At 40.7% G+C, this 144179-nt stretch overlaps 4 protein-coding genes across 11 annotated transcripts in view; 3 read left to right on the top strand and 1 right to left on the bottom strand.

Moving 5' to 3' along the window:
- The first annotated feature begins 3383 nt into the window (after positions 1-3383).
- LOC122671234 (golgin candidate 5-like) lies at positions 3384-80541 on the top strand. Of its 2 annotated transcripts, none has more exons than XM_043868347.1 (20): positions 3384-3557; positions 3766-3975; positions 4833-5788; positions 19448-19519; positions 33173-33247; positions 34134-34248; positions 43263-43324; positions 43432-43479; positions 61196-61480; positions 61571-61630; positions 61756-61839; positions 62027-62092; positions 62187-62285; positions 62368-62586; positions 77812-77938; positions 78042-78265; positions 78633-78692; positions 78766-78879; positions 80078-80152; positions 80249-80541. In XM_043868347.1, exons 2-20 carry the CDS (start codon positions 3834-3836, stop codon positions 80279-80281), a joined length of 2916 nt encoding a protein of 971 aa, XP_043724282.1. In that variant the 5' UTR covers positions 3384-3557; positions 3766-3833; the 3' UTR covers positions 80282-80541. The 2 variants fall into 2 exon arrangements, with proteins under 2 accessions (XP_043724282.1, XP_043724283.1); XM_043868348.1 differs by having other exon boundaries at positions 4833-5784; positions 19444-19519.
- Positions 80542-88955: 8414 nt separating this feature from the next.
- LOC122671235 (probable plastidic glucose transporter 2) lies at positions 88956-128280 on the top strand. 6 transcript variants are annotated; one of them, XM_043868351.1, is made up of 17 exons: positions 88956-89081; positions 89548-89659; positions 89768-89835; positions 89925-90057; positions 91145-91244; positions 91345-91457; positions 91573-91666; positions 92911-93064; positions 93166-93309; positions 93401-93474; positions 93950-94038; positions 98525-98639; positions 103986-104171; positions 108491-108497; positions 111034-111045; positions 111346-111352; positions 128267-128280. In XM_043868351.1, the coding sequence occupies exons 1-13, from the start codon at positions 88985-88987 to the stop codon at positions 104166-104168; spliced, it is 1476 nt and encodes a 491-aa protein (XP_043724286.1). In that variant the 5' UTR covers positions 88956-88984; the 3' UTR covers positions 104169-104171; positions 108491-108497; positions 111034-111045; positions 111346-111352; positions 128267-128280. The 6 variants fall into 6 exon arrangements, with proteins under 6 accessions (XP_043724286.1, XP_043724289.1, XP_043724285.1 ...); XM_043868354.1 differs by lacking the exons at positions 108491-108497; positions 111034-111045; positions 111346-111352; positions 128267-128280 and adding an exon at positions 105700-105722 and having other exon boundaries at positions 103986-104169; XM_043868350.1 differs by lacking the exons at positions 108491-108497; positions 111034-111045; positions 111346-111352; positions 128267-128280 and adding an exon at positions 104319-104589 and having other exon boundaries at positions 103986-104172.
- LOC122671233 (protein EMBRYONIC FLOWER 1-like) lies at positions 123850-131867 on the top strand. The gene is made up of 6 exons (XM_043868346.1): positions 123850-124064; positions 124752-124932; positions 125990-126423; positions 126498-128107; positions 129510-131589; positions 131684-131867. The coding sequence occupies exons 2-5, from the start codon at positions 124775-124777 to the stop codon at positions 131259-131261; spliced, it is 3954 nt and encodes a 1317-aa protein (XP_043724281.1). The 5' UTR covers positions 123850-124064; positions 124752-124774; the 3' UTR covers positions 131262-131589; positions 131684-131867.
- A 2612-nt stretch (positions 131868-134479) lies between these two features.
- The window catches only part of LOC122671237 (cyclin-dependent kinase F-1-like), a 17585-nt gene continuing 7885 nt past the window's right edge, over positions 134480-144179 (bottom strand). Inside the window, exons 2-3 of one of the 2 annotated variants that reach the window (XM_043868357.1) lie at positions 134652-135592; positions 134480-134524 (exon numbers count right to left, since the gene is read on the bottom strand). In XM_043868357.1, coding sequence (XP_043724292.1) covers positions 134672-135592 — 921 coding nt within the window. In that variant the 3' untranslated portion in view covers positions 134480-134524; positions 134652-134671. Of the gene's footprint in view, positions 134525-134645; positions 135593-144179 lie in introns of both variants that reach the window. The other variant, XM_043868358.1, reaches the window with a different exon arrangement.

Below are 144179 nucleotides of genomic sequence, written 5' to 3' on the forward strand. Positions count from 1 at the left end.
CGTTTGGAATCAAAATATAGGAACTCAAATATAACCCTAATAATTTGCGAGAAGTTTTTCCAATAATTTTATAAGACACATTATGTAAACTACTACCCCTACAATTTTTTCATAAATTTTTGACTTTTTTGGGGAACTAAAGTAATCAATTTTGGGAACTAAAGGAATCAATGCATGATTAAACCCAAAAGGAAGATAAATGTTATCGAAAAAATCGTCAATAAATTTAGGTAAATTGGGCTTGTTAACATCCCTACATTATTGATAGAAAATTACCTGAAAACCATCATAACATGGAGCTTTGTAAGTTCCCATGCTAAAAACATTTACCTTAATTTCACCCTCAAAAGGTACACAACCTAAATAAAAATTATGAAAATCATATGTCACTGGGTTAAACAGAATCTCAATAAAATTAGGGTCAATAGGGTGATGAATTGAAAATAGACCTAAGATGATTAGGAGCTCCTTATGTTGTCTACAAATATGTCACCTGATTTGGTGTCCCTTATTCAAAAGGATGCTTATCACTATATTTATAAAATGGGAAAGTTTTTTCTAATTGAGAGCAGTGTGGCATGCTAGTGCTCCCTATGTCTATCTCTCTCTTTCCTCAATAGGGGGCAAAAATGTCATTTCATAGGGGGAGAGAGAGACACACGTGAGAGCACTATCCCAGGTTGCATTCCGAGACTGAAAACATTTATCCTTGTAACATAGAATAATTTTTGTTTTGTTTTTAATAAAATCTCTGCTTTACCTATAAAAAAAGGCAGAAGTTGTTTTCAACTTAGTAGCAGATGCTACATGGGCAGGCGAGAGAGCCAATGAAGGTCCACTATAAATTCAATCAATAGAGGGGCAAAGAAATCATTTAATGTGGGAAGAAGAGAGAAAGAGAGAGGAGGGGGTGTTGGTAGGGTACTTCCCCTAGCAGGAAGCATTATTTGAATAAAAAGGGGAGAGACCGAGAGAGTGTAAGAAGGAATCAATACACTCTACAACCAATGAGGTAGAAAAATGAGATCACCATGATCATAATAGAAGAGAGAAATGTTAGTTAGTATGAGTCCTATTGCTTATTACGTGACTAGGGTATAAAGGAATCTGTGCAAGGGCGCTATAACAATCTTTTGGGAGAAAGAACATTACCATGCACCCAAACACAAAGGCACACAAAATGACCGCTGCAACTTCCATAGGAAGGCGGAATTTCTTGGGGGAGTGGCGGTCATTTTGCGCACATCTGTGTCTGGGTGCACCACATACACCCAGGTAGCGTTTTGTACAAGGGCAATGTAAAAATCTTTTGGAAGAAAGAACGCTACTTGGACGCTTGCGGTGCGCTGCCCCTGCGCCAGACACAAATACACGCAAAATGACCACTACGCCTCCTATGGAAAGGTGGAATTTTTTGGGGACATGGCAGTCATTTTAAGCACCTTGTGTTTGGGTGCTCACCGCACCGCTCGCTCCCAGGTAGCGTTGTCTTTCCCTAATCTTTCTTTTTCTTAAAAACAAAAAAGGGACGACATCTTGCGAATGGGTTACTATTTTTTTACTATCGCTCCATATCCTCGATGGTTATCGCATTTTGTGATCTTGTCCAAGTGGGGACAGTCAGTTCTTTAGTGTTTAACTAGGATTATTATCCTCTCCAATTCCTAAAGCTCGGTAGTGAGGCAGTGCTAGGTTGAGATGCTGATATGTGGCAGCTCAGATATCCAACGGTTTGAGCTCAACACAGTTAACCGTTGGATGTCCGAGCTGCCACGTATCGCCATCTCCACCTAGCATTGCCGCACTGCCGAGCTTTAGGGAATTGGAGAGGATAATTTTCCATTTTAACAATTAGATTAGTGTAAGAAGTAGTATTAGAATCTAGGGAAATTTACGAAACACCCCCTGAAAATGGATCGATACTCAGATCACCCTCTCATATTTGAAAATACTCAGATTACCCCCTCTACAGTAACGGTGTTAGTATGCTGTTAGTTATTAGTGTAAAAGGACTATTTTACCCTTATACTAAAATTTTAGAACTACATTTACAATACTACCCTTTCCTTCATCTTCAACCTAAAATACCCCATCGCCTCTGCTTCGCCCTGGCAGCACCGCTGCCGCCTCTGCTTTGCTTTAGCCCTGTGGTCCATTCCTATCACACCATGCTCTCTTGATCTCTCTCCGTTGTCTTCTTCCTCGCAATCTAAACCTACCGATTGAGTTGGAGAAGATGATCATTAGTGACCTTCTGACCTCAGCCTGTACAGGGAGAACCAAAAGAGGGTTTCAACAAATCAGAAAAAAAGGAGAACAAAAAATGGAGCTCGTCCTGCCCGAACACCGAAACCCTGTTTTTCGTCGCTGACCGAGCTGCTTGAGGGACACCCATCTCGCAATGTTGTGGAGATAATCTTCCACACGAGCTGGTCGCCTAAGGTATTCTCCGGTCAGATCGATATGATGTTCAAGGTTCAACACCTGCCTAAGACGGTAGCTCGGTTCGAATAGTATAGAGAGATGGCGAAGTCTCGTGCTAGTGGAGGCAATCGGAATAGTGACACCAACAGCGGCGGAAGCAGCAGTAGTAGTAATAGAGAGGATGATGATGCGCGGTGTGTTGCGGATGGAAATGAGTTGATGAGGTTCCACTGCTTGGGCCCCACCACTAGTTGGATCAATGACGCCGATGGTATGTGTACGTTTTCTGGCACAGATGCGGCTATATGTACTTTCTCTCGCAGCGGAGTAGCTCACGAAGAGAGTACTGTGAGGAAGGAAGACGATCATCGAATTTAGGATTTTTAGAAATCAAGGGTAAAATTGTAACTATACTATGCTCAAGGGTAGTTTAGGGTTTTCAAAAAAATTAACTATTTGACTTCATTAGTTAATAGTGTAAAACTAACGGTAATATGAATATAGGGCTTTAATGCAGGGGGTGATCTGACTATTTTCAAATAAGAGGGGGTGATCTGAGTATCGGTCCATTTTCAGGCTGTGTTTCGTAAATTTCCCTAGAATTTAACTGATTCCAATTGTACATGAGAAACTTTTCTCCACCTCATTGGCTCCTGAGTAAACTTCTGTAAACCAAAAAACATAGGATGGACTGGAATCACTGGATCAAGACCATGCGGCAGCTGTCTTAACCAAGTAAACTTCTCCAGCAAAGGTCCGATCGATCCTCTCGCAGCAGCACCGCTCTCTCTCTCTTCGAGTTTGATTTTTACGGGGCTAACCACTAGACATTACTACCATATTATCACGGTGGACGAATTTCCTGTTTTGTAAATTGGATTCGAGTTGGTACAAAGCTCAGCCTCGAACTCTTAACAATTCTTGATTACTCTCCTTCGATTTTATCCTGGGAGATTGGTAACGGCTGAATTGATCTGTATATACTTTTCAAACCCTAGAAGGCATTCTCACCCGAAACGTTTTATCGGCAAAATTATCCAATTTTACTCTTTATTATAAAAAAAGCATAATTGATGATCGAATTCATAGTTTTCCACGCGGTTACCGGATTCCGCCACTCGATCCGTGCAAAGGTATCCTTTATTGAAGAGAGTCGATTGTCTTGAACTGTAGTTCGACTTCCACTATTTATTGTCCCGTCTTGCTTGCTCTGTCACTATCATTTAATATTTAGTTTTGATTTGATTCAAACATTTCATATTCGGATCGATATCGTAATTCAGATCGAAATCTTTACCACGGAAATTTATTTCTTTGTTTTATGGGTTGAATGATTCGCAGGGTTTCAATGCATCAGATCCATGGATTATGAGTTTTTGAACGAGTAAATCCAGGTTCATTGATACAAAATGGCATGGTTGGGGAAAGTCTCTTTGGGAGGCTTCCCGGATCTGGCCGGGGCAGTGACAAAGCTAAGTGAGAGCGTGAAGAATATAGAGAAGAATTTTGATAGCGCTCTTGGTTTTGAGGAGAAGACTGATGAGGGGGAAGGTGCCATTTACAATCTCCCATTGTGCTCGTTAATTTTGTTATGTCTTTCACTTCTCATCATTTGCTCGTGTAAAGTTTCTTATCAACGTTAGAAGATATTGAGATACTGAAAATTGATAATCAATTGCGGGCTACTGGCAAGTTGTCGTCCAATTGACTGACTCACAGTTGGTACCCACTCCCATTACTCCCAAAAAATAAAGGAAACCTGGCTACCAATTTCTCATTTGAAGTGTTTAATTAACTAGAACCCCTGGAAAGATTTAGCATACATTGAGTAATGAGTTTTATCTTTCATTTTTTGTCATCTTTTTAATGTGTTATTTGGCAATTGGTCTGCTTCGATGTCAAAAACTGCTTATATATTTGCCTGTTGTAGGCACCCCTTGGTGCCTTTTGGCTTTTCCGATTGTTACACAAAGCTAATCAGCTCCTACCGTGTCCTGGTGATCAGTGGCAAAAGTTATTCCATTTAGTTAAAAACTCTTTGCTCAAGGCTTGATGTCAGGAAAAGATTCCAGCAAGCTAATACCTTCATCCTCTGTTCACACAGCTTCTAACTTGGAAGGACATTTTGAAATTTTGGATCATATGTTCTTTTCCCCTAGCTCACATAGTTTCAACCCATTATTTACCAAAAAAAATAAAATAGTTTCAACCCATTATTCTAAAAATTTCCATGTTAAACCCTGAGTAAAACTTTGAAGCAGATTGACCCAAAAAAAAAAAAAACTTTGAAGCAGAGAATTTATGACAATCTTTTATTGTGAAAGCTGAAACTAAGGAGTGAATGGTACTGTACTGTCCACATATTCACTGATTTTATGTTTTTTGTCTCATTGCTTTCTGGGCTATAGCTTCAGGATTATGGCCTTCGTCAACTGATAGGAAAGCTTTGTTTGAACCGGTTATGGCCTTCATGGGACAGACAGGGGGAGATGGTGTCACTGAATCCTCTGAAAAAGTCGACTCATCTGAGCATTCATCACCAGTTCAAGAACAAGAAGGGACAGAGATTGCCATGGTACCACCATCTGATACTGAGCAAATTGCTTCTGCCAAAAAAGAGGCTGACATGGTACTGCCATTTGCCAATGAGCAAATTGCTGCTGCTGAAAAAACAAATGAAGCAGTAAAGTGGATGGAGGAAAATGGGTACCCTCAGAGTGAAGAAGGATTATCAAATGTAGTTGCTGTTTCTGGGGAAGTTGATTCACATCAATTACCAGTCAAAATGGAAACTGCCATTGAGAATGTTGAGAAAATGGATGTTGAGGAAAAGGGGTCCTTTAACTCTCGTCAACAGAAAGAGAGCTCAGAATTAGGATCTGGTGAAGAATCATTGCCAGTGGAAGGCAACTTAAGAGCACATGAAGTAAAACAGGTCAAAAATGATGTTCTCCCTGTGCCAGATGAATCTCTTTCTGTCACTAATTTGCATGAGAATCCGGATGAACAAAAAGCAGCAGAAGACAGTTCTGAAGGAGCTTCTTTGTCCCAAGTTGAGGCTTCAGATGATAGACCGGACATGGTGGAGGTTCCAATACCTGTTCCAAGTTGTATTGGCACTGAGGAGGCTGAAAGTTCCAGTGAAATCTTTCATCCGGTTGCAAATTTTATTGCCGAATTTGTTTCTGATGATAGTGATTTACCTATTAACACCATTGAAGCAAACCAGCAAACCAGTGAGCAACGGTTAAGCTTGGGATCTAATCTCTCAGACTCTGTAGATCCCATAGTTGAAACGGAGAACGTGAAGATGGAAATGAAAATGATGGAAGCAGCATTGCAAGGGGCTGCTAGGCAAGCTCAGGTATTTTTCCTTTTAAATGTTTAGCATTTCCTTTATTTAAAGAAACAGGAAACTTTGAGATCTAGATATCCTGTGAAATGCATCATTGTTATGACACTGCTTGCCTAGTATAGGTTTTGGATGAATAGGCATATTGATGCAATATTTTTGTGATTTTATCTCTTTACTGTGGCGCTGGTAGAAAGCTCAGGCTGCTAATGGTGGAGATGAGGGTTTGGGTCTGAAGGCAGCCACTTCGTGGAAATGCCGAAGGTAAGGACCGACTCCAGTTCCACCCTCCCGGGGATCTCACTAAAGTGGGACTTGCACCAGTTTATGGCCCTTTTAGATTCCAGTTCCTCTGTATGATCTGTTAACATGGATGCAATTTCCTGCATAGACACGGAATGGAGTGTCAGAGATGGCGACCCCTAAAACTGGGAAACAGGGACAAGTGGTGTTAATTTGCTAAATTGGTTATGCTTGACATATATTTAAATTTGTCCGAGATAGGCCTCCCCAAGTTTCTTTTCAAAAGTGTGAGGAGCCCTAACTTTGTCACTCTTTCTTGCTTAGATTAGCACAGTTCTTTCTATTTCTTGCTGCTTTTATTAGATAAAAATACTTTATAGATAGGTGGTAGCAGCATGGCGCCTTGCCAAGCTTCAGAACAAGCTATGTTGCGAAGTTGTCGCAGCGGCAAAGCGTTTTCAGAAGGCCTAGGCGACCGGTTGCCTTTCTTGTTAGGGTGCCTAGATCCAAATTACAGGAAATTGAAGGGAGGAGAGGGTGGAAATGGATCAGAAAAGGGAGGAAAACAGGGGAGTTGATGGGAAAGTGGGGAAAATAAGGAAACATACGAAGGAAGCAGCAGCACTGCTGCTGCCCCTATCACAGCCAGCGCCATAGCAGCAGCATAAGGAGGAGGGGGAGGAGGAGGAGGAAACTACCTACCTGTCTGAAGAAGAAGGAGGAGGAGAAGCAGGATAGTACCTACCTTTCTCCGCTTGTGGTATCGAATCGATCAGTCTTTCTTGTGGTGTCGGATCGATGTTGCTGCTTACTTGGTCATCCGGCGTCAAGGGAAGTGAAGGGAAGGGAAGGGGAAGAAGACCCTGTCATCTCTTTCCTGGCTTCTGGCTTTAAAACATCTCATTTTTTACTTTTTTAATCATTGTCTTGTAATAATTTAAACGTTGCAATTTTTAAATTATACAGATAAGTCCTCCTCCTAAAGCATAGTATTTCACACATAAAACCCACAATAAGTTGACATTTTACACCAAAACCCCCAAGTGCAAAATTGTTCTCGAACCAGAGAAGAACCAGTGGGAGATCAATTGCAATAGTATAGATGATGTAGGGAAGAACAAAAATCAATAACAGAATTTTTTTATACACGTGAAAGCAAAAATAAAAAAGGATATGACTTGGGCATCCCACCTAAGCCTCGATCAGCATCTCACCAACCATACTTGCAAGGCATCTCACCAAGCTGCAATGGACTCACACTCTCACACCATGCAATATTTTATCTCTCATAGAAACCGAGGCAAAAACCAATTTCATTAAACTAATTCATCGTTGGGTAGGATTCCCCTACTCTTATTTATAATTTGGGAGTTGTCCACCGCAGAATAGCTACTCTACTATGGAAGTATGGATGGAGAGTGCTTAGCCCTCAAGAAAGAAAATAAAAATAGAATCTTAGCTATTACAAGAAAAAAAGACTTACTAATTTAGCTATTACAAGGGATAGAAACTTACTAACTTAAAAATCAACTATAGGAATGGAAAATGAATCAAATCTTCAGCAAAGAATATCCCAGCAAGATATTCCAAGATCTGCGCATGATCTTCCAAAAGGAACATACCAGATCTTCTAGAGAATAAGCCATATAAGCCATGTGCAGGTTGATCTTTCCCTGGCTTGAAGTAGGACCAGAAATTGGTTCTAAGGTAAACTAAGACCAACCACAGGTCCTCCCTTTCTTTCTCTTTCTGTCACGATTTGCATAAACTCTCCTCTGCTTAAAAAAAAAAAAACTCTTCCATGAGTTTTGCAACGATGATGGATCAAATCTGCACATTCACCTCTGAATCAGAAGTAGGATTTAGTGATGGATCAAATCTGTACATTCACCTCTAAATTGTAAGTAGGATTTAGCTTCCGTCCCTCCAATCTCTGATATTATATAATGAAAAAATCGATCTTGAACCAGAGAAGAACCAGTGGGTGATCAATTGCAATAGGATCGATTGGGGCGAACAAAAAGCAATAACATAATTTTTTTTTAAATATGTGAAGAATTGGGAAATAATGTCTTGTGACATTATGTCCACAACCCACTTTATTTATAATCAACTAGAGAATGTTCCAGAATAGGAACAAGTACAAGAATACCCCTAAGAGATAAAATAAGACAAAATACCAAAAATACCCATGAACCCCAAATTACAGCACTCCCCCTCAAGTTGGCGCATAGATGTCAATCATGCCCAACTTGGAAATAATTGGATAAAACTTTGCTAGACAGTCCTTTCGTAAACACATCTGCCAATTGTTTGGAGGAAGTAATGAAGGGAACACAAATGGTGACTTGCTCCAACTTCTCTTTGATGAAGTGACGATCAATCTCAATGCGCTTCGTCCTATCATGCTGAATTGGGTTGTGAGCAATGCTGATGGCTGATTTGCTGTCACAAAAGAGTTGCATGGGAAGTTGGACATGGACACACAGATCCTGGAGAAGACTCTGAAGCCAGAGAAGTTCACAAATACCATGGGCCATAGCCCTAAACTCAGCCTCTGCACTAGAACGAGCAACCACTGCTTGCTTCTTGCGGCGCCAAGTAACGAGGTTCTCACCAACCAGAGTACAGTACCCGGAAGTGGAATGTCTATCATCAGGAGACCCGGCCCAATCAGCACCAGTGTAAGCCTCAATGCGCAGATGGCAAGGTTCGAAAACTCGGGTCTCGGTGCCAACTCGGACCCTTGAAAAACCGAGTCGAGTCGAGATCTCGCCGAGATCTCTCCGAGTTGGTGCACTTTTTTTTTTCTTGACTCGAAGCCTCATCTCGGTGGGCTGTAGACCTAGTTTGGGTCTGAAACTTGGTATTCAACCTATTTTAGGCCATTTAAACACAATGACACTATCAGATTTTGCAAAAACAAAGTCCAAATAAGAGTTTCACTTAGTGGGAAAGCAGGACAGACACTTATTTATGCTAGAAACCAGGACAGACACAGGACAAACACACTTATTTATGCCTAATATCAGTTAAGTAAATGCTGTTGTATTTGGATTTCATTTACTTAAGATATTATTCATAAATAAGCAAATACCCCCTATTTGAATCCAATAAAAATAGTTAAAAAATCAAATTCCAAAAGGAAAAAAAGTCAACCCCCCAGTTCAAGAACAAAAACTGGATTTTCGGCGGTAGGTGCAATTTTCAACTTTTTAATGCTGGGGTTTTTCTCAAATCTAAAAATTCCATAAATCTTAATATGGTAAAACATTGCTAAAAACCAAAAGTACGGTAAAATATTCATTTGTTTTGATGTCCAAAAATATATTTTCATTCAGAGCGATTTTGACAGCATTCGCGCACACTGAATTAAGTTTGACCGGTACATAATTCCTTTGATTTTAAATCAGATTTAAGCAATATTGGACTTGTTGGAAAGCTTTCAAAACAAAGCTTAAATGGTATTAGGCATAAATAAGTGTCTGTCTTGGTTCCTGGCATAGATAGGTGTCTATTTACCAAAATTTTCCAGCAAGATATCGAGATCTGGCACTCATATAAAGGACCTAGATGGGCATTTTCCTATGTCAAACCGAGATCTCGGCGAGATATTGACATTTTGAGACTTGTAGGCAGTCTCGTCTCGGGATTTCGAAAAATGGAGAAACTCGTCTCGAACTATGGCAGGTGGTCATGAGAAGAAAAAAGAACCCCTCTACCTAGAGCAGGCTTTAGGTACCACAGGATTCTATAAACAACTTCCAAATGATAGGAATAGGGTTCATGTATGTATTAGCTGACCATACTAACAACAAATGCAATATCCGATCTAGTGGGGGAGAGATAAATTAATCTCCTAACCAATCTCTAATATCTCCCTTTATCCACAGGTTCACCATCCTTTTGCTTGGGGTGAAAATTTGCCTCTAGAGGAGTATCTGCTGGTTTGCTCCCTAACATCCCAGTGTTGGTCAGCAGATCAAGTATATACTTCCGTTGAGAAAGGAAGATACCTTGATATGATCGCGCAACCTTAATCCCAAGGAAGTAGCGTAACTTTCCCAGATCTTTAATTTCAAATTCAGTCCCCAAGAAAATCTTCAACCGGGCTATCTCACCACTGTCGCTTCCTGTTACCACGATGTCATCAACATACACAATAAGAACAGTAATCAACTTACAATTTTTCTTGGTAAACAGAGTATGATCAGCATTACTTTGTTTGTAACCATAAAAAATCATCGCTTTATGGAAGTGCCCAAACCACGCTCTAGGTGACTGTTTCGGCCCATACAAAGCTCGCTTCAACTTGCATAGCTTCCCATGGGTTTTTGGACTAGAGAACCTAGGAGAGATATCTATGTAAACTTCCTCTCCAAGTTCCCCATAAAGGAACGCTTACATCCAGTTTTTGTAGCTCCCATCCCATGTTAACGGCACACGAGAGAATAACCCGAACAGTATTTTTGGGAGCAAAGGTCTCCTGGTAATCTGTACCAAATGTCTGGGTGAAGCCCTTGGCGACTAATCGAGTTTTGTATCTATCAACCGTACCATCCATCTTCTGCTTCACAGTGAACACCCATTTGCACCCCCCAGGTTTCTTCTCCGTAGGAAGAGTGACTAAATCCCACGTCTCATTTTTTCCAAGTGTTTTCATTTCTCCTATCATCGCAACCTTCCAGTTTGAATCTGCTAATGCTTTTTGCCAGTGCTTAGGAATAGAAATGGATGACAAGGATGAAACGGAAGCATGAAAAGGAGAAAAAGACTCCTATGTTACTAAATTGGAAATAGGGTGTAAAGTGTAAGTTCTAATAGGTTTACGAATGGCAATAGGTAAATCTAATGTAGGATCAGAAATAGGAGGAGACTTACCAGGTGAAGATTGAATGGGAGAACATGGATCAGGAGGTGATGATTGAAGTGGCTCAGTGGTAGTAGTGGTGCCTACATCTTCCTCCTTTTTGACTTGGTGCGAACAAACACCTTCAAAGGAACTGTAGGAACCCCCTGAGTAGCCGTGGGCTCTCCCATAGTAACCATGGGAACCATGGGCTCCCCCTGGACCGAAGTCTCTTGAACCATGTCTTCTTCCATATGAGCAATCAAAAGCACATCTTCCCGTGAAGAGGACTCCCCTTGAAGAGGTGCGCTAATGGGAAAAAAAGCTTCACTCTCATGGAACATGTCTATAGAGACAATCATGCGGCGAGAGAAGGGATGATAGCACTTGTACCCTTTCTGAGTCGCTGAATATCCAAGAAAAATGCATCGGAGTCCATGAGGATCAAGCTTACCATGCTGGTGATGGTTACGGGCAAAGCACACACAACCAAACACCTTTGGAGGGAGAATCGAAGTAACAGAGCCTGTTTAAAATGCATGTGAAGTACAGTTTTGAAGCATAAAACACTATAAATAAGTAGTATGTAAAATATATCATGTATAAAGAGGAGAACAAAGTACGACAAGACAAGTGCATTCAATTGATTATGTATAAAGGATGAAGTTTTGTACTTGTACTATTAGAGAAAAAAATTGTCAGTTTCAGTTTGGGGAAGATTTAGGGTTTAGGTACACACCTCATTGCAAAAAAAAAAAAAAAAGTTGATGCAATCATTCGCTAACCTAGTGATCCATTGCAAAAAAATAAATTACACTAAAAAATAGTATTTGAGCAAAAACTTAGAACTTTTGTTAGAAAACTGTTCTTGCACAAATCCGGTTTGGATCCTTGATTGCATGTTGTTTAATTAACAAATGATGATGAAATCAACACTACTAGAATTGCTCTTGCCAATAGAAATAATGAATCAAGTTGATTTTGCCAAAACAAATTGATTACAATGCCTTACAAGAGCTCTTGGTTAAGTGTTGAGTCCAAGGTACTAAAACTAGGAACTCGACCCCAACTCGACCCTGGGAAAAACCGAGATCTCGAGATCTAGGTCGAGTTGTTGCATTCTTTTCCAACTCGAAACCTGGTTTCGGTGGGTTTTAGACCTAGTTTGGGTTTGAAACTTGGTATTCAGCCTATTTTAGGCCATTTAAACATAATGACACTATCAGATTTTATAAAAACAAAGTCCAAATAGGAGTTTCACTTCTGACCCTAGATTGGTAGGCGACGACATACTAAAATACCCTACTCTACACATAATTTAGTAATAGAAAGCAAGCAAAACATTCAATTAATGTAAAACAACTTAAATAAGCATTTGAAATGTTAAAGTGATACATCAAGCCGTTTAACAATGTTACAACTATCATCACATAAAATTCCCTTGAATCACGCATTCAGTCCCCACTAGTGCCACATAGTCTTCCCATGACATAGTGTTGCTGTATTGTTGCACATAGTTTTCCACAACAATCATATAAGAGTTGTCATCAACATATGCCAAATCCCCTATCCTAGGGTATAGCGGTTGCCATGAGGCGTGTGATCCACTACTACTGTCATATTGAAGCATGTATGGGTGTAGCTGGTTTGGGACTGGGAATATGGGCCCAAAACCTGACCCAGTGCTTTGATTGTCGAATTCAAGTGCTGACTGCCCAAACTGACCATAGCCACTATATTCGGAACCGGTGCTCTCCTGACCATAAACATAGTCATGATGAGGCTGAGATGAATGCTATGATTGATGCTCACTAGTAGTTTGGGGAAAAATAGTTTACCTTTGAAAAATGCTTCAAATTTGAGATGAATCCTTCAATTTTGTACCTGAATCCGTCAATTGTGTAGCTGAATCAACTCTCCGACAACTTACAACTTGAAATCCAGAGGTAAAATGAGCTCATAGCCTTCAAAGGGGGAAGAAAAGAGCTTCTAGACAGAACTTGATCGAGAAATCTCAAGTTTTGTCGAGTTAAAACACTTTTAAAGGAGTAGATGGGTCGAGATCTGGGTCAACCCGAGATCTCGACCGTGTTACCTGAGATCTTGACTGAGAAAATGCACTTTTGAAACTCGTATATCAACTCGTCTCGATCTCCTAGAAAACTGAGATCTTGCGAGTTTTAGTACCTTGATTGAGTCATTGATCGAGTTATATAGTTTAAAAGAGATGTATCTAGTGTATCGAACTATCGATAAGTATCAATCATATCGAGTTGATACTTTTTTTAGGTATCGTATAGGTGCCGTATCATATCTGTATCATAAAAATAAGATACGTATCGACGGATACATTAAGATACTTAAAACCTTGATCACAACTCCGTTCGTCAATCTGGCAATCAACTTGGTGATATATGGAGATATATATACTCCAGCTTGAGGGGGAGTGTTATAGTGTGTGTCGACGGGGTCCAAGGACCTTATACTGTGGTATCATGTTTAAGTTAGCTTGGTTTATCTTTATCTTCATTTTTATTGTTTACCTTTCCTTTTGTAATTAGACTTAGGCTTAGCTAAGTAGAGTTCTATTTTGATTCTAGATTATAATAGGTCTTTATTTTCAGGATATATAAATAAGACTGTGGGGCTGTTCGATAGTGTAGTCTTTTCTATCGCACAACTTTCTTTGATCTTCTCAATCTCTTCCATCTTCCTCTCGGTTCTGTTTTTAGTTTCTGGTTGTTTAGTTCTGATTCAATCACAACAGCTTTATAAATACATTGCAATTGTTTTTCTCTCCCCCCCCCCCCAACCAATTTGATTGAATGGAATAGAATTAGTTAAGCCAGTGAGTTGAGATTGTTGTCTTACTCATCTCTTCTCTCTTCCCCCCCCCCCCATTGAATAGGGTTTTCTCCCTTCTCTCACATCCTTGCAATCTCTCTCTCTCTCTCTCTCTCTCTTATGCCCATCACTTGTAGATCTATTAATTAGTTTGCATCAACTTGATATTAGAGCCAAACCTGTCTGTAAATACCATGGATCCTACTCTCTTGTTTTCTATCCACCAATAACTTCAACTCGTGCAAGAGAACTTGTGAAATGTTGAAGTAAACCTCGAAGAAAATCGTTGACAAAGTAAGGACTTTAAGAGCCAATTGTTGATCACATGCAATTGATTGGGAACTTCCTTCAACAAATTGATTTCACTCGTTGAGCAATGGGTGGACGATCTAGAAGACAAAGTTGATTGAGGAAGCCATTGACGAGGAAGAATCTCAAGGGGTGCCCATAATTAGAATCAATGGTAAATTCCGATGGTCATTGATTATTTCAGTGTTATTTGAGAGAAGAGTTGGATTATGTTGGACAGGAGCAAATCATGATCGAACCCATAGAGATCGAATGTGTGGAATTTGTTCTTCACAACAGATCTTCACCGTCAAAATTCCGATGGCCATTGATTATTTCAGTGTTATTTGAGAGAAGTGTTGGATTGTTGAATCAAGGCGGCTAATCATCAATGCCAATTGGATGGTGATGATTCTCTCATTCTACAAAACTCAAGGCTAATCATCAGAGCTGATCGGGCTTCATACCGCAAGGGGTTGGTTGGATCAAACACCAATCCCACCAACGAACCACCCGGGCTTCCCACTGCAAGGTGTCAATCGGATCAAACACCGATCCCACCAACCTTGATCAAACACAAGAGAAAAATCTTCCATGGAGAAGAAGAGCAGAAAAAGCTTTTCATTAATATCAAAATTCGTGTTCAATACTTGCCCCCCTTACAACCTATTATAAAAGACTCAAAAATAGACTCCTACACTAAAAAGGAAAGACCTAGTTCAATCCTTAACCTATTAGGTAACCTAAACTGACTAGGAAAGTGAAATAACAAAGGAAATAGACTTAAAACATGGCTGGACTTATAGAGTCCTAATCCAGCCCAACTTAATAGTCACATGACCACTTAACCAAGTCACAGGATTACTTATAAAAAGAAATCTACTAACTAATCCCGTATATAACCTTATTACCCATATTTTAGGCCCATAAAAGTGGCCTATTACATTGAAAACCCATGGGATCAAAGGCCCAACATGTATATAACCCATCCCTAGATTTATTCCTAAGTAAAGAAGCCTAATTTGGTGATAAATCTGCATCACTATTCACTCCCCCATGGCTCTCTTACAGATTCCCCAAGGAACAAGTACATTGTTGTTACCTAGGGCCTAGATTCTTCTCTTTTGCAGTCTCCTTGCCCGGCTTCCTAGGCCTTGAGGCTTGTATAGCTCCCCCCTCTCTCCTTGTGTATCCCCCTCCCCTTTTTTTCCTCCACTCTGAGGTGTTTTTTTTGGATGAATAAAAATTTCATTACCAAAGAGAAAGGGACTACAAAGCCCCCAGAAGGAGGAAAGAAAAAACAAATACACAAATACACAAGTGGCTTCAAGGAGAAGCCCAGAGAGAGGAGAGGGAAGACCCCAGGAAACAACAATATGCCTGTTCCTTGGAGAGTCAATACAAGAGCTGGAGACAGCCGAGAGCTTTGCTTTGATCTCGAAGAAAATGGAGTCCCAAATTTGGCGAAAAGACCTGGACTTAGGGGTCCATTTATTGATATTACGCTCCATCCAAATATGATTGATGGCAACACAAAAAGCTAATTTTCCCACAGAGTCCCAGATAGAAGATCCCGTAAAAGACATGTTTGCCCAAATCCATCTCTAGGCAAAGTCAAAATTCTTCGGCTTCTGGGCCAGCACTTAGCAAGAACTCCTTTCCAAACAGAGGATGAGAAGGGGCACTAAAAAAAAAGATGATTGACATCTTCAACCACGGTCCAACAGAGGCAGCAAGAGGGGGAAACTGCCATGTGCTGGTGAAGCAAGTAGGACTGCGTTGGATGACAGTTTGTGAAGACCCGCCAGGCCGTTAAGCAGTGACTAGGGATGTGATGCTTGAACCAAAGAAGCTTCCGCCAAGGAGCTAAGTAGCCTCTGGAGCAATGAAGATCCCAAGCTGATTTGGAACTAAAGGAGCCAGACGAGGAAGGGGACCAAACTACACGATCACCTCTCCTAGGAGGACTTCTATGAAAAGGGGGCAAGGCATTCCACACATGAATTAGGTCCGGGAGAACTGTGTTTGGGGGATCCCAATCATCAGATTGAATGATATTAGCAACCAAGGCATGTTTGGAAAGACCTGAGCTGTAAATAGTGCGAGGGGTAATAAGGTACAGGAGAACTCCCAAGGGATGCCAGTGATCCAGCCAAAGATTGGTGGAGGTCCCGTCTTCGATATGGGTTTGAATGGCTCCGATGACAGAGGGATGAAGAGACAAGATCTTGTGCCAAACCCAAGAAGCATCAATTGAAGGAGAAGCTGTCTAGATAGATTCTGACCGAAGCAGCCTGAATAGACCCAATCCACCAAGATACTTTTCTCCTTATTAGCAAGTTTCCAAATCAGTTTGGTGATCCCTACTGAGTTGACCTCTTTGATTCTTCTTATGCCAAGGCCTCCTTCCTCCTTGGGGAGGCAAACAGAAGCCCATTTGAGGGGGTGGAGGAATCTCGAGGAGTCATTTCCTTTCCAGAGGAAGGCAACCATAAGGGTTTCAAGAGACTTGATGGTTGCATTCGGAAGATGAAAGATGCCAGACCAATAAATGTAGGAGGATTGCATGATTGACTTGATGAGAACTAGCCGACTTGCATAAGATAAGAGCTTGCCTTTCCAAAGTTGAAGCCTTTTGCGAATAGCATCGAGCATAGGGGAACAATGATGAGCTGAGAGCCTTGCTGGTATCAAAGGAAGGCCCAGATATTTGACTAGGAGATGACCAATAGAGAAACCTGTCTTCTCTTCTAGAGCAGATTTATCAACCTCAGAGATGCCGGCTAGAAACAAAATAGATTTCCTGGTGTTGATATGAAGACCCGATAGAGAAGCAAACTGATGGAGGCAACCCATAATAGCCTCTATAGAAGACAAGGAGGCCTTAGAGAAAATCATGAGGTCATCTGCAAACGCTAAATGAGAGAGCTTGATTGCCTTACACTTGGGGATGGGTTGGATGAGCTGCTTATCTGTGCAACACTGGAGGCTTCTGGAGAGAACTTCAAGAGCCAAAGTAAAGATGTAGGGGGAGAGCGGGCACCCTTGGCGAATACTTGTCTTGGAGGAGAAGTAACTAGCTGGACTACCATTTACCAAAACTGAGAAGCAAAGGGTGGCAATGCATTGGTTGATCCAATGGACAAAAGGAGCAGGGAACCCCATTTTGTTCATCACCTTCACAATGAAATCCCATCTCAAAGAGTCAAAAGCCTTGGGAATATCAATTTTCATAAAAGCTGCAGGAGAGTGGGATTTTCTTTCAAAACCTCTGACGATTTCATTGCAGAGAATAATATTGTCTGAGATGCTCCTCCCAAGAATAAAAGCCGACTAATTTATATTGACCAGCGAATCTACTACCTTTTTGAGCCTGATTGCTAAGATTTTAGCAATGAATTTATATAAGAGATTACACAGTGAGATCGGTCTGAAATCTGACATAGAAGATGCACCCTCCTTTTGGGAATGAGGCAAAGGAAAGTATGGTTGACACCCTTGATTTGACAAAGATTGAAGAAGAAACTCCTAATAGTCCTAATGAGATCCTCTTTGATGATATCCCAAGAAGTAATGAAGAAACCCAAGCTGAAGCCATCTGGACCAGGAGCCTTGTTAGCCTTGAGAGAGTGAACGGCAGCCACAATTTCCTCCTCCAAAGGAATGGCCTGAAGAGAGCTAAGGAATTCCGGGGAGATGAATTTGTTGAGCAAATTATCCGGGATATGATCTAAGGAGGCAACAACACTAGAGCTATTAAAGATGTCCTTGAAGTAGCTAACCGTAAGATCTTTGATGTCTTTTACTTGACGGACAACAGTGCCATTAGGAGCCTCAAGCTGATGAATAGTATTGCAGTTTGTTCTAGCTTTCAAAGAGCGATGGAAGTAGGCAGAATTTGAATCCCCTAGCTCCAGCCATTTAATTCTAGATTTTTGCCCTAGGAAGCTTTCCTCTTGAGCCAAAAGAGAAGAGAGTTCTAAGGAGGCAGCCTTTTCTTCTTCCACAAGAAGCCCATTATACAGATCAGATTGAAGCCTGAACTGGATACTAGATAATCTATCCTTACAATCCAAGACTTGGGAGCTGATGTTTCCAAAAATATCTTTGTTCCAAGCTTTGAGAGCATATTTAACATTCTTCAATTTCCTGGCAAAGGATATGAGGGGGGAGGCAAAAGCTTGAACTGGTTTGTCCCAGGCTTCCTTGATAGTGGCAAGAAAGGAGGGATGGGAGGACCACATGTCAAAGTATTTGAATGGCTTTGGGCCAAACAAAATGTTAGGTTGGATAAACAAAGAGATGGGGCTCTGGGATTTTGGGTAATGAATTTTTTATTCACCAAAAAAAAGAAAAAAAGAGGGATTAATGCAGTTTCAATGCAATATTAAGGCCCGTTTTGATGGTACTTGGTTTTGGGCTTTTGTATTAAATTTTTTTTATTTGTAATGGCTCAATTATAAGGCCCGAATTTTAGGTACACGCCGTTAATATTTTACTTAAATGGTTGGTATTAGTAGTGGACCCATTAATTATTATTTAGGAAGTTATATTGTTCGATAAAGTTTATCCAATTTGTGGGACTTAGTTTGGAGGTAAAAGGGTTTTGTTTTGAGTTAGCTTAGGGCTCTTTCCCAAGAATTTTTGTATGGAAGAGATTCCTTTTCAGTTCAAGTTATATATATTTTTTTATTATTAAGTTATTTGGTTTGTTAAGGACTTCTTCAGCCGTCTGCAACTATAGGAGAGAGAAAGTTAGAGTCAGCTTTGATTTTCTTTTATTTTACAGCTTTTTAAATACATTGTAATTGCTTATCCCTCTCCCTCTGGATTTGAATGAATGGAATTGAATTAGTTATTGAGTTGAGATTGTTGTCTCACTCCTCTTTTCTCCCTTCGCCCCATCGAATTGGGTTTTCTCTCTGCCACAGTGTCATTTGTCCATGATCTAGTTTAACCTGCTCCCTTTTATGGTAATTTTCTCAGTGCTTGTCTGGTTGATGGAAATGATGGCATGGTCTTGTAGAATATTTGTTCTATGCCTTGACGGGGTGTTCTATACATAATCTCTATAAATACTTTAGACAACTTACAATCTTAATGTTTCTGTTATTGTATGTCTTCCATAAGATTTAATAATCTGTATTATTGACTCAAAGATATTTTTGAGTTCAAGTTTTTCGCTTCCAGTATGATGAGTGTTCTGATCCCCTAATGCTTGACAGTGCCTCTGCAAATTTGTAATGGTGCATGTTGATATTTTGGCTTTTGATTTATTTAGTTTTTAAACAATTGAAGGCCTGAATACATTTTTGTTATTACCTTATTTTTTCCTTGTTGCCCATGTCTGCCTCTCCCCACCCCCCCCTTTTTTTTTTTGGTTAGGATACATGTCTGCCTATTGTATTTTATATTTTTCGACATACTAAAGTATTCATTTTTTTCAGGCAAAAGCTGATGAGATTACAAAGCTAATGACTGAAAATGACCAGCTGAAGGCTGTAATTGAGGATCTGAAGGTAGGTATGATTTTAGCTAATGTTATTTCCATCTTCATGCATTTTTTTTTTTTTTCATTTTCCTTGTGTGCCGTTTAGTGCTTATGCTTGATTTTTCTCTTTTATCTCATATTTCTTATTTTGATCATTATTTTAGGTTGGTGCATCTTCAATTTGGTTTTCATTAAGTCAGTTATCACCAAAAATACTTCTGTTAGGGGATCTTTCTGCTCAGTGAAAGTATTGTTTAGCGCATTGATTGCATTCAGTGTAAATTGGTTGCTTTTTCTTATCATCTTGACATGATCCATTCCCACACTCATCAAGAAGGTGAAAAAAGAAAAGAATGGATTTTATGCTCAACACTTAAAGATTCATATGGATGGGATACATCGAAGTATCAAACACAGTTGGATGCTATGCATACCTATTTTGGATGTGGTTAATGGTGTTTGCAAGTTTTGTATCATTTTGGCATTGCCATGTTTTGTATCGTTTTACCATTTGCAAATGTCTGTATGGTTCCTATCTCATCCTTTGGATGCTGTATTTCTGCATAAGGGTGCCTTAAACACACAACCCAGATGTGAAGTCAAACTGTTTTTATTTGATTGTTTGACTATTTTGAATAGTGTTTTAAGTTTCTTTATTCAACTCTACTTGACTAAGCCTAATCCCAACTAAATAGGCTTAGCTACAAAAATCCTGTTTTTCCATTCAACTCATACACACCATCCAAATGTTTTTTCACTACTTCTCTCTTGTATTTTCAACTCCTTTAGTCTACAACATGTTGCTCCTCCTACCAACGCATTCAGTGGCCTTCTTTGCACATGTCCAAGCCATCTCAAATGATTTTCACTTAGCTGAGTACTTATTAGCACCATTTCTAAGTTACCTCAAATGTATTGAACTATTGATCCTTGTTTCATCTTTCTTGGTTTTGCCACTCAATCTTTCTTCTATGAATTCACAAAGGATGAGTTTTTTGTGGAATGTGTTGGTCACACGAAACTGCATAAGCACCCCTCCATTTCATCCACTCCACTCTAATTCTTTTCAATTTCTCTTTCTTTATTCATGATTGAACCTGGCTATTGAAAATTATCATTTTTAGATATATCCCTATCATTAATTCTAATCACTCCATTTTGAGACTTATTTTTTACTAAAGCCATTTTGAATTTTTTATTCTTATTTTTACTAAAGTTACACTACACTTGTTTTGTTTCATTCAGGCTAATCTTAAAACCTTTCAATTCCAAAGCACGCCTCATTTATCCCTACTTTGTTTTTGGAATCAAAGCTATTTCATTAGCAAAAGCTTACACCGTGAGACTTCATCTTGAATGTGTCTAGTCAATTCAATTATTAATCAAATTGATGGATGCACTTGGAATACATTTGTGAGAGGAGGGATTTCATGTTATATATTTGATGCTGATTCGATCAGATCTAATGGATCTGATTGCCCTGTGAATAATGGACCCGCTAATGGAATGGAAGAGATTCCGATTTGACAGCTTAATATGAGCAGATTTGAATCTAGATGTAACAGTCAAAATTTAATATGGTAACAACAAGATCCCAAAGGCTAATTTCCAGAATTTAAATGTCTTAAATAAGAAAGTATTTGAATTAAATAAGGTGGAATAGAGAGAGAAAAAGGATTGGTGTGTGTTAAAATAGGGGAGAAATAAGGACTGATGGGAGAAAAAAAGGAAGGAAAATAAGAAAAAGAGGGAAAGAGGAAGTGGTTGATGGGTGGACTGATGAGAGGGAAGAGAGAAATTTTTACTAGAAATAAGATCGAGAAGGGGAGGTTATTGACTAGAAGGCTCCGTTTGGTTGCAAGGGGTATTAAAGGTAAGAGAAGTGAAATTTTCATACTCAAAAAAGGAATTTTTGTAATCATTACCCCATGTGACAATATCACTAACTCCAAATCATTCCATATTTGGTTATTAAATTCCACTTTACTTGGCTTCCAATTCCCTTTGGTTTAAAATGTAAAATAAATATTAAAATGTATCATTACCAAATATAGTAAGAAATTGAAGTAGTTTATACAGTCACATGGGTTAATGATTACAAAAGTTTCTTTTTTAGGTTTGAAAAATTTCCCTTCCCTTCCCTTTAATTCCCCTTGCAACCAAACGGAGCTGAAGGGAAAAGAGAAACAGAAGGAGAAAAGAAAGGGAAATCTTCCTACTGTGGAAGGTGAGAAAGAGATATCGCAGGTGAGAGTGAAAGAAGGAAAACCAGAATCGTGGGGGAAGGGGGAGAGGAGAGAAAAGAAGACAAAGATCTCTTACCAGATTGAGAGAGAAAAGGGAGAAAAGAGAGAAGAGCCAGCTCGCAAGTTTCCAAACGAACTATTCAATTAATTCCAAATTGTGAAGAGGGGGTTGATTACAGTACTTATTGATAGAAACAAAATTAATATTGCCTAGATTGACTCAACTACTAAGACTTTCCTAACTAGGCGAATAAGGACTCTAATCCTAAACTAACTAAAAGACTAACAACTTAAAAAAGGGCGTATCCATTGCACGAGGATCCCCCACTACGGGTTCTGGGAGGGTCATAATGTATGCAGTCTTACCTCGGAGAGGCTGTTTCCCGACTCGACTCCGCTACCACTAGGTCGCAATGGAGCAACCTTACTGTTGCGCCAAGGTCCTCCCTCTTCAAAGATTAACAGCTTAGGATAAGATAAATCCCTACCCAACTAATAATAACAATTTTTGTGCACCCCCTTAAAACCCCACTTTTGGGCCTTACATTTCAGCTCATTACAATAATAAATTCCAAAAACTAAAGCCCAAACCCAACCTATACCAAAACTTGGCCAAATTTAATCTGATCCTAAAACCGGGCCTGCATTATTCTTTTCATTTAGTTGCGATGCTGGTTGTTTTGTTTGTTTGTTGTTGAACTGTTTGTTTTGTCCAAAAGTTTCTTTGATTAAGAAAAGTTGTTACCTGTCAAAAAATAATTTTGAAGTCATGATGTTCATAATAACCTGTTCATGACAGCTGGAGTCGATCACAACTTGTCACATTAGCACAGGTTGATTGTTCTATGTGATGGAGATCCCACATCCATCTTTCTGCTAAAATTCTGGCCAAAACAGGTAGACAAACTGCCTTAAAAGCGAGTTCGATTTCATAAAGTTATTCAAGTTTATGAAACTTGAACTCACTTTTAACCATTTCTGTGCGTGTTTTAGGCTGAAATTTGAGCAGTGGGATGGAAGTGGGTCATCTTTCACATGGATTCTCCCGAGTCCATCCAAGTCTACCACGTGGCAATGAAATTGATATAGTTCAAGAGAACAATAAGGGAAGCAGCAAATCAGGCCATCAAACTGGATCAAGAATGGACTAATATATGTAATTTTGAGTGTCCAATGGGTTGTATGGGCCATGGGTTTTGTACTTTTGGGTTTACTTTTGTCATGGAAAGATTTAGATAGTGCACAAAGGATCTCCATATGGTCTTTATTGACCTATAAAAAGCTTATGACAGAGTTCTTATAGATTTAACTGGCATGTGCTAGGGAAGAGAAGTGTTTAAAGTAAATATGTGAACTTAATTAAAGATATGTATGATGGTGTGGTGACTAGTGTAAGAACCATGGGGGGGGGGGTTTCAAGGTAGTGATTTCCCAATTGCAGTTGGGTTACATCAAGGATCAACTTTAAGCCCTTATTTGTTTGCGCTTATCATGTATGAGTTAACCAGAGACATCCAAGATGAGGTTCCTTGGTGTATGCTTTTTGCTTATGACATTGTTTTGGTGGATGAGACTATAATTGGAATTAACGCCAAACTGGAGTTATGGAGATCAACCTTGAAATCAAAAGATTTTAAGATAAGTAGAACGAAGACGTATTATATCGTATGTTACTTTAGTAACATTGGGACAAATAATGAGGGGGTGAAAGTTGATGAGATGGAGATTCCGCAAAGTGATCATTTTAGGTGTCTAGGATCAATCATTAGTAAGGAAGGTGATATAGAAGATGATGTCTCACAGAGAATTAAAGTAAGATGGATGAAGTGGAGAGGTGCATCCGGAGTGTTAGGTGATCAACGGATTCCTTTAAAGCTTAAAGGAAAATCTTACAGGACAATCATAAGACCTAACTATGATGTATGACACAAAGTGTTGGGCAGTTAAGAAGCATCTATAGATCAACTCAGTGTAGCAAAAATGAGGATGATGAGATGGATGAGTGGCAAAACTAGGAAGGATAAAATAAGGAATGATCATATTAGAGTTGGTTTGGGAGTAGCCCCCGATTCAAGATGAGCTACGAGAAAGTCGTCTGAGGTGGCATGTCCATGTTCAATGGAGGCCTTCGGATGCTCCAGTTTGGAAGAGTGACTTGATTCAGATTGAAGGTACTAAAATAGTTAGGGGCATGCCTAAAATTACCTAGGAGAAGTGCTGAGGAAAGACATGCATTGTTTAGGTCTTTCTTTAAGTATGGCATCAAATAGAGCTGATTGTAGGGCAAGGATCATATAGCCGACCCCAGTTAGATTGTATATGTGTTCCTTTTCTTTTGTACTTTTATTATTAATATACTGTCTTACCAAGGATCCATGCAGCCAACCTCATTTAATTGGGATAAGGCTGAGTTGTTGACTTTTATAATGGACCAGTTCTATAAGCCTAAATATTAGGGACTTAGGCATGGTTTAAAGTATCAGCCGATACCATACGAAATAGACCGATACGTATCGGTATCTGTCAGTACCGATACATATTGTTAGAAGCCCTGTAGAACTGAATGCTTGAGTGATCAATTTGGATCACCAAGCCCCTTTATTTATATTCAAAGAGTTACAATAATCCTACTAGGAATAGGAAAGCTTTTTGATGCAGACCCTAGCCTCCTCGAATTGAAGAAGCCACCCTAAGCCTAGGATTTTAGTAGGAGCCTTAGTTTAGTTTATTTCAGTTCTATACTTAGTTTTTATTTTGCGTTTTTAATTGAACCGGTTTAAATTGGTTGCATCCAATTGGTTCAATTGGTCAAATTTAAGTGAAGTGCTCCTATTGGCTAGTAGGGAATCTTCTTTTATTTCAAGTTGTTTTAAGTTGTTTTAAGTTACTAAGGGTAGATAGGTCTCATAGTTCGAGAACTCGGGAGATCTCGCCGAGTTTCTCGGTTTTTGGAAAAGCCGAGACGAGACTGCCTATGAGTCTCAAAAGTGTAATATCTCGGCGAGATCTCGGATCTCGGTTGGATCTCGGTTTCGACCCATTATTTTAACCTACCTACCACTTAAATACCTTACCTGATTGGACAAAACTCGACATATCTCGGCGAGATCTCGGATCTCGGGTCCAGATCTTGGGTTGACCCAAAGTTGAGGCTTCGAGTTGAAAAAAATAAAAATACACCAACTCGGCGAGATCTCGACTCGTCTTGGTTTTTCCAAGAGTCGAGTTGGTACCGAGACCCTAGTTTTAGTACCTTTTGACTTTAAGTTTTAAGTTATTTTTAATTAGGTCCACCTCTCCACGATTTTAAGTGAGAGATTTGAATTGTAATAGATTTAGGAATAAGGCCTTTGGCCTCTTATTTAATAGAAACCGTGAGAGAGGCTCCCCCACCAATTATGTTTAAAAAAAAATCGACTTTGCTGCTGGCCCTGGCTGCTGCTGCTTCTCTCTTCTGAGAATTGTCTTGTGAGTCATATAAAGGGTGAGGGCTGGTGGATTCCGGCGATTCCTTGCTGCTACTGCAGATCTGCAGATCCGGTGAATTGTTTGTTAATTTAGTTATTCCCTTCTTCCCCTAACCTTCTACAGCCAACCCTAACACCCCCTTTTTTTTTTTATTTGAGTTACTTAACCCTGAATCACTCACAGCCCCATTCCCCCAAAACCCTAATCCATCTAAAATCTGTCCAGCCATAACTAACCATCAGAACCAGCCCCAAACCTGGTCGATCTACCCTCTCACTGTCCCCTATACTCGATCCAAAACCCTGCCCTAAATTCCCATTTGAAACCCTAAATTCAGCCTATTTCCTAATTCCTAAAACCCGAAACCCTAACCCTAATTCTGCAGAATTTTCAAACTTAACCAAATCCAATTATTTTTATCCCATAATAACCCCTTAGACCTGCATATTAAAGCCATATAAGACCCATTCCCAAATTCCCATCCTAAACCCTAGAATTAACCTAAAGTCTAGTGCTGTCCATTCGAACCAGCAACCCCTTTTGCTATTGATCCTGTTGTGTGGCTCCTAGTAGGTCTCCTATCTATCTAGGACTACATTACTTTCCTAATCCTACTAGCAATACGAAAGCCTACTAGGAATAGGAAAACTACCCTTGCCAATTCAGACTAGGAATACCTAAATAAGAATCAGCTAAGGGAGAATAAACATAAACATAAAAAGGACAAGTATACCCCCCTATCAGGTAGAACTAATTATTCTAACATTCCCTCTCAAGTTGGAGCATAAATATCAAACATGCCCAACTTGACAAGAATAGGATGAAAAACTTTTCACTTAATCCTTTAGTGAACACATCAGCTAGTTGGTCAGCAGATTGCACAAAAGGAACACAGATCAACCCTTCTTCCAACTTCTCTTTGATAAAGTGCCTATCAACCTCCACATGCTTTGTATGATCATGCTGAACAGGATTGTGAGCAATACTAATGGTAGCCTTGTTGTCACAATACAACATCATGGGAAGATGGATAGGAACACCAAGTTCTTGCAATAAGCCTTTGAGCCGTAGCAATTCACAAATACCCTGTGCCATAGCACGAAATTCTGCCTCGGCACTAGACCTTGCCACTACGTTATGCTTTTTACTACGCCATGTAACAAGGTTTCCACCAACAAACGAGCAATAGCCAGAGATGGACTTCCTATCAGAGGATCCAACCCAATCAGCATCAGTATATGCTTCGATACAAAGATGGCCATTCGGAGGCAGAAGAATTCCTTTTCCCGGGGCTGACTTCAAGTAACGGAGAATTTGAAGAACAACATCCATGTGAGAAGAATGAGGATCATGCATGAACTGACTTACCATACTCACAGCGATGGCTATATCTGGTCGTGTATGAGATAGATAAATAAGCTTGCCGACCAATCTCTGATAAGGACCTTTGTCAACAGGTTCACCCTCCTTTTCTTTAAGCCGTGTAGTAGCTTCCATAGGTGTATCAGAAGGATGACACCCTAGCATTCTAGTCTCGGTCAGCAAATCAAGGATGTACTTCCTTTGAGAAAGAACGATGCCCTTAGAAGATCGAGCAACTTCTATCCCTAGAAAGTACTTAAGGTTTCCTAGATCTTTTATTTCAAATTCTTGGCCAAGGAAAGTCTTCAATTTGCTGATCACATTATTATCATTCCCGGTGACCACAATGTCATCTACATAGATTATGAGAATGGTTATTTTTTCACCATTCCGTTTTATAAACAGGGTATGATTAGCATTACTCTGCTTATAACCCACATAAACCATAGCCTTATGAAACCGCCCAAACCATGCACGAGGTGACTGCTTCAGCCCGTATAAAGCACGCTTCAATTTACACACTTTGCCGCTGGTTTTATTACATGAGAAACCCGATGGAATATCCATATACACTTCCTCCTTAAGCTCTCCATGGAGGAAGACATTCTTCACATCTAACTGCTGCAATTCCCAGCCCAGATATACTGCACAAGATAGTAGTACTCTGACAGTATTCAACTTTGCAACTGGTGCAAAGGTCTCTTGATAGTTGATCCCATAAGTCTGAGTAAATCCCTTTGCCACCAATCGTGTTTTGTATCGATCCACAGTGTCATCTACCTTCTGTTTCACCACAAACACCCACTTACATCCAACTTGTTTCTTTCCTGGAGGAAGAACCACAAGCTCCCATGTATCATTCTTTTGTAAGGCTTTCATTTCTTCCATCATTGCTGCCTTCCACTTTCCATCTGTAAAAGCTTCCTGCCAATTTTGGGGAATACGAATAGAAGAAAGAGAAGAGACAAATGTACGGAAGGATGGAGAAAGGGAATGATAAGAGACTACATGAGAAATAGGATGCCGAGTACAAGCCTGAATACCTTTGCGATGAGCAATAGGTAAGTCAGGAGAAGAAGGAGAAGAGATGTTACCTAGAGAACGACCTGGTTCCAGGGCCGGCAACTGGATTGGTCCTGGTGCTGCAGTGGATGGTATCTGCGTGTTTTTGGAATGTCCCCTGTGGCAGGTTTTGAGATTAGAATCATTAATTTTCTTCTGAAATTCCCTAATGGTTTGTTGGACTGGGGTCAACTCCCCTTGAAGGGGATTTTCAGCATCATCTAAGTTCTCCCCCTGGAGAAAATCCTCTCTGTCTTTAGTAGGAGGGAGGGGAGGAGCAGAAGGCTCAAGAGGGGTGGGGTCAATATTCGGTTGGTTCTGTATAGGAAGCTCAACCAACACATCTTCCTTGAAAGTCTCCCCCCGAAGAGGTGTAGATGGATAATGGGAGAGAGCTTCATGAAAGATAACATCCATACTGACCAAGGTACGATGGGTGGGGGGGGTGGTAACATTTATAACCCTTTTGGGATGCATAATATCCCAAGTCTATACAACGGACGCCACGGGGTTCAAGTTTGCCTGGGGATCTGGTATGCCTAGTATAACAGACACAACCAAAAACCTTAGGTGGAACGACAAAGGAGGAATATCCTTGTAATAAAGTAGCAGGGGTTTGTAAGTCAAGGACTCGGGTAGGCAGCCTATTAATGAGATAGGCTGCAGTAAGGACAGCATCTCCCCAATATTGGGAAGGAACAGAATGGGCAAACATAACAGCCCGAGACACCTCAAGGAGGTAGCGGTTTTTCCTTTCAGCCACACCATTTTGGGCTAGGGTATCGACACAACTGGTCTAATGGAGGATTCCATGGGCAGCAAGAGAGTGTTGGAACTGACCATCCATATATTCTTTGCCATTGTCACTCCGCAGTATCTTGAGAGTGGCATTGTATTGTGTCTGAACCATCTTATGAAAATTTTGAAAACAGGAGAAGACATCACTTTTGTTATGCATTGAATAAACCCATGTACTCCTAGAATAACAATCAATAAAAGAAACAAACCAACGATGGCCTTTGAGGGAAGGTTTTCAGCTAGGTCCCCAAACATCAGAATGAACATGATTAAAAGGAGAAGAATTTCTCTTATTAGAAATTGAATAAGTGGAACGATGTTGTTTGGCCAAAACACAGGCCTCACAAAAAAATTCGTCCTTATTACACTCTTTAACTAAAGCTGGAAATAAAAAAGACAACGTGCCTAAAGGGGGATGACCTAGTCTTTTATGCCATTGTTGAAGTTCAGAAGAGACTAATGAGCTTTGATGAAGAGGAGAAGGAAGTGGTGGTGGTGAAGTAGGACTCCCATTATCACAGGTACAATCCACCATGCATCTTACCACATCCAATCGTCGCCCCCGTTGCCAGATCCTAAAAAACACAATGTGAAGGGAAAAAGTTACTTTGCAATTTAAATCACGGGTAAGACTACTGATGGAAAGAAGATTAGTGGTAAATTTAGGGATATGTAAAACAGATGATAAATTTAGAGAAGGAGAGCAACTGATAGATCCTTTCCCAGAGACAGAAGAGAGAGAACCATCAACCACTCGGACTTTATCTTTACCAAAAGTAGGAGAATAACGATGAAATAGGCTGGAGGATCCAGTCATATGATCAGTGGCACCGGAGTCTATGATCCAGGGAGAAGAGACTACCGATGCACAATTACCAGCAAAAGAAATACCTGAGTGGGCTAAGTTTGAACCTGGAGGTTGGAAGAACTGACAGGAGTCGATGTAGTAGAAGTAGCGGAAACCTGTAACATACGACGGAAAGCCTGAAGTTCATCCTTGGATAGTCTAGTGTCAGTAGGAGGAGTAGTAGTGACAGCCTTAGTATGATTAGTTTTGTTTTTCAAAGTCGGCTGGTTTTCCATGTATCTTCCAACATGTGGCCTTAGTGTGCCACAACTTACTGCAATGATCACATTTGACTGCTGCCTTTTTAGACTTAGAATTTCCAGCAATAGGAGTAGAACCAGTCCCCAGTGTGTAGAGCTGATTGATCCGGAGGTGTAGTATTGAGCATAGCTGCACGTCGTCGATCTTCAATATGAACCAATGCATAGGACTGTTCTAGTGTAGGGAAGGGATCCTTGCTGAGAATCTGAACCCTAATTGGATCGTATTCAACATTAAGGCCAGCCAAAAAATCATAAACCCTAATTTTATCAACATGCTTCCTGTACGCAGCAATGTCATTGGCAGTAGTGGGCTGATAATCAAAGTAATGATCAAGTTCTTGCCAGCACTTGCGAAGTTCAGCATAGTATTGGGAGATAGTCAACTCATTTGTTTAGTGTCATGAATTTTTTTTCTTAACTCATATACCTGAGCATCATTCCCAACCTCGGAATAGGTATATCCTTTGCGGCCTTCCATATTTGGGAAGCAGTGTCAAGGAGAAGATAACCGGGTGCAATGGAAGAATGCATAGAATGTATTAGATAGGACATTACCATAGAGTCATTAGATAACCACCAAGTCAGGGCAGGTCCTTCTTCAACAGGTTTGGGAAGGCTGCCTGTAAGGTGTCCTGTATAGTCACGGCCAGCAATAGTAAGATAGGTAGATCTTGACCACATCAAATAATTAGTCCCATCTAGTTTAGTGGTAGAAGCAAAAGGAAGGTACTTTGGACGAGAAGATCCATCTGAGTCAGCTGAAGTAAGATCAGACATGATGTCGAAAGTGTAGAAGACACGGGTTTTGAAATTCCCACAAATTGAACCGTCAGAATAAGCTCAAACTTGGATCGAATTCTCTGCAGGTAGTATGGAATAATTTCTCAAAAAACCAGCAACTTCTGATGAGTAAATAAAAAACCCTAGCAGGACAGTTGTCAGAATCGAGCAGAGAACTGGGTTTTGAATTTCCAGAAATTCCAGCCGTCAGACTAGGCTGAAACTGAGGTCGAGGTTCCCTCTTGTAGTAGAGAACAAGTCCTCAAAATATGAGCTGATTCTGATGAGCCAATAAGAAGCCCTAATTTCAGCAAATTGGGCGAAAAAACTGTTTGGAGAGAAATCGCAGAGCTGAATCTGTCTTTGACTTGATCCAATGCTGCAGTCTTCAAACAGGAAGGGGTGTATACCAGGAATAGCAGGAACCAATCTCCAGGAAAAACAGAATTCGATCTTCAGCTTTTGGGGGAACAACACGATCTCCAATGGTGGAGGGAATCTGCCGGCAGTAGGTCACACCTCTAATCTTCAGTCTTCAATGAGGTGAAGTTGAGGGCAGCATCTAAATCTCCATTAGATCACCTCATAGGTGCTGCCCTGAGTGAAAGAGAGGAGCCGAGAGTGGTGGAGAAGGAAGAAACCAGAAACTGTGGGAGGGGGAGGGGGAGGGGGGGGGGAGAAGAAAAAAAGAAAAAAAACTTTGAGAAGTCCTTCCTAGATCAGATTTTGCTCTGATACCATGATAGAAGCCCTGTAGAACTGAATGCTTGAGTGATCAATATGGATCACCAAGCCCCTTTATTTATATTCAAAGAGTTACAATAATCCTACTAGGAATAGGAAAGCCTACTAGGAATAGGAAAGCTTTCCTAATCCCACTAGGAATAGGAAAGCCTACTAGGAATAGGAAAACTACCTTTGCCAATTCAGACTAGGAATACCTAAATAAGAATCAACTAAGGGAGAATAAACATAAACGTAAAAAAGGACAAGTATACCCCTATCGGATAGAACTAATTATTCTAACACATATTTTTTTTAATATAAAAAATGGTGTGTCTTAGTTGGTATCGTATTGTATTAGCCTATATGGTCCAATACGATACGATACAGACCAAGAAGTACCGATACTTATGATACGTATGTTAAAGGGTTTTGTGAGAGTATCGATACATATTGGTATGTATCAGCCAATATGGCTCGATACAGACCGATACCGTCGATACCAACCGATACATCTTGATACGGCCATTGAAGGCTCATGTGACTATCAGACTATGATTTTTGTTTTTGAGATCAGAGATTGAAGGAGTTTTCACAGAAAAAGGAGATTTTACAGAAAAACAAGATCTTTGTGTATAAAATTTAAATCATGGTTTTTAATCCTATTTTGTGCTATAAATTGATAGATTTAGGTAAAACTAAGTTGATGCCTCAAACTGATCATTTGCAAGGATTAGTACTCAAATCAATGAAAGTTTCTTGTCTCGTTATACATATTTCTCCATTTTAGTGTTTATGCATGATACATGTTATATATTGCTTATTTATATTGTTTTTATTTTGGATGAATTAAAATATATTAACGAAGCAAAGAGAATCTTACCTCTCCCCCTAAAAAATAAAAGGGGAAAGAACATGAAAGAATACAAGGAGTAAGCTCCACAACAAACCAACATACTAACCTACTGCCTAATCAAGCTGAAGGGAGACCACGCAAAGAACAAAGGACATAATCGGACCCAAACAACCAATCATCTGTATATAAAATCGACCTTCTTCCCTTTAGGATTATATGGAGGAACAGGAGGAATCACCCAACTCCCGCTTTGATTATCTCCATTTTTTTCATAGGCTCCTCCATCCATTGGACCCTTGCGCACTCGATCTTGAGACGGTTGATTTTGGATTCCTTTTCACCACTAGCATTTTTGAAGACATCCCTCAGATGGGCTTATTTATATTGTTTTTTGCTTCAAAATTGTATTTCCATGTGTATATTGACCATTTCCATGCGTATCTGTAGCGTGCGATATGTATCTCTGATACGATATGATATGATACGATACGATACGCACGATGTCTCTTAAAATCACCCTTCCGATACCCGATACCCGATACCCGAATACCCGATACTGATACTTTAAACCTTGCTGAGACCAATAATCTCCGTTTATATGATGTTTCCTGACTTTATAATTCTGGTTTTAGAAACTTGCTAATTTTGTAACAGTCCCATAACTTCACATCTAACTGTCATGTTTTGATCAAATTTTGAGGATGTGTTCTCCACCCAATTAGGTACATTCAACCAGAGTTATATTCTCATCAGACTGACCTGTTGTGAGCTAGAGAGATTCTCTTGTTTCTGTTTTATTATCTTTTCTTGCGATCCTGGTTATTTTGGTTTCCCGGTCATTAATGGTTTGGTGATTAGGAACCCATCAGAAACATAACCTCTTGAGATTGTTATGTTTGTATTTTGCCTTTTACTGAAGATAATACCAAATGTTTGTTAATCCAAATGATATGAGTTCTAAAACCTAACCAACCCTATTCCTGTGCATGTTGATTATCTTATAACTAAGCAAATATAGGTATCAGTGGAGAAAAATATTTTGCTCTTTTTTTTAGCTTGAATATTCCTTGAGCTTTCTATGTTACTGCAGCATTATTCATCCATTTTTTTTTTGTCCTATCAACAACTCTGGAGACATTATATCTGCTTTTGTCTCTCTGAGGTTGGATTGGAACTGTCTTAAGATAGTAGTTGTAAGTGTTTGAATGTTAAGATTTTTTTATTTTCTCTTTGGTAAGTCAAGAAATTGAGTGTACCATTGAATATTGTGTAACAGAGGAAATCCAATGAATCAGAAATGGAGTCACTGCGAGAGGAATTTCATCAAAAAGTGGCGGCTTTGGAAAGGAAGGTACAAATTTTTTCTAACCCCCCCCCCCGGGGTAGTGGTGCTTGTTGTCTTGTGAGTTGAGGTAAAACTTGTTCATTATGTTACAGCGAAATTTAGACAAAAATCTATTATGACCTTATTCGGAGATTCACTGGCCTTGTGACTTTCCCCCTCCCCCTCTTTTCTCTCAACGGAATTGGTTTTTGGGGTACTTACCAGAGAAGGCAGGGGGAAGGGGGTTCAGGCTGTGCAACGGGCATAGTGCGATTCGTTCCCGGGTTGTGGCTATGAATAGCACAAGACCATACCCGCTGAGCTAGCCAGTAACTTTGCTCTCTGGTCTTGCCCCCGACTTACTGATATATCCTCCTCCCCCTGCTTAAGAAATTTTCATTACTATATGAGAAACATATACAAATCAATATAACTGAATGCAGTCATGCACTTTCCTTTAAACAAAGGGGGAAAAACAGCATTTATGAATAAGATTGACCAAATTTTCTCAAAGCTATTTTTATCTAACCATATGATACATATTATTATATTAATTATTAATTAATCAATTTCTTAGGGTTAAAATCAAAAGAAAAGGAAACAAAATTTTTTTCTGTAGCAATCTTATATAATTTGGTAATGTTAATTTGATGGTTTATCTTTTTTTTTTTTTTTTTTTTTCTTTTGGACATTTTGAACATATACACAATTGTAAGTATATGCACAATTCATCAAGGTCTTTCAGGTTGATGTCCAGGTTTTGGGGTTTTTTTGAGTTTCATTTATATTCAATTTAGTGTTGAATGAATAGAATGGATTTGGATCGATGTTGTTTTGTTTACTACTAGTGACTGTCTTCTGCCAAGCAGTGATTTCTAAGTGCTTGATTTGCTTCTTATCTTTTGGTTGTCAGGTTTATGCTCTTACAAAGGAAAGGGATACCCTGAGAAGAGAGCAGAGTAGAAAAAGTGATGCTGCTGCACTTTTGAAAGAAAAAGATGAGATAATTAATCAAGTAATGGCTGAAGGTAGAGCTGTAAAGAATCTTCATATGTAAATAAGTTGATGTGAATATCAGTTCTTGCCATCTGTTGTACTCTCTTATAGCTAATGCATATGATTTTTGTTGTCCATCTGAGTTACCTAAGCATTAAGTCTTCAGTCTTGATAGGTTTCTGTTACGGGTTTTTTTTCTTCCTTTTTATTAATTAATAAATAATAATTCTAGTTAATAAGTTTTTAGTTAGAGTCAGATAATAAGTCTAATTAATTAGCTTTTAGTTAGAGTCGTCTTCCTTGTTGAACGATTCTATAGTGGGTAGTTTTCCTATGTTGTTGGGATTGCACGTTGGAAGGGTTGTGCGTGGTGTAGTGGGTAGTCTAGGTTGTGGTTAGAGAGATTATTTCCTATATTTTATTTTTGGAATTGTATTTTAACGTTGGGATTAAAACATTTTTTTTTTTAATCCCGAACTTAGCTGGGACCCGGGGCAGCCCCTAGAGCTTTATTAGAATCCTCAAAAGAATAAGAGAATACATGCGGGGGACTTTCCACCTTACCCCAATCCCAAAGTGCAGAAGCACTCAAGAACTCACAATAGCTAATCCTGGAACCCAAAGGGAATTAATTCCTGAGGACGGGCAGACCTGCCTTATCCTCACGAAGAATAGTCTGGCTCTCACCCTCCGGAATGCAGCCCTGCTGAAAAGTGGCAGACTCCCCTACATCACATGCCAGGTTGGCAAGCCAGTCTGCCGCTCTATTACTCTCCCGGAATGCAAACGTCACAGTAGCCCGCAGAGCTGAAATCAAGGCCACAATCTCGCGGAACCAATAGCAGCCTTGCCATAAGTTACACTTCCTCTGATTAACCATTCTGACTGTGGAAGCAGAATCTGAGTTAACCACAACATCAAGAACACCCATACCCTGGCACAAGAGCAAGCCATCCTTAGTGCTCGGAGCTCAGCAACTGAATTAGTGCAAACACCATTAAAATTAGCGAAGGCTGCCAAAATCTCACCCTTCTGGTGCCTAATGACTCGCCCACCTCCTCCATCCCCTGGATTTCCCCTACACGCGCCATCCACATTCAGTTTAACAGAGGCAAAAGGTGGGCACCAGTACACGAGCAGAGGACGCCTCAGAGGGGGCGCTGGAGGAATAATGCCCAAGCACTGCAAAATAAGACTGTCCCTCAAGGACCCTGAGTGCCCTATCTTAGGGGGGAGATGACCTTCCCTCACCCAAGCTTTTATTTTTTCTACTATTAACCCTGCAGTGCGCCTACTCTCCCCATGCCTTCTATTATTTCTCTCCTTCCAGAGCTCCCAGACAATCAGAGAAGGAAGGATACCTGCGATGTAAGCACTCAGGCTTTTATTGCTTGCCGAATTCTGCCACAAAGAGATTCGACTCCTGACATTCTGTTAGGGAACAAAAGTGATGTCAAAAAGCCTGGAAAAGTAACCCCATACTTTAGTGGCCGTACCACCATATAACAGACAATGGTTCGTCGTCTCAAGTTGAGGCCTCCCACAACAGTTGCATTTAGAAGCCAGGGGTATGTCAATCGACATCAAGGCCTCATCAGTGGGGATCTTTCCATTAAGGAGCTGCCAAGAAAAGAAGGCCACCTTTAATGGAACAGATTGATTCCAAATCCACTTCTCGTAAGAAATCACAGGAGAAGAGCTCCGAATCTCATTCCTGGCTGATTTAGTGGAGAAGCAACCATCACTAGAGGGTGTCCACACCAAGACATCCTCACTCCCCGATAGGGCAAAACCTCCCTTGAGCAATGCGGTCTCTAACTGCAGCCGAATCAATGTGCTCTAAAATGTCCTGCCGCCAAACACCATTCTCCCCCAAAACTTCTTTGACACACAACTCCGTGTCCACGTTAAGGCCATTGTCAACATAATCAATTAGAGGGCCAGCTCCCGTCCAGTCGTCAAGCTAGAAAGTGATCCTGCCAAAGCCAAGCAGCCACCGAGATCTCTCCAGCAAGAAACCCTTGAAAGCTAGAGTATTACGCCAAGATTTCGAGCCCACACCATGCCGACCCGCCAAAGATACATGGAGATTCCTGAAGAACTTGGCCCTGAAAAAAGCACTCCAAAGAGATTGATCAAAGAGAACCCTCCAAAGCCCCTTGATCCTGAGAGAGAGACCCACATCTTCAAGTAGCCTGATCCCCAACCCCCCTTCAGTCAGAGGCCTGCAAACTTTCTCCCAGCACACCTAGTGTCTCCGGTTGCCCCACTCCGAACTACCCAACAGAAAATCAGCAAAAATCTTGTATATCCTCTGAACGACTGCCTTCGGCGGGTTCAACGTTGCAAGGACATGTATGGGAATAGAAGAAAGGAAATATTTTAGGAGTGTTACACGTCCCCTAGATGATAAGAGTCTTCCCTTCCAGCCTGCCACTTTGTTCCTTATTTTTTCCATAAGCCCATCAAAGAAACAATTTTAAGCCTTCCAGAGTGCAGGGGGGCCCCAGGTAGGTGATTGGGAACGATTTCCTGGCAAACCCAGTCACTACCCCAACCATTTGGGCCCTAGCCATGGAGACCCTGTCCCCCAATATAAAGCAGCTCTTCTCCTTATTGACCAGCTACCCCGAGAAGCCTTCATACCTGCCAATAAATCCCATTACTTGCTTAAGCGAGCCCTTCAGGCCCCTTGTGAAGATAATGGTGTAGTCTGCGAAAAGACAATGAGATATTCCCGGACACCCCCTTGGAAGCCTGTAGTAAGAAGGATGCTCCTCCTGAAAGAGATTCTTTATGCCCTTGCTCATCACCTCCTCCGCCAAGATGAAAAGGGCAAGAGACAAAGGGTCTCCCTGCCTGACCCCTCTGGTAGAGTTGAAGAAACCGGATTGGCTGCCTCCCATCACTATAGAGAACTAGCAATTCTCCACTGTTTTCCGGACTAAGGCGATCCAGGCTTCACAAAAGCCGAACCTGGAGAGGACTAACCGAAGAAACTTCCACTCCAATCGGTCATAGGCTTTAGCCATATCCAGCTTGAGGATCACGTTACCCCCACGGGCTTTCCTGTTCAAGTCCTGCGTGACTTCCTGGACAATGGAGATACTATCATGTATACATCTGCCCTGCACAAAAGTGCCCTGCTCCTCTGCCACTAAGGAAGGAAGGAGACCTGCCAGCCTGGAAACAACAATCTTGGCAATAACCTTGTAAGAGAAATTGCAAAGACTAATGGGGCGGAGATCAGCCATTACCTCAAGGTTGTCCTTTTTGGGGATGAGCACCAGGTTGGCTGAGGTGAAGCTTTTGGGAAGTACCCCGCCTTAAAAAAAATCCACCACAGCAGCCCAAACATCCTTACCAACCACCTCCCAGCACGCCGTGTAGAAGTAGCCCGAGAATCCATCGGGGCCCAGAGCACTATCGCACGATAAGGCGAAAACAGCCCCCTTCACCTCTTCCAGAGAGGGAGGTAAAATAAGAGCTGAATTCGCAGTATCCGACACCACCTTGGGAATAACTGCCAGCAACTCCTCATCAACCGAACATCCCTGAGAAGTAAAGATACTGGAGAAGTGACGCACCGCCTCAGCCTGCACTCCCTCTGGATTAGATATCCACGTACCGTCCCCCCCTTTTATTCTGTTCACACACGCTTGCCTTCTCCTGACATTAACCATAGAGTGAAAAAACTTCATGTTGCGGTCCCCCTCCTTTAACCACGTCACCGTAGACTTCTGTCTCCAGAAAATCTCCTCCTGTAGCAGCACCCCCTCTAAGGTGCTTCTGGCCTCCGCACTGCCACGCTGATTAGCCTCAGCCTCCACTCTGCTGACAGAATCCTCAGCATCCCTGACCCTCTGATGCACATTGCCAAAGACCTCTCTGTTTCATTTGCGCAAAGCACTGCGAAGAAATTTGAGCTTCAAAATTAGGACACTAAGGGGCGGGCCCACCACTGGCTTTGCCCACTGTTCCTTAATAAAGTCCTGGAACCCTGGGTGCAACAACCACATCTGCTGGAATTTAAAAGTTGAGAACCCCTTGCTGCAGACCACAGAAAAAGAGAGCCAAATGGGTGCATGATCAGAGCAGGTCCGATTAAGGTGAGTGACCTCGCACCTGGGAAACGCCCCCACCCACGCAGCGTTCACAAGAAAGCGATCCAGCCTAGCAAGAACCCTCCCTGCCCCTGTCTGGTTATTCGACCAAGTAAACATAGTGCCACAATAGCCTGCATCAATAAGTCCAGCACTGCTCACAAAACTGCCAAACTCTTCCAGAGACGGAGCAAGCCGGTCTACCCCCTGCCTTTTCGAAAGGGACCACAACAGCGTTGAAATCCCCACCCACCGACCATGGCAAAGAGTTTGACCTGGAGAAGAGTTCAAGCCTCTCCCACACCTCCCTCCTCTTTGCCGCCGAGCACAGCCCATGAACAAAAGTAATAGCAAAGGGAACTGCACTGGTATCCACACACTCTAGTGTAACAAACTGGAGATGTTCCTCCACCACCCTAATTTGCCACGAAGTCTTCCAGAACACCCAAATCCTGTCCACCACATGTACTGAATCCATCCCAATCCGTCTCATAACCTTATGCGCCTTGGAACTTGTGCTTTAGGTTCAGCAATAGCAACCATGTCAACCTTGTGCAGGCTAATTAAGGTTTTTAAACGCCTAGAGGTAGGCTTGTTCTCGATACCCCGAGCATTCCAAAATAAGCAACTCATTTGGAACCGTTTGGGGCTGTTTCCAACGATCTCATCGATCTCGTGACACGACGAAGGGTTATCTCTCTAACAGGCCTCCCTCTCTTGGATTTCCTGAATTTCGTCCTGTTGTACACCTTGGCAGCAGTAAGGGAGCTAGCCCGAGGTGGAGTCCTCCTCCTTTCCTGAACACCTGCCGGCACTGGCGAAGCCGTGACCCCACCATCCTTGTCAAAAGTTCTTCGAATGCGCTCGGCAATGGAAGCATTGAACTCCTTAAGACTCTCCAATAGTGCCACACGGCTTGATGCAGACACCTCTCCCTGATCTGACACAGGGAGTTCATCTTAGGCTCTCACTGGCTCCTCGCGGTTCTCAAAAAAAGGCTGGACATCATCTTCAACAGACTGCGAACAGTCCATTCTAGCATTGACAGCATCGCCCATAGCGCCAACAGCCCCACTCACCTCCAAACTCGACGCATCTTGCGCCACCAGCACAGCTGCCGTGGCGACCGCTGGTGCCTCTGAAGTTACAGCACCACCTCCCGTCCCCAAGCACAGAAGCTCACCTTCTTCCAGAGAGTGATTGGTCTCTCCATCCACTATCCCCACCAGCTCACCAACTGCATGATTAAGAGGGGCAACACCCTCGACCTGACAACCAGTACCATTCCCTTCGCACGGCCTCTTCGGTTGCTGCGCCGCTGGTCTCCATCGTCCCCCCCTTCTAGCAAAGCCTTGTCGCCCTGCCGGTTGATGCTGCTGTTCTGTCACGCCATTAGCACCCGAGGACCTCTCACCCCTGGGAATGAAAACCTCCTCTCGATTCCTGCTGCCATCATCACCGTCCTGCCCCGCGACACCCAGGCCAGCGCTAGTAAGGCCATCGTTCCCTGCCACTGCACCTGGAGGCACGACAGGCCTTATCTGCAACTTTCTACAGGCCTCCCGAGAATGACCCAGCTTCGAGCAAGCATCACAGTAAGAGGGGAGCCCTTTGTAGACCATCCTTTGATAAAAACCTTCTGAGCCACATCCAATCCACACCTTCGACGGTAGCACTGTTCTAAGGTCCACTTCCCCGCAGAATCGAGCCTCAACAGTATGAGTGCAATTGGCCGTGGCGCCATCCACTTTAAGAAAATTCCCTATCGTCCCTGCGATTGACACCAGAAAGTTCCCCTGGTAGAAATTGACTGGCAGCCCTGGCAGTGCGACCCACACTGGTGCAAAGGGGGATTCCCACCCTGAGACAAAATCTGAGGTCCACTTCATGAATCTCAGTAGGTAGCCCTGGATATGAACCTGCCCCTTCATCCAAACCTTAACAAAGTCTTCTGCAGCAGTAAAACGGAGGAGGACGTGCCTGGGATCCAAGGTGGAGATGACAACATCCGCTTGCAGAAATAGACTTTTTTGAAGATGCTCCTTGATCGCAAACAGGGAAGGCTGGCCATGGCTGCACTTTGCAATCAGCGCAGTCGAGAAAACAGTCTCCGATAACGATACTTCCTCCTTGGAGAAGAACACTGCCGGTTCTCCAAAAAACGACGATGGCTTCTTGACTTCTATCGCGACTGGGGTAGCGCTCAGCAACTTTGCCACGACAGCAGCAAACGAGGCCCTACCATCTCCAACCCCACAAGGATCAGGGGGGGCGCTCCTCCCGAGATGGAGGAGCAGCCATGACCTAACACCCACGTGAATCGCAGATCCTAACGTGCGCCACCAGAGCTAAACGTGCGCCCCAAACAACAATGACTATGTGAAAGTTACCTAACTTTGGGATTAAAACATTGGATGAGTATTTAATGAAATAAAATTATTGGAACGGGAAGCTTTTTAACCCAACCAACACGTAAGTGTTTTTGACGCCAGGTTTCCTCTATCAAACCAATTTCTATCCTTTTATCTTCTCCTTTGACTCTTATTCAAGATATATATGACTATGAAGAGTAGTTCTTCTAAGTTCGTACCAAAGTGGTACCAAAGCCTAGGTATGGAGTAGAGAGTCAAGCAAATGGAGCAAACTATGGGCTTCCTTTCCACCTGTCAGCAGGAAATCATGCACAAAATGGATGAGATTTTCAAATAGCTCAATGCGCGTATGAATCAGATTTCTCTGGCAGCAAGGGAAACCGGAGAAAACTCTCATGGGTCAGCAGCGAAGTTTATCGGACATCCAACTCCAATGGGCAGTTCTGCCAGTTCTTACATCCCCAAAATGGTGAAGCTGGACTTTCCTCGTTTCAACGGCGATGAAGACCCAACAAGCTGGCTTTGCAGGGCCAAACAATTTTTGCAGTTGCATGCCACGGCGGACGATGTGAGAGTGTCACTAGCATCTTACCATCTTGAAGGAGAAGCTCAACTCTGGTTTCAGCTATTGAAACAGGAAAAGCTTTCATCTCATGGGATGAATTTAAAGAAGGGCTCCACTCGCGTTACGTTCCAAATCAATCTTTGATTATTTCGGTGAGCTCACCAAATTGCAGCAAACGGGGTTGGTATGCGATTACCAAACTCAATTTGAGAAGTTGTCTAAGGTGGGGCACCTCCCTCAAGCTCGCCAAGTCAGTTGCTTCGTGAGCGGACTGCACAAGAGCGTGAGAACGGATGTGCAAGCTAATCAACCTATGTCTCTATCAGGGGCCATTAGCATCGCACGTCTCTTTGAGGCACGCAATTTGTCTCCAAATCATGTGGTGCTTTCGCGCATCAAGGACAAAACATCAACTAACAAGGAAGAATCCACCAACCATTTAATTCTTCCTGTTAGATGGATATCTCAAATTGAATTGCAAGAGAGGAATCTCTAGGTGAGCGGCATGGTTGCATGTGTAAGGTTTATTGGGCCAATTTGACCATTGGATACTTAGAGCACCTCTTGTATTATTCTCAACCATATGGTCCACAATCTACTGGGTTTTCTTCCTTCTATTTTTCAGGTGCCAAACTAATGAGGGGTTGCTGTGACAATTCTGAGCATTGCATAGATAGAATACTAGGTGAATTTATCATCTGTGAAATTTCAAAGCCAATTCAGCATGTGGCCCACTGTGTATTGAACATTTTCCCTTATCATTCTAATCTTAACTGAAAATGACTTGTTTGATTGTGCCACATTGTGTGGTGTTTTAATGGTACCATGTCAGTTAAGCTTATGTATAACCTATCCGCGAAGTTTGGGCACCAAGTAAGTTGCCATATGGCAAATAAAGTTACTTTAGGGCGCCTACGTTGAGAAACCAATCAAACCATTTTACTTTTTGGGATTTTATTTTCTTCCTCTGCACCTGAAAAAATCTATAAATATTATTCGATTTTAAAGATCTATAGACTTGTGAGTATCTGATCATGCATCAATTTAGTAGGTCTTTCAGCAAGTGTCAGAATTTAACTGAATATCAATGTTTTGATTTGAAATTAACATCATTTATAACATTATTATTTTGTTTTATTAAAAAAAATTAAGGAGGTTATATTAGAGATCTCAGTGCCCATCCAGATATCAAATTTGTTTGTGGATTTGATACTCCCAAAATAATTATTTTTTTATATTGTTTTGTGATACGGAAAGACACAATGCTATTCATTCTTATACCTTTACTGTTGATATTTATTGGTTTTTTTGTATTGCTACTTTGAGAAAATAATTTATAGCTGTCAATACATTGAATTTAAATTCCACCATAGTTGACATGGCACAAGTGTGAGCCACAGCTGTGGCCAGCGACCTTGACACCGGCGATGCTTGAGCAAGGCCATGGTGCCTAGACAAGCATCTTATGTTTTATCGCGGCCCTATCTTTGAGTTAGTTGTCATCTTCTACTTATATATATTTCGTGTAGGGCTATAAAGGTCAAAGTAAAGAACATAAAGGGGTGGTTAAAGTGAGATTCTAGAAACATGTTAATGTAGAAATGAGAAATGATTAAAATTTATAATTTGTGGAGAGCACGATCATCAGGTTTTGGTTCTGGGCATCTTGGCACTTAAGGTGAATGGTTGCCTTGGACCTCAAGGGGTGCTCTGTTGACGCCTAGATAACTATGAATCCCCCTACTGCCTTTTTGTTTTCTTTTTTTTTTGTTTTTTTAATTTATTACTTATGTAGTACTTTTTTTCCCCTAACATCAGCATGCTTTGCATATTATACAAGCCTGTCAAATATAACCATTTATTTTTGAGAAATTTACTGCCATGTTCTCTCATTCCATATGTCTTCCAGCTCTTCTTTTACACAGACGTCACCATGCAATTCTGAAGAAATTGAACTATGAGCTAAGTTTTTTGGGATCTTATATTAATAATCTCTATTGTGCCAGGTGAAGAGCTTTCTAAAAAGCAAGCTTCTCAAGAGTCACAAATCAGGAAATTAAGGGCACAGGTATGTCATCAAACTTTGTTTTGAAGTTAATACAGTGCCCATTTGTCCCTCCCTCTCTGTGATAAATTTTAACAATTTTTTCTTTCTTTTTTTCCTGTGAAAGCTAGATCAGAGAGTTTGAAGAAGAAAAGAAAAGTTTGATTACCAAACTTCAGGTATTTAAATCTACAAGTATTATTTGCAGGTTTGCATTGCTTTTCCTTTCTAGTCGATTATTATTTGAACATAAATGGTGGTTAATGGGGGACAGAATAGGAGAAGAGGAGTTAGGAAGAAATCAGAATTGCAGGGGAAAAAGAGAAGAAGCCATGAGAAAAAAAGGAGGGGGGGGGGTGCCCACACACTGGGTCACTTTTCTGAATTCATTCTTCACTGCCCTCAATGATGGGGGATTACACCATATATAAAGAAAAATAAAAGACTCCTAAAAAATTTAGAACTCACCCTCTAATTAAAACTTATCCAAAGAGGGAAACTAGAACAATTCAAAAATCAAATATCCATCGTAACTAACTTCTAAAATAAAGAGAGAATAAATTAAACTAAAGCACATTATTTCTCCAAATAAGATAAATACCTAAAATCCTAGTAGATCCAAAAATTCAAATTGGACCCAGTTCAATTGAGTTTGGGTCGGTCCAAGGTAGTGCACCAATTGGGTCGGGCCGGTCCAAGATTCTCCTGCATCAATTCTCCCGGAGTTCAGAAAAACTCATCCACGAGTTTTGTAGAACGAGAGAATCAAAATAAACTAAAACACATTATTTCCCCAAATAAGATAAAGTCCTAAAATCCTAATAGTTCCAAAAATTCAAATTGGACCCGGTTCAATTGAGTTTGGGTCGGTCCAAGGTAGTGCATCAATTGGGTCGGGCCAGTCCAAGATTCTCCTACATCAGTGGTCTTCCATTTTTTTACTTTTAGCTTGAACATTTACGGGATAGAAATAGAATGCAGGATTTGTTGCTTCTTTCTTACCAGCGATGTTAACAATGAAGATCGATTTGTACCCTGTAAAATTCCATGGAGATTTAGGCCTGATTCGGTATGATTTCCAATTCAATTTCATGGGGTGATTTCTATTTCAGAAGTAGTTTGGTTTGATTTTTGCATCTTATTTCGGTGAAATAGAAATCAAATTCCACTGAAATTCTGAAATAGGTGAGAGGCTCTTTCGATTTTGACATTGAAATTGCATTCTCTTGCTCTTTAATGAGTACATGGTTAATTTGACGAGCATAACAGTAATTTCATGTTAAAAAAAAAGCACCACCCTTCATCTCCTGATGGTCTCAGCACCACCACCACCACTACAACTACCACCACCACCTCTGCCATCACCATAGTTGTCAAGGCGTCGCCTAGGTGTCCAGGCGCCTTTCTCTCGCCTTGACTTTTGGTGTCACCTTGGTTTTTAATCCTTTCCATCGCCTTTGTTCGCCTAGGTACCTTAACAACTGTTAACAAAACCAGAATTGGATGAATGCTTGAATGATCAATGTGATCAGCCAAGCCTAATATTTATAACTTCAAAAATTACATCAAGATGACAAGTATACCCCTGCCATAGCCGACATAGCTAGGCAGTATATAAAAAACATAAGAAACATAAAAATAAACACCAAAAGGACCAGAATACCCCCACGGTATTCTGGTTTACATTATTCAACACTCTCCCTCAAGTTGGAGCAAAGATGTCGATCATGCCCAACTTTACTAGATTAGGATGAAATAACTTCTCAGGTAGTCCCTTGGTGAAGATATCAGCAAATTGATCAGTAGACGTCACAAAGGGAATACAAATCAGTCCATCTTCTAACTTCTTCTTGAAATGCCTATCCACCTCAACATGTTTGGTACGATCATGCTGTATTGGGTTGTGTGCTATGCTGATTGCAGCCTTGTTGTCACAGTACAACATCATAGGAGGACGAATAGGGACACCAAGGTCTTGTAGCAAACCTTTGAGCCAGAGTAACTCACAAATACCTTGTGCCATAGCTCGAAACTCAGCTTTGGCACTAGAACGAGCAACTACATGTTGCTTCTTGCTACGCCAAGTGACAAGATTTCCACCTACAAAGGAGCAATACCTAGAAATAGACTTACGATCCGCAGAACCTGCCCAATCAGCATCAGTGTATGCCTCTATCCATAGGTGACCATGTGCAGACAAAAGAATGCCCTTTCCAGGAGCTGACTTCAGATAGTGCAAAATACGAAGAACAACCTCCATATGAGAAGAGTAGGGATCATGCATAAATTGACTCACAGTACTCACGGCGACAATAATGTCAGGACAAGTGTGTGAGAGATAAATCAGCTTCCCTACAAGTCTTTGGTACCGGCCTTTATCAACAAGCTCACCCTCTTTTTCCTTGAGCCGAACAGTAGGATCCATAGGAGTATCTGAAGGATGACAGCCTAACAACCCGGTTTCAGCCAATAAGTCTAGGAAATACTTCCTTTGGGAGAGAAAAATACCTTTAGAAGATCTGGCCACCTCAATCCCAAGAAAGTATCCTAGTTTCCCTGGATCTTTAATCTCAAATTCTTGTCCAAGGAAGGTCTTCAATCGTCTGATCTCATCACCATCATTGCCAGTAACCAGTATGTCATCAACGTAGATTATAAGAACAGTGAGTTTTTCACCAACCCTCTTTATAAAGAGTGTGTGATCAGCATTACTCTACTTATAGCCCACAGAAATCATGGCCTTGTGGAACCGGCCAAACCATGCTCGAGGTGACTGCTTCAGCCCATATAGTGCATGCTTCAGCCTATACACTTTTCCTTGGTTTTTGTCACAAGAGAACCCTGGTGGAATGTCCATATACACCTTCTCATCCAGTGCTCCATTTAGGAAGGCATTGTTCACATCTAGCTGCTGCAAATCCCATCCAAGGTTGACTGCACAGGATAATAACACACGAACAATATTTAACTTCGCAACAGGTGCAAAGGTTTCCTGGTAATCAATGCCGTATGTCTGAGTGAACCCCTTGGCCACGAGTCGTGCCTTATACCTATCCACAGTGCCATCCACCTTCTGTTTCACCACAAACACCCATTTACATCCAGCGGTTTTCTTCCCAGGTGGAAGAACCACAAGCTCCCATGTATTATTTTTCTTCAAGGCCTCCATTTCTTCCATCATTGCTGCCTTCCACTTTCCATCTGATAGAGCTTCCTGCCAATTGTTAGGAATACGAACAGAAGAAAGGGAAGAAACAAAAGCACGAAAGGATGGGGAAAGGGTGTCATAAGAAATAACATGAGATATGGGATGCTGAGTGCAAGTCCTGACACCTTTGCGAAGAGCAATTGGTAACTTAGGAGAAGGAACATTACCAGGTGGAGAGGCAGGTTCTGGATCCGGGTTCGGCAATTGGATGGGTACTGGAGCAACAGTTGATTAAATTTCCTTGCATAGGTCTTCACAGTACTGTCATCAATCCTCCTTTGAAATTCACTAATAGTCCTTTGAACAGGAGTCTGGACTGGGGTAGTTTGCTCCCCTGAATAGGGATAGTCTCCCCCTGTATAGGGACCTCTCCCCCTAACTCAGGGGGAGTACTAGGAGCAGGCCGAACTGGTTCAGACTCATTGTAAACAGACTGAAGTGGAGGTGGAGAGTTAATAGTCAGCACATCTTCACTAACACTCTCCCCCTGAAGAGGTGGGGACACATAATATGAAATACTCTTATGAAAGACGACATCCATGCTGACAAACGTCCGGCGGGATAGAGGGTAATAACATTTGTACCCCTTCTATGTAGCAGAGTAACCTAAGAAAATACAGCGGAGACTACGTGGTTCAAGTTTACCAGGGGACCTTGTATCCCTGGCATAACAAACGCAGCCAAATACCTTAGGTGGGACTATAAAGGAAGAAGAGCCCAGTAACAGCTCAATAGGAGGTCTGGAATGAAGAATCCGACTGGGCAGCCTATTAATTAAATAGGCTGCAGTATGGACAACATCCCCCCAATAAAGGGAAGGGACATTGCGAGCAAACAGAAGAACTCTAGCTACCTCTAGGAGGTGGCAGTTTTTCCTCTCAGCCACACCATTTTGGGCTGGAGTGTCAACATAGCTGGTCTGATGGAGGATTCCATGGGCAGCAAGGTATTTTTGGAACTGACCTTCCATATACTCTGTCCCATTGTCACACAAAATTTGAAGAGTGGCATTAAATTGGGTCTTAACCAACTGGTGAAAATGCTGAAAACATGAAAAAAACTTCATTTTTTGTGTGCATAAGGTAGACCCAAGTGAACCTAGAATAGCAATCAATAAAAGTTACATACCACCAATGACCAGAAAGGGAAACTTTTCTACTAGGACCCCACACATCAGTATGAACAACATGAAATAAGGAAGAAGATCTTTTATTAGAAATGGGATAAGTTGAACGTATTTGTTTAGCTAAGACACAAGGCTCACAAAAAAAACTTTCTTATTACAATCTTTAACTAATGCTGGAAATAAAGTGGATAAAGTACCTAAAGGGGGATGTCCTAGCCTAGAGTGTCATTTGTGTAATTCAGAAGAGAAAGGTGTCGGGTGACAGAGCCTAGAAGGTAAAGCCTGGGTAGATGTAGGGTCTCCATCAAGCAGGTACAATCCGCCATGCACTTTACCCGATCCAATCGTCTTCCCCAAGTCTAGTTCCTGAAAAACATAATGAGTGGGAAAAAATGTCACTTTACAATTCAGGGATTTGGTGATACTGTTAATGGAAAGAAGGTTAGTGATAAACTTGGGAATATGCAACACATATGACAGTGTAAGAGAAGGAGAACATCCAATGGATCCCTTCCCTGAGATGGAGGAGAGGGACCCATCAGCAATTTTGACTTTATCTTTACCAGAAGCAGGAAAATATGTATTAAAAAGGCTGGAAGAACCTGTCATGTGATCAGTAGCACCGAAGTCTATAATCCAAGGAGTGGAGACTACTGATGCACAATGACCAGCAAAGGAAATACCTATACGGGCAAAGAAGGAACCTGAATTGGCAGCAGATGTAGTAGAGGCAGCAGATGTGTCCAACAGACGCCGGAGAGCCTGGAGTTCTTCCTGGGAGAAACCAATGTCAGCAGTGGGAGCTGGAGCTACACTTTCAGTGTGATTGGCTTCGTTTTTAGACTTAGCACGACCACGTTTGGCCTCAAAATCAGCGGGCTTCCCATGTAATTTCCAACACTGAGCCTTTGTGTGATATGGTTTGTGACAATGATCACACTTCACAGGCTCTTTGGCAGTAGCAGTAGCAGTAGCAGCAACACTGTCAGAAGAAGGATCTGGGGTGGAGCCAGTAATCTATAAGGCTGAACTCTCAACTTTGGGAGTAATCATCATGGCAGCCCTTCGTGTCTCTTCACTGTGAACATAAGAAAAGGTCTCCTCTAAAGTGGGGAAAGGAACCCGACCAAGAACTTGCACCCGAATAGGATCATAATCATCATTAAGGCCAGCCAGGAAATCATAGACCCGAAATTGATCAACATAAGAGTGATAGGAAGTAATGTCAGTAGTAGTAGTAGGCTGAAACCGAGCATAGTGATCCAATTGCTGCCATAAACACTTGAGGGCAGCATAGTATTTAGTGACAGACATCTCCTTCTAAGTAGTATTTTGGAGTGTCTTCCTGATTTCATAAACCTGAGCACCACTACCTGAACGACCATAAGTTCCCCTGATAGCAGTCCATATCTGAGTAGCAGTGTCAAGGAGGAGATACTGACTAGAGAGGTCAGTGGTCATAAAATTCAGAACAAATGACATCACCATAGCATCGTTGGCAGCCCATTTAGTACGGGCAGCACCTTATTCAGTAGGTTGTTTGTTGGTGCCAGTAAGATGGCCAGCGAGTCCCCTACCAGCCACGGTCAAGGATAAGGATCTGGCCCAAATTAAATAATTCATACCATCAAGCTTAATGGCAGCAGCATAGGGAAGAAAGTCATTCCTAGTCTGACCATCTCCTCCAGAAGTAGCAGTAGTCATCTCTGAGTCACCCATAATTCAGCCAGGCAGAAATTGATCCACTAATTTGAAAAAATCTGATCTTCAAAAAAACTACAGCAGATGAGGCTGATAATCAGGTCGAGTGTAGCAATGTGATAAGGGAACTGTCCCTAAAAAAATCTCCCCAAGCAGGTTTCCCAAAACCTAAAATCGATATGGTGTCAGGGTTTTGAAAAACCCTGACAGTTGAGCTCGATAAAGGGAAAAGAGGGTCTGGAACTTGAGGGTCTTCAGTATTTGATGCTGTAGCTGTGATAGATGCTGTCCAGAGGCCTGCCAATAGTGCTCCAAGGTGAACAATCAACCTCCCAAGTCGATAGGGTTGATTTTCAAAAAATAAGAGCAGTCCAAAAATCGCAGAGAATAAAGACAGCAGCTATCCTGAACAGAAATTAGGGCATATAATGTGAGGTGAGATGCAGGGCAGCAACTAGATCATAATGGGATCACCTCATTAGTGTTGCCCTTGAAGGATGGAGAGAACCAAGGAAGGGAGAAGAAGATTGATGGAGGGGGGAAGGTTTTGAAAACCTTAGATCAGAGAAGAAGGCTCTGATACCATGTTAACAAAACCAGAATTGGATGAATGCTTGAATGATCGATGTGATCAGCCAAGCCTAATATTTATAACTTCAAAAATTACATCAAGATGACAAGTATACCCCTGCCATAGCCGACATAGCTAGGCAGTACATAAAAAACATAAGAAACATAAAAATAAACACCAAAAGGACCAGAATACCCCCACGGTATTCTGGTTTACATTATTCAACAACAACTATGGCCACTACTGCTACCACCACCACCACCACCACCCCTTCCTAGTCCCGCCGCCGTGTAAAGGGTCATTATTTGAAGTAGGAGTAGAGGTGACAGTCCAAATAAAGTCATTACGAAGCAACCTGGAGTAAATCCAATCCACCCAAATCTTTTTTTTCTTAGCCGCTATCTTTCAAATCAACTTGAGAATGCCAGCACTATTGGCCTATTTAATTCTTCGCGAGCCAAGACCCCTCTTCTTTGGGCAGGCAAATTGAAGCCCAGCTGATGGGGTGGAGGAATCTAGTAGTGTTGGATTGAGGCAGCCCGAAGATACCAAGACCCGTAAATATATGAGGACTGGAGGACAAATCTTATCAATGCAAGACGGCCGACGTAGGAGAGAAGCTTGCCCTTCCAAAGTTGCAGCCTCTTTCTCAGGAGATCAAGAATAGGAGTGCAGTGATGAGTAGTCAACTTGGCAGGGATCAGAGGTAAGCCCAAGTACTTGACTGGAAGTAGGGCTAGGTAGAATCAGTCTTCTCTTACAAGAGGCACTTGTCAACATCGGAGACACCCATAAAAAATAGAAGAGATTTGGGGAGGTTGATCCAAAGGCCCGACAACCCTTCAAAAAGCCCCAAGCAGGACATGATAGACTCAATCGAAAGGATATTCAATTTGGAGAATTTCATGAGATCATCAACAAATGCAAGATGGGAGATCTTAAGGGCCTTGCACTTGGGCGTAGGAACAATTTGTTGCTGATACATGCTAGACTGGATGCTTCTGGATAGGACTTTGTTGGTCCCAAGTGTCAGTAGGGGGGGGGGGCGTGAATCAGTGACCCTAAAAAACCTCCCCTCAGCTCGCTTGTCGACGTCATAGTTACTCAATCAAACAGTCACATATAGTCATTCACACACAGTCATGTGACACACCTTGCCTCTCAACCACAGGCACACACAACCCTGTGGCAAGGTCTACCCACTGTGCACAACCATCCTGCATAAGCACACACTCCAAAATATCTGGCAATTACACCACACACCATAGGAGACCAGTGTTTACGTGGTTCGGCAGTGTGCCTACGTCCATGGAGCAATGCCCTCGGGCCCCTCACTGAGCTTTGTATATTGCTGAAAACTCAATCACAATTTAGTCTCTACAACAACTCAGGATCCACTACCCCGGATTCCATCCTTTGATACAACAAAGGCTAGGGATACAAACTTACAACCCCATTTTACACAGCCACAATTGTGAAGGTGCAACAACATCTGCCTTTAGGTAGCCACAACTACCAAGGAACTATAACCCCTCTTTGTCCAGCCCCCACTAGACACCTTGATTACAAATATCAAATGGGATTATATGTTTTGCCCTAAATTCAAGCTCAATACAAATACAAATTCCTCCCAATACAAAGCAAATATTGACGTAGGCAATTTTCCAAACACCTAGCCTACAGTCAAATACAGTAGATGGGGATTTGTCAAATGGGTTACCTATGTTACTGGATAATCTCTAGAGATGCTGTAGATTGGATGTATCTAATCATTGATGCACTCCTCTCCTTTCTTCCTTTTCTTCGCAAACCCTTGTGATGTATCTTGAAGGTGCTTCACCAAAGCTCAAGCTCACATGAAGACTTGAAGCCATTAAGGAACACAAAGCTTGTGAATCTAGGGTTCCACCTCTTTGAAACTCTCTCCCCTTCTTCTCTTCTCTCCTCAAGTTTTTTTCTTTGTTTACTTGGAAGAGTTATGAATGAAGCCCTAAAAACTTCATTAAGTAGGCTAACAAAAGCCTCAATTCAGTGCATGGTCCAACTACCCAATTCAGACCAATTGCGTGTCTCAAATAATGTAATTCTAGATTGGTAGGAGACCAACTAGAAGCCAATAGACCAGGATCTGTTATGAACAACAATCAGGTAGGCCAAGAATAGTGTTTTTGGTGAAATTAAGGTTAGGGTTTGTTGTGTGGGTAATGTCAAGTTGGTGTACAGGAGTCTATCAGTGAAAGTCTTGTTAAGTTTTAAGAAGTCTAGGCCTTTTAATTAGAATTGGAAGCAAGGTTAGGGTTAGGGTTTTGGGTTTTTGAAAAGAGAAAAAGATGGATTTTTAGGGTTTAGGATGGTCAGATGAGGACCAGGTTTGGATCGAGTTTCCTAATAGGTGAGGGGATGGTTCGGTCCAAATATGGACAGAATTGATGGGTGGTTATGGCTGGGTTATGTTTAGGTCTTGGGAAAATTGAAAACAAAAAGGGGGAAACTAGGGTTTGGGTGTATAAAAGGATAGAAGAAGAATGGTAGGGGTTGGGGATGATTTAAACTTCCTATAGTTGTAGAATTTCCTGGACAACAGCTTGTTTGAATGAAATTCTTGAATAAAAAATCCAATCTTGAACTAGAGCTTGAATTTAGAGCTTCAAAAGAACCACTCGGGCTTCACACTACAAGGTGTTGATTGGATCAAACACCAATCCCACCAGCCTTGATCAAACACAAGACTCAAAAATAGACTCCTACACTAAAAAGGAAAGGCCTAACCCAATCCTTAACCTATTAGGTAACTTAAACTGACTACGAAATTGAAATAGACTCAAAATAGAGTCCTAATCCAGCCCCACTAAACGCTTAAAAAGAAAACTACTAAAAGCACTTAAATTGAACCATTGGTTGAACCGGTTCAATTTATGAACAAAAAACCAAAATAAAACTAAGTATGGAACTAAAACAACTAATCCCGTATGCAACCTAATTACCCATATTTTAGGCCCATAAAAGAGGTCTATTACATAAAAAAGCCATGGGATCAAAGGCCCAACATGTATATAACCCAACTCTCGATTTATTCCTAAGCAAACAAGCGCTATTTAGTGATGAATCTGCATCACTGGCAGACTGACCTATGCTCAGTCCGGATGGCATAATTTCCTCTATATATCTCCAATTTGACTGATTCTTCTTGCATCTGAAAGTAGACTAAAAAGTATGTCCATTAACTGAGATGGCATAAAGTCCTTTAGAGTTATTGGCTGACACGAAATCCATATAGTCACTAGTCACTAGGTGAGTCTGAGTTCCTTGCTCTTTCTTTAGTCTTTGCCCCCTGCCTACTTTCTTCAGATTGTTCTTGTAGAAATAGCCTTCCTCTAATTCTGACCGGAAGATGCTAAAAAATCCATCCAAAGTTAAATGAACCAAACCCGTGCACTGCCGACCGGCACCAGATGAGAGTTTGCCAACTTAAAATCAATGCATGCCAACGTCGCTCGAGTCCAAAACGACGTGGGATGAGTCTTGGATGACGTCGGTTGAGCCTAGTTGAATGCTGGACAGAGAGCAACTCACGTCGGCCTTTGTCAGAGCTCGAGAGCACATTTCTCCATCATTTTCTTACGTCTGTCCACTCAAACCTCCATATCTTCCCCATCCCCGATTGACCCAATTCTTTTTCCTACGTAAAGAAGACTCGGAAGGGGTACATTTTTCATGAAGACACCTCCATCTTAGGAACAATGCACGAACCTCAAAACTGGGCTTGAACCTGACTGATGTGCAGATACTGCTGCCTTCAGCTTACACGCTATGCCTAAAGACTATGCCATAACTTCTCACTTCAATATTGGATTGAGATGATTCAAAATTTCCTGGAAAGTTAACTCACATATCTTCATTTCTTGTGATTTGAGATTCTTTCAAATACTAGTTGGAAGAGAGGTCCAAAAATCCGTGAAGTCGCTGCAAGTACACAAACAATATACTGAACAACAAGAACCACAACTGTGCATTGCCTACAGATATCAAGCTCAACCATGCAAGTCCATCCCTTCTAGTTCGCATACCACACCATCAATACCTGCCAGCCTCTCTGCTCTTCCACACATGCCATCTTCTTGTTCCCAGGTTGACACTGAGGGGGGTGAATCAAGGTCACCATTTTCTCCCAAATTTTGCTCCCACTGCTGTCCTCTAACTCACATTAAGGATTCCCCGATATTATGGAACTTGAAACACTCACTGATACTCATCCAAACCTATTGCCAAGAGCTGTTATCCTGACATTGTCCCACTGGCAACTATTGTATTCGATATTAGACATTGGCTAGGGCACTCCCAATTTTACCTATTGGCACACACAAAGTCTTGTGATACACCTTGCCTCTCAACCATAAACAAACATACAATTCTATGACAAGGTCTATCCGGTGTGCATACCCATTCTGCAATAGAGCACTCTAATACATGACATATAATAATCACATCCACAACATAAAGATATATTTGCTTCGGCAAGCTGCTTATGTCATTTACTCAAATGATATTAGGCATAAATAAGTGTCTGCCCTAGTTTCTGGCATAAATAAGTATTTGTATACCTAGGTTTGCATGAATAGGTGTTTGTATACCAAGATTTCCCACTGAGATGACCAAAACCATCGAGATCTCAGCCGAGACGTTGTAACTTTCCGTTTCGACCTTCATCTCGTTTTGACATTTTGAAATGGCGAGATCTAGATTGCGATCTCGCGAGTTCTTGTACCATGATCAAAAGGTGTCATCGCCATGCACATTTTTCAAATATACATGTGAAATGACACTATTACCCTCATTAGAAAAAAAAATTGTGTAATACTAAAAGTTAAAAAATTAAGGTTGCAAATTATTTGGACACCTTGAGGGGTGTCAATAAGAAAATCCTTTACTTAAAATAGTCAAATATCACAAAACTCTATATAACCCTTTAAAATAATCATTTTTTGCAGTAGACTCCTCAATTTCTTTGCCCTTTCCCTGTAACTTGTGCCTCTGGTTTTTATTTTTATTTTATTTTTCATTGCATAGGCCGCAGCTGACACTACCTTATAGCCATTTTAGTCCAGCCCACTTATCTAAATTTCACTAGGTGGGTTGAGTTTTTTTTTGGATGAATAAAAATTTAATTACGAAGAAAAGATGAGGAATATACAAGCCCGGAGGCCAACAAAGCCTAAGCTAGCGAGAGACTAGTTAGGGCGCAAAATGGTGAGAGGGAGACCCCAGGAAACAACAATAAGCCTGTTCCTTGGGGTATCTCTAACACTACTCGGGGAAAGGGATAAAGCTTTAGATGAAACATCAAAGAAGATGGCCTTCCAAATCTTGTCAAAAGAGCGGGAGTTGGACGTCCATCTTCTGAGGTTACGCTCCATCCAAATGTGAGATATAGTAGCACAAAAGGCAAGCTTTCCAACCGTGTCACAGATCGATTTGCCTCCAAAAGTCAAATGAATCCAAACCCATTCACGAGAGAGGGGAAGAGGCCTTCTACGAGCAGGCCAGCAATGGCGAAGAACTCGGTTCCAAATGGAGGCAGCAAAAGGGCAAGTGAAGAAAAGATGATCTATGTCTTCATGCCCATTCCAACAGAGGCAGCATCTAGGAGAGACTTGCAAGTGGCGGTGGGAGAGGAATGCTCGAGTTGGGAGGCAATTTGCTAGGGCATGCCAAGCAGTAAAGCTCTGTCTTGGAATGTGACCTTTGAACCAAACCACTTTTTGCCAAGGATAGGGGGTCCCTCTATGTCTGACCATGTCCCAAGCGGAGTGGGAGTTGAATGTGCCTGTGGTAGAGGGGAGCCATAAGGTGGTGTCTCCTTTGCCTCTGTGTCCAGGTGGGATAGGGGGAAGGGAGCTCCAGAGATCCGTTAGAGGGGGGGGGGGGAGAGCAGGGGGGGCAAAAGCCGTTGGTAATGATAGAAGCCACAGGGGTAAATCTGTCCAAGCCGGAATCATAGATGGCACGGTGGCTGACTAAAGAGGCTAAGACACCTGAAGGGTGCCAATTGTCAAGCCAAAGATAGGTCTGCGTCCCATCGTCAATTCTGCAAGAAATAGCACCCCTGACTATGTGCCTCACTTGAAAAATTCTGCGCCATATCCAAGAAGAATCAGGGCTGGAGCTGACCGTCCAAATAGAGTCTCTACGAAGAGGCCCCGCATACACCCAGGAAGTCCAAATGCTGGATTTGTTGGTGATGAGCTTCCATGGCAGCTTGATAGAACCAGCAAGGTTGACATCTTTAATCCTTCTGAGACCAAGACCTCCTCCAAATATGGGGAGGCAGATAGAAGCCCAGCTCTTGGGGTGGAGGAACCTGGCAGAGTCCACACCTTTCCAAAGGAAAGCACACATAATGGACTCGGCAGCCTTGATGGTAGCCTTAGGGAGGCCAAAAATACCGCTCCAATAAATGTAACAAGACTGGAGAACCGATCTGATAAGCTCAAGGTGACCTGCATAGGATAAAAGTTTGGCTTTCCAGAGCTGAAGTTTCTTGCGAAGAAGGTCAAGGATAGGGTTACAATGATGGGCTGAGAGTTTGGCTGGTATGAGGGGCAGGCCAAGGTAGCGGACAGGTAAGGTGGAAATGGGAAAGCCAGTGATGGTGGAGAGGACCGCTTTGGTAGAGTCAGGAACCCCAACAATGAAGATTTGGGATTTGAGGAGGTTAATGCGAAGACCTGAGAGACCCTGAAAAAGGTGGAGGGAGGACATGATGTTTTCAATGAAGGATGGATCGGCCTTGGAGAAGATCATTAGGTCATTGGCAAAAGCAAGATGGGTCAGGTTGGTGGGCTTGCACTTAGGGATGGGGGTGATGAGGTGGAGGTCAGTTTTGGACTAGAGACTGCGGGAGAGGACCTCAAGGGAGAGACAAAAGAGGAAGGGGGAAAGGGGGCATCCCTGGCGGATGCCAGCAGAGGAGGGGAAGTAACCCGCGGGGCTGCCATTGAGGAGAACGGAGAAGCGAGGGGAAGAGATGCAGAAATGGATCCAGTTGACAAAGGTTGGGGGGAAGGACATCTTAAGAAGGACTTGGGTGATGAAGTCCCAACGAATGGAGTCGAAGGCCTTGTGGATATCAATTTTCAACAGGGCTGAAGGGGGAGTGGATTTCCGGTGAAAGCCTCGAACAATTTCCTGACAGAGGATGATGTTGTCCGAAATACTTCTCCCAGAGATGAAGGCGGACTGGTTGGGGCTGACAAGGGAGTCAATGACAATCTGAAGCCGATTGGCTAGGATTTTGGCAATGAACTTATAAAGAAGGTTGCAAAGGGAAATGGGTTTGAAGTCCGCCATGGAGGAGGCACCAGAGGATTTAGGGATGAGGCAGAGGAAGGTGTGGTTGATGTTAAGGATTTGATGGGGGTTAAAGAAGAAGCTCTTAATGGCACAGATGAGATCGGATCCAACGATGTCCCAACAAGAGGAGAAGAAACCCATTCTGAACCCATCAGGGCCAGGAGCTTTGCTGGCCTTATGGGAGTGGACAGCAGAAACAATTTCAGCATCAGAGGGGATGGAGCAAAGGGAGTTGAAGAGGTTGGAAGGAACGAATTTATTGATGAGGCCTTCAGGGATGATGGGAAGAGAGGAGGGGGGAGGGCAAAAGATATTGGTGCAGTAGGACACGGCTTCAGATTTGATGGCATCAACAGAGGATAGAACCGATCCATTGGAGGAGGTGAGAGAGAGAATGGAGTTGGAGTTGGAGTTGGTTCTGGCTTTGAGGGAACGGTGAAAGAAAGCAGAATTAGAATTGCCAAGTTCAAGCTATTTGATTCGGGATTTTTGTTTCAAGAAGCTCTCCTCCAGAGAGAGAGAGGAGGCGAGCTCAGAGGCGGCAACGGATTCCTCCTCTACGAGAGAGGGATTAAGGGGGTCAGCCTAGAGACGGAGCTGGATGGAGGAAAGGGTGACACGACAGGAGGAGACACGGGAAGAGATATTTCCAAAGGTGGAAGAGTTCCAAGATTTGAGAGCAGATATGACATTTTTGAGCTTTTTAGAGAAGGCAAGGAGAGGGGAGGAGAAGGACTGAACAGGGATATTCCAAGAAGACTGGACCAGAGGAAGGAAATCAACATGGGAGGACCACATATCAAAGAATTTAAAGGGCTTAGGACCAAAGGAGAGATAGGGAAGGACAAAGAGGGAAATGGGGGAGTGGTCAGAGAGGCCTGGGAGATAAAAAACAGCGTAAGAAGAAGGGATGAGAGCCAGGGATCATTGACGAGAACCCGGTCAAGTTTGCAAGCAACTCTATCAACGCCAGAGCGCTTATTGTGCCAAGAAAACTCAGCACCCGACCAGCAGAGGTCGTTTAGACCAACATCCTCAAGACAAGAATTGAAGGCATTAACCGCATGGTGATCAATGGGGGAACCACCTAGCTTTTCCTGGCTATAACGGACGACATTGAAGTTGCCGCCCATGCCCCAAGGGACGGAACCAACGGATTGGGAGATAATATGGATGTCGTCCCAGAGTGGGAGCCGATCGAAGGCCGATTGAAAGCATACACCATGGTGAAAAAGAAGAGATGGTTGTGAAGGTGATCAGAGATGCTGAGGTGGAGATATTGGGGGGAGGCAGACGAAACCAACAGGTGGAATTTGGAGGGATCCCAAAGAACCCAGATACGGCCATTTGGAGAGTGGGAGCAGTTGGAGATGAGGGACCAGGAGGGGGCTATAGAATGAGCGATGCGAGAGGAGTTGGACTCAAGAACCTTCGTTTCAAGGAGACAACAGAGGGAGGATTTAGAGGATTTGATGCGGGCATGAATTTCAGCTTGCTTAGCCGAGGCATTAAGGCCACGGACATTCCAGATGGTCCAGGGGATCATGAGCAAGGAGGGGGAGGGGGCAACCATCCAGCTGTGGAACTGACCCGGGAACCCGGGGGGACACTGCGGGGTCTCAAGCAGTACTCACGCAAGGGGGGGAAGCAGACCAAGGGAGAAGATGCTGGGGAAAGGAGCAAAGAGGACAACGTACCAAAGGAAGAGGAGGGTCCAACCACAGGGACAGGTTCAGGTCTAAGATGGTTCGGTTCAGGTTCAAAACTAAGTTGGTTCGGTTCAGGTATAGCTCTTAAGAGGTTCGGGCCAGGGTGGTTACTTAAGGTGGAAAGGGATAAAATGGCTGGGTAAATGGGTTGGGTTAAGAGGGCGGGTTGATGGGTCGGGTCAAAGGCTGGGGTGTTGTCTTTAGTAGGGACGAAGGGGGGAATATGGAGATTGAGAGGGACAAAAGGGATGTTGTCACGTGGGGGGGTTTGGTGAAAAGGTGATCCTGGGAGGGGGAGGGTGGTTTGGTGTAAAAAGGTGAAAGGTTGTGAGTGGCAGGAGAAAAGGGGTTATTTGGTTTGCCAAAGTTGGGAGGAAAGCTGGACGAAGGCGAAAGAGGGGGAGCAGAGGAGGCTACAAATCGGTCTCGCAGAGCTCAGGAGGGGCAGTCGAGGCTGTAACGTCACCATCAGTGTCGAGATCCAGGGACAGGAGGACGGCGAACCTGTTGTGGTCAACCCCTGTTGAATCGCGAGGTTGTCAGGTTCAGGGCTTCTTCTCCGGCGACGGTTCCTGGTCTTTTTCCGGCCCCAAGAAGGCTGCAGTGGTCTTACAGACAACTGGGAAGGCTTCGCCAGAGCTTTGAGCGAGGCCAGGGGCAAGGCGACAACTTCGTCATCATTCGAGGTAGCAAATGAGGCATCAGCATCTTCGACCAAACAATCCTTCTTCTCCGCCATTGGAAGCGAGGCTGCTGGAATGGCACAAGAGTTGGAGCTGAGAGGGCTGCGTCAATGATCCACTAATTCTGCCAAAGGGGCCATAGCGCATGACGAGGGAGATGTAACAGGGTTGCAAGTGGCCTGGCATTGCTTCGATGGGTGTCCGAAGGATTTGCATATTGAGCAGTACTGGGGTAGCCATTCATAAGAGACTCGTTGGGTGAAGGTGTGGCCATCTTCTTCCTGGATGGTGACAAACTCCGGTGGAGGCACCTCTGCAGAGACTTCAACACATATTCGCGCAAAGGAGAGCCGATCCATTTTCTTAGTTCGTTCATCGGAGAAGAGAGGGTTGCCGATAGTCGAACCCACTATACTGAGGCCTGAGGCACACCAGTAGTAGAGAGGGAGGCCAGGCAAGTTGACCCAAATGGGAATGGACTTGAGATCGATTCGAGTGAGGGAGGAGCGATGGTCCCATTGCCGGAGGAAGATCGGCTTCTTGCCTATCAACCAAGGACCACCCTCCAAGGCACGAGATCTATCGGCATCATCAGAGAATCTGAAGATGAAGATGCCATTGGTGAGGAGATAAGTGAAAACAGCTCCAGCTGCGCGCCACTGTTTGAGCAGAGAAGCTTTAACAACATGAAAAGGAGGTCGAGCGCCAAGGAAGTGCAACACGAGACAGCTCTGCCATTTGGTGATTTCAGCATCAAGCAAGCCCTTGGGACAGTAACCAACCCTGGTGTCATCGATGGTGGAGGGAGGGACAAAATGCAAGGAGTGTCTGTCGATGGGGTTGGAGGTGTTGCTGGATAGAAGAGAACTCCAGGTAGGGGATATGGTTGCAGGGTTAGAGGTGTTTGCTGTGGGTGAAGCAGAGGTGGGAGCGTCAGGGGTGGGTGAAATTCTGGGAGGAGGAGAGTTTACAGTGGGGAGAGCATTCGAAGAAGCAGGGTGGGGGGAAGCAGGGCAAGCGGGGTGAGGGGAGGCAGCAGGCAGAGCTACCTGAGGGGGAGGAGGCATCGCCGGAGATCCTTCCCTAGATCGATTCTTCAGGTGTTCCACTTTATTCAAAGTTTCACGCTTGTATTCTGAAGGAGGTCACTAGGTGGGTTGAGTTGGTTTGCCTTCTTATGTCAAACAGGTACTGGGTTTGTCATGAGGGACATGAGATGTGTTGGTAAAATAGACGAGGCAACACGAATCAGGATCAATTTTCTCCCCTTCAGATAGATATCCTCCCTTCCAAAGGGCCAATATCTTCTCAAATCTTGTCATCACTGGCACCCAAACAGATCTCTTCATATAGGATGCACCTGGAATCTTTACAGTGCTGATACTAAATTAAGATATATTTATAAAGTTTAGTAGCTGCTTTCTTTATTGTGAAGTAATCTTAATACATTATTTTTTAATGGTAATAATGATATGTAAGATGAATAACTAGCAGACTAACTAATCCCTTGATTTTAAGCATTAGCTATGTTTTAAAAATTTTCCCAGGTAGAGGAGAGCAAAGTAGAAAGTATAAAGAGAGATAAAGCGACAACTGAGAAGTTACTGCAAGAAACAATTGAGAAACACCAAGCAGAACTTGCAGCTCAAAAGGAATATTTCACATATGCACTGAATGAAGCCCAGGAGGCTGAAGCATTAGCAGAGACACGAGCCAATTACGAAGCCCGAACAGAACTTGAGAGTCGTCTGAGAGAAGCAGAGGAACGTGAAACTACTCTAGTTCGAACACTTGAAGAGTTAAGACAAACTCTTAGCCGAAAGGAGCAGCAGGTACTTTTTTTGAAGCATGAGGTTGCAGGTTCGCTAACTGCTTATGCACCAAAAGATGATTTGATTTTTCTTCTTTATCCTGTGCTGTAGGCAGTTTTCAGAGAAGACATGCTTCGGAGAGACATTGAAGATCTTCAAAAGAGATATCAAGTATGTTGACCTTTCTCTTACCATATCACTCAGTTGAAAATGGTTTCTTGTGATTCTAACTTTTTATAGTGTTGTAAGGAATCATTTATTTGCTTCCATGTTATATTGGTCTAAATGGACCCCAGGAAAGTGAGCGTCGTTGTGAGGAGTTGATTACACAAGTTCCTGAGTCAACTAGGCCCCTTTTGAGACAGATTGAAGCTATGCAGGTTATACTCTTCTTCTTATTTTTTAGACCCTTTTAATTTTTTTGGTCTCTTCACAGATGTTATAAACTTTTGTAGTGCTTGGCAAATTTTTATTGGTAGTCCTTCTTCTTTCTTGTTTCTTTTTTGTCTTTTTTTTTTCTTCTTTGGATTATTGGTCTCTGAATTGGTGGCTGTTTGATGCTGACAGGAGACAAATGCCAGAAGGGCAGAAGCATGGGCTGCTGTAGAGAGATCCCTTAATTCTCGGCTACAGGTTATTGATGTTTAGGAGATGACTTTCTTCCTCTGATTTTTTCATGTGAAGTTTTCTCCCATGATTTAAGTTCTTTTACCTGTTGGATTTACAGGAGGCAGAGGCCAAAGCTGCAGCTGCTGAGGAAAGTGAGCGGTCCATGAATGAACGGCTATCGCAAACTTTATCTCGTATAAATGTCCTTGAAGCTCAGGTTCTTCTATTATCTCTGACCATCTTTGTTTTTATTATTTGAGGTCAATACTGGACATCAGCTTACTTTATTTAGATATCAGATCTCATGTCTTAGAGCCGAGCAAACACAGCTAAGTCGCTCCATTGAAAAGGAGAGGCAGAGAGCTGCTGAAAATAGGCAGGAGTACCTTGTAGCAAAGGAGGATGCTGATACTCATGAAGGGCGTGCCAGACAACTTGAAGAAGAACTTAGGGAGCTCAGGAGGAAGCATAAGCAAGAGTTGCTGGATGCTCTGGCACACCGGGAACTCTTACAGCAGGTAATCTTGCCACCAGTTTAACTTCCACGCTGACGTACATATTACCGTTTGTTCTGCTGTACAAATTCTCATGAACAGTTAAATACCTGTATCATGTTGAGTCCCAGCATTTCAGTGGATGGGGATGTGACAGTTCTGGACTCCTTTCCTACCTCCCCCCCCCCCCCCCTTTGCACATCATAAACACATTTTCTGGTCATCTACTACTTCTTCTCTGGAAAAGTGGAAAGACTTCATGTACTGTAAATAATAGTTTTTCTTTGAATGTGTTATTTTCTATGTTTATGTTTCAATTGGTGTAATAAATAATAGTTCTATGTCTTGGTGAACATGCTTTTAATTTAATGTAAGAGGTAATTTCTCTGATCAATGATATATTAGTTATGCAATCTGCTATATTGGTTATATATTTAGAAAACATGTTTCTTCAACAGGTCATTGATTTTGATCACTTTTTGCAGTGGTCACAGCATTTTGACCGTTGAGATATAGTAAGCATGGCTTAGGATCACTAATGGGCTTCTAATCACCTAATAAGTTTAGGAATTAGAAAACCTGGGGAAAATACATAACTGCAGGTAAGGAACACTACTAATCAGATTAGGAGATAATTCAATAACCTGATAATAAAGACAGATCAGTTTGGGCAGAAATTCTGTTCGAGTGGTCTAGTAACTGAGAAGAACACTTCAGCAAAGTTTAACTGAATTCTGTTGGTTATATTCAAAGATATATAGGTGTCCTACTGGAATTTGGAAACTTGAAACCCAGACAACAGTGAGATCAATAGTCAGAATTTAACGGCTCAAAACAAAACTTGATTAATGGTCTAACTGATTGAGCAAACAGCAAACAAAATGTTGGTGTTGGTATATCTCATATAAGGGTATTCTAAGAATACTTATGTAATGAGTATAGAATAGGAATTAACATAGTTGTCAAGGGGTCGCCTAGGCGTCCAGGTACCTTGTTGGTGTCGCCTAGACGCCGTGACAACTATGGGAATTAGTGCTATGTATGGGGTAGTCTTGTAATTTTTCAGTCTTTTATGACATAATATATAATGGAGAAAGGCAGTCTAGGACTTACCTAGCTTCTTTTCTCCTTTCATCGTTTCTACCTCTCTTCTTTTGGTTCTGCTCACCTCTTTCTCTAACGTCTGTCATACATTCAATTGCTGAAGTCTGAATAATGCAAAAGTCGACCTCGAACCAGGGAAACCGGCAGGAGCTCAATTGCAGCCAGGATCAACACGATAAAGACCAAATTAAATAACTAAAACTCTTTTTTTTTTTTTATTGTTGTTTTCTATTACATATGAATGGAGAACATAAAGGATAACAAGAAAGGAGAAGAAGATAAAGAAAGAGGATAGAAGAGAAGGGGGGTAGGGGAATGGCTCTCTCAGCCTGGTTCTCTCACCCACAGCTATCCCAGCTGTTGAAACATGGAATTTCTCCCATAACCAATGACAAGCATGGCTTCAAAATTCTATTATTCAATTCTGATTCAAGTACAACTGATGGGGCCTATTTATAGCTTGGCCTAAGCTTCACAAAGAAAGTGGAAATTAGAAAGTAACGAAAAAGGAAACTACTATAAGCCTCTTACAAGAGAATATTGAGGCTTGCACACCAAGTAATCTAAGACTTGACTAAGTAAGACTTAACTAAGTAAACAAAAATAGAAACTTAAGTAAATAGTAACCAACTAAATCAGCAATAAAATCTGCCTTGTCTTGCTATCTTCATTGGGGCCGACAGAATCTCAAATATTTTCTTGGATTTGCTTCTCCATTCAAGGCTTATGGACCCACAACACTGTTCACGTGAACAGTAGTTCCGGTACTGTTCATGTGAACAGTAAATTTTTTTGTGGGGAAGTCTGTTTTGTCTTGTTCTTCATGCTTCTCTTTGGGCTGGGGCTGCCTTAGGTGATGCTCCATCGAATCAACAAAAACTTGCCACATAATCAGACCAAGCTGCCTCTCACAACAGTTGAATCCACAACCTTGCTGGGCTGGTTTTGGGGCTTTTTCCTGCGGGTACATATGGACTTGTGATCTACATCACTGAACTTGGTATCAGAGCAAAGACAGGTTTGATAGTCGAGTAAAGCCACCATAGCTCCCACTCTCTCAATAAGGAACCTGACAGAGAAGAAGGGCTCTCAAAGTTCCTGGAGTATGTAAGGATTCTTACTTTGGGTCCATGGAAGTGTGAATCATGTGACTGTGAGGCAGTTTGGAGAAAACCACCATAAAACGAAACTGTCCCTGGTTGTACAGGACAGTTCACCTGGTCTAGGTTGCAGTATTTTGTTCTCTCCAATCTGGGGCTTTTAGGGCAAGGAGTTGGATCCTTTCATTTCGCCCTAGGATCCTTGAATGGTAATAAAATTTGAGTTCAGAAATTGCCTGACATTGCAGTAACCCAAACATGGCAGCACTATTTTAGCGTTGGCAGGAGCAAATTTTGCATCTCACGAGCTCCTCTGATCTATGGGCTTACAATGGTCAAGTTTGGTTGGTAAGAATTGATGATTTCAGTTTACAGTACATGCTAGAAGTGATTTACAATTGAAATATATTGTTATGGATGCATTCTTGCTGTTACTGTGAAATTCGTGACTTCTGGGAGAAGTTGGTTTTTACCTCGGAAGAATATTTTCTGCTGTGGATAGAGCGTGAACTCCTACCCAAACCAATTTTTAGCAGTTTCTAACAATGTTGTCAAATCTTCTCTGCAAAAGCAATGGCGCACGGCAAGGGCGGTCTACACTTTACCTTCTATCCAGCGGCATCTTCATCTTCAGATTCTTTGACGACTCCGACAAGTCCCACGCCTTGGAGGGTGGTCCATGGCTGGTTGGCAAAAAACCGATATTCCTCCGGCAATGGGACCATCGCTCCTCTCTCAGCAAAATCGACCTCAAAGCCATCCCTATCTGGGTCAGTCTGCTAGGTCTTCCACTATACTACTGGTGTGCCTTTGGACTCAGCCTCGTCGGATCGACCATCGGCAAACCTCTCTTCTCCGACGAGCGCACCAAGAAAATGGATCGTCTCTCCTTTGCATGCATTTGCGTGGAGATCTCTGTAGAAGATCCCCCCTGACTCTGTCCTCATCCAGGAAGAAGATGGCCATTCTTTCTATCAAAGAGCGTCTTATGAGTGGCTACCCCAATATTGCTCCATCTGCAAAACCTTTGGCCACCCTTCGAAACAGTGCCTTCCGGCTGTTGTCGCCTCTGCAGACGTCACTACGGTTCTGCCTACAGCTTCTGTTGAAGCCGAGACCGCAGTCGACGCCTCTATAGCAGTTCTGCTCACTGTGGAAGAGGTTGTAGCCCTAGGGGAAGATTTTGATGCTGCTATAATCGTTGGGGAAGATGACGCCGCTATTCAGTCTCAGGCGACAATTTCTTCGGCGACAGACAACACTATAGTGTCTGAAGGCCCCTTGAAATCTTCACGTAGGCGGAAAAAAGACAAGAAACGCCACCGGAGAAGCCTGCGTGACGCCGGTGGGATTCCTGACCATGGCGAGTCCCCCGATGTTCACCTACCTCGCGGATCAGTCGAAGTTGACCACAACAGATTCCTGGTACTTGGGACTCGAGATACTGGTGACGATAGTGATGTTGCAGCCTCGACTGCTCCTCTCGAGACCTGCCTGATCAGTGGCGACGACCTGCAGGCTCCCCCTGTCGTTACCTCTGCAAAACCCCTTTTGCCTTCGCCCAACTCCTTTTCTACTTTTGGAAACCCAAAATTTGCCTTAACCCCCATCATTCAAGCCTCTCCTCCCTCGAACCCCACAACCCCTTTTACTAATACCCAATAGCTCTCTCCCACACGTGTCCCACTTAACCACCACTCACACCCTTTTGTACCATCTCATGCCATTTCTCCTTCTGACCCGATCCATCAAACCGCAACCCTACCCCACCCAAACCACCAAGTCCACTTAACTTTTGACGCAACTCCTTTTTCCCCCTGGCCAAACCACTTCAAACCGGTTCCTAGTCCTCCAGCCCTCCTTTCGGATTCGAACTTGGTCTATTTTCCCCTTTGAAAGATTACCACCTCAGGCCCCGTAGTGTTCCACCGGGGTCCAGAGTTACCTCCACCTCTGGTTGGCTGCCACCCCCCCTCCCCTCTTATGATCCCTTGGACTATTTGGAATGTCCGCGGGCTAAACACCCCAGCCAAACAAGCCGAGATTCGTGCCCGTCTCAAATCCACCAAATCCCCCCTTTGTTGCCTCCTTGAAACTAAGGTGCTCGAGCCCAATTCCTCCAGGATAGCCCATTCTCTCGCTCCCTCTTGGGCCTTCCTCTCCAACTATGACCATTCTCCTTCCTGCCGGATTTGGATTCTTTGGGATCCCTCCAAATTCCATATCACGATCTCTTCTTCCTCTTCCGAATTCGTCCACCTCAGCATTTTCGACCACCTCCACAACCACCTCTTCTTCACCATGGTTTACGCCCTCAACTGTTCCCTTGATAGAATCCCGTTATGGGAGGATATCCGGTCCATTTCCCTGTCTGTTGGCTCCTCTCCTTGGGGTATTGGTGGTGATTTCAATGTGGTCCGCTTCAGTCATGAAAAGCTAGGCGGCTCCCTTATCGACCTCCAAGCCATCACAGCCTTCAATTCCTGTCTTGATGACTCTGGGCTAAACGACCTTAGGTGGTCGGGTGCTGATCTCTCCTGGCACAACAAGCGCTTTGGCATTGACAGAGTTGCCTGCAAGCTTGACAGAGTCCTAGTTAATGATCCTTGGCTCTCCTCTCTTCCTTCCTCCTATTCCTTTTTTGACCTTCCTGGTCTTTCAGATCACTCCCCCATTTCTCTTTTCGTCCGCCCCTTCTTATCCTTTGGGCCAAAACCCTTCAAGTTCTTTGATATGTAGACCTCCCACCCCGACTTCCTTCCTGCTGTCCAAGCCGCTTGGAGTATCCCTGTCTTCTCCTTCTCCTCCCCTCTTTTAGCCTTCTCTAAAAAGCTCAAAAATGTCAAGATGGCTCTCAAGTCTTGGAATTCTTCCACCTTCGGCAACATCTCATCTCGTGTCTCCTCTTGTCGGGACAATCTCTCCTCCATCCAGCTCCGTCTTCAGTCTGACCCTCTTAATCCTTTCCTTGCTGAGGAAGAAGTCCTTACCGCCTCTGAGCTTTCCTCCTCTCTTTCCCTTGAGGAAAGTTTCCTTAAGCAGAAATCTCGAATCAAGTGGCTTGAGCTTGGAGATTCGAACACCGCCTTCTTTCACCGCTCCCTAAAAGCCCGATCCAACTTCAACTCCATTCTCTCTCTTACCTCCTCTGATGGCTCAGTCCTCTCCTCTGTCGATACCATCAAAGCTGAAGTTGTGAACTACTTTACTGGTATCTTCTGCCCCCCTTCCTCCTCCCATCCCCCCTTTCCTGACGACCTCCTCAACAAATTCATCCCCCCTCACCTCCTCAGCTCCCTCAGTTCCATCCCCTTTGACTCGGAAATCTCCTCCGCTGTTCGCTCCCATAAGGCTAGCAAAGCTCCGGGCCCTAATGGGTTTAGCATGGGGTTCTTCACCACTTGCTGGGACATCATAGGCACCGATCTTATCGCTAGCAGTAAGAGCTTCTTCTTCAATCCTAATCAGATTCATGGCATCAACCAGTCCTTCCTCTGCCTCATTTCCAAGTACTTCGGCGCCTCGGCCATGTCTGGTTTTAGACCCATCTCCCTCTGTAATCTCCTGTACAAGTTCATCGCTAAAATTCTTACCAACCAGCTCAGCCTTGTCATCAACTCCCTTGTCAGTTCCAACCAATCCACTTTCATAGCTGGCCGAAGTATCTTGGATAACATCATCCTCTGCTAGGAAATCGTCCTAGGATTCGACCGCAAATCCCTCCCCCCATCAGCTCTTTTGAAAATCGACATTCATGAGGCTTTTGATTCCATCCGGTGGGACTTCATCTCCCAAGTCCTCCTCAAGTCCTCCTCAAGATGTCCTTTCCCCCTATCTTTGTTAACTGGATCTATCTCTGCATCTCCACCCCTTGCTTCTCTGTGCTTCTTAATGGCAGCCCGGCTGGTTTTTTCCCCCCTCTGTTGGTATTCATCAAGGTTGTCCCCTCTCCCCTTTTCTCTTTTGCCTTTCCCTTGAAGTCCTCTCCCATAGCATCCAAACCAAAACTGACCTCCACCTCATCACCCCCATTCCTAAATGCAAGCCTACCAACCTGACTCACCTTGCCTTCGCTGATGATCTCATGATCTTCTCTAAGGCTGACCCTCTCTCCATTGAGTCCATCTTGTCCTCCCTTCACCTTTTTCAGGGCCTTTCTGGGCTTCGCATAAACCTCCACAAGTCCCAAATTTTCCTTGCTGGTGTTCCTAATTCCACCAAAGCCTTCCTTTCCTCCCTCTCTGGCTTCACCATTGGCACTTTACCTGTCCGCTACCTTGGTCTCCCCCTCATCCCTGCCAGACTTTCAGCCCACCACTGCTCCCCCATCTTGGACCTCCTTCGCAAGAGGCTTCAGCTTTGGAAAGCTAAGCTCTTATCCTATGCAGGGCGGCTCGAGCTAATTAGATCGATGCTCTAGTCTTGTTACATCTATTGGAGTGGTGTTTTTGGCCTCCCGAAGGCGACTATCAAGGCGGCTGAATCTATTATGTGTGCTTTCCTTTGGAAAGGAATGGACTCTATTAGGTTCCTTCATCCCATGAGCTGGGCCTCTCTCTGTGTCCCTAAATCTGAAGGAGGCCTTGGGCTCAGGAGAATTAAAGATGTCAACATTGCTGGATCCATCAAGCTTATCTGGAAGCTTCTCACCAACAAAATCAGCATTTGGACTTCTTGGGTTTATGCAGGACCCCTCCGTAGGGACTCCATTTGGTCTATTAGCCCAGGGGCTGACTCCTCCTGGGTTTGGCGCAGGATTCTCCAGGTGAGGCATTTAGCCAGGGACGCCATTACTTGCAGGGTCAATGATGGCTCGACCACCTTGCTTTGGCTTGATAAGTGGCACCCTTCCGGTGTCCTCTCTTCCATTGTGAGCCCCAGGGAGATCTACTCCTCCGGCCTGGACAGATCTGCCCTTGTTGCCTCTATCATCTCCAATGGCTCCTGGTCCCCCCAATCTCCCCTCCCCCCCCTTGCTGACCTCTGGAGTTCCCTCCCCCCCATCCCCCCTGGGCACCGTGGTAGAGGTGACACCACCCTTTGGCTCCACTCCCCCTCAGGCAGATTCTCCTCACTCCGCTTGGGACTTGGTTAGACATAGAGGGACCCCCTGTCCTTGGCACAGAGTTGTCTGGTTTAGAGGCCACATCCCTGGCCATAGTCTCACTGCCTGGTGCGCCCTGCAAATTGCCTTCCCACCCAAGGCTTCCTTATCTATCGACACATTCAGGTTCACCCCAGTTGCTGTCTTTGTTGGAATGGGCCTGAGGATGCAGATCACCTGTTTTTCACCTGTCCCTTTGCTTCTTCCATCTAGTCCCGTGTTCTTCGTCATTGTTGGCCAGGTCGGCGCACCCCCCTCTCCCTCAGCAGGGAATGGATATGGATTGACATGACGTTTGGTGGGAAGACGATTTGTGATTCGGTTGGCAAGATTGCCTTTTGCGCCACTATCTCCCATATCTGGATGGAACGCAACCTCAGAAGATGGACGTCCAAATCCCGCTCTTTCGACTCGATTTGGAAGGCCATCTTCTTTGATGTTTCTTCTAAGATCAGATCCCTCCCCCCCTCGGATGTGAATGACACCCCAAGGAACAGGCTCATTGTTGTCTCCTGGGGTCTCCCTCTCTCCATTTTGCGCCCTAGCTAGTTCCTAACTTTGGCTTGCCTTTGGGCTTGTATAGTCCTTTTTTCTTCATAATTTAATATTTATTCATCCAAAAAAAAAAACAATGTTGGAAGTTAGTGGGTCAGTGGACTCCTTGTTTAGGACAGAAAACAATGGCACTCTGAGTGTCCTTGCGATGAACAATATGACTCCCCATATATCCACTGTTAAGTTGGATTCTACCAACTTATGGACTGGTCTCACTTGGTTAAGCTATCCGGAGAAGCCAGGGAAAGATGGGATACATTTCGGGGACAAACAAAGCCCAAATCCCAATGATCCCACTTACCAAAAATGGGAAACTGAAAGCTCAATTAAAGGTAGTCAAGCATTTGGGTCACGGAAGGTTGACTTTGAATCATGACTGAGTTACAATTAGCCTCTAATTTTCTCTTATCCTGTTTGTTCGGTCATCACACTATTCACACCAAGGAGTTTTTTTGATATTTCCCACTGGTCGGTCTCCACCTTCTCTAAGATACCTGAAATTGGTCGACGCCATGACCCTCATCTTTTATTTATAACAGCAATCACTGTCACACCCCAAACCACCCCCTAGGCGGGTCAGGCGGGTGACCCGGATGTCAAACCACATCCGCCAAATCTCCAGGATCCAGAAGCAAACGCCACTCAACAGACACACACCGCATTTACAATATTATATTGAAAACAGAGTGCAACGGAAGCTAAAGTGTTATATATATACATAAATGAGCTACCAAAAGTACATTGTTCGATAGTAGCTCGCAACCCACAGTACTACCATAAAATTACATTGTTTAGTAGTGGCTCGCATCTACGGTACTTCATAACAACTACATACATGGCCTTTTCATTGCCCAGCATCATAAAACAAAATACATGAAAGCTACATCTGTAAGCTATACAAAAGAAAAGTGCCATATGGCTATCCACAAAAGAATGTTCTATGAACATCAAAAAGAAAGGACAGCCGCCATCAGATTAGCTCCTCCAGCCTAATCCTGTGCACCCACATCAGAGGGATCACCTCCGTAGGGGTCTACACCAGAATGTTCACGATCACCATCACCAAATTGTCCGTAATAATCCTCTCACTCAGGGAGATGTCCACCTGCAAAATCATCTAAAAGAAACAATCCACGAGGGGTGAGCTCCACCGAGCCCAGCAAATGAATAGTAAATCATGTAAGCAGGTACAACCATCACAATCATCAATCTACATGCTGGATTCAATTTTATTACTCTAGTCCACCTAACATCACAACTAAGTCACTAGGTGTATGCTACTTGCAGTGACTCGGGCGACAACCTCCGTCGCTTCTCCTCCGTCTTCGGTTGCCACCTCAATCATTGCGGGTGGAACCCGCGCTGGGATCAGGAGTACCGACTCCCTCCCTTGGTAGACCCCAAGTTAATAATGGCAAACTGACCCGGCTTCTGCTATCCTCGGCATTCAGGAAGCCATGATCACCCAACACCTGCACCCCTATTGGGAAGGGCTATAGCATAAGGGTATGTTTACCTATCCCAATGATCTACATGATCAGTATGAGTTAAGTGGTGTCGACCGTATCCCATTCTACGGGCTACCACAAACCTCATTTCCAGTATGAAATGCACGGTGCTCCCGCAGCCCATACTATGGCTCACCATGCCTTTCATTTTCAAGCCATCTAATACAGCATCTAATCTAATAGTCCACATAGCATGTATTAAATCCATCAATTATGTAATCAACATGTTCACAACCACAGTCCACAGCTACATCTGTAATTTCAATATCCAAAGGCAATTAAGTAATAATATAACACAGATATTAGTAATAAAGGTAACTTTGTTATCTTCGATATGTTCACGAGGTTACACTTACAAGAATGATCCAATATCCACTCACCTTGGCTATACTTTGTCGGATCCAAAGACTGCTGGCCCACAAGAGTGCACGGATATGCGTCGTCGGGCGAACAATCAAAGCCTAGGTAAATAAATTAGAAAATTGCATTAATACACACTAAATTGCCCTGCGTAACTAGGGGTGACCTTGGTCAATCCTCCAGACCAAAGTAGGACTCAAAACTGCCATGACAGCAGCAGTGGTTGATTGGTTTTGGTCCATCCAATGGACCAGTAGCAATGGACCAGTGCAAGTACAGCTCGAAAATTTAAAGGTTAAGGCTGTTTTGACTTAGATCTTTGGACTAGTGGTTTACATAGATGATCAAGAGGTACCAGCAGGTTACAGTAAGGGTTTTCAAAGGGAAATTTCTACATGCATAAGGATTTGGGCTGTTGGGCTAATATGGACAGCATGCATGTCTTGTATACAAGAACAGTAGAACACACATATAAACAGGTTATCTCTGTGCTATAGTAGATCTGATTTTCAGAAAATAGAACCTTGCATTAAGCATGCATTTAAGGAAATACAAGCTTCTATACCATAGTACTTGACCACAACTTTACATGACTTGAGAATCAACTTTTGAAGGTTGAAAACTATAGTTACAGCAGGTATTTTTCTATGTGGAAGGTAGTTGGTGGATCAAAGATGATAGTTCTTAACATGCATGCAAAGATCAGGCCTCCTATGCTAGGAAGATCGTGATATAACTCCTTTCTACATAATGGTTCACAGATGTATGGCCAGAACTAGCAACTGAACATGCTTCTTACTAGGAACAGCATAGAGGGCTAAAGAGTAGTGGGTGAGGAGGGTTTACCTTGAAGGATCCAAGCACTAAAAGGGGTTCCAAGCCCTTCTTTTCCTCTTCTTCGCTTCTCTTTCTCCTTCTCCTTCTCTTCTTTCTCTTCAACGAATTTCAACAGGGGAGTTTTTTGGTCTAAGGCTGGCTTATTTATATGTCCAGCCACTAAGGTCTGTTTGCCAAATATGTTTTATGAAAAACACATTCTTAAAACCAATTCTCCAATGCAAATGGCTTCAAAGTGGGCCCCACACGATCACAGTGTTATGGCAATATTTCCACGGGTCATTCTGAGTACGGAGAGGTGACCCGGGGTGCGAGATAGTGGGCCCCACGCATCTGGAATGAAATCTGAGCAGTATAGTAGTACTGGTCGATCCACTGGTTGATCCAATAGACCAGTAGGTAAAACCCTGCTATTTCGGCATTCGAGCCCCACCGAGACTTGTGCCATGCCTAGGGCATTGCCCTTGTATAATTTGTGGCCATTAAACCCTTATTCAGACATTTAAAATGAATTTATTCCTATTTTGATTAGGCTGGGATTGTACCTTAGGTTGTCCATCAATTTGTGTATGGAAGAGCGACACAAGTCTGGTAGCTGCCTCCGGATCGGTAGGTATGACATCACCGGAGTTTCCCCCTCAAAAATGATCACCGGGTCGGCGCACCACCTGTTGCTAGTGGGTAAGACCCAGGATCCATCGGGTTTCGGACCTACATTCGGAGTTCGGGTCAGGGTCCGGGCACAGATGTAACAATCACCCTATTACTAGAATGGTAACCCCTAGCCCCTTATGCTTGGGGAAGGGTTACTTGGCTGGAAATCTAATTAGGATCTTCTAGAATGAAATCCAAAGCTACCATATAGAAATAGAAAGTAAATAAAATAGAAACAACTACTTAGCTACTAACTTAACTACTAAGTAGCTGGTTACAAAATTAGAAACTAACTTGTAGCAACACCCATGTTGCAGTCATATGGGCCTACGAAATCCTCCAAGAGAATCCTCCTCATAAAGCTTCCCAGTGGCTACTTTAAAGCTCTTTATGGGCTTAAGTGACAACCAGCAGATGGGCATGAATAGAACTTATAACAGGGTCTATTGTGGGCTGCTTAAAACACTTAAGTTGTTGAACCTAGGTGTGGGCCTGCTTGTGGCCTTTATTCCTCGTTGAATACACCTTGAAATCTGCATCATATGAACAGGTGGTTCAAGATTTTTTTTTTTTTTGAGGGGGGGGGGTGTTGGGGGTGCAAAACTCTACCTAGTCTACCCTGATTTTATGTCAATCTTTTTCCTTGATGAATTAAAAATGAAATTTTACATAGAATACCCAAATATTGGAATATACATTGCTGACTATGTGCATACTGAAAAAAACACACAAATTGGAAAAGGCATCTAGGATTTCTTTCCCAATTATAAGCGCATAAATAATTTTTAACTTATTAAATCCTGATAAATCATCTCCTTTTTAGCAGAATTTGAATTTATTTAAATTCAAGAAGACTAAAAAAAATGAAAGTAGAGAGTAGTCATAAGTTAATTGGAACTCACTTTAGTTAATGAGATCATTTCTGAAATCATTTTCACTCTGTTTCTAATTGCTTCAACCCAAAGTTGTTTTTAGCAAAATAAAATGTCACTTTAGTTAATGAGATCATTTCTCAAATCATTTTCACTCTGTTTCTAATTGCTTCAACCCAAAGTTGTTTTTAGCAAAATAAAATGCAGCAAAGTTCAATTAACTTATGACTACAAGAGGAGGATGAGAAGAAAAAACAAGGAAATACAACAGTACTTTAGAACCTATGGATTCAGCATAGTAACTTTTAAGAAAGGGTTTCTGTTTTTTTTTTTTTTTTGGCAAATGTAGATGTCATGACTGTTCTTGATTTTACTTTTTTTCATGACGGCATGCTTATCTTGGGATGTATGGTAGACTTGGTGAACGAGTGTCAGTCCATGTGAAAGAAAACTTTGCATCCATCTCAGTGATCAAATATCAGCGCAAAACAAGTATGGGAAGTGTTTGAAAACTATGTTTCAAAATTCATTGTTTTGCAAGAATGCCATTCACTGTTGTGGAATATATTGGCATTCTTGTGATCAAATTCACTTTAAACTCACAATCTCACATCCAAGGAATTTACACTACTTGTTTCAGGCTCAAACTTGATGGATGAGGTGGATGTGGCTTCTCTATCACATGGACCCACCTATGATTGATATATGTGGAAAGTTGTGAGACCGTCCAATATCACGGGAGGTCATGACATCTATGATGACCCTATTTATAGTAACAGTCTAAGAACAGTTACATTTGGAGAAGGGAGACAACTAATCCTGCTCTTCACCCAAGTATTCATAAAATATATATGATCCATTGGGATCCATAGGCAAAGAGACAAATATTATATAAAGCTAGTTTCTAACTTCAGGGGTCAAGTCTAATAACCCAAGCACCCTGATGTGACCCTATATCCTAGATATGGGATTTGGAAGCAAGAATACTCTGCTGGAACCACATTTAATTTTATTACCAGACAGAACCAGATTTGAGTAACCAAGAGAGAATTTCTATAAGTTGAAGAAGAAAGGTCAGAACGATTTGAAATTTTGGTCGAATATAAGTGATGACCAGATCTATTAGATATGGGATTTGGAAGCAAGAATACTCTGCTGGAACCACATTTAATATTATTACCAGACAGAACCAGATTTGAGAAACCAAGAGAGAGAATCTCTATCAGTTGAAGAAGAAAGGTCAGAACGAGCTGGAATTCTGGTCGAGTATGACTGTATAAGTGATGACCAGATCTATTAGACTATAGAAAAATCTTGAAAATTCTCTCAGCAAATTATATGATAACCAGATAGCTTTGAAAATAAGCAAATATACAAATTTCTGAAAATCTAATGATAAACTAAGATCTAACCAGATCTGATGATCAGAAAGAAAATAATATGTTACCAGACTTGCAGAGAATTAATGTCAGAATAAAGAAAAAGAAGACCAGCAGATAAGGGAGATGGATTAAAGCAGTTAGGGAAGACGATCAAGAGATAGATAGAATATATGAGGAAAAGAACAAGATGGAAGATATCAGACCTGAGGAGTGTTCAAAACGAGAAGCAAACCCGGGAAGAAGAAGTCAACAGTCAAACCAGACTAGAGGGCTCTCACAATAACCAACATATAAAACTCAAATTTATTCATGTAGGAATACAGACCTATTTTCAAGACTAGATTGACCCTATTTGAATTTCTAAACCAACTAAACAACTCTTCCTTCATGTTACCTAAATAAAAACTAAAAGTGACCAAATACTTGCTATAGAAGATTCCAAACCAAACTTGAACTCATTCACTTGCTCACTCCTTAATTAAAACTTTGCTACTACTACTCTACTAGGAAACATAAAAGACACTTAAGCGTAGTTATCAAGGCGGGAAAGTGACCATGGCGTGGGGGGCGGCAAGGCGCCCGCCATGGCGCCCAAGGCATCCAAGGCGACCAAAGAGCCTGGACGCCTTGGTGTCGCCATGGCGACGCCTTGATAACTATGCACTTAAGTAAACTACTATTCCTATACAAAACCACTGACCCCACTATACAGCTTATAATTAAGGCCTGGTACAGCATATAACCCACAATTAATCAGCCCTAAGCCCATATATACCATTAATGTCTTGGAAAAGGGTTGACCAGGCCTAATTGGATTGGTTTGCCTGCAGTACAGTCACCCTTGCATAGGCATGATACATCGTGTTTCTGTAAAAGGAATTCAGGAGGGGCAATTGGCCCCCACCCCCCAAACTACCCCACCTTGGCTCCGCTCATGGCTAGGGATCATAGTTGTTACAGCGGCTAGGTGAATCAAGGAGGTCGAGGGGGCTAAAAACCAAGTCGACACCAACAAGGCGACAAGGCGTCGCCTAGGCAACCAAGGCAACATCAGAAATCAAGGCGGGAGCAAGGCGCCTGGACGCCAAGGCGTCGCCTTGACAACGATAAGATTTAATAGGGCTGAGAGAATTAGGGTTCATGGCTGATGGCACTCTTAGTCGATTATGGTGTTGGTTGTGATTTATATTTGATTATAACTTTTCCTTATGAATAGTGATTTATCAGAATCAGACAATCTGTGGTGTCAACTGAGGCTTGTTAAGGTGGTTTGGTTAACCTAGATAGGGCTAGTGGCTTAATTCTGGAAAAGGTCCTATTAGAAGGTTTTAGAGAAAGGGAAGCTTTTCATCACAGATTCCTTGTGGGAACATTTATTTGTGCTAATCTCAATTAGGAGGTTGCTACGTGGGCATTGGTAGCTCGGGAATCTCCTGAACTGAGTTTTATACATTTTGTTGGCACCCTTTTCATCCTCTCCTCTGATAGGATGATGTGAGAACTCTAAATTTGGAAGTTGGGGGATTGGTTTTTTTTAAGTCCCATACCTTACCAACCAATCTGGATTGGTATCATTAGGGAACGAGGGTTCTGATATCTGTCTTTAAATTCTTGCTCGAAAGCTATGTAGGCCATTGTTTACAGAGGTTTGTGCTCCAAGGCTCCAAATGGAGTTTTTTTTCCTAAATATTATTTGCATCTATTGTCGGCATTGTGAACATCATTTAGAACAAGTGGGCTAGGATCTTAATTTTAGAACCTGGGAATTCACAGGAGCTAGAACAGGAGAAGAATGCTAGGTTGGAGTTGGAAAGAACTAGTCGACTTGAAAGTTCTTCCATTTCTGATCAACCTCCAACATCCAGACACTTGAGTCCTTTGAGTCCTTATGCTGAAAATGGTAAGCCCTTGTCTGCTTTACATCATTTTCTTTGTCTATGATCTTTTTTTTTTTAATTGTTTTAAAAACATTATTTAGGTTATATTTTTTTCTCCTTTTGCAGGAAATATGTCCATCAGGAAACTTTATAGTGCTGGAAGCCTAAGTAGCTTGGAGGAAAGCTTTTTCCTGCAAGCATCTTTGGACTCATCTAACAGTTTTTCTGAGAGGAGACATCCCAGTGAGACAACCATTACGCCGTACTATTTGAAGAGCATGACTCCAAGTACTTTTGAAGCCACACTCCGTCAGAAGGATGGGGAACTTGCATCATATATATCCCGTTTGGTAGGGCCAATTTGTTTTCTTTTTTCTTTTATTATTATTATTATTATTTATCATTTCTTATGACCAATTTATGATTATGTATGGTGGAACTATATTTATTTTCCTGAGCATCTCTTTAGTCTTTATACTTTCAGTTATTTTTGGAGTAGCTTTGTCATTTCTGTACATGCTTCTGTGTTATGTTATTAAAGTGACTGGGTTAGATGTATGTTTTTTTTTCTTTATATTTTCAATAAAAGTGACTGGGTTATCTAACCTCATCGTAAGTTTTGTGTGCTTCTCAATTTCATTAATTAATATTGTCAATATTTATTTTCCCTTTTAGCTTTGGATGTTCTTAGTTATTTCTTTGACGTATTAACTTCAGGCATCCTTGGAATCCATCCGTGACTCTCTTGCTGAAGAATTAGTTAAAATGACTGAACAGGTCAGCTTCCATCAATTGCCAACCTTTTTTGTTACCTTTAATACCATTTAACCTAATTATTATGTTTTTGCAGTGTGAGAAACTGCGGGCTGAAGCAGCTACATTGCCTGGTTTGCGGGCAGAGCTAGAAGCAATAAGATGGAGGCACCATTCAGCACTGGAGCTAATGGGTGAACGTGATGAAGAGGTACACAATGTGCTCTTGGCTATAAAAGTGATTGTGCCGTAGTGACTAATGCAGTGAACTTTGTGCACCATGAAAATGAAAGCACCTTTAAGCCCATAGCTGTGGGTTTTACTGGGCTGTGGATTACAAACCCTTTTTTCCCTCTCATGTTTGCTGAGGAGTATGAGAGTGCATGCTTTGAGACTGCAGACTAATGCTAATACCACCGTTAGTACTCTCACCAGGTTCCTTTTTCTTTGTTGCCTCATATACATAGAATTTGTAAGCAGTGGATGTGGATCCCAAAAACCAAGGATAAAAATGAGGCCAAACTCATGTCCAACTTAACACACTATGCCATTCTTGTTTCTCAAAAACCATCCACTTTAGTGATTAATAATAATAATAATAATAATAATAGTAGTAGTAATAATAATTTACTTTGATGAGATGGTTTAGTGAATGATTAACTTGCTGAATTCTTGGTAAAGCTGCTTTATGAGGCTTTGTATTGTGATTCTTCCTTTTTGGATGGTAAACTTATAAGTTATGTGGTTCAGGCCTCATTGATTGATATTGCTTGTGATGAAGTGGAAAAAACTTCATTGTATAGGGGAAAATGACAGGGAAAGTGATTTTTCCTCTCATATTTTCATGGGAAGCCTGTTAAGCTCTGGACTGATCCAGACTAATGCCTAGTTCTGAATCCTTGCTTATACATGGTCCAATTTTTTCACCCAAGGTTAAAAGACTTTTCGAATATTTTATCAAGTTTTCTAAGCTTAACTGGCTTCCCATGATATTATGTGAGAAAAAGTCACCTTCCCTGTCATTTCCTCCTATAAAAATCAAGTTTTCTCCACTTAATCACAATCCAAACCAAGAATTTGCTGACCAATCAATAAAGATCATCATCCTGCATTGTCCCAGATTGAGTGTTCCTCATCTGATACTGATCCAGGAAATCCGATACCAAGTTTTAAAATCCTTTATGCAAGGATTCAAACTCTTGCTGCCCTTACCAGGGCCTCGTTATATTTCAGAATTTCATCTATTGCTCAAGTGACTTTCTTCACTTTCAGTACATGGATTTCTAGAGGCATGATTTCCAGCTGTTCTTCGTGATCTTATATCTTATTCTACAGTCAGTAGTACAATAATTTTGGGCATGGGCTTCTATTGTGTTCCAGTGTTAATTGAACCTGACACTTCTGTGCAGCTGGAAGAACTCCGGGCTGATATTGTGGACTTGAAAGAGATGTATAAAGAGCAAGTGAGCTTGCTTGTGAATAAGGTACTAATCCCTGGTAGCAGCATTTTTTTGGAATTCATCATTGTTTTTTGTTTTTGTGTTTTCATCATTCTCATTTATTTGTTAAATGTTTAACAGATCCAGAATTTGAGTTCCAGTGGTGCCTCTTGATCATCAAGTTTGGTATTGGCTCTTCAGTCTGGTCATATTTGGAATGTCACGTCTGGCTATATAACCTTTCTCGCATCCTTTTGAATGCTGGTTTGTAATGTTTCAGCTGGAGATACATACACGAGCTCATTTCCTTGTGAATCCTACGAGTCTCCATCCTAACCCACAGTTATTGAGTAGTTGTTGTTGTATATCGTGATGGATGATTGATGATACTGAAATTAACACTTTCATATGATGAATACTATTTTTTGGCCTGCAATGCCAAGTTTCTGAAGAGTAAACTGAATTAACCTGAAGATGCATTTTGTATTCTCCGCAAGGCAGTTTTAATCATTTTGTGATTCTTCCGGTTTGTTCTTTTCAATGAGGCTGTTTTTTTTTGAAAAAGCTAATGTTAGACAGAGCAGTAGTGTGTTTAATAAGAAACATAGATTCTATAGAAAAGTGAATAGCCCTCTCAGTTGCTGTTAAACTTGAACAATTTTGATTCTACCCTTGAAGGCAGGTTCAAGATCCTCGTTAAGAATTACCTTTTTGAAACTGGGCATGATGCTTGAAGAGATTCATCCACAAATGGTCCATGTTCTAATCCAGGATCGTCCATTTAGATGATTGGGTCAAATGCATGAAATGGTGGTTGGCTCCACCATTTAATTAATGCCAATTTTAATCTAGATAATCCTAATATCTACTACTTGGAAACTTGGAAAGCATCAATATATTGTCTACCCATTTCCTGGGCTTTAAATCAAGAGGATTTTGTGACAAAGTTATTAAGCTTCAAAAATATAATTGAAGGGGCAATTTTTCTCAGGGAGCATACCCTACTCCCCCGGACAGAAGGTAATTCTTAAGGAGGATCTTGAGAGTGCTCCCTAAAAGAAAAAAAATCAACATGAGAAAAAATTGTTCGAGTTTGGAAGCTAATTCTTAAGGATTATCGTAAGAATTACCTTCTAAAACTACGCAAGAGCCAATAGGAATGCATCGAAAAATATCAACAGGAGAGACATTTATGCTTTTCCAAGGGATAGTAACGTCATTTCCAATGTCATTTTGCAGGGGCCTGTGTCTGGGCATCGGCGTTATACTCCACCACAGAAAACATTTCTCCTTGAAGAAATCCATCTATTCTCTTTAAAATATAGATTTAAATTTTTTTGTTAAAAAAACCTTTAACGACACGCATCTAAATTTGCTGTCTGATTAGAATTCCTCATGTAATAATGACCAGAGCTTCATTAGAGGGAGGAAGAATCCCCCTCACCACTAGTGATGTGATCACGTGAGGGATTCTTATCCCATTTTTAACTCAGTTTAGATATCAAGTGATAAATCCAAAATCACATTGGTCAATCGTGAGTTGTCATGTGTCCCAGCCTAAGGAGGTGGGTCATCCCAGGCCCGGTGGAGAACCAGCTTCGACGTGAAACACAAGCGAGGCATAGGCGCGGACTAGAGACTGGAGCAAACCTAGATGGGCGCGAATCAAAGACGGGCGCGGACCAAGATGGATCGAGGCCCAAGGGTGCTGACCAGGGCACAGGCGCGGACAAGGGCACAGGCGTGAACCAAGGCGAATCGAGGACCAGGGGTGTAGACCCAGAGCACAAGCGCGGACCGAGGCGGATCGAGGCACAGGGGCGTGGACCAAGGCACAAGTGCAGACCAGAGACAGGCGCAGACTGGGCAGGCGCGGACCTGGGAGGGCGCCGATTGAGGCGAGCGCAGACTCCCTTGGGCGCGGACCCCTAGGGGCGTGAATCTCCATGGGCGCGGACTGCCTAGGGGCATGGACCTTAGACATGCGTGGACCCAAACTCAGGTACAAATCGTACCGCAGACGTAGACCCTGATCTAAGACCAGGCTACTACCACGGCCATCAACAAGACATGCATCACCTCAAGGACTCTAAGCCACTGCCTACCAGTCATATTATCCCTAACAGACTCAAACACCACGGATCTTATCACCACACGCATGCGTCTATCTACTAAGGACATCAACCCTACTGAGACACTACCTCCCTTAGAGAGACAACCAACCAAGGAAGAGCCCTGCTACCCAGGGACTCTATCAATTACGAGGACTACTCGTTATCAACTGGGACTCTCCACACCGCCGCACTCCACTATAAATGCGAAGGTACTCTACCCCATCAACCCATCTTGAATATCTTGAATTCTATCATTCATCTGTTTATTCAGAGAGATTTAACTTAGGCATCAGAGAGTCCTATACCGGAACCACACTAGTTCTCCTTTGTCACCCTGGTCCTTTTGCAGGTTACGGCACTCCAGAGACCACCGAACGATTTCTTGACGCAACATCAAGAAAGAAACAAAAAAATCCAAAAAAAAATTGAATTTGAGAAGAGAGTTAGACACATAAATTAATCATTATTTCATCATCATTTTTTCTTTTCTTGACATCCAAACATAGCCCATGATCTGTAAAATAAAATAAAAAAAATTCTCCTTTCAATAAGGGAACTATGTGATCGATAGACAAAAAAACTTTTCTTCTTGCAATAAGGGAAATATGTAAACTATCACTCATGGCCATATCCACACACATCACAAGGGATGTGAAATCTTTTGAACAGAACTCTTCAATATATAATTGAAATGTGAGGCTCATGAGTCATGAGGTATGATTTTAGCCATTGGTATCAGTCTTTGAACATATCCATCCGGATCGATCGGTATCAATTTGAATGGTTACGTTTTTTTTAAAAAACTTGAATTTTTTTTTAAATATTTTTATCTTTATTTGTATAAATAAATTAATACAAGATTAACCAAGAGTTGGTGTCAGTCTCCACACATACCTATACAAATCTATCGATCCGATACTAATTCTTCAAACCACACATGAGGGTGCTTACCAAAAATCAAAGAAGCAAAAAACAGCCTTCAGGTGATCAGTCAGGGTGAAGAAGATGGAAGGTGCACGTGCAACGGTACGGCAAAAGATTGTCTCCCACTCGTTGACTAATATAGACGAGAAACGTGTGTTGAGTCAACAACATTTTGTAAATTTCTTATCATTTCTTTTCCGAATTCTGATTTCTGACGATACGCATCACCGACCAATTCTGATTTCATATCATTTTGAGCTTCACATATTCTTTTTTATTTTTTAATAAAAAATGATGGGCAGGGAATTGCTGCCACCTGCCAAGCTACGGGTCTCACGGGTCACGTGGCTTTCATCAACGCAAGACATCTCACGTGGGTGGAATTTTTTTAGGGAAAGAGACCGCCACCCACTAGTTTTTACCACACAAAAAACAACATCCAGCGCAATGCACACTGTCTCTCTGTCGTGGGTCGTGTAAAATGATCATTGCTGCACCACTTGAAATCTTGAAAATGATCAAGGTTGTAGCAGTTATTTCGTGCACCCCTGTATCAGGATGTTACAATAACATATCTGACATGATCGGATAGCGTTCTATCTCTCTTTTTTTTTTTTCATTTCATGGGAAATGGGGTGATCATTTTGCTCTTCTTGTGGTTTAGATGTAATCATTATGTAGTATGAGTGGATAAAAATCTTTTTTTTCTGAAAATGATATGCATTGCTTCAGTCTGAGGCCAATGAAGGGACGTGCAAGGGCTTCCAACAAGGGATTTGATTCCTCTCCAGGGAGCTCAGTGCCCAAGGAGTGTCCAAGAGGGCATCCAAGGGCTGGGTTGGGTCGCACACATCCTAGCGCATGCTTAGTTAACCCGACACATCCCAATGATACGATGTCCCCCTGGGCACTCCTTGGGCACTGGGCTCCCTGAAGATGAGTTCAATCCTCCAACAAGAGGGTCTTGCGATCATTTTGCCGCATATTGTGTGTGGGCGGGTAAGGAATGCTTGCTTGATAACGTTCTATTCCCTATAACTTTTATTTGTATTGTCTTATTGTGAAATTACTACAACCTTCTTTTGATTGTCCATGGTTGATTTCTTAAAAATAAAATAAAATAAAAAATTAAAATAAGATAATATAAAATGAGTTATTATTATATCATTTAATAACCGTATAGTTTTTTAATAAACGACATAGGGTAAATGATATCTGGGGTACCCAATGTTTGGACAAATTATACATAGGATACCGAACGTTTAGAATCTTATCATTTGGGATACTTCACATTTCGTAATATAATGTTTGAGGTGCCCACATTTCACCGATATTACATTTGAGGTTTTTTGTTTTGTTTTAAATCCCACTTTTACCCCTCCCCTCCAACGCCATTCCACCCTCATCCTTGCAAACACAGTCGGTACTGCCACAACTGCCGCCACCACCACCACCCACATTCTCCCTCTCCTCCCCTACAACCCCGCCCCACCCCACCCCACCCCACCCCCCATAGTTTGGGCGAAAGCCGTCCTTCCAACAATTAATTACATCAAAAATTTTCCTAAATTATCTATCCACTCTTGTCGTAACCTGCACAAGTCGTAACTCGTACCTGGCATCAATTGGCATCAACCTTGCGGAGTCACCGACAACTTCATGAGCATTATCATGACTTGACATGTGGAAGGACAAGCGAGAGACAGAGATTAAAAGGCAATTTAGATTATCTTTTATTTATTAAAAATAAAAATAGAGGGAAGTTTTCATATACGATCGTGTAAGTATGCACGACCGTGTTCCCTCTCACAAAAAATTAAAAAAGACATAAACCTCCAAAATTAAAAAAGACATAAACCCCCATCCATTAATTAATATCTTGAAACTTCCATATGTCTGAAAACTTTTCCCATAAAAATAAGAAAATAAATTTTCAGCAATAAAAAAATAGGATATCAAATCGACCAACAAAAAAGTTTTAATTAGGAGAGAGAGACGAGAGAAAGATGGTCAACGGATGGTATGCGAGAAGTCATGCCCAGGACTCCAGGAGTCCCCTGCCCCACACACTGCGTATCATGGTAATTCTTTTAATATTCTTCCTATAAAAAGCTTTTTTAATTAATTTTTCTGCCTTGTGTTGTGTGATACCTTATCAAACGCTTTCGTAATACCTAGGAGGCTAGGAGTGTCCAAAGCTACTCGAAGTCGAAACCCATTGAAATCAAAACGAATTGAAACCGACATTAGCTTATTAGATCATGTTCCGGTAGGTGGGTCAATCGGTCGGTTCAGGTTGAGTCGGTTTCGATATAAGAATGGTGCATTCAAAACCAAATCAATAAGGAAAATTTGGTTTTGATTCGATTTGGTTTCGAATGTATAAGTTTTGTTATTGGAGTTGATTTTTGTTTCAATCTGGTTTGGGTTCAGTTTAATACACATATTTATATAAAAGTTATGAAAAATTTTGATTTTTAATGGTTTTTGGGGTTGTTATCTATTTCTTAACAGGGTAGATCGATTTGGTCTTGGTCTTGGTGTTGAGTTGGTTTCGATGTCAGGTTCTTTTTGGTTTCCAGTGTGGTTAGATTCGGTTTTGGAATCGTAATACCCCAATCCAAAACTTGTTCAATAAAACATTGATGTGCCGGACCATTTTGATTTGATTCGATTCGGATTGGTTTACTTAGTTCGGTCTCAATTTTAACACTCCTATGTTTTGGATTGGTTTTGTAACGCCAAAATCAACTCAGACCACATTGAAACTCATAAGACACCGAACTGAACTTTAAATAAAAATATTAGATATTTTTTGGGAGAATGTTCTCTAGGCCACAACACAGGGTGCGCCCAGGCACATGGGCCTGCCACTCAGTGTGTGGGCGCAGCCTGCGGCACAGAGAACAACACCCCATATTTTTTTTTCATACTTTTGTATATATTTAAATTTAAATGGCAACCTGAAACCAAATCAATAAGAGAAACTAATACAGAATCACCAACCGAACCCAAATCACCCTTATTGCATCATGTTTTAAACTCACTCATACTCACATTGAAACTGGTAAGACCAAACCAAAACCGGTCCAAATCAACCGATTGACACCTTTAATAATACCCATCAAGAATATAGAAGATACGAGATTGGTCTTGGCCGATATTGATTTGAATCGACCTATATTGGAAGGATTTGTCTCTTGATAGATTTAAAAATAAAATTTTTTTTTAAACATTTTACCCTTGTCCATACCGATCCATTGATACAGAATCAATTAAGAATCAATATCGATCCTTGCTGATACCGATACCGATACAAATTATCTAATCCGGTACTGATTCTTCAAACCATGATACCCATCCATGTGCACCTTAGACTAAAAAAAAGTGGTTGGAAAAGCACTGTCTAGATCCCTGAATCCAAGATCCAAGAAGACCTTCCTGCTGCATAAAACCTTTTCACGGCTTCTTTTTTCTGCTCTTTTCTTTTTCCACCCTATATTTAGTGTTAAGCTAAGTATCCTAGTAATTAATTAATCATTATCACCAAATACCTCCTTAATTAATAAATCAGAAAATGCCAAGATGCGTGGTCCAGGCAATTGTCACCACTCAGATATCGAGACAGCACTCCACGGTTTAAGGCATTGACGCCTGCTGTCACTTTGCCATCCTCTCGTGATCTGGTCAGCTGTCACATTCCCTTCACGATTACTCATGTTTTATTACTTCTACCCAAAAAAAAAAAAAAAAAAACTCATGTCGTCATCTTAGGAATGATACGTATACATATAGGTCTGTCTATTTAGAATGGGAGATGGGGTGGGATTATTGGGAAAATGGGACCCACATGTTACTGAATTTTATAATTTTATTGATACAAAAATATTAAGGTAAAACTATTTTTCATGAGACTTTGGATAATAAAGATGTGAGATTTTAAAATATCACATAAGCAAATAAAGTAATTAATGATGTCCCTAAGCATTTGTAAGTTGACCATCCTAAATTAATCAAGATTGAGGTGGGATTTAGAAATACCATATCAGTATTTTCACACCCCAATTCTCCACCCTATCTAAGTCTCATATAAACAAATGAGACCATATGAGGAGAGTTCTTTTTGGGGCCACGTGTGCGGCAGCTAATGAGAATATACACACTAGCATCTTGAAGGTAGGATTTCCACATTTCATGGGGGTGGGATGGTTATTTTGCCGCCATTGTGTCTGGTTATGGCTTGTGCCGAACAAAGAACATTTTCATTAGAGGGCGAGAGAATGCTACTAGTCGCATGTAGTGCCCGACTCTTGTACCGAGAGATAGGACCTCATGAAATGACTACAACGTGTTCAGGATTTTCGTTTTTCCTTGGGGCTAGAGTGGTCATTTCACATGGCTGCAGTAACTGCCGCCAATAGCCGGATGTCACACACGATCAGGTAGCGTTCTTTCCAAAATACATAAAATATATATTTTTTTGAGTGAATTCGAATGAGTTTTATACTTACGTGTATGTATGTATATTAAATTATTAATGACAAAATTAGTTTTTTATTACTTCCATTTCTATTATATATATGAGCAGTCTCCGTCTTTTTCTTTCTTCTATATTTTTAGTTTTCTGGTGTATACGAGACGAGACTCTCTGTACTGGACTCTGAAGAATCCAGATGCTTCTTGAGTTCCTTTTTCGGTAGTTGTTTGGGTGCTTCTTCTCTGCAACTCTTTTTTTTTGGGTGAATGCTTCATGCTTCCAAAGCCAAAATCACACACAAAAGTGTGCTTCAGATAGCGTTTTTCTCATTTGCTTCCTTACTACGTGAACGGTTTCGAAAAATTCGGGTGGAATTCCATTTCCTACGTCTGTTCTGGTGGTAAATTACTTTGAAGACTTTCCAGACCGAGTCAGTCATATATGTCTGTTCTGGTGGTAAATTACTTTGAAGACTTTCCAGACCGAGTCAGTCATAGGATCCCTTTCACGATTCACATGCGGTAGCTCTGGCAGCTCTTTTTTATGCTTCTATTATAGTTTCAGATTCTCTGATCCTTTCTTTTCTTTACGCATTTGAGCCTTCGAATGCTTTGATTTTGGTGAGGACTCACGGTTTTTTTCCCCTATCGATTTGCAGTGGAAAATTTCCTTATTTTTCTACTTTATTGTTCCGGAACTTTGGGCTCTGTTTCTACTAATCTCTCTGTTTCATTCCTCTGTCCTTATTTCGAAAGGAAAAAAAAGAGTAGAAAACCCTGAACTTTCCCTTTTTTTTTTTTTTTTTTTTTGATGAGATGAACTTACCCTTTTTGGTTCCTTCTGTCCAGAGATCTTCAAAAAAATTTAGTCTGTATCTTTTTTCCTCTTTGAATCGTATCGTCTTCTTTACTTATGTCTATAGTGGGAAAAGCTTTAATTTCGGTTATTGGTCCCAGTTTTGATGTGGTGTCTTTCCTTTCTTGGTTTCAGATTGTTTCAAATTTTAATTCAAAATCTTTATTGAACACTGAAATTAGCTTCCAATTTGAGTTTTGAAAGTTGTGTTTGCTTTCCGTAGATCTGAGATCAAATCCATCAGCACTAAAACTGTCACGTTAGGACTGTATCTAAATTTAGCGATCCTGTTGTTTTCCGTCGTACGTTGGAATTTGTTGAAATAGTGCATTTCGTTTCCAAAATACCAGTGTAGATGGTAGAAATAGAACACCTGACATTTAAAATCTGGTATTTTAGTTGGGAAACAGCGTGTAATGTAACGAGTATTTCTGTGCACTGGAATGACGAGAAGCTGCTTTGTTGTTGCAGTTTGATCCTTAAGTTCTTCAAGCAAGTCCCTTTGGCATGCTGGGTCGTCCAACATTCATAGAACCTTCCTCGACATACAAACGTATGTCGGCGAAAGATTATATTAATCTGCCCGATAGGGGGGACAATTCAGGTACTTGTAGGCTCTAGATTGTTCTTATTAATTGTTGCCGTCTTCAACCCCCTCCCCAAAATACACACACACACACACACACACACATACTGTTATGTGATGCTCTGCATAAGTGGAATTGGGAATCAGATATTGGGTTAAAATTGAAGAACTAGAAACTTAGACTGTTAAGATGTGATGCTCTGTTTTGTACGTTGCGGTATTGCCGATTTACATGATGGTTTTCATACCTTGGATTTTGGTCTCTGAATTGCATCTTTGAAATTTATGTTGAATTAAACTTTTAAGAACCTTGAGAAAAATATTGGGGTAAGTTGTTTTTCTTCTTTGGTTTGGCACTAGGTGCTTCTTTTAAAGTTTCTCTTGCCCTCTCGTCACAACTTTAGCCTATAAAGTATTAGCAGTTGTTTGAAACAATGGTTTTATTTTTGTTTCACATTTGGTCTAAATTCTTCAATTCTTTTAGTTCTTTTGCAGAATGGGATGGGGCTCGAAACAACAAATCCTTCTTGGAAGCGTTCTTTTCCCCATGTACTTGTAGGAACCATTACGTCATTCTTGTTCGGTTATCATCTTGGGTGCGTTCAACATATTTTCAAAGATCTTTTCGCATTGACATAATTTGGTATGTTTAGAAGCTTCTAAATTACACTGTGATTTGTGGTTTTTTATTTTGTTGTATACAGAGTTGTCAATGAACCACTTGAAAGCATTTCTTTAGACCTTGGTTTTGGTGGGAATAGCTTGGCTGAAGGTGCTCTTTCTTGCTATGTTAATTATTTTCTTTTTTTTTCTTTGAATCTTGATTACCATTTAACAGTTGTGTCTCTTTGTCAAGTGAAGGTCTAGTGGTGAGTACGTGCTTGGCTGGTGCTCTTGTTGGATCTTTATTCAGTGGTTCGATTGCAGATGGGGTTGGTCGGCGCAGGGCTTTTCAATTAAGTGCTTTACCAATGATTATTGGTGCTGCCGTGAGGTATGTGATATAGATCAAATGTGATTTTTTTTTTCTCTCCAATGTTCACAAGTAGCTCAAATTTTTAGCACATGTGTCCTGAACTAGCTCTTGAAATTCTATTGCAAATTGAATTCATTTGCAATTCAGTGCCTCTCTAGGGAAACCATTGGTCTCCGGAGCTTTTTTCGATTCAGAATTTTCTGTTATTGCACGAACTCCTTGGTTTGCTTGTTTATGTTTGGTGCTCTGCTTTATTCTGATCTTTGCTTGTAACTAGTTTTCATTGGTGCCTCTGGTGGAAGTTCCCTTAGGGTCCTGTGTTTATGAAATGCATGGACTTAGTTGCCACCAATTGTTCTTGGGTTTCAATTTCTATCTCATTAAAGGATTAAAACTCATGACCAAGGATTGGATCTGAATCAGTGGATCTTGGTCTAGTCCTGAGTTGATTCAGCCTACTCTGGCCAATCCTGGCCAAGTTTGGGCGGAAGCTTTTTTGGGGGATCAGTATTGTATGGGTTGATCAGTGGCTTCGCCTAGTTTCCCAGTCTAATCCCCATACGTATAACCATGCATCTCATTGCTTTGTTGGGTCATTTTTTGGAATGATGTACCCTTAAAGTTCATTTTCGAGTTAAACATGTATTGGCATACAATCCTGTCAACGCGAAAGGGGGACTTCCACCTGTTAATCACCATTTTTACTTAAACATGCAGTGGCATAGAACATGGTTTTCACTGTGTCTAGGCAACCCAAGGCGTTTGAGGGGGCCTTGACACAAGGCAACACCAACTAGGTGCCAAGAGAAACTGATTCTTAATAATCCACGACAGCACGTGCATATGACTATTCCAGCTATTTTTTTTTTAACTATGTTTTTTGTACCTTTTATTTCCATTAGCTGATCTAAAGGGTTATTAAATGCTTAACAGGCAGATTCCTGTGCAAGCTGTCACTCAGGGATTAGTTAAAAGGACAAAATTATGTAGATGCTGAGATGGAAGAAATTACTCAGAAGTGAAAGAATGAAAGATAAAAATCTTTGAGAGCTTTGACAAGTAAATCAAGTGCTTACTTTCTGTGATGTTTACTATGCGTTTGCAGTGCAATGACAAAAAATTTGGAGGGTATGCTTCTTGGGAGGTTCTTAGTTGGAACTGGAATGGGTCTGGGCCCAACTGTTGCATCTCTATATGTGGCAGAGGTATAAGAGATGATTTTATTGTTCCCTGCATCATTACTGGGTATATTTGTTTGTCCTTTTACTGCATTCTGATCTGATTTTTCCTCATGTACGTAAGCAGATTTCACCATCTTTTGTGAGGGGTACTTATGGAAGCTTCATCCAGATTGCAACATGTCTTGGGCTTATGGCTGCCCTCTTCATTGGCATCCCTGTCAAAGAAACTGTTGGTTGGTAGGAGCCTGCACTAAACTACAAAATTTGAGATTTGGATGATTATTGTGTAATATTTTCCATTCTGTTTGTAAAATATGAGACCATATTTGATTCTGACTCTTCAAATTCTCAGGTGGCGGGTGTGTTTCTGGGTATCTGCCGTTCCTGCTGTAATACTTGCTCTTGCTATGGAGTTCTGTGCAGAGAGTCCCCATTGGCTTTATAAGGTTAATTGGTTTCAGTTTATTTACTCCTTGCCTTTTAGACGATTGGTTTTCTTTCTTGTATTCGACCTTTCTTCAGTATGGATTCACTGAGCCTGGACAATCTTCTTATCTCTCTCTCTCTCTCTCTTGCTTTGCAATATTTCATAGGCTTAGAAAAATGTTCGGAACCAACTCTCTTTAGCTTGAAATGAATTAAATTTCTTAAATCATATGATTGGGTAATGAACTGTGTTTTCCTTTTTTTGTTTTTCTCTTCCCAATGTATTGTAGTTATCTTGTATATGGTAATATATAGGCTATAAAGCAAGTCAAGTGAAACTGAGGAAATATATAGGTGGGCATTATTTAGGTGCACCGTAATATTAAGAACTATATGGTATTAGAAGTGAATAGGAGAGAGATCTATTGTGGTTGACTAAGTTTTTAACAAGATCATGAGACTGAAAAAGAGAGTACTAGCTTACATTTTGACACAATTTCCCTGTATGTGAGCTTGGTATTTTTTCTTCATCTAGGTGACAGTTTCCATTGATAAGTGAAGATGGTAAGCTTTTGAATAAAAAGTTTTAAAATAATTTGAAGTAAAGCAGAACTGCAGTTCAGTTTTCGGCAAAGATGTGAGTTAGGAATGAGCAAATAGTCAGAATTTTATCCTAAGAGATGCCCCAAAACAACCTAAGTGAAATAGAATTTTTGCTTTTGGAGTTTGTGTGATTAGTGCTCATCTATCAAATTTAAGGAAAAACTGGCGAAGATGGGTATGTCTTCAGCAATGATTAATGGATGCTAGGCAATCAAGAAACTACATGGCCCTAGAATGAGTGTATTCAAGATGTGTATTGAGTAGGACAAGTGCCAAAAATAGTTAAGGATAAATAAAGAAGTGATCACTAATGAGGAGTAGTTTGGTGCAGAGCTCTAAAAGGAAAAGGATGTGATTGGTGATAGTTAGGACAAAATTGACTGCTTGTACTTGATTAAAATATTGGAAATACTTTGACCTTTCCCCCGGGGGGGCAGTCTGGCCATTGCTTTCAGTTGAGTTATTATTTTATTCCAGTTTTACGATTTGTTATTAATCATTCGCCATTGTATAAGGCGAGTAGCATTCTTTTGTGTTTTCCAAGCAAAACAGGCCTAACATATACCTCTTTATGTCATCCATTACAAATACTATAAACTAGTGCCTTATTATATTCTTGTGAAGAAGTAACTTCTTACAGTTGCTTATTTGCATGTTACAGCGAGGAAGATGTGCAGAAGCTGAAGTTGAATTTGAGAAGCTGTTAGGAGAATCACATGTCAAATCTGCAATTGCTGAACTGTCAAAGTTGGACAGAAGTAATGATGTAGAAGATGTAAAATATTCAGAGTTATTCCGTGGTCGCCATTTCAGAGGTATCTGCATGTTGTTGCATTTATCTGTTCCTGTGGTGTCATTTGTATACATTCTCATTTCGTATTATATGCACTGCCATTTACCTTTTCCTTTTATGCAGTTGTTTTTATTGGGTCAACCCTATTTGCTTTCCAACAGCTGTCTGGTATTAATGCTGTATTCTATTTCTCTTCTACCGTCTTTAAAAGAGCGGGAGTACCATCAGACCTGGCAAACATCTGTATAGGAGTTGCAAACTTGTCTGGTAAGGACTAAGGAGGGCTAAACGCTCAAGTATTTGACTTGCATGTGTTGAAATTATGGAACTCTCTTTTTATCTGTCAACTTGTCTGCAGGTTCAATTGTTGCGATGACTTTGATGGACAAAATGGGAAGGAAAGTGCTTCTTCTTGGGAGCTTCATGGGCATGGTAAAATCTCTCATCAGAAACCATTTTGCAAACAAATTCTATCGCGCATTTGCTATTTTAGTTGGAATTATATTTAATTGGATTATAGACTATAAATGGCATAGTCATCTCTCTGGGCTGAGGTTGACCGTTGGACACCATGTAATGGTTCATTCTAGGAAATCTTCAAGATTGGGTGTAATATGTGGACTAGTTCTTTCTTTTTCTTTTCTCCTCCCTTAAAATTCTCTTAGTGTATATGGTTGACCACATTTTAAGGTTCCTCCATGTCGAATTTCAACAGTCTGCCAATTTATGCTTATCTATTTCATAGTTTTGGTTAAATACCTTTCCTATGATGTCAACCACTAGAGGTGGATCCATATCCATTTACATTTACTGACAGAATATTTACTACAACCAGAAATGCCCCTTGGACTATGCCTGCTGTCTGGATCTGAAAAATCTAACAAAATTTTGCATTTGATTGATTCAGGCAGGAGCGATGGGTCTCCAGGTTACTGCAGCGAGTTCCTTTTTACCAGGATCTGGAGCTTTGTATCTCTCTGTCGGTGGGATGTTACTGTGAGTAATGATTCAAGATGATTCTATAAAAAGCTGCCATATGAGTCAGATTTTACACTGTTAAATGTTCTTTTCATATGATGATAAAGCTGAGGAAATTTCAATTCATGCAGCTGCTTTGTTTAGCTTTTATTACTTAGAAATCTTAACATAAGAATTTCTGAGATTTAGTCAAGTTTTGGTTTCAGTTTCCTGACTAAACCATAATTTCATCGAAATATTGTGAAAAATAAATTGCTGTAATTGGTAGAAGATCAGAGTTTGGCCATGGCTTGTTTTGCATGACATAGTATCTGTGCTTCTACCTGTGTTGAGTTCAGAGATTACTAGGTTACTACAACTAACCTTAGAAATCACTGGGTTACCTTTTCTGTATAGCTGATGCTCATTTTAAATTTGTAGTTAGGGTGCTTTGAGAGTTAATTTGGAAAGTATTAGAGAAGAGAAATGTTTGAAGTAAATATGTGAACATAATCAAAGATATGTATAATGGTTTGCTAACTAGTGTAAGAACTGTGGACAAGGTAGTGAATTCTGAATTACAATTGGGTCACATCAAGGATCTGCTTTAAGCCCTTATTTGTTTGCACTTACCATAGATGAATTAACCAAAGACATTCATGATTAGGTCCCTTGGTGTATGCTTTTTGCTAATGATATTGTTTTGGTGTATGAAACAAAAGCAGGGATTGCACCAAGTTGGAATTATAGAGATCAACCTTGGAATCAAAGATTTTAAGATAAGGAGAATGAAAAAGGAGTATATTGTGTGTAACTTTAGTTACAATAGGACAGGCAATGAGGTGGTGAAAATTGATGAGGGGGAGATTCCACAAAATGATTATTTTAAGTATCTGGGCTCAGTCATAAATAAAGGTGAAATAGAGGATGATTTTACATAGAGAATTAAAATAGGATGGATGATGTGGAGAGGTGCATCGGAGTATTGTGTGATTGATGTATTTCTTTAAAGCTTAAAGGAAAACTTTATAGGATAGTCATACGACCGGCTATGATTTATGGTGTGCAATGTTGGGTAGTTAAGAAACATCATATAGACAAACTCAGTGTAGCTGAGGTGAGGATGTTGAGATGGATGTGTGGTAACATTAGGAAGGATGAAATAAGGAATGAACAAGTTAGCTGATTTGGGTTGGCTCCAAATCCGATACATGATAAGATGCGAGCAAGTCGTTTGAGGTTCAGGGCCATGTATTACGGAGGCCTTTAGATGGTCTAGTATGGAGGAGTGATTTGATTCAGATTGAAGGAGCTAAAGTGCCAAGGGTAGACCTAAAATGACACTAAGAGAAGTAGTGAGGAAATATATACATAGCTTAGGCCTTGTAACAAGTATGGCTTTGAATAGAGCTGATTGGAGGGTGAGGATCCATGTAGCTGGCCCCATTTAGTTGGTATAAGGTTGAGTTGAGTCGGGGTGCTTTGATAGTTTTCTTGCTTTTGTATCCTTAGTGTAACTTTTTGCCAAAATTAATAGTGTGTTTTTTACAAGGGAAAATGTTACTTGCTCTCCCCTGTCAAGGAAGATTTTCCTGATAAGACACCTTCTTTGAACTACCTGTTGAACTCCTGTGGTCAAACCGACCATTGGGTGGGATGCCCTCCCCCTTGATTAGTCATGTGTCAAGTTTCAGGTCCCATCTCCATTGTATGGCTCACCATCTTAGGACCTTTACTGTTGTAATTTGCAAAGTGGAATTTTCAACCAATTTTTAAAATTTTTTGTTTCCAGATGGGAATTGGGATGGGGGCTAAAATTTACTGGATGGATAGGTGACGATATGGACAAAACATTCACAAAATTTGAGTGCCAACAAAGATGATACATTGCGAAGTGGAAAAAGATTTGGACCATTCCTTGACAGGCTTTCTAAGATGGCTTTCCTATATTTTTTCAATCTGAAATCCAACATAATATTGATATAGTAGGGCTTCATGATGTTTCACCAAAGTTTTGGTGAAGAATCACCAAATTGCCAACTTTCACCAAACTCTTAGTGTAGAATCACCGAAAAAGAAGAGATTGTGTACCAAAATGAATTAAGGATTAGGAATTTGAAAGAGTCCTCAGTTTTGGTGCTAGATTGTTCTAGCCAAAGACAGCAGAGAAATAATAAGCAGGAAAAGGAGGAGAGTAACTTGAGTTTCACATAAGAATGAACAGTTGGAATTTAGGAGATGAATATGAGAAAGGAAGAAGGAAGAAGAAGAGAGAAGAAGAGAGAAGAAGAGAGAAGAGAGAGAAGAAGTAGAAGAAGTAGAAGAAGAAGAACACAAAGAAAGAGAAGAGAGTGAGTTCAGAGGAATATTGTGTGTTGGAGTATTGTCTCCACCACACCTATATTACTTCACTAATAATATGAAAGGAAATACATACACCTCCCTCAGGAGGTAAAAGGTAAAAAAGGAAAATTACAATATAAGGCAACTAGGCAACAATTTAGTTCCTAAATAGAAGAAAGGGACACCGACACTACCCTTACCAGAAATAGAAGAAAGGGAATCATCAGCCATAGTACTTTATCCCATTAACATTGTTTTCTTTGTTTTCCATTATTCACGATTGTGCTACTCTCTCTCAAGTTGCCATTATTTTGGTCCTTTCTTATTTCTCCCAAAATTTTCCCTCCCCAGTCCCCACCCATCGTTACACCACACTTCTTTTCTTCTCTTTAAAACCACAACCCCAATGAGTCCTGAACAGTGGGCCAGGCTACTTCAACAAAATGACAAAGCCATAAGAGCCCTTCAAGCAAACCATGAATTGTTGAAGGCTGAGTTAAAGTTCCATGATCAGATTTCGACCCAAGCAGTTGAAGATCACAATGAAATCAACGGTCCGATCAAAGAATTGAAATTCCATGATCAGATTTCAATCCAGGCCGTTGGCTGATGAACATCAAGAAATCGTGATGGTTGATCGCTTAGTTGATCCATTTGATTACTTGCTTTCCCATGGTTATTTCAATCAAGAATTTTGGTTCGTGGAATTTATCCAAGTTGAACATGGACTGATAGTTGGCGTCGATCACACAATTTTGATTCTATCGTTCTACAAAACTCGACGAGTTTTTCTGAACTCCTAGAGAATTGATGCAGGAGAATCTTGGACCGGACCGACCCAATTAGTGCACTACCTTGGGCCAACCCGAACCCAGTTGGTTAGGAATCTTAGGAGATTGTTTCCTTGTTAAGTTTTGTTTCCAAGTTTGATAGATTTCCTTTGTTAGTTGGATTTCTTCTTTTAAATAGCTTGTATTAGGATGAAATTAGGATAATGAAGAATGGATCGAAGTTGAGTTTGTGTGCATGTGCACTCCTCCTCCCCCCCCTCCTACTCCATCTATTCTCCACGGTTTCTTCTCTTTTCCCCTGCAACTCTGATTTCTTCCAAGCTTCTCTCTTCTCCTTTCTGCCCCCCCCCCCCCAATTACCTTATTACATGAACTCCAAGTGTCACATTACCACTGGAAAACTTTACACTACACTCTTGGTGGAACCAGCTCTGTACTAGCAGCAGCAAATAATTGGATCCCATCATCTAAAAATGTGGCAAAGCATTTCCTGTCTGCCTAGACCCTGGGACATCCAATTCTTTTGCCCCAGTAACTTACTTTGGTTCATAAAGTGAAACTAGTTCCTTAATTATAGCAAAATACTTCTAAAGTGAACCAAACATGACCCAAAATAAACTTGTCAAAGAAAGAAACTTTTGACCAAAAAAAAGAGAGAAGGAATAGACAAGAACTTGACTATACCTTGCTAGTTACTTCCAAACATAGACCCAATTACTGTGTCCTGAAGCATAACTGAACAGTGACCCAAATAAAAAGTATAACTGAACACTGCAACTGACATAGTTAAGTTCTATTATTTTGGATGCTCTTCAATTTCACAGGCCCTATGCCTTAGGTAATTTTTATGTGGACCCCAAGCAATAATTGTCTTGAGGAGTTGCGAAATATCAGCCATTATCTTTTTCTCTTCTCAAAACGTGTGATCTTGACCATAGTAGAAATTTAAGGACTCAACATGTCAGGGAGAACATCAGAGACTGTCTCATACATCATAGTGAAGCTGAAAATCAATATCTAGTCTGTAGCATAAGTTTGAGTAACTGAACATATGTGGAAGAACATGATAGGGTTTATCTCAAACATCAAAATCTGGAAATCAAGCTATGAGTTTCTTTCTTTCACACACCAAAGCCATTAATATGATCACTACTTCGGGTGTAAAAGTTTTAGAGAATGAGGCATAGATGAATAGAATCCTTATGTCTCACAAAAACCATTAGTATATCTGAATCAACAAACTCTGGGTAAGATGATGTAAAAACTAGAAAGTAGCATGAAAGCAGTTTGTCCAAGAGTGATTTGGCTATCTTCCTCCAATAATTGTTTGTAGAACTATTTGTGAGTGGAAATGTTCAGTAAGGTAACTTGTTAAGAACTTATTTGTGCAGGTTTGTCTTGACTTTTGCATTGGGTGCTGGTCCAGTCCCAGGTCTCCTCCTACCTGAAATTTTTCCCAGCAGAATTCGAGCAAAGGCTATGGCTGTCTGTCTATCTGTACATTGGGTAAGATTCTTCTTCTTGCTTCATTTTTTGCTTAAAAGATCTCCTCTCTTATTGATCAATTCTGGGAATTGGTCCAAAATGAGGGAAAACTGAAGGACACTAATAAATCCTTCTGATCTTGGAATTTAGCTTCAATGTTTAGTCTTCTGCTATCCCGAATTGATGAACGTCATGGAATTGGTGTTGAGATTTATTATAAGTTTGGACATAGTACAAATGTTACTCTCTGCGTTCATGGACTGGATTCACTGTCAATTGACCCATACAGGCTAGCATATTGAGAAGAAACATATTTGATTTTTCTCATCATGTTTCCCATTAAATGGAAGGTTTAAAATATCGGTTGGAGAGTTCTAACCATTTTGTTGCTTTCAGTATTTCTGGTGCTTCAATGGTCAATGTCAGTTGATGGGAGGTCTTGTTCTTGGTGTTTCATTGCTTGTGGTATCATTGGTACTTTTGTTGTCAATGCCTTTACATTTGAGGGGTTGGATCTTGTTGTTTTGTAGTGCATCTTGTTTAAGCATTCAGAGCCAAGGAATGTGTTGGTCTTTGATTTTGGAGCTGAACCAAATCATTGTGTTGGGGTTTTTTTTTTTCAGTTATAATGCTTTTCCTGTTGCTGCGGTGCTTGAGTTTGCCGGTTGTCTCATAAAGTGGTTTCTTGTAAATTCCTGATTGTTAAGTTGTTAATTGCGTAGGGGTATTATTGTTCCTGCGGTAATGTGTGAGTTGTAGTTATATAGCTGCTTGGTTCCTTTCTTTAGTTTCCGTTTTATTGTGTAAGTAGTGTTGTGTACTCTAAGTAGGATTCCTACTTAAGAGTCCACCTATGTAGTCCTAGATAGGTAGGAGACCTACTAGGAGCCAGATAATAGGATCAATAGCAAAAGGGGTTGCTGGTTCGAATGGACAGCACTAGGTTTTTGGTTAATTCTAGGGTTTAGGATGGGAATTTGGGAATGGGTCTTATATGGCTTTAATAGGCAGGTCTAGGGTGCTTTTATGGTATATAAATAATAGGATTTGGGAAGGTTTTAAAATTCTACAATTCTGGACAGAATTGTGTTGCAGGTTTTGGGCTTTAATGGAGTGAAGGAATGGAGGGGATAGGGTGGGAGTTATGAGCTGGGTTTAGGATCGAGTGTAGGGAGAAGTGTGGGGGTTGTATGCTGGAAGTTTGGTTTGAAACTGATGGACAGATCTGAAGTTATGAGGGAGTCCTAGTTAAGGTAGGAGTTGCAGGTTTAATGGAGGTTACGGTTTGATGGATGGAGGGGAAAGATATATGCAGGAAACTAAAATTACTTACTGGTTTGATCTCCTTCAAAGGCAGCAGCAGCAGCTTGAAGAAGCTCGATTGAAGAAGAAGAAGAACCTCCCGGTACTGGACAGACGCCAGGAGTCGTAGGAGTCCACCCACCCTATCCACTTTGAGATCCACAAGGATATACACTCACAAAGAGCAACAGCAATGGCAGCAAGCATAAAGCTAATTTTTATTAATCAAATTCGTATTCAATGCTGGCCTCCCTTACAAACTTACATAGAAGACTCAAAAATAGACTTAGACACTAAAAAGGAATGGCCTTACCCTATCCCTAACCTATTAGGTAACTTAAACTGACTAGGAAATTAGAATACTAAAGGAAATAGACTCAAAACATGGCTGGACTTATAGAGTCCTAATCCAGCCCAACTTACATCACATGACCACTTAAGTTGTCACATGACCATTGAACCAAGCCACATGATCACTTAAATTGAACCAATTAGATGCAACCAATTTGAACCGGTTCAATTAAAAAACATAAAAATAAACTAAGTATTGGGCTAATCCCGTATGCAACCTATATACCCCTAGTTTAGGCTTATTAAAGTGGCCTATTACATAGAAAACCCTTGGGATCAAAGGCCCAACATATATATAACCCAACCCTAGGCCTATTTTTAAAGAAATAAGCCAATTTCTATGATGAACCTGCATCACCACCTCTTTCTTTAGTTTGTATTTCTGGTTATATAAAGGACAGACTGACTACGATAGCTCTCAAGCTGAGTTTCTCGTAATTCAGTAATTCTCCCCATCTTCTTCAACTCTTATTATTGACTGGTTATTGGTTTATGTTCTGTATCATGGTATCAGAGCTTTATCAATAATCAGTCTATATTCTCGATTCTGGTTTTGATAGTGTAGAAAGGTTCTTGTTCGTGGATTGCAGCATCCTATGATGCCTAATATCTATTCAGGCCCTAGTTAATGGTGATATGATGACAGACTTAGGTCTTTAGTATCCATCTTTTGATTGTCATGAAGTGATTAATCTACTGAAGACAGTTTCTTGTGTCTACAAAGCTTGCGGCAGATTCTGGATTTTATTTATTTTAATGGCTATGAAGAATTCAAACTACTCCTTATCAGGCCATCTCAGTTTTAAAATGTTGTTTCACCCTTCCCAAAGGTACACTCGAATTTATGGCTATCTTCTGGAATTGCAATTCTCAATACTCCTTGTGATATCTGTTTTGAAGTTTTATTTTCAGATTGGTTGAATCTGAAATTAATTTTAATTAGCACACCAGATATCTTTGATATTTTGGAGAATTATTACCCTTCTATAATAGCCCACTCAATCTAGTTTTGGAGCCAATCAGAGCTCCTGAATTGTGGTAATTTCTTTTCTCCATTCCAGACCATGATACTCTGTTTTTGGGCTGGTTTACATCACATCGGTTACTACAGTATTTATAGATCTGTTCCGCAGATCAGTCTGAGATTTTTGGGAATTGTTCCCTTGTTATTGAGGATCCTTCGATCCTAACCTGGAGGTCATTTGACTCCAGCCTTTGCTGTTATTATATTTCATCCAATTTCTGGGTTGATTTTCAAGGGGTTTCTTTTTTTTTGTGTGTGTGTGTGTGTACTGCTGTTTGGTGTGATCTTCTCAGATCAAGTGCTGCCTTGTGGGGGACTGTTTCTCCACTTATTACATTATATCAGATCAGGTCCTGGTATTGGTATTGGTTCTGTTTGTGAATAATGGTTGATCCCAAATCTACCCCCGACACTATCAATGCCCAGATGACCAATACCAAACTCAATGGAGTTTGTAATTATTTGTTATGGGCTCAGGCCATTAGGACTTATATTTATGTTAAGGAGAACATGCAGTTTCTCACATCCGAACCATCATTGAAGTACTTAATATGCATCAACCTTTTACTATTGTTCTGGAGCAGTTCAAGATTCAGAGGGCTGAATTCCATGTTGCCAAATTTATGGCCGGTTTTCATCTTGATTGCCAGTCTGTTAAGAGCCAACTACTTCATGAGAGAAAGTGCCTTCTCTAAATGAGACATTCACCTTTCTTCAGCGCATGGTCATTTCTTCCAGAACTGACTTCACACCCTCTCTCCCAAGGAAGGGTCTGCATTTATGGATGGCAATGGCTGTGGTTCCAACTTCTCTAGGAGAAGCTGGGGCTCATGGAGGACGTGGTCATTGTATAGATGGACAACAACCTGCCCGTTTCCCCAGACAATGTTCTTTGTGTGGCTTGCAATGGCTGTGGTTCCAACTTCTTTGGGAGAGGCTGGGGCTCATGGGGAGGACGTGGTCATTGTATAGATGGACAACAACCTGCCCGTTTCCCCAGACAATGTTCCTTGTGTGGCAAGCCCAACCATACTGTTTATACATGGTGATCTTTCCTTCCAGAAAGATTGTTCCAATAGGGGCATGGGTGATTTATATGCTCCAACTTCAGGGGGAGTGTTAAGTTGTTAAGTGTACCGCAAGGTTATTATTGTCCATACGGTAATGCGTGAGTTGTTGTCGTCATGGTTAGGGGGTTCGTCCCTAACGTGATATGGCTGTTTGGTTCCCTCCTTATGTTTCCTATTTATTGTGTAAGTAGTGTTGTGTACTCTTAAGTAGGATTCCTATTCAGAGTCTTACCTCTTTCTTTAGTTTGTATTTTTGGTTATAAATAAAGGATGGACTAATGTAGGCCTCTTGATAGGCTACTAAAACCAACGGATCGGGAGAGAGATGGGTGCCGCACTCAACTAGGTTAATGAACCCGAGTAGAAGGCAGATTTGCGTAAGCTCGGTAAAATATACATAACTTTTAACACAACTCGATTTGAGGTGATTCAAGTTGGAGATTCAAGATAACAGAAAGAATTACAACTTTGGTTCTTTAAGCTTTTACAGATTCTAAAAGAAAGAAGGTGATAATGGCTCGTGAAGTAGAGATTGTAGTTTAGGACAAAAATCTGGAATGATGATGAAATAACATAAATTGAAGAAATAAAGAGATGGAGAGAGAAGAAGGATAACAACACCAATGAATCAACTTTTCTAGGTTGTCAAAGAAGGTAGATGCATCAATACTTCTAGATTGATTGCTGTAACTCTTCAAGGCTGCAAGGAAAGCTTCAATGAAGCTTGATTGAAGTGAAATTTATCTTGGTTTCACGGAGAACTCATCATGGTTCAAGTGCGCACTCAATGGAGCAACAATGATCTTCATTTATCAAAATTCAACTTCACTATCCATTACAAGAGAATTTGAAGGCCTTATATAGGCATTACAAAACATATAAAAAGACACTTATGCCCTTATAATATAAGGGTTGAAAGCATAAGTTTGTAAAACAAGAAAACAGTTTTTTCTAGAAAAGATGCTTCTAGTTTTGTAGACACTTGGGAAATGCATGCGAAGAGAATGTACCAAGAGAATACTTGGGAGAAGTGCTGCCACATCACCAAGCACTTGGAGAAGAGTTCCAAAGAGACTTATAAGATTAAATCTCGTATACATAGTCAGCCCTGACATACTTTATCAAAGCGGTCATAACTCCTTGTAAAAAATAGAAAATCATGCACCGTTTTTTTTTGTTGGAAAGTAGACTTCTAGATCTTTCCATCCATATAAGGTTCATGGTCTAATTCCTTCGGAATTGGTACAGGTGTCATTGTGAAGTTTATCCAAAATTGTTGACTGCAATTGTTGTTGATTAATGGGATGGGCTCCACTTGCTTGAGACTTAAGATGGACTTGAGTCATTGTTTTTGAAGTTTTTTGTATCTTCTGAGAGTATGGATATGGTTCAATTGAGTTGAGAGCTGGTTATGGTCGGCAACATGGGTGCGGGCGTGGCCTGCATCACAGACTGAGCACGTTCTCTCTCAAGCTGAGTCTATCATGATTCAATGATTCTCCCCATCTTTTCTTCTTCAAGTCTTAGTATTGGCTGGTTATTGGTTTATGTTCTGTTGCTTCAACTTATGAACTTTAAGATGCCTTATTTCTAATAGACTTTTTGTGCCTCCATTTTCAGGTTTTAAATTTCTTTGTGGGATTACTGTTCTTGCGTTTGCTGGAAGTACTTGGGCCACAATTTTTGTACTCAATCTTTGCCACTTTTTGTTTGATGGCTGTGGTTTTTGTGAAGAGGAATGTTATGGAAACCAAAGGAAAATCACTCCAAGAAATTGAGATAACACTTCTTCCACAAGACTAAGGTATTTTATTCCTCTTGCAAATACTTTTCTCTTTCAGTCTGCGTGATGAATAATTCTATTAAACAGAGTCATGGGGTCTACTTTCATTCATATGGTGATTGAATGAACCTTACCTTTCTTTGTTTATTAATGGATTTTGTTATCTGCAGGGATCAGATGGACATTTTTGAAATGGGATTCTCATGTCCGTTTTAGCCTGGTCTGTTTGAATTGCTATCTTTGTTTAAATTAGTCCAGGTGATAATATATTCACAGATTTTGGCGGAGGAGACAAGTTTGCTGCTAAGCTATTTGTTAATTAGGTGATAAGTGAATGGGTTGGGCTGGTGTAAATTCTAGAGAGGTTTTTTGTGGGAATATGTTGGAGAGCAACATGATGTCATTGCAACCTTCCATCTTAACATAGTATTAATAGATGGAATCATTTTCCCATCACCCACGGTCACGAGGGGTTTGGATGGTGTGCAGAGGGTACCGGGGAACAGTGGAGGTATTATCAACTTTGTACACTTGTTGAGTGGGGTTGGGGGGGGGGTGTATTTATGACCCTACATGAATGTACTATTCCACCACACACAATAGAGGAAAACTTTCTCCTTAATTGATTTCATCTTCCTTTTGTTATGTTCAATGGCCCTGAAGAATAAAATGGATTTGTCATTAGTGACTTTCATAGAATCATTGCTTGTATGTACAGTGGATTGTGAAGACTGAAGAGTTTTTCTGGGCAGCTCATGTGGGAAAGCTTTTGTAGGTTTCTCTAGTATCTATAAATTATGATGTGAATACGGGTCCTGAAACCCGGATTATGTGTCGCTATGCGTTCACAAGTGATAAACAACTCAAATTAAATGGTTGAAGACAATTCTGTAACTTGAAACTCAAGATCAACAAAAGAAGATAAACTACTTAAGGACTTCAAATGGAACTGAATTAGTAATTAGGGGATAATTCTGCAATATACATTGAAAATGTATGGAAATAAATAATTAAAGGATTAGAAGATGATTATATAAAGGGGAAAAGAGTATCTGGTCATGTGCGGCCCCTGTGCTTAGACACAGGGCTGTACGAAATGGCTGCCATATGCCCATGGAAAGGCGAAAAACTGAGGATGCTGTAGTCATTTTGCAAGGCCCTGTGTTTAGATACAGGAGTTGTGTGCCGCAACCAGGATGTAAAATTAGATAGGACCACTTTTAGTAATCCGGGGCATATTTGTCATTTAATGAACAGTATCCTGCCCCACTACATAAGAATTCAGAATAGCCAACGGAAAAAAAAATTTGAAATATCAGAGGGAGTTCAGAAACTATTAGACCTCAGGAATTCCACTCAACCAACACCCAAATCAGGAGGTAGGGTACCCAATAAAATATCTGCAATCACTGCCAGGCGGGAGCTGCATGTTCAGCCCTGGTTTCAGGAAGAGATCTCTCTACAGGAGGGTCAATTGGGGATGAAACTCTAGGGTTTGAATCATCCCAGGTTTCTGTACAAACCTCTAAAATCTGAGAGAGAAAGAGAAAAGTAGGAGAGAGATTGAGATTAAAGTCAATAAAGGGCTGCCTGGTACCAATGCAGGGGGCTATGTGCTCAGGCATCTAACAAGGGTGGGTTTACGGGGGTGGGGTGGTGATTTCATTCTCCCTGTGTTTGGTCGCTGGAGCCACCTATTTGGCAGTGATTCCCTACCTTAATAAGATATAGGAAAAAGGTTCTCAGAGTCACTAGGGTAGGGTACACTAGCATCTTTAAGTCTCTCTCTCTCTCTCCTCTTCACATGAAATGATTTTGCTGCTCTTAAACATATAATAACATTTTACTATACCTTAGTAGTGTGCTCCTTTTATGCCGGTTGCTCAAGAACCCTCTCCATAATAAGAAATAATAAGGAGAAGAAATATTGAAGATTAGTGAAGGTCGGGGGGAAGAAGCAAATGAAGGGAGAAAGGAAGATTGTACCTACGACGAAGAAGACGACAAGAGGTAAACGGTGGATAACAATCGTTGATCAACTGGACCAGTAGAACATGCAAACACTCACCATCGTTAAAACACACTACTCAATCTCATTCCATTCAATTCTAGAAAATCGATGGATACATCTCAACATTTAAAGAAAATCAAGATTGATTCATGATTGGACTGTAAAACTGAAACTAAATTACTCAAATTCTCTTCTGTTTTCCTACGAGGTCTACCCCAATATAATAAAATAGAAATTTACATAATTATCCCCCAAAAAAGGTGTACCCAGTGCATGAGGCTCTTGCCATTTACCCCCCCCCACAAAAAAAAGGTATACCTAGTGCACGACACTCTAGCCATTGTGGGGTTTGGGGAGGGTCATAATGTGCGTAGCCTTACCCCCCGGTGACGTGGAGAGGCTTTTTCCCAACTTGACCTGCGACCATTAAGTCACAATGGAGCAATCTTATGGTTGTGCCAAGGTCCGTCCTTTGCACAATGGAGCAACCGTATATAATTATCCCCCATTAGATATAAATCCCTACCAACCATTGGTCCAAAAACCCAGGTTGGGTCAGTTCTACTTTAGTCTAGGTTTCCAGATCCATCCATGTCTATCTCGCTAGGACAACACTATTGCATCAATCTACACCCTAGGTTCTCTATTCACATGCCAAATTTTCAATCCAAATGAAGTTTGCCAAGTGGCAAAATGAAAATTTGAAATATTTAATTATGGATAAGGTTCGGCTAATGGTGAACAATCGGTTGCTCGGTTGGTTGTGGCTTGCCAGTTGAAGTGCATGTCCCTCAGGAGGTCATTTGATTGACTCTCTTGGTCAGATTATTGCCATTAAATGGCACCCCTTCTCCCCTCCCCCTTGGTAGTGTAGGTTTCGTCGGCTTGTCTTAGCCTTCCCTCTTAGATATAGTGGACCTATGGCCCTTGATAGTCCCAAAAAAAAAAGGGGGGGGGGCGCTAATGGGACAGTATATCAATGCATGAGATGATATATTATTGAATTGTTTTATGAAAAATAAAATATTTCATTATAAGAACTAGAAAGAAACAACATCATCTAATTTTAAACAAAAATTTTCACTCCTTGCCCTTAGTGCTAAGTCATGGTCCAAGGAGATTTGTTTTAAATGGATAAAAGATTTGTACAATGTCAATTTAATTAATTCAAAATTTCAGGCGGGCAACTCTCATAAGACTGAAATTATTGTAGCATCATCCCCTATAAATTGTTTCATATACCCTCCCTAGTTTAGTGTTTTCCCATAATAAACCTCCTCCAAGGTATGAAACTGCACACTGGCGCTTCAGGGAACCCTCCCCCTTTTCAAATACTCAAAAGTTGGAATTGTCACATCACACTAAGAAAAGGCGAGAGATTCCATTTCAACTTGGCAGTTTGGAAAAACTTTCCCACCTAGATGGAGATAAAAAGGTCAATTCAGTCTTTGAAGCAAGACAACATCTATGCAGTTGGCTAGAGGCTAGTGCAATTGAACCTAGCCCCTTGGAGTTTTCGAGTTTAAGACCTCATATTCCTCATCTAGTTTAGGAATCTCCCCCCCCCCACTCCAATTCCCCAACAAAAAAAAAACTGCTGCGCTACATCAAAATTTCCCTCTTTTGGGAGAGGAGGGGAGGGTTTTAGCTCACGGTATCAGAATGGGTATCGGCTAGTTCCGGAATCGATACCATATCTGTATTGACCAACATTGAAAAACATGACAATATAGGATGAAATTCAGAGAAATGAATATTATAGATTAAAAATTACCCTTTTAATATTAATTCATACCCTTTAATTGGTGGCTCTTTAATGTGCTTAGAGGTTGAGTGCCTCTAAGAGAAATCAAAACCATGTTATTGAGCCTCAAACTATCGAGCGGGAGCCCCTCCCTGGGCAGATGTGTGGAAACAGAAAGATGAGAGAGAAGAGGAAAAGGTTTTCCCTACAATAGTGTTTAAAAGTAGCGCCAATTTTACACAGGATCTCTTACTGAAGAAAGTTTGTTTTGGTTTTGATTCAAGTTGTTCATGGTCACCAAGACTTCTACACTGGTGGTTCATGACGCTAGTTCCTCCCCATTGTTATAAGTGATAATGGTCAGAGGAGTGAACCTTAGCGGTCGTGGGTTAGTCTTTTTCCTGGAGAGCAGATTAAGGATGGGGCGGATGAAATCTCCTTCTTTGAACCTTCGGTGATTGATGGGAAGAAGGTTGCACTTTGTAGTGTAGAAGATTTGGCAGAGGAAAAGGATGAATGGGAGTCTGCATTGGTTGGGTATGTTTTCGGTCCCAAATCATCTTTCTCGTCCATGAAAAGGTTTGTGAAGGAGAAGTGAAGTCATGTTAGCAAAGTTGAAGTTTTTGAGCTTGAAAGTGGAATCTTTATCCTCAACTTCCAAGGTACGGAATTGAGTCGGCAAGTTCTGGATGAGGGTCCTTGGATCTTGGGTACCTGTCCCTTGATTCTAAGGCCATGGTCACCTGAGATTTCTCTCTCTAAAAAAGAGGAGACAGAATTGTCGTTGTGGGTTAGACTTTACGGCCTTAATCTCCATTTTTGGGGGACCCGTTCTTTGGGACATATTGCTAGTGTCTTAGGGCAACCCATTTGTGCCGATCGAAGGACTTCACAGCGTAAACGTCTCTCTTTTGCAAGGTTTTACGTCTGGATCAAAGCTTCAGACGGGTTACCCTCAATTATACCTATTGTTCTGGAGGATGGGAAGGTTTTGGAGCAGCTAGTGGAGTACGATTGGGTACCCCCAATCTGCAACACTTGTAAAATCTTTGGACATGGAGACAAGGCTTGTTCTGTATTAAACGCGAGTTAGGCACCTAGTTCTGTTGCTCTACCCTAAGATGCAATGCAAGTTGAGGGACCTTGGAAAACTCAAAATAGGCGCAGGCCTCGTGGGAAGCGCTCACTATCACCAGAATTCAACAGCCCAGGAGGCACAAAACCGCAAGTGCCGCTGCTTGCCAAAGCCTCTACCACTAGTGCTGGCCAAGAGGTAACTGCTGTAACTGCAAAGATGGAGGTCGAGGCCACAGCTGGCAAACCAGGAGGAAAGATTACTACTATTTCGTATGGTGGAAAAAAACAACCCAGTAGTTAATTGAAGATGTGGCAAAGGAGATCAACACTAGACAAGAGGTTACTCCTAGAACTATGGGACAAAATGGAGAACGTGGAAAAGGTTTGATGTCAGTTAATAATCGTAAACTTGACAAGGAACAAACCAACTTGGTTCCCTTTGATGCGATTAGTTACTTTGGTTCAAAGGAATCAAACCAACTCGATTCCATTACAGTTGGAAATCAACCTAACCGTTGCAACTCTGTGTGCAAGCTTTGGCCCCATTACAAGAGCCCAAGTTTGCTAGTGGTAATAGATTCGTAGCCTTGCAAGGCATGAAAACTATTGAAAGTGTGGATGAAGTAGGTGAGGACACTTTAATGGCTCCTCGCGAGCGTGATCGTAGCCCGGGACGGAGCAACCCATTATAGCGCTCTACCTCTGCAAAATCTAAATGAAGTTTAGAGCTTGGAATACCAAGGATATCAACGACCCTGGTAAGCGTAGGGCGTATTAGAGATATATTAGGAATATTGAAAATCATAAAAAAAAGAAACGACAACTAGAGAGGGAAGCATGGTGGATCGTGTACTTGCTCAGTGGAGCCTTGAAGGAAAAACCAGTGTATAGAGTGCTTACTGATGATGAAAGGGGGGAAAAAAAATGTATCTCTTGCTTGGTGGAGCTAGAGGCTCTCTGATACCATATTAGGACTTATAAATTATGGAACATGGAAGGAGAACAATGCTAAACTGATCTTCATTATTATTGAATGCCTTGATGAATATAAAGACGGGGCCTCATATATATAGGCCTAAGAGAAACTACTTACCTAATGTAAGAGATACTACTTACCTATAATAGTAGGTGTAAATATGGGTGATGGAATCCACATGTTGGAAACTCAATCACTTATAATACACATTCCAAATATAAAAGGATTACAATATGATATTTACCATTTATGAAAGATTGAGAGAGATACATTGAAGATTGCATAAGATTATGAATTTCATTCCTAATATAACTAAACTACTTACTTAAAGTGTTATTGAGATAAGGATGGAAGATCCTTCTCTTATTCTAATACTAATATTCCTAATATATCTCTAATAGGGCGATATTGGATTGGGCATCTTTCAATCACTTTGCGTTCTTTAGTTTGATTGCAACTCGTGTGAAGGAGAACAACTTATTTTTTTGGCCGGGTTTTTGCAGTTTGTTCAATAATCTCATTTTTGTATGGATAGTCTTCCAGAGACCCTACTCCAAAATGATGCCAATGGAATGAAATATTTTAGGATGTAACTTCACAATTAACTTCTATTAATACAAGCTCCCTTTTAACAAAAAAAAATAGCGCCAATTTCCTAGATCTACGAGATAAGAAAAAAATTACAAAACAATTATGTTTACAACATAAGTAAATGTAAAACAAAGTCAAACTTACTTGTTTTGTAATTCTTTTTCTTATCTCGTAAATCTAAGAAATTGTCCCCAAGTATTGGGAAAGGTTTTCCTTTAATTTTCAACCATGCACATCTATTTGGAGGCAAATATTTCTTTTGTGGGAAATTCATTTTCAAAATCATTAGAAGATACTTTTCAAGGATTCTTGTCACTAATTCTATAAAAAATGTGGAAGAAGGAAATTGTTGACACCTCTCCATGTTTCTTTTGAAAGGCGCTATTGTTCCCCAATACTTGATTGGGGACGGAGATGGAGAACATGGTTGTCGGTTTCTCGCGATCGAGTGTTGTGGACGATTTTTCACTTTGTAGCAGAAGGAAGTGGAGGTGGAGAAATGCAGTGTGTCATTCTATTCCATAGAATTACTCCCTCCAAAAGGGAATAAAAAAAAATCACTTGGTTATAAAAATTTGTTTAACATTCCATCTAAATCCCTTGGATTTGAAAAGTAAAATAAAAGTTACATAAAAAAGCATCATTAATAAATATGATAAGAAAATTTAGTAATTTTTTATACAATTATTTTGGACAATGATCATCAAAGTTTTCTTTTAGGTTTGTAAATTTTCACTTCCCTCTAATTCATACAATTATGTTGGAAAAGATGGGGATAATTATCTCGTTGAATTTGGTTTTTTAAGTAATAAGAGAATATCAAACAATGAATAATTTGGAAATATGAAAAAAATTTAATGCATTTAATGATTCAATGGGATAACAATTTGAAAGAGAAAAAAGCCCAAGCAGGTGTCTACCGGATTGTTTTTGTAAGAGGGAGTGAGAAGTCTAATTATTTTGTTTGGCTGCTACCCTAATTTTGAAGAGAAAATCTTGTTGTAAGTTGTAACTTGTAAATAAGATTGGTGAAAAAAACACCCCAAGGGGATTAGCAGAGTTGGCATGGGCGTTGGTCTAAATCGACAGGTGACTTATGTTTGACACTTTGACTCCTCTTATCTGCTTGGGGCCACTCACCTTGGATTTAATTGGCTTTCCACTTAAATCCTTAAATGATCCGGTCCTGTGACTGTTGGGCTCGCACGGACCGGGGGGAATAGTCAGGCCGAAGGCCTAGATACCTTTGTTAGCAAAAAAAAAAAAAAAAAAAAAAAAAGTAACCTTATTTTTTCAATCCTTTTAGTATTCTACATTTTTTTCCCTTTCATCGAGGATAAATCCTATTATTTCACATGTCTATTTGAGAAATATGCAGTTTTTAATAATGACATAATAATAAGTTACTTCCAAATTATTTTGAAGATACGTAATTACACCTGTATTAAATAACTCATGGGGCAATATATCAAAAAAAGATTATAAATTTTCACTTCCTTTACCCAAAAAAAAAACACAAGATGTACCCACTTTTAAATGGGTAGGATCGATAATGAATCTCAAACAAATGGAATAATATACCTATAGACCCTAGCTCGAGATCTTTTGATAGTTAATACATCTTTATAATTTATTGCAGTAGGCCTTCTAGTTGGTCCAAATATTTGCCGCATAGTAGGTTATGAAACAAAAACAATTTGACATTAACATCAAATGATAGAATAAAGAGTAGAAAAAAAGACAATAAATGATTTCTGAATGGCTAACACAAGGTAGCATTTCAAAACACAAAAAAGGATATATCACTGAAATTGAGTACAAAAGACTCATGGGGAATTTAGATCATTCTCTAGATATCATATGTTTAATTAAAAAAAAAAAAACAAACTAGTATTTGTTAAGAAAAATGTTAACGCAAATATCACGAAACATTAAGAAACAAAACAGATAAAAAATGACACAGAAATTTAACATGGTTCACACAACAATATGATGTGCTACATCCACGGGCGAAACTGAAAATGATTCACTATGTAATGGAAGAAAAGTACAGTGGAGATCTCTCAAGAACACCAAAAGTTGCAGCAAGAACTCTCCTCAGAAAGTCCTAACTTGAAAACCCCAAACTCACTTGTTTTACTTACTTACACAACAAGACGATAAAACTAAATACTCCTCCAAGTCGGGTCGATCCATTGGGTTGGACTTCGCTACCATCACATACCTCACAAATAATAAATCTCATTCGAGTTGCAATAAAAAATGTCAGAACGGTTCAATCTTCTAAATTGGTACAAAAATCCAAGATACACATAACAGAAAAAGGATGGCCATGACATCAAAATACTATTTTTCTCTCACATGGGGTTCTTTTTTATTTTCTCTCTTCTCCTCCAATCATGTGGACCCCATGTGAATGATACTGTTCTTTGCATTGCCATTGGTGTGGCTTGTAGATACTTCTCCACACTGTGTCATAGGAAACCCTTTCCCTAATTATCAATAGGCTAGTCTGAACTAATTGTTTTGTTTCAATTCCTATTTTGGATCCATGGTACCAACAAAAGAAAGAGAAGAGCCGTTGGATAACACTTGTTTTGATTTTTTGCCCGTAGATGTTCATCGTGTATAAGTTGCAATGAGGGCCACATAACATTGATTCCCTTATTATTTTTAGGAAGAAAGTTCCCTAATCCACCAACTAGGTAACCGGTAGCATGATATGCCATTCCATATCATGAAAACGAAATATTTCTCCTTCTTATTTGACGAATCATCGATAATACCCTCGCTTTTTGTGTCTGTCTTTTTATTTTGCCTCAAAAAGTGAATGGCCCCTTAATATATAGAGTTCATATCAAATTATTATAAAAGAGCATGGTTTGGGTTTGTGGCTACATGCCTATATATTCATGTGTTGGAGGCCGGGACCTTAGGGTCCTGATCACACAGCTTGCAACACAAAAGGATCAATGGTGAATGGTCGATCTGAACTGTTTTAGGTGAAGTGTAACATTTTGAAACCAAGACTGGTCTCGACCCCTTTGCAACCAACTCTCATTTTCCCATTATGAATTGGTATTGGAGTAGTAAATAGTAATACTCCTTTGTGAGGATTTTCACTTGCAAAACCCAAGTCCAAATGAATCACATTTTCAACAAATGGCTGACTATGTTGTGTTTGGTTTATTGGAACTCAAACAACTTGGAATTTGACAATATTTTACTATCCAACTAGATTGTAATTTGGAATTTCACGCCTTATCTTCCCAGCAACCCTAAACCCTAATCAGCGAAGATTTGAACCTGAAAGAACAGTTAATGATCACTGGCACATCTAGCTTATCTGCTTACATATAAAATTTACACCTCCAATATCCACGATCTCAGTAATTAATAAGGGTTTGATGATTATGGATCCATTCGTTTCCAGGGTAAAAGCCACGTAAATAAATATTTTTGTGTTAAAATCTATTATTGCTGAAGCCTGATCTCAATCTAATCCAGAAACTACTATTCACTTTTCCCTAAGGTCATTTTGAACCAGAATTTTTAGGAGTTATTATATTGGGGGACAATTTTGTATTTTTGGGGATTAGGGTTTCTGTTTCTCTAATGTAATATTGTGTCAAAACGCTATATATAGAAGTGGTCTTAGAAGAAGGCGTCTATGTTAGGGTTTTGCAATTTTTTCATCATAATAGTGAAAGCTCTAATTTATCGTTCGACCATGAATGTAGCCCATCGCATGTAAATAATGTAAATTATTGTGTTTTGTATCAGTATTCTGCTGCGTTGTTAATCCTTAACAAAATTTGTGTTTTAGAAAATAAGATATTACCTGAATTATTTTTTTTTATTTTATGTGGATTTTACTCAAATCAAGACTAAATCAAAAGTTGCCTAAAGAATCATAGTGGAGGTGTACAAAATCAAGTGAATATAACAAACGGCTAGGAGTTTGGATTATGTGAAAAAGATTTGGGCCAAAATTAAAGTCCAAATTAAGCTCACAGCTCCCAAAACATGTATATATATGGCAGCTCATCTACAGTTCAATTATGTTATGAAAATACCCAACCAACAATCTAACATAAGTGGGTTATATGATGGAGTTAAATCATCAAATTTGATAGCTAATCCAAAGTGGATCCCACCTGCCCATACAATTAGAATTTTCTAAATCATGTGCCACATGGCACAAATCAGGTGGGACGTGCTTCCAATCTTGGCCACATGGCCATTCTACCACCTTGTTTATATAATTAAAAAATGGCTAAATTACCGGACCAACTTGAAAACATTTTTAAAACAGTCCAAATTTTCAACATGTAGCAGATCAGATGAAGACCAAATTTTGTAGACAAGTAGACTTCATGGTCTCTTGCCTATGCATTGAGCTTTAGCCTAAATAGAGCTCGTTCAGTGGCAAAATAAAGCCTTAAAAACTAGGGGCTACAGAAAGTTCTGTTGGCATATAAAGCCCTAAAAATCTAGGGACCACAAAAAAATGTGTGGGCATATATAGATAAGGGTGTTTAAATCAAACCGAAACCGAAACCGAAATGAGTCATTTACACTGAAATTGTGAAGTTGTTTAATAAATGGTTCGGTTTTGGTTTAAAAGTGAGACCATCTAGTTAAATGATTTAAACCAATAGTAAACTGTTTAGAAAACCATTTAAATCGAAACAAATATTGGTAATAAATGATAATAATTAAGCATTAATGGTAACAATAAATAATCAGTAAATATGTAATGGTACAAATAAAAATTATTTAAGAATTCAATTCATACTTCCATTTTAATAAATAAAAAATAATTAAAAGACATGTAACGAAAAATAGCTATTTGAATAAATAAAATAAAAAAAAATAAACAGTTTATAAATGGTTTCGGTTTTAACATGTGAAACCATTTATTAAATGGATCGATTTTGATTTTATCTAAAAAACTTGCACCAAAACGAACCGAACCATTTAACACCATTTTATATAGACGGCTGTTGAATGATTGCAAAAATATAAAAATGCATGCCAATACATAAGAGGGTATTTGATTGACTTAAACCCTTAAAATTTGACTTGTGGGTAACCCAACCCCTAGACCTATCTATAAATTACCATATCATCCCACCATGTGACTAAAATTTTGACTTTAGAAATAAGGATAAATATACCAAACGCTGCTAAAAATAGATTCTCAGAATATATTGTTCGTTGAGAAAAAGGGTGTCTTAGGGAAAACACTATAGTGCAGCTCCTAAAATATTTAAGCTGAACATCCAAATAAGTTAAACTCATTTCTTGGCCACGGCCAGTTCCTTTTGAAATAGGATATATAATAAGTAGAAATCATTGAATCCCATCTTTACCATTGTGCTGGATCTTTAGCCTCTCAGGTTCCTTGCTTGGTACAGTTCGTATGGTTCTTCTCATAGTGGAGTAAAAATGACCATCTTATCTCCTGCCGAACACACTGCCCTTGTGGAATCTATCTCCCTCTTATTAGAGGACAGGGAACCTGAGACGATAATTTCCCATTGCGTTGCTAGGTTTAGGCCAATAATAATCTTGTACTCTTTTTGGAGAATTACCCTTCACTTTCCATACATATTCTTTGGGATTGAATCCCACCTTTATCAAACTCAAAAATTTGATACTGATCACGTTCTTTGGGTTGTACAATGTACCGTTGTAGAATAAGTGGAGTAATTGATGTTAATCGGTTCAGTTTTGGGTTATTCAGTTTGGTTCAATTCGGTTTGAAATGTAATAAACTTAAAATTAAAATCGAACAGATTATTAATCGAATCCAAGTGACCAAACCAAAAACGATTACCAGTCGACTTGATTAATTGATTTTGGTCCCTTTGAGACAAGCTCATCTCTGTGGTCTGAAATAGAAGATCTTTAATCCGTATCAAATGGGGTATCTTAAACCAAAAGCGTACAATTGGTTATATGCCGTTAATCTGATCTTAGCTACCAAAGCCTCTATTTTCTACTTTCAACTAGTATTTTAGAGTTGGACGAATGATCTACACAATGCCAGTTAATATTGGTATTTTACACACCAAACCAATAGTAGACAATAAGAAAGTACATTTCGGAGGCTAAGGTGCGTCATATAAAGGTCCCACATATTTAATCCGAAAGAAGGAAGGAAGGGGAGAGAGGGAGAGAAAGAGAGGTTGGGGGTGTTGGTACGAGAATGAGTTCCACCATGTGGGACCCATTAGAGGTGGATGCCATCTGTGCGGCTCACTCCCATTCTCCTATGTGAATAGGATCCCAACTCTGTTGGGACTTGAGTATAAGTTGAGGCGGGATCCTATTCACGTACTAGAATGGGTGTGAGCCACCTAGATGGTGTTGAAAACGAATCCTAACACGACGCAGAAAAGAATAGAAATCGTAAGCAACAATCATACAATGAACACAAGGATTTACGTAGTTCAACAAGATTACCTATGTCCATGGTGAGATGAGATTTGTTTTACTATCAATGGAGAATAGGGTTACAATCGCTCATCCTCACACTTCTCTAAAATTTCGTTACAGAGAAAGAACCCTCTCTACATATTTATTGTGGAACCCTATATAGGAATTTTGGTAAAATTCCCATATAGTCCTAATTTTTTTTTCCTCGAGAGCAGTGCATAGAGCTGTTGATTCGCGAAATCTCACCAGAACAGTAGATTAACGTGCAAGTAGACTAATTCCTCCGGGCTTCAAGGCCTACAACTTCTTAACGGCCTTTCGGAATCAACCCACAAGCCAAATAATGGAATACAAGGCATCATCCCCCCAACAATGGCATACACCATGAGTGGGTCCCCATATGATAGATGCCATCTAGGCGGCTCACAACCACTCAAGTACGTTTGGGGGGGGGGGGGATTGAAAGGTTTCCACTCTCTCTATCTCTCCCTCTTCTCTAAAGAGGGGAACCAATGATTTGTTATTTTTCAGCAATTGCTGGTGGTGGTCTCCACGAACTTGAGGAATTGGCAGCACTGAATGAGGTGACGTCGTTGGCGGAGCCAACTGTAGTTGCTGCGGCGACGAGATCCTCCGACCCCCCCCCCCCCGGCTCCTTCCATCCCCTCTGCTCCCCACAGTGTATTTCTCACCCAAAAAAATTAAGGCTTGAACTCTCTCTCTCTCTCTTGAAGGGAGTAAATATATATAACAGGTTCAGTGTTTTTTAAATAGTTTAAAACTGGTGATTTAAGCTATTCAAAGAAACTGTATGTAACCGATTATTATTAATTAATTTCGATAAACAATTTTCAGTTCAAAAAATTCACACCCTTAATAGTTAAAGAAAAGTATTTAGAAGATGTGATAAATGAGGGGATGAGGGAAATTGAGGGACGATGGGTGAAGAAAATGAAGATCCGAAAGAGGAGGGAGGGAGGGAGGTGCGGTGGGAATGCCGAACGCGTACGATAGATAAATAGAGTGTGATAGATCCGTTTCCTACGCCGGTCGTACCGGCTTTTTTTATGCTTGGTTTTGGCCCTCACGTTACGTAGTACGTACACCACCACCACCAGGCACCACTACCTGCCTATGTATGATATATCTGCGGAGGGTTCTTTTAACTTTTATGTATAATGCTCCTCCTTAATTTCTTACTGCAGAACCCATGCAGAGCCAAAGGAGGCTCTAAACTAATTAATTAGAGAGCCTAAACCCACCTGACCCAACTGGGCCGGTGAGCTTCTTCTTCTTCTTCTTCTTCTGAGATAGTCATGGAGTGGTTTTTTTTTCTCTTGTGTATTAGGGTTCAGCAATCCGCTCACTACATAATTATAAGCCATGATCATGTACCACTTAATGACTAAAACTGGGACTTAATCACAACACTACACTATGACACCCGTAGACTTTATCTGGGAAATTAACCCATCATAATTAATTAAGCACATTAATTAATTCACAATCTTAAGCATATATGTTTAAGCTCGATCAGTGTTTTTTTAATTAAAATTTTCTCCAATAATACCATTTCCTTTCTATTTATCTTTTCTGTTTGTTAAAACTTTATAAGAAAGCCAAAGTGAATCATTCCTTTAATCTCATGGCAAAACTAAGCAAAAGATCTTGTGCTAAGTGAATTTTCAAAAAACACTAAAGAGTTCTGGGAAGTGTTTCAAAGAGTTCTGTGTGAATTTCTTTGATTAATAAGTAAGTTGAGATTTTAGGGAAATTAAGCCTCGACATGCATCTTCTCTAGTACGTACTCTTATGTTGTAAACTCGATTTAGCCAATCCAACAATTCTGTGGTGGTTAAGTACTAGTCTTAGAGTTGGTCTCATCATTCTTTGTTACAGATACTTTGAAGTCTCACCGCATAAGTAAACAAGTAGCTGGCAGTAATTAAGGTGGGTTATTGGAAATTAATGGATTATTAACCCCCTGATGCCACTTCACTTTTCCCTCTAATGGCATGGAGGAGAGAACTTTTTGAACGTGGCTTATATATATGAAGCAGTAGTTTATAAAGGTAGGAATACAAAACCCCACCTAAGTACCTAACCGGCATTAAAATAAGCTTACCAAAGTATTAAGTATTGTTTATGTCCCCATTTCTATATTATATACAGGGTCAATGTGCTTCCTTTCCTTTCCTTTCCTTTAACCAACTCTTTCATAAAAAAAAAAATTAACTAGAGACATTAATCCATAATTAAGTGGCCGGAGGAATTGAATTTCCTCTTTCCAATAAACAATTTCACCATGCATGCAATCTCGGATCTTTATCCCCTCAATTTGCCTGTCCCTCAATTTCTTCAATTCCATCTAATAGGGGGATAGAAATGACTACCTTACCCCCTGTTTGAACACACTGCCCGGGGTGGGGTTCATCTCCCTCTATTAAAAGGAATTGAGGAAATTGACAGACAGACAAATTGAAGTGATATTTTTCCATGCAATCCCCTCACTATATAATTAATTATAAGCAATTTCTGGATCGTATGTGGTTAATCCACTGTACGTCATTGGCATCATTACCTTCTTCTGGGTATTCCATCTAAGAAAAATGCCATCCTATCCTTTTAATTTGGAAATGAAATCCTACTTGTGCAACCAGCCTAGCTTAGCCTAGCCTAGCCTAGCCTAGCCTATATATATATATATATATAGTCTGAGGCACCTTTTCTAGCTATGGGCTAGTTGGGCAATACAGATCTTCTATAACGCACTGTCTATAGCGGTTTGTGTGGCTCAGACAAAACACCATGGGCAATGTCTGCCTTACCCCTGTTCTGTCAAGCTTTAGAATGTGTGCCTTACCCCTGTTCTGTCAAGCTTTAGCTTGCTCTGCAGGTGGGGGCTTCACCTTCAATATGTGGTTCATCTCTCTCTCTCTCTCTCTCTCTCTCTCTCTCTCTCTCTCTCTCTCTACAGTCACACACCCCCATGTTGGATTCCCGTGCTGCTTCCATATCCTCTCTTTTTGTGGCCTTGTTTCTTCTTTCTTTTATATATATTTAAAGGGTTCTATTTCCCATCTGGTCCCCGTTTAATTACTAGGTTTACTCTCTGTTTTGTCTTTTAGCTCTTTACTTATTATTTAATCTTGGGGGCCGGTGGAAATTTTCAATGGTTTAGACAAACTCCATCCATATATATATATGGATGGATATGGAAGTAAATAAGAAGGAAAGTGAGTGACCGGCTATTTTATTAATTATCAGGTTAGAAACGTATGGTGTTGAAGAGAATTAGATTATTATTATTATTATTTTGATAAATTGAAGAGAATATATGTATATATATATTAGAAGAAGTGCTTAATTTGATGAGCTAATATATATATCTGACCTGAATAATTTAGTAGAGTAGTACAAGTAGTGGAGTTTCAAATTGTTAGTTTTTTTTATTATCTCTTCGATCCTTACAGGAAAAGCTGCATTATCTGATCATGGAGAATGATCTCTTGCTGGAAACATATTATCATTTTCAAGAGCATTATCATTTTCTTTTTCTTTTTCTTTTTTTTCTTCTTTCTTTCTAGGAGATCGTAAAGAATGCATTAAGAGAAAAAAACCAAACAAAAAAAAAAGAAAAAAGAAACAGCTCCAAATACACAAAATTATCCAAAGAATTGATATTTAGCTGGCATCCCTAACCCCTCTTTTGGCAGTCTTTTTTACCCAAAAGAAAATCCGCTATCAGATTAGTTTCCCTAAAACATGAAAATCTTCCATGAAATAGAAGACAAAAAAGGCTGAAGGAAATACCAATTTTGAGATAACACAAACCACGGAAGATGAATATTTCTTTGACAATCACTATCACCTCCGAATCACATTCAATTCATAACTTTTGAATGCCGAACTCCCTAAGTCTTATGAAGACTGAAAGAGATCGAACGTCATCGTCATCATCCTCATCATCTTCAAGAAGTGGGTATATATACCGGCAAAGTTAATATCTAATTGAAAGAAACAAAATGGGAGCTGATGAACTTATCACCACCTTCAGCTAGCTAGAATGATTGATTATATTTGTACTTGTTGTGGATGGAGGAGAGCGAGAAATTAATTAATTAAGCTCATCACCGGCCAGGACTAAGTGACTAACTACTGGCCTGCTGTGTGAGTAATAAATCCCCATTGTTCATATATAGATCGATTAGAAATTTTGTCAACCCATGACCCACCGCCCACTAATGGTTATTATTTCCTGAACACCATGCATAGCTGTTTCTGTTTCTGTTTCTAGATCGATCTCTGGATCTGTTTTAATATCTGTTTGTGTTCCCTGGATGTTGTGCAACCTCAGCTCTATATATAGTGATGTGTGTGCCCTACTAGCTACTTTGGCCGCTTGATCGATGAACAACAGGAGGTAGAAGGAACCATCTGCAGGCATTACCATGTAATTAATGCAGATCTAGCTTGCTAATTTCATCTATCTATCTATCTATCTATCTATTCCACTTTATCAATCAGTAATTATAAAAGAGCAAACTTTCCTATATTTTCGTGGGGTCTGTCGTCTAGTCTTAGGTGTCCAGGGTTTACACGGGCAGGAGCAGGACGTACTACTTATATATAATGATGCTTTAATTAAGTTTTAATTAATTTCACTTTAAATAATCTGATCGAAAATTAAAGATAAAACAAAAACATACATACATATATTGCTTATTAATTAATTAACTTCTTTCTCATCATCTTCTACCTGCAGACACTAAACCAAACCCATTAAGGCCTGAGGTCCAGTGTAAAATCAAAACAAAGAATCAATGCCAAATATCACCACACCAAATACAAAGATTCTTCACATTTCTCTCTCTCTCTCTCTCTCTCTCTCTCTTTTGTTGTGGCAGTTAAATGGGGAAGGGGGGGGGGGTCAAAGCCATTGGCTTTATTTCTTGCTGCTTTTTTTTTTTAGAAAAAGTAAGTGAACTTATAAGGATTAACAAGGGAAGAGAGTAACTAAACTGGTTAAAGACTTAAAACCTCACTACCTTAAAAGTGTTAGGGAATAATCTTCTTTTTAAAAAAATTTAATTGGAATACACATTAATTCCCACAAGAATATATATATATGGTTTGGAGTAGTACTGATACGCTCTGCCATTCGGCTGGCTAGCATAGCATCTAGCTGACATATTACCATACTACTGGCCGGACCCAAAAAAGCAACTATATATGCCATGCATCATCAATGGGTCAGCCCCTAGCTATTGGTCCACCACTAAAATGAAATATGTTGTAGGGTCTCCACAATAAAACCCAAACCCAAACCCAAACCCTAACTAACTGATATATATAGTAATTAGGTAATAGTTAGGTGAGATGAGGAACTTAATTCAATCTTTAATTTTAGTAATCATGTTAATTAGCTCCAGTGCTTTACAGTTTTGTTTATAAGTTGCCATTTGGTGGCTAGCATCATCAATCTTATTAGACTTCTTTGACAGCTTCAATATGGGACCACTATCCATATATGTACGTCTCACTGTTTACTATTTCACCTCTCTCTCTCTCTGAAAAAATTGCAGTGCTTGGTAGGGTCCAATATCAACATATATGTATGGGCAATGGTGAGAGTTGAAATTAACCTAAAGCTAGTCTAATTTTAAATATTACTGGATATTCCTAATTTATTACTACTACTAATACTGCTCCTTTTTAAGAAAATATTTACTTTTTTTATATTATTATTACCATCCTATTTATTATATGGGAAAAAGATCTCTATTTGATGTTGTTTTCTATGCCTTCTCACAAGGCACTGTAACAGAACTTCTCTGCTCCCTGAATAGATACCTAGACGTGCTCACCCATTGTCCGAGACCTTTGTGTAGAGATCTCTTACCCTTTTATTATATTACTTAAACACGAAAACCGCTAATTACTTGGGTATTAAAAAAAAGAACTAATTACAAAGGAGTAAAGGGGGATTAAATCTCCATAATTTACTTTATTGACTGTGATTACAGTGAGTAAAGTTCCCATTAAACACCAATTATTCTATTAAGAAGTGCCAGCTAAGATGCTTACACATTTACATATTTTGGTTGTATATGACATCTCATCTGCTCCCTCTCGGAATCTCTCTCTCGATCTCTCCCGATCTACCGTTACCGGGAATTTTGATGGCGGTAAAAAATGGCGGAAGGTCAAAACAAGGAATCTAAAGTGGGAAGACTTGGAACATCTTTAATTACTTTTTAGGGTTAGGGTTATGAGAGGTCACGGGGAGGGAGAGAGACAGACATGACATGTCACACTAGGGTTAGGGTTAGGGTTAGGGTTTCTCGTTTCTTTGGTGACCACAAAATTTTAGGGTTTTAATATGCAACGGAAGGTGATGAGGTATCACCGCCAACATGGGACATGTTGGAGCTCTCCCATTTGTCTTCCTTCCCACTCCACTCTCCCTCTCTTTAACTTTTATTTTATATTTTATTTATTTAATATCTCTCTCTTACATACGATGACGATGACATGGATTAGGCAGGATTTTAAAACCTTCTTTCACGAATAAAGAAAAAGTTTAAAAAAAAAAAAAAAAAAAAACCAAAAAAGACACAAACCGATCCCTTCTCTCTTCTCGCTTTCGTGCATCGAGAATCCCTTCACTTCTAACCCATCAAAACCCTAAAAGAGTTTAGGGTTTCGCCCCTTTTCGCATTCGAATTCTACTCAACCAGCTTCGAATTTTCTCAGCAAATGATTCTCATCAGCTTCGCCGCGTGACACTCTTTCTTCTGAGACATCTTCGTATTCACGCCGTTCCTGAGTTGTTGAGCACATGTGACTGGTCATCGTTTCCCCTTATAAATTTCCGCAACGGGTGATATTCTTCTCTCCAATTCTTATTTGATCTTCTCTCGTTTTGCAGCTACGATTGATAATAGGATGATCGGTCTGACCAGTGGTTAATTGAGCTCAGCTCCATTTCACTTCCGTCTTCCATATCATCTCCGTCTCCAACGCTTCCTTCACTACAGGTTTCTTTTGCTTTAGATCTCATCTCATTTTAGGTAAGGTTTCCCATCTGTAATTTCTAGTAGTATTAGTACTAAGTACTTTACTGTTTATGGGGTTAACTGTTTTTAGTTTCAAATTCATTTGCGGATCGACCACCTTAATCTATATGTTTTCCACTTCATAATTTTATGTTGCGATCAGAATTAATTTAGTGAAGTGTACACTTCGAGTCAGTTTCTATATTGCACGATGAATCATTTGATGTATCGAATATCTATCATTTTCATTGTTGAAAGCTATATCATTAGCTGGTAAATTCGAAGTTGTATTCGTTGTTATCTTAAAAGAACGTTATTTTATGATCTAATTTTCTATTTTTTGAAGTGGGTTCAGCTACGCCGTCGAATATATTGTATGTAAGCCATCAAAAAACCAAAATAAGTATCTTTCCTATCATCTTCGATGACGAACCATGACCTTTCATCTTCTATTATTAGAACCTTAACAAGTGTAGTTTATGATGCAATTTACTACTCCAGGAAGTATTCTAGGCACATGATCTTCGATCACATGTTCTCTCTTGTATTAATAAACCCTAGTTCTTTGTTTCAAAATTCAACAGCCATCCTTTGTTCTACCTTGGAATTTTTAGGTTTCATTCTCTAATTCATATATATTTAGGCTTTGATTCTTTTTCTACCATCATTGTGAATCTAAGAAGCGATATTATTTGGCTGCAGTGCTGTTCCATTGGTTTTGCAAGATGGATGAGAGTGTCATGGGGGACGGCAACCATACAACAAGTGATTTAACAACTCCTGTTGTCAAGTCTTTTATCGGGCTAATTGAATCCCGACCTAGTGAGCTAAACAATGCTGATAAAACACTTAACACAGATAGATGCGCGCATTTTTCAATCCGGTAAGCCTCAAGCTCTATTATTTGATTACCACTTTGAAGTTATGTACTTTTTTTTCAGTTCTTCAATATTTTTCCTTTTCCCAACAAAACCAAGCTCTAGTTTTTGCTTGTATGTCTGTATGTGTGTATGAATGTATGTAGGTGCCAAGAGTTTTCATCAGTAGAATGGTGTTATCATCATGAAATAACTGCTACTTGAATTTAGTTGTTTCTACTAATTCATGAAGTATGATGTGATTACTTTTGAGTTCCATTCATTAATTTAGCTCTTATTTTGATCTTCAGATGTTTCATTTTAGTATAAATGAATTAGCAATTCAACCTGAGCAACATCATATGTCTTGTTTTTTAATTGCATGATCGATATCATTCTTAATGTAAGGAGGAAGAAACCAGTGGATAAGGAATTTGTCTGATACCATTGAGTTAAATTCTTCTTTCTTCTGATTAAATTATTCATTATTGTTTCCTTTTCAAGATAGTATACATTTTCTAGGGAAGGTATATGGACTCATTTTTACCAATTATGGACAAGAACTCCATGAAAAAAGGACTCAAACTGCAGTCACTCAAATTGATAATCTTACTGGAAAACCTCCATAGAATGCACTTAGGTTGATGGGGGAACATTTTGTAGTGCCATATTTTTTGTTTTTGGGGATCTTATTTATCTTTGTGCTTTGTAGTCACTATTTCTTGTCCTTCAATAACAAAATCATCAAACACTGCACTTAAATCCCTCACTTTTTGGCCTAAGCATCCTTCATCCTTTACTGCTTTCATTCTTTGGTGAGATTGAAGGTGACGTCTACTGTTATGACTAGGTTATCTGGAGGGTTAGATCTCTCTGCTAGTTTGCTATGTCAAGTCCTCTATTTTCATCAGAGGACTTGACATAGCAATACCTTGGTTAGTGAGTTAAGGGCCAAGGGATTCTGTACAATTTAGATCTTGTCCTAGTGAACTTACTACTGCTGAGCCTTTTGGCCTTTGTTCCTCATTGGCTGCTCTGAGAGATGTTCTATGCTATTTTCCTAAAAAGTTCTATGGTGTGTAGTGGTTATGTTGCCGAGGTTCGTAGAAAAGACCGGAAGATTTGTTGGCCATTTCCGACAGTTGGTAACTGTAACAAATTGGAGGAACAAACACTTCCTCCTCTACATGTTCCTGAATTCAGATGGTGGAGCTGCCAAAACTGTCTGAGGAAGATTGAAGCCAAAGATGTTCCAATAGGAACTGGATTGCTTACAAATTGTTCCAATATAGCATGCAAAACCAAAACTACTACATCTGGAGTCCCTTTCACATTATTTTGTGGTGATGCTCAAAAGTTGCATTCTGGCTTTCAACAATCTTCTGAACTCAACATTGTTGATGGAAGGAAATCCAGTTCAGATGTTTCTCTTCGTGTGAATAATGCTGAACATTGCCCAGCATTATTTGAGACCATAAAAGAAAAGGGAGCTGAATTGGAGCACCCAGTCACAAAAGGTATGCTTATATCTGATCTCCCCATCATTTTGAAGGAACTTCAACTGTATGACCCATTCTTCTCTCTCCTGCAGATATTCATAGGTTGACTGATGGTATCCCAGAAGAGAACATGAACCTGGCAATTTGTAAATCTACCTGCAGTCCGAAGAAATATGATACCAGCCCAGAAGGAGTAAACTTTACAAATGGTGGTACTTTTAGTACCAATTTTCAAATTGGTAAGAAGGGATGTGATTTATTTTCAAATGAAACTGCCATTGCTTCTCCGTCCAATTCTCATCAAAAGAGAGCTCTGGAAGTTGCCTCTCTTAAATCAAAGGGTTATGAATTGGTTAACAGTTCCAGTGAAATCTTTCACAAGGAATCTGTAACTCTCAAATCAAAAGGTGATGAATTGGTTAACAATTCCATGGAAATCTTTCACAGAGAAGAGCCAGAATTTAGCAGGATCAATTTAACAAAAATCAATGGGGAACACAAGGATGTAGTGACTTCTTCTGTGATATCTGAGGTAGATAAGGAGGCTTCAAACGCTGTAATGTGTCAAAACAGAAAGCGTCAGTCCCTGGTATCAATTGATAGTTCTTCTGAAAGTGATGAGAATTTAGCTGGAGAACATGTTCAAGATCAATATCACGCAAGTCAGCGTGGTAATTCAGGTGACACTTCACATGGGAGCAAACCAAGAAAGTTGCGCTTGTTGACTGATATAATAAGAAGAGAAGCACTTGCTACATCGGATAATCTTTATTACACTGAAGGAGATGCAACAACTGGTTGCATGAAGACAGAAGGTGCTCAATCTAAAGCAACACCAGATGCACCCTCTGGGATGGGTGTATATCCTGTTACCGACAATCAGGTGGCTTTCCAAGGAATTGATAAAAAGGTTATTCTGGGTAAGAAAAAGAAACACAAACTTCCACAGGATGAAGATGAGGGTTCTTCCAAAATGGGTAGGCAAAGTGGAGTGACTGAAAATATTAAAATCCGTAAGGAAGATTCTGAAATTAAAAACACAGATAATACAATTGCTAATGGTAAACTAGCAGGAGATGCATCTGTCCTGATAGGTTTACATCCTGGTTACAAAAGTTTTTTGGGAAAGCATAGAAATGGTAAAAAACCTATCCTGGGTAAGGAGGAAAAGGAGATGATGTCTCAGGTTGAAGATAGTTTGTCTTCCTTGGCACCTCATTACGAGGTTATTTCCAAAGAGGCTGAAGTTAGGAAAGATGCAAAAATCAAGTGTATGGGGACTGAACATGTTTCCATTAAATCATTACTAGGTGGAGTTGCAGGGAAAGAGTTGAATCCGGGCGCCCAAAGTTGTGTAGCTGCTGAACAGAGAACACAAAATCTTGTTCTGGATAAGAAGAAAAGTAAGGTGCCTCAAGTTGAAGATGAGAAGTCTTCCATAATGCCTTGGCAAGAGAGCGTGCCACACAAAGAGATCATAAAGAGATACCTTGACAGGAAGCGCAAGATTACTCCATCTGATGGTTTGAAATCTGTTCGAGTTCCATGTACTGGAAGAGGTATACAGCATGGTCTTGAACATCATATGCAGACCCATAGAAAGGGTACTCTGAATAAGAAGCAAAAGAACTTCCCTCAAGTTGACTGTAGGATTACAGTCCCTGGTGAAAGTGGTAGTTCTTCTTTCATTTGCTGGCCAAAGGTACAGTCTTTATGCATATATGTGCTCTAAAATATATAGTGTGCTTATTACTCCATATTGAAACATCCTCATTCTGATTAATACTTAACCTTCTCTGTTATATATGACCATTTGGTGGCGGCTTGAGCAGGTTTTTGATAACCTATCTACCTTAGAAAGATGTAATTGATCATGCAGATTATTTCTTCCTATTCCTGACTTCAAATATCAAACATGTATCCCTGATGTGGTAGTTCGTTTAGTTTTCAAACATATGTTTTTTTTCTTGTAAATTCTCGGTTTCCATTTTAGATTAATATCAACTTTTATCTTATATGTATATGTGGTGGGTTTTCATGGGAAATCATAGAGGGATATATTTAATCTGTTTAATTTAGTGTAATACACCCCCTGCCTCTTACCACTGATGTGAATCCCAACACCTGCCCCCCAAACTTGTTCTGTGGCATTTCACCAAAATATCATGTGGTAATTGAGCATAAATGCTAGAAAAACATACAATCATCTATGCCGTAAATAACTGAGCATGTCAGTCCATAGAAAGAGCCATACACTCTTAAATTATTCTTAAATAGTAACATTATATCTCGGTAAGAGATCAACTTACAACGACATTAGAGAAGTTCCTGTTTGTGCTTCTCGTGTTTTCAGACTACACTTTGTTACTAAATTTTTTTGGGAGAGGGGGGGGGGGGAGAGGGGAGAACTAATCTCCTTGTTTACAGAAATAATTAGTTCAATCAGAATTACAATGGTGTTCATCTTTCTGTGCAGGTTCCAGAAGAGGATCACTAACATTAGAAAAATGATTCTCCTCCTACCTATCTTATAGATTCCAGGAAGTCAGCTGGTTCTTATTGGTTAACTTCCCGCCATGTATGAATAACTTCATTGAAATCAAAGCTTGATAAGTGCTATATAATTTGACTAAGTTAGATCTTGTTCTCCATAAGTTCCATAACTACCCTATTGTTTACTGAGGACCTGAACCTATAGGAAAAAACTGTTTATAGGCTTCATCTTTGGAAGAATTGCACTTAGCTCAGCCAGAAAACTTGATGACTCTCCAATTACCTGCATAAGATTTTGGATCAGTATATTCCGTAGTATATGTTAAATGGGTTGTGCACTTTGTGAAGTAAAATCACTAATAAAATTTGAGTCTAGTTTTCTTCATGCGGATAGTTTATAGTTTAGCTGTTGGTACCTGTGCTGAGAATTTTTATGTTACAATGCAATATGCATATTTATATAAGCTTATGTGTATAATTTGCTTTATTTTTTCCTGCTTTTTCCTCCTCTGTTGCTTAATGATTTTTATCTTGTAGATTGGCTTCTGTAGATAATCCTACTCAACTGTTATGTATGTATTTACAGAGAACTATATATTTACATATTTCAGGATTCCTTTAATGCGTGTAATTATGGGAATGCGACTAATGTTGAAGAGCCTTCTAAACTTTCAATGGATCAATGTGATCAAGTGGCCAATAAGATATCCGAACAGGCAGCTTCAGATGATATACCCATGGAAATTGTGGAACTCATGGCCCGAAATCAGTATGAGAGGCGTCTTTATTATGCCAAAGATGCTACAGAGAACAGGTACTGCTTGTCAGAAACAACTGAGAAAGTTATAGATTCTGGGCTAACAGATTCCACTGAAGCCCTTGGGAATGAGATGTTGAGATTACTCCATGAGAAGAAGTCTAACTTGCAGAAGTCTCAGTCCAGCAAAGAAAAAGATAGCATTTGTTCAGGTCCTAGAGAGGGACTCACCAAACAAAAATCGGATGCCTTACCTTCTAGTTTTGATGGAAAATACAGAAGCATCAATTTCAGTACAAGCCGACTAGAACAAGGTCAGGCCTCTAGTGGATTTAAGGCATTTCCACAGCATCAAGGAAAGCTACCAAGTCAAGTCCAGTTTCCTGTCATTGGTTCAAGAAGAAGCTGTGGTACTGAAAATTGTACTTGGGATGGTGATATGGTTGGGCAAAGATGCTGCAGTACCTCTGCTCAGTCGTCAGGTGCATATCATACTTCTCAGGTACCTTTACAACAAAGTGCATTTATGGAATCACAATCTGTTTGGTCCTCAGGCCCAAATCGAACGCCTCTTGAATATAATAGCCCTCAGAAGTCGGTTACTGGAGTGAGTAATTCAAACAGGCTTTCTCAGTCTCCTAATCCATTACCTAAGGGATATGTGAATTGGGAGACGAACGAGGGGGTTCATCCGGATTATCTGTCTGCTTGCACAGACAAGGGAAATGTTTATTATCCAAAAATGAGAGGGCCATTAGATTTATATGCTAATGAGACATTATCAGCAATGTATTTGCTCAAACTCATGCATGCAGGAGTGGGCTCAAGTAGTCCCCGAAATATGAATGATAATCCAGAGAGGTTCCCTAAAGATCATCCATTTCCCCATGACCAGATTATCAATGAATTGACTGGGCTAGAGGCTAGTGTGTCGAAGTCCAACAGGGCCTTGGTCGACAAACCTTCATGTGATTACCATGGTAAAAGTTACCATGTAGGAAAATCCCATGAACATTTTCCTCCAGTTTCTATTTCCAGGGCTGTTGATTCTCCAGTATCGAAGGATGTTAGTTTTCAAAGGACTGCTGGGTTTTCAGGTGGTTTTTTGACCAAACAATTGCCTCGTTCCCTAAAACATCAAGCAAGAGAGGGCAAGAAAAGATCCTATTCACCTGCACAAACTCAAGGCCCCAAATTTCACATGTCTGCCTCCATAGATTGTCCTACAAATGAAAATCGTGAATATGTGGTCCATGATTTGAAGAAAGGATTTCTGTGTCTGCAAGCTTCGGATTCTACAAAGTTTCCTGAACAACCTCAGACAGAGGAAGGTTCAACAAAACATGTTCAACTGAAGGTCAGTAGAAAAGATGAAACAGTTTCTCCTGTGGAAAGAATAAGTGGGATTGAGAGCTGCACACTTAACAGGAACCCAGCCGACTTTACCATACCAGAAGCTGGAAATATTTACATGATTGGAGCTTCAGACCTGAAGTATAGGAAGAAGAGACCATCAAGGGAAAGTGGTGACCTGGTTAATAGGGATGGGCATAAGCGACAGAAGAAAATGAAGCTTACAACAATAAATGAGCACAAACAGCTTTAGATCTTGTTAAAACACTTTTCAAGACTTCACTAGTAGTACCAACTACCACCTTACTGTCATGCAGTTAATTGTCAGGTGAAGAACTGCATCTATTTAACCCACTCTGGTTGAGGCAAGTGCGTACCACAGCAGTACCAGAACCATTTCTTGGATTTGGTCCTCAATTGGCAGGAGTCGTGTAAATGTTCTAGAAAACTCTATAAGAAGCTCTGCAAGTATGCATAACTGAACTGTAAATTTCAGACTCACATGTACCAAGTCTACTGATCTTTGTTTATGGTCTACCATAAGTTCAAAGCTAAGAATTTCAAGCTGTGCAGTGAAGCAGGTAAGGATGGGACATGAAAATTCTCATTTTCTTGCATAAAGATGCCTCATGATTATCAGATTTGAGTCTAATGTCGACTTTCTGCTATTTACAGGTCTTATGAAATCTTCTTGGTTTCTATTGCCTCTCAAAGTTTTCAAGTTTCCACTCAGGTGTAGATCTTTACAGTATTGCTCTCTGTGTGTTCCTAGCACAAATCAGCTATTGAGGACACAGTCAATAATAAACATGTATTATGTAGTGAAATCTCAAATCTTTAATAATGACTTGCGTATCTTCATATGGTTTTTATAGATCTGGAAAAAGCCTACGACAAAGTTCCTAGAGAGCTAATCTGGAATATATTAGAGAAGAGAAGAGTGTCATGTAAGTACGTAGACATAATTAAAGATATGTATGTTGATGTTGACTAGTGTTAGAACACCGGGGGGCCAAAGTAGTGAATTCCCAATATCAAGTGGGTTACACCAAGGATCAGCCTTGAGCCCCTATTTGTTTGCACTTGTCATGGATGACTTAACCAGGAACATACAAGGAGAGGTTCCATGGTGTCTTATAAAAATTAAAAAAAAAAAAATTAATTTTTTTACATTTTTACCCCCTGGCCATACAGTTGGATTGGATCGGTATTGAGATCGGTCTCAATCGATACCGATCCGATCCAACCAAAATCGACCGATCTGATCCAATACCTCAAACCATGCTCGTGGATGTTTCTGATTGGTCTACGAATTTGACCACGCTTCTACCAAATTTGGTGCCCATTCACGGTCGTGTTTCCACCAAATTTGGTGCACACCTAGCTGACAGTGGCAGCAATCATGGACATGTTTCCACCACATTTGGTGCCCACCAAACTGACAGTGGCAGCAATCATGGCGGGCGTGGGAACATGGTTTTAGTAATCGGTATTGTGACCGGGATCGGTCTTGGTCAATATCGATTTGGATCGCCCTGAATTTACCTTATTTTTCTTTCAAAAAGCAAATCGGATTTTCTATATATATATTTTATCCCTTAGTTCCCACTAATTCATTGGTACGGATTCACCCAAAACGGTATCACCATCTGTCAATTCTGATACGAATTATCCGATTTGGACAATCAAATACCGATTTCTCAAACCATGGATGAGAAAGGAAATGGTATCAGGGCTGATGGAATTCTTAACATAAAGAAATTTCTCGAAGGGCTGGGAATCCATCCAGTTTCTTAGTTGATTTACTTGGTGACAACAAGATCCACCCTGAGACCTTAGGGTCAGCCATCTAAGGACCCCCTGATTGTTTTGTCCTCAGAAGCCATTTATTTAGAAGTGAGATGAAATAAACTTTACAGGGAGACATTAACCTTCACCATGATACGTACGTAAACATTATTGACTTCACCAGTAGTCATGTGGCAAGAACATGGGAGACATTGGTGAGTCCATGTTATAGAGGATCTTGTCCCCGTCTCACTTGTAAATTTTCAACTCAATAAAAGTAGATAATGCGGATTGAATCATGGTTCAAAGTTATGAAAAATTTACAAAAATACCATACGCGACCAAGTCATTTATGGGGTTCTAGGAGGGTACGACAGTCATTTCACACGTCCTGTATCAAGACGCAGGGGCGGCGTGCGATGCGCGACCGGATGGCATTCTCTTGCTCTATTTAATAATAGAGGTTAGTGGGCATGTTTGTAAGTTTTTGTAACTTTGGAGACATTTTTATAGCATGTTCATTTTCTGTTGAAATTTAACCAATGTGATGGGTGAAGAGCTTTTAAAACATGGAGCCATTCAAATAACGATTAATTGCTTGTCAAGTGACAAGTTGAAAACTTAAAAAATCCACCAACCCTAAATTATGATATATGAAATATAATTGTCTCACTCACTCTCAAACGTATTGACTAGGTGATTAATTTTTTGATGGAGACTGATTAATTTGTACTTTACTTTTGCAACCAAAATATCACTAAAAAGTTTGTTCACCTCCTACCTTGTCTACGTTGAGGGCCATGTCTTACTACTTCCTATCAAACACTCCATTTGAATTTCTTTCTCTCGTTCATTTCACATTATTTCACTTTATCCCTAGAAATTCTATCTCACTTCGCTTCATTTCCAACCAAACGTGGCGAAGGACCTTGGGTTAAGAAGTGTGAACTTGGAAAATGTTTCATTGCTGGGAAAATGGGCTTTGAAAGTTCCCTAGCGAATCAGAGATGTGGCACAACAAATGGAATCAAGGTTTAAAAGCCTGCAATCAGGATCCGAACTGGTCCCATCTAATTCCGATCGGATTGGATCAGAATCAGCCTCAGAATCAGTATATTCCAGGCATCTAGGATTTTTTTCCTTACAAGATCGCCCAAGCCAGATCAGGGAGCATTGGAAAACCCTGCATGTAATGGTTGCAATTCGGGTTAATAGGGTTGACCACACTGATCCTTGGAAGAACAAGAGAAATGCTTACCTCACATCCCTCGAAACAAGAAGCTAAAATTTTCCCTCCCCTCAGCGGCTCAGTCTTTCACGGCCATTTAAAGGTAAGACACGATTAGGAAATTGGTCATCAAAGATTCAATACATATAAGAATTCAAAATTAAGGCTGTGTTTGACATGCATTCTCGGAATGATTTCTGGGTCTAAAACACATTCTGAAATAAAAAAATAGAGAAGAATCAGGATTCAGAATGTGTTTTAGACCCCAGAATCTATTCCGTGAATGAAGTTGGAACCAGGCTATTCAAGCCCCACACTAATAAGAAGAATCTAGAAATAACAATAGTTAAAATACTAGTTGTAATAGAATCAGGACTCACATGAGGCAAAACTAAATGGCTATAGTAGAGCTATCATACAGAGACACATCCCAATTGAGGTTTTGTATCGTCAACTACTAATACAATAAAAACCATCATCAATACAGGATTCATAACATAGTTGTTACCGCGGCTAGGAGACCCAAGGTGTTGAAGGGGACCTGGACGCAAGGCAATACCAACATGGCGACCAAGGCTCCTGGATGCCAAGGCGATTGTCTTGACAACTATGATCCATAATTTTAATATCTTGTAATTAAATTGTGTTCAAGAGAAGCGAATGGAGAATCCAGTACCAGTGGTGGAAAAATCAACTCTGCCAAATTCATCAAAATCTGAATCTGAATCCATGTCCTTGTAGTCACACCATACCCCAGGGGAGCTCTCATCTGGCCCACTATTTGTAGATGGAATCCTCAGCTCGTTTACTGGAACTGGTAGAGGCTCTTGATTGAAGTACCTGTCATTGAGCAGTTCCATTGCAGTAGCTCTGCTCCCTGGGTCATAACAAACAAGTCTCTTCACTATGTAAATTTCATCTGAGGAACGGTTTGGAAGGCATGATTCCAAACCAAGTGGATTTTCTACCTTACCAAAGGATATCTTCCCATAATCAGGAAGTTTACAACAACTTTGCCAAGTTTCCTCAGTTAAGTTGCCCAACACATTTATGATCCTGCTAAGCTGATCAATGTCTGATGTTCCAGGGAAAAGAGGCTCCAAATTGAGAAGCTCTGCAAAAATACAACCCAATGACCACAGATCGATCTCTTGCCCATAGGATGTAGATCCATATAGTAGTTCAGGGGCCCTGAACCACCGAGTTCCAACACAAGATGTGAGGGCACCTGATACGTGTTCTCCACCTTCGTCATCATAGGAATAAGAACCATTGAGAGGATCTTCTTCCATATCACTCGTGGTGCAAGTAGCAAAACAAGATGTGCCTCCATCATGAAAGTTACTCTCTTTATCAGCTTCATCCTTAGCTCCGAGGTCATCCACTTCAACTGAAATTTCAGCTTTAATCATTGTTATCTGTTCTTGGTTTTGAGATCCTTCCATGTGAGAATTGTCTGCTTCTTGAATGAATTCAGGCTGTTGAGGCAGCCATGTCTGATCTAGAGTATTTTGCCCGTCTGGATGATCTTCCACAGCAGTAAACCCAGGCCCGAGAAGTATCCTTGACTGGCAAACCAACCACCAATCAAACTACACATTTCTATTCCTAGGGGAAAATGTACACTCATATATAAAGAAAGAATGAAAGTTCAAGTCTGAGCCAAAAACAAAAAGAAAATTAAAAAAAAAAAGGATCATAGGAAACATATAGAAGTATACGTTTTATGAAGCCTTGGGATTTCAAATGGAAGGTTGAACCAACAAACTGCTATGGTGTGCTTTCACCGTTTTAGACCGCGTGCATCTACGAGGAGATATATGAACACCGCTCAAAATATAGGTCTAACATATCTCTAATTTTGCGAAACCATCCTTGGCCTACAACTGAAACCCCACTCAAGAATCAAAGTTGTGTCTAGACTGGAAACCTGTATTGATAGATAGAAGAACCTGTGTGCCAAGGAACTGATACAATGGCTTTGACCCTTGAATCTGCCCATGATCAAGTTTTCCAGATTCATGTTTACTTCATCACCCTAGCATTCGAAGTCTTAACTATTGGATCTTAAGCACTACTAGAGAGCATTTTTCATGTCTGTGGCTTCCGTGTGATGATGATTTATAGAAGTTGTGCTTTATGCTGAATTTGACTGGGAAAGGTTTCCAACTGATGGTTTTGAACCTTTCATCAGAAGGGGGGAAAAAAACTGATAGACTTTGTATTTGCAAAATCTCAAAAGGGCAATAAAAATGGGTGACTAGTGCAGTGACATGTTCACACAGAAAGAAGCAGAAACTAATCTAAAGAAGTGATGCAGATAATAGGTACTCACAGACATACCAACGTAGGAGGAGAACCAGGCCAAGTACTAAGCCTACGGTTCTGGTTCAATTCTGAACCAGCAGTGGTTCACCCACTTAGCCTAGTTGGACTCTCTGTATTCTTTATTTTATTAGGGTTTTAGTATATATAGAACTCTTCCTATTGACTTGCAATACGGAGAGATTTCCTAGTTTGGTTTGTCTTTTGTCTTTCCTTGTTAACAACTTCTCTGATTCTAGCTTACCTTATCGAAACCTGTCTAGTCTTTGCTGATCTATAAATAAAGAGAAGGGGTACAACTTTCCATCCACAGACAGATGGCCAGACAATGGCTGTCAACCGCAGTTTGGGCAATTTGCTACGTTGCCTTGTTCGAGATTAGGAGAAGACCTGGAAATCCATACTTGACATTGCCGAGTTTGCATATTTCAGTAAACAGAAATACAGGTCTGATTGCTTTTGAGATTGTTCTTGGTTCAACCTAAGGAGCCGGTTGATCTTGTTCTCCTTCTGCCTGAAGCACTAGTCAATATTGAAATGGATGAGTTCATACGCCACATCATAGAGGTACACACCGACGTTCAACGATGGATAGCCTTAAGCAATGAAGCCTACAAAGCTTCGGTTGATCGTCATCGTAGCTACGTGGAGTTTCAACTAGGTGACCTAGTTATGGTTCGCATTGCTCTAGAGAAATTCCCTCCTGGTATAAACACAAAGCTCCACCCATGCAAGATGGGTCCCTATAAGGTCCTTAAGAAAGCTGGACTTAATGCTTATGTATTAGAATTGCCTGGACATATGGTCATAAGCAACATCTTGAATGTAGCTGACCTTACAATTTACTTGGGTCACTGTTTACACTCTATTTTTACAAATTTTGTTTCGGTTATACATGCTTTAAGGCCGTGCATTGCACGTTACCATCAAAGAGGTTCCTTTTTGAATTTGAATAACGAAATGGGAAGGTGGTGCAAGAGATTGTGGATAGTTACTAACCACCTAAGGATGTTCAAATTCAAATTCAAAAATGAGAAATGGAAGTTGGTTGAACTACCACAACCGCCAAGGGAGCAATTATAAAGGAGGGGATGTAAAGAAGAAGGGGTCAACACCAACAACACTCTTCACAATTTATCTTTTTATCTTTCATCATCTCATCTTTTCAGATGTAGATGTTTATCCTGTAATTTTTTGTTAGAGTTAGATTCTAGCCCCCAATGTCTCATTGGCCCGTGTTCAAGAGGCATTCATGTAGTAGGTCTTGCTTGGAGAATAACTCCAGCAATATTGTTTTTTGGCTCGTGTTTCAGAAGACAATCATCAAAATCAAGTTGCAAGCTTCGACAGTTCATCGCCAAACAAGATGCGAGCATTTCAACGGATGCGCTACTGGCAACAAAAGATTTGGTGTGGTTAGTGTAGTTTAGTATAGTTCAACGGTCCGTGGATGGTCAAGTGTAAGCGTTTTCAATGGCTATGTTACTGTCAAGTAATCAATTTGATTTTTAATCTGCTTCCTTTGCTTCTTCCATTGTGATTTTCTTTTCCTTAAAATCCTTGGAGCAATCAAGCACTGGAAAGATCTCATATTCGTCCTGGATAGAAGTTGGATTTTATTCCATCACATCTCATTGAGTCGTATGACTCTGGCATGCTCACACTATCTTCACTACGTGCGTGTGTGTAGTAGGTGTTGGGTTTTTCCACCAACACATTTTGGTAAATGCTCGCATCTTGCTTAGCGATGAACTGTCGAAGATTGCAACTTGATTTTGATGATTGTCTTCTGAAACACGAACCAAAAAACAATGTTGCAGGAGTTATTCTCCAAGCAAGACCTACATGAATGCCTCTTGAACATGGGCCAATGAGACATTGGGGCTAGAATCCAACTCTAGCAAAAAATTACAGGATAAACATCTACATCTGAAAATATGAGATGATGAAAGATAAAAAGATAAATTGTAAAGAGTGTTGTTGGTGTCGACCCCTTTCTTCTTCGCAACCCCTACTTTTATAATTGCTCCCTTGGCGGTTGTGGTAGTTCCACCAACTTTCACTTCTCATTTTTGAATTTGAATTTGAACATCCTTAAGTGGTTAAGTAACTATCCACAATTTCCTACACCACCTTCCCACTTTGTTATTCAAATTTAAAAAGGAACCTCTTTGATGGCAACGTGCAATGCATGGCCTTAAAGCATGTATAACCGAAACGAAATTTGTAAAAATAGGGTGTAAACAATGCCCCTTGCAACCATTGTGGACGATGCTATAAAATCCATATGCGGTTGCATAAGAATCTCTGTCCCTATTCGCTCAGTCTCCTTTTGATGATTCCCTGTTAGATATATAGGCCAGAATACCGTAGGGGTACTCTGGTCCTTTCCTCCTTTTGTTTTATTCTCTTATGTTTATTCTTTCTTTTACTATGTAGGGGCATATTTGTCCATGTACTTTTGTCTTATTAGTATAAATAAAGGGCTTAGGGAATCAAATTGATTCACTTAAGCATTAATCCTATTCTGTTTTGATTACATGGCATCAGAGCCACGATATCTCTGATCTGTTTTCAAAAACAAAACCCCACCCTCCCATCGTGTTATCCTCTCTTTCCCTTCTCTCTCGATCTTTTTTCTTCCCCTTCTCCTTGCTTCTTTTCCTTCTCTAAGGGCAGCACTACAAGAGGTGATCACATGATCTAGTTGCTGCCCTCTTCCCACCTCTTTTTTTCTTTTTTTTCATGACCTATTGTTCCTGTTCGATGGCTGCTGCTGGTTCTTCCCTGCGGTAATTGGAGTTTCCAATTTTTTTTTAAGATCAGGCCCTGTGATTTATTGGGACTGTTTCTCCCTATATTGGAGACCTTCTGTGACAATGGACTGCTGCTATCACACTTCATACAGGTGCTGAAGACCCCTTCTCCCATTCGATCTCTTTCTTTCAGGGTTTTTCTCCCACAAAACCCTGTACATTCTCGATTTTGGGACTAGGGCTGCTTACGGCTGCTCTTTCACTTTGGATTTTTTTTTATCTGAGGCATTCCCTGCAGGCTCTTGGACAGATTCAGACAGGCTTCTTCTGCAACAGGTTTTTTTTGGGTTCCCCTCCCCACATCGATTTCTCTTTTTTGGGTTTTTTTCTAAAACCCTAACACCATCGATCTTTGGGGGGGGGTCTCCTCTATTGCTGCTGCATTTTTTGGGGGTGTGTTTCTCATCACAGAGGGGCACTCGGCTTTGTTCTCAGCCCTTGTTTTTGTTTGTTTTGGGCTTCTCTCCATCACAGCCCTTCTCAGCACTATGGGGGATTCCACTGATGTTTCAACTGCCACCTCTGATCAGGGTAGCCATGATAAATCTGATTATCGTGATCTTCATCCTAACCCTATCAAGTTAGATGGCAGCAACTACCTGCTGTGGTCCCAATCTGCATCTTTTGCTATTGCTGGAAGGGGCCTCACTGGCCATATTGATGGCTCTATACCTATGCCAACTGCTCCAGGTGCTGCCCAGACTAGATGGCTTGCCAACAATGGCATTCTTATGTCCTATTTGGTGGGCTCTATGACTTCAGACCTTGCACAGAGTTTTCTCCTCCTTGATACGGCTTCTCAGATTTGGTCTGCCTGTAGGGAGACATATGGACAGCTTGGTAATGATGCTCAGGTTTATGAACTTCGCAAAAGGGTCCTTTATACTACTCAAGGGGAATTGACTGTCTCTAAGTATTATGCCACTCTCCGCAGCAATTGGACCATTTTTCGGATTATCACCCTAATACACCTGCCAACGTAGCTGCATATAAAAAACATGTCGACAAAATCAGGGTTTATGACTTCCTGGCCGGGTTGAATGTTGAATATGACCAGATTCGTGTTCAGGTGTTGGACCATTCTCCTTTTCCCACACTTGAACAGTCTTATGCCCTGGTCTCTTCAGAAGAACACTGCCGAACTGCTATGTTACATCCTCCTATTTCTGACCGATCGGCTCTCCAAACTGCTGCCCAGGCTCTTGCTGCCCCTGTTGGTACTTTATTTGTTGGAGGTTCTACTCATGGCCCTGTTCCTTGTGACCACTGTCACAAGCCTTATCACACCAAGGACAAGTGTTGGAAGCTTCATGGGAAACCAGCTGACTTTGAAGCCAAGCGGGCTGCCAAGAAGAAACCGAAAGGCAAGGCAAATCAATCTGAAACTGCTCCTACAGCCCTGGCTACAGACATTGGTCTATCCCAGGACGATCTACAGGCCTTCCTACGTGTGCTAAGGTCTTCCGCTGCTGCTGCCTCTACTACTTCCGTTGCTACTACCAATTCCTCTGCTCCAACAGGTTCAAATTTTGCCCAGTCAGGTATCCCATTTGGTGGTCATTGTGCTTCTGTGGCATCCCATCCTTGGATCATTGATTCCGGAGCTACAGATCACATGACTGGTTCATCTAGCTTATTTCATTGCTATTCTCCCACTTTTGGGAAAGACAAGGTCAAAGTGGCTGATGGTTCCCTTTCTTCCATATCTGGAAAAGGACTCATCAATTGCACTTCCACCCTTCCTTTGTCTTCTGTTTTACATATACCTAATTTTACTACTAACCTACTTTCCATTAGTAGTATTACTCGTAATCTTAACTGCAAGGTAACCTTTTTTCCTTCCCATTGTGTTTTTCAAGATCTGGCATCTGGGAAGACGATTGGATTGGGTAAAGTACACGGTGGTCTGTATCTGCTTGATGATGGTCGTCTCTCTCCACCGGTTCCTTCTCCACTACATCAGAACTCCTTGGTCTCTTCTGAACTTTACCAATGGCACTCTAAATTAGGTCACCTTAGGAATTTTAGCCCATTTATTTCCATTCTTGGTCACCGAATGTAATAAGGATAACTTGTTTTGTGAGGCTTGTGTTCTGGCCAAACAGACACGTACAACTTATTCTTTATCCAATAAAAGGAGTTCTTCTTGTTTTCATTTGGTGCATTCGGATGTTTGGGGCCCTAGTCGTAAGACCTCTATTTCTGGCCATCGTTGGTTTGTTTCATTTATTGATTGTCATTCTCAAAATACTTGGGTTTATCTTATTCAAACTAAAAATCAAGTTTTTTCTTGTTTTCAACATTTTCATAAAATGATCCAGACCCAATTCCAGGCCACTCTTAAGGTTTTACGGAGTGATAATGGTTCTGAATATAAGGAATCCCAATTTCAACAATACCTTGTTGATCATGGGATTATACATCAGACTAGTTGTGTTGATACCCCGGCCCAAAATGGTGTGGCTGAAAGGAAGAATTGCCACTTATTGGAAGTGGCAAGAGCATTAATGTTTGCTCGACACGTTCCCTCCCAATATTGGGATGATGCTGTTCTCACTGTCGCTTACCTTATTAATAGGTTACCTTCACGGGTTCTGGATTCCCGTAGCCTATCTGACATTTTACTTAGGAATTCCTCCTTTGTGGTACCTCCCAAGGTCTTTGGTTGTGTCTGTTATGCTAGGGATACTAAGTCCCCTGGCAAACTTGAATCCCGTGGGTTAAGGTGTATCTTTTTGGGTTATTCTCCAACCCAGAAAGGTTACAAATGTTACCACCCTCCTACCCGTCGTACTATGGTCAGTATGGATGTGGTTTTTCATGAAACCCTTTCCTATTATTCTTCCCCACCTCTTCAGGGGGAGAGTTCTAGTGAAGATGTGGTTCATACTCTTGGGTTTCCCCTCCCTTCATCACCTATAGCTACTGACCAGCCCTCCCCGGTTGCTGGCCAACCTCCCGTGCCTATTGTCCAGCCCTCCGAGACTGCTGTCCAGCCTCCCGTGCCTGCTGTCCAGCCTCCCGAGGCTACTGTCCCTTCACTTGAGGGGGTTCCAATACAGGGGGAGATCATGGAAACAGGTGGTGGTAATATTCCTATTCAGGGGGAGCTGACTCTAATACAGAGGACCATTCGTAACTTTCAGAGGACCATTGACAATTCCACCATTCTCACTTATAACCGGAGATGTTCTAACAGAGGGCAGAATCAGTCCGCTGCAACACCGATACCCATCCAGTTGCCGCCTCAGGATTCAGATCCTCCTTCTCCTGGTGAGCCTTCCTCTTCTGATCTACCCATTGCACAGCGCAAAGGTACCAGGACCTGCACTTTACATCCCAATTCCCGTTTTGTTTCTTATAGTTCTCTTTCTCCTTCTTTTCGTACCTTTGTTTCCTCCCTTTCTTCTGTTTCCATTCCTAAAAATTGGCAGGAAGTATCTACAGATGGAAAGTGGAAGGTAGCAATGTTGGAAGAAATGAGAGCATTGAACAAAAAACCAGTGGGTTGTAAATGGGTGTTTGTGGTCAAGCAGAAGGCAGATGGTACAGTGGATCGGTACAAGGCACGTCTAGTTGCTAAAGGCTTCACTCAGACATATGGCATTGGCTACCAGGAGACTTTCACACCGGTAGCAAAACTCAATACTGTAAGGGTATTGCTATCCTGTACAGTGAACCTTGGATGGGATCTTCAGCAGTTGGATATGAAGAATGCCTTCCTCCATGGTGAACTAAAAGAAGAAGTATATATGGACATTCCTCCAGGTTTTTCAAGTCCTGCTACCAAGGGTAAGGTGTGTCAACTGAAGCGTGTACTCTATGGCTTGAAGCAGTCACCTAGAGCTTGGTTCAGTAGATTTCACAAGGCTATGCTTTTAGTGGGCTACCAACAAAGCAATGCTGATCATACCTTAATCATCAAACGATGGGTGATAGGGTTACTCTCCTCATAGTCTATGTTGATGATATTGTAGTAACCGACAATGATGGTGATGAGATCAACAGGTTGAAGTTGTTCCTCGGCCATGAGTTTGAAATTAAGGATCTGGGGACCCTGAAATATTTTCTAGGGATAGAGGTTGCTCGTTCTTCAAAGGGCATATTTCTGTCTCAAAGAAAGTATGTCCTGGATCTACTGTCTAAAACAGGGCTACTAGGGTGTCATCCTTCTGACACTCCCATAGAAGCTACGACAAGACTCAAGGAGAAAGAAGGCACACCAGTTGACAAAGGTCGTTATCAGCGGTTGGTGGGCAAACTTATCTACCTGTCTCACACTCGACCCGACATTGCCATTGCAGTTAGTATGGTCAGCCACTTTATGCATGACCCTTATTCTTCTCATATGGAGGTAGTTCTTCGCATTTTACGATACTTGAAGTCTTCTCCGGGACAAGGGATACTTTTATCTCCCAATGGTCATCTGAAGGTTGAGGCATACACTGATGCGGATTGGGCTGGTTCAAGTGATAGGAAGTCCATCTCTGGATATTGCTCTTTTGTAGGTGGGAACCTCGTCACCTGGCGTAGTAAAAAACAGAATGTGGTGGCAAGGTCCAGTGCTGAGGCTGAATTCCTTGTGATGGCTCATGGTATATGTGAATTGTTGTGGCTTAAGGGGCTGTTGCAAGATATTGGGGTTGTTGTCCAACTTCCAATGATGTTATATTGTGACAATAAGGCTGCCATAAGCATCGCTCATAATCCTATCCAACATGACCGTACTAAACATGTGGAGGTGGACAGACATTTCATCAAGGAGAAACTTGAAGTTGGACTAATCTGTGTTCCCTATGTGAAGTCTACTGATCAGCTGGCTGATGTGTTCACGAAGGGGCTGAGTAGCAAAGTATTTCATCCTTTTCTAGCCAAGCTGGGCATGTGTGACATTTTTGCACCAACTTGAGGGGGAGTGTTAGATATATAGGCCAGAATATCGTAGGGGTATTCTGGTCCTTTCCTCCTTTTGTTTTATTCTCTTATGTTTATTCTTTCTTTTACTATGTAGGGG

The sequence above is a fragment of the Telopea speciosissima genome, chromosome 8 (genome assembly GCF_018873765.1).
Source record: "Telopea speciosissima isolate NSW1024214 ecotype Mountain lineage chromosome 8, Tspe_v1, whole genome shotgun sequence".
Lineage (NCBI taxonomy): Eukaryota > Viridiplantae > Streptophyta > Magnoliopsida > Proteales > Proteaceae > Telopea > Telopea speciosissima.

Bases quoted from the DNA above. Each gene is read 5' to 3' on its own strand.
- LOC122671234 (XM_043868347.1), top strand. From the start codon at position 3,834: ATGGCATGGTTGGGGAAAGTCTCTTTGGGAGGCTTCCCGGATCTGGCC. The intron at 43,325-43,431 runs GTATGTCATCAA...TGTGAAAGCTAG, and splicing joins TCAGGAAATTAAGGGCACAG to ATCAGAGAGTTTGAAGAAGA. The intron at 43,480-61,195 runs GTATTTAAATCT...AAATTTTCCCAG, and splicing joins GTTTGATTACCAAACTTCAG to GTAGAGGAGAGCAAAGTAGA.
- LOC122671235 (XM_043868351.1), top strand. From the start codon at position 88,985: ATGCTGGGTCGTCCAACATTCATAGAACCTTCCTCGACATACAAACGT. The intron at 91,245-91,344 runs GTATAAGAGATG...GTACGTAAGCAG, and splicing joins CATCTCTATATGTGGCAGAG to ATTTCACCATCTTTTGTGAG. The intron at 93,065-93,165 runs GTATCTGCATGT...CCTTTTATGCAG, and splicing joins CCGTGGTCGCCATTTCAGAG to TTGTTTTTATTGGGTCAACC.
- LOC122671233 (XM_043868346.1), top strand. From the start codon at position 124,775: ATGGATGAGAGTGTCATGGGGGACGGCAACCATACAACAAGTGATTTA. The intron at 124,933-125,989 runs GTAAGCCTCAAG...TATGGTGTGTAG, and splicing joins TGCGCGCATTTTTCAATCCG to TGGTTATGTTGCCGAGGTTC. The intron at 128,108-129,509 runs GTACAGTCTTTA...TACATATTTCAG, and splicing joins CTTTCATTTGCTGGCCAAAG to GATTCCTTTAATGCGTGTAA.